This window comes from Ursus arctos, unplaced genomic scaffold, assembly GCF_023065955.2.
Source record: "Ursus arctos isolate Adak ecotype North America unplaced genomic scaffold, UrsArc2.0 scaffold_9, whole genome shotgun sequence".
NCBI lineage: Eukaryota > Metazoa > Chordata > Mammalia > Carnivora > Ursidae > Ursus > Ursus arctos.
The window spans coordinates 58,194,928-58,338,643 of record NW_026623111.1 but is presented as its reverse complement, the minus strand read 5'-3'; the positions used below and the strand labels follow the sequence as shown (position 1 = coordinate 58,338,643).

The 143,716-nt window shown below is 42.2% G+C and overlaps 4 protein-coding genes and 1 non-coding gene across 12 annotated transcripts; all 5 read left to right on the top strand.

The window, feature by feature from the left end:
- Positions 1-3,425: 3,425 nt before the first annotated feature.
- Positions 3,426-10,629, top strand: CXCL9 (C-X-C motif chemokine ligand 9). 3 transcript variants are annotated; one of them, XM_026509940.4, is made up of 4 exons: positions 3,426-3,546; positions 5,549-5,675; positions 7,256-7,340; positions 8,401-10,629. In XM_026509940.4, the coding sequence occupies exons 1-4, from the start codon at positions 3,483-3,485 to the stop codon at positions 8,503-8,505; spliced, it is 381 nt and encodes a 126-aa protein (XP_026365725.2). In that variant the 5' UTR covers positions 3,426-3,482; the 3' UTR covers positions 8,506-10,629. The 3 variants fall into 3 exon arrangements, with proteins under 3 accessions (XP_026365725.2, XP_044244107.2, XP_044244108.2); XM_044388172.3 differs by lacking the exon at positions 3,426-3,546 and adding an exon at positions 4,780-5,361; XM_044388173.3 differs by lacking the exon at positions 3,426-3,546 and adding an exon at positions 4,791-5,289.
- A 13,455-nt stretch (positions 10,630-24,084) lies between these two features.
- SDAD1 (SDA1 domain containing 1) lies at positions 24,085-53,298 on the top strand. Of its 2 annotated transcripts, XM_026509941.4 has the most exons (22): positions 24,085-24,358; positions 26,390-26,494; positions 27,005-27,103; positions 30,250-30,360; positions 32,097-32,168; positions 32,252-32,352; positions 33,798-33,855; positions 34,347-34,421; positions 35,551-35,652; positions 36,210-36,279; positions 36,938-37,041; positions 39,195-39,252; positions 40,322-40,380; positions 40,996-41,072; positions 41,236-41,333; positions 41,438-41,514; positions 42,491-42,617; positions 44,297-44,391; positions 44,519-44,709; positions 44,819-44,903; positions 45,741-45,902; positions 50,087-53,298. In XM_026509941.4, exons 1-22 carry the CDS (start codon positions 24,269-24,271, stop codon positions 50,132-50,134), a joined length of 2,064 nt encoding a protein of 687 aa, XP_026365726.2. In that variant the 5' UTR covers positions 24,085-24,268; the 3' UTR covers positions 50,135-53,298. The 2 variants fall into 2 exon arrangements, with proteins under 2 accessions (XP_026365726.2, XP_057165654.1); XM_057309671.1 differs by lacking the exon at positions 24,085-24,358 and having other exon boundaries at positions 26,405-26,494; positions 26,932-27,103.
- Positions 53,299-64,788: 11,490 nt separating this feature from the next.
- NAAA (N-acylethanolamine acid amidase) lies at positions 64,789-104,175 on the top strand. Of its 5 annotated transcripts, none has more exons than XR_008958405.1 (12): positions 64,790-65,045; positions 65,689-65,853; positions 69,111-69,237; positions 73,068-73,158; positions 76,996-77,072; positions 80,785-80,957; positions 81,106-81,168; positions 81,935-82,001; positions 82,403-82,431; positions 86,015-86,092; positions 99,844-104,063; positions 104,125-104,175. XR_008958405.1 is itself a non-coding variant. In XM_026509943.4 (11 exons), exons 1-10 carry the CDS (start codon positions 64,843-64,845, stop codon positions 86,088-86,090), a joined length of 1,071 nt encoding a protein of 356 aa, XP_026365728.2. In that variant the 5' UTR covers positions 64,789-64,842; the 3' UTR covers positions 86,091-86,092; positions 86,722-87,389. The 5 variants fall into 5 exon arrangements, 3 of the variants coding, with proteins under 3 accessions (XP_026365728.2, XP_044244109.2, XP_057165670.1); XR_008958404.1 differs by having other exon boundaries at positions 99,779-104,063; XM_026509943.4 differs by lacking the exons at positions 99,844-104,063; positions 104,125-104,175 and adding an exon at positions 86,722-87,389 and having other exon boundaries at positions 64,789-65,045.
- On the top strand, positions 99,505-128,217 carry PPEF2 (protein phosphatase with EF-hand domain 2). Its single transcript, XM_057309564.1, is given in 22 exon segments — positions 99,505-99,534; positions 99,844-99,916; positions 104,373-104,500; positions 104,652-104,709; positions 105,568-105,743; positions 107,047-107,116; positions 107,119-107,157; positions 108,120-108,158; positions 109,381-109,555; positions 110,183-110,222; positions 110,305-110,454; positions 114,582-114,639; positions 114,642-114,746; positions 114,749-114,910; positions 114,913-114,959; positions 117,368-117,553; positions 119,097-119,239; positions 121,219-121,292; positions 122,562-122,654; positions 123,622-123,707; positions 124,499-124,586; positions 127,323-128,217. Coding segments are annotated over 22 exon segments (2,274 nt in total). The 3' UTR covers positions 127,577-128,217.
- A 5,703-nt stretch (positions 128,218-133,920) lies between these two features.
- Positions 133,921-134,084, top strand: LOC113263332 (U1 spliceosomal RNA). Its single transcript, XR_003319141.2, has one exon. It is a non-coding gene; the product is annotated as a U1 spliceosomal RNA (small nuclear RNA).
- Positions 134,085-143,716: the final 9,632 nt, after the last annotated feature.

The following is a 143,716-nucleotide window of genomic DNA, read 5'->3' as shown; positions in this document are numbered from 1 at the left end:
CAGAAGTATTTTGAACAGTCATTAAGTAGCAAAGCTGAGACCTAAATGGCCGCCCTATGCATGGCCGCAGTCATTACCAAAATTAAGCATAACTAAGCGAATAAGCTGTATCAAAGGCCACCACAGGTTTTTTTGAAGAGTATTCTGCATCGGTCCAAAAATGTGCACCATGTTACAGAAAATGCTGGTATATGTTCCCGTTATCCTATAGCACCATTTCTCAATGGGGTGGGGAAGGAGATTGCCCTCAAAGGGACAAAAATTTGTCCTTGGGGAGACTAAAAAATCTTAGATAATACACCGATTAGTGGCCCACTGAAGTTTAATCTGACAAATCTTATTTATTAATATTTAATCATTCTCTTTAGGGAGAAATTTAATTTAGATTTAAGTTAATTTAATTTTAATTTAAAGTCAGGAGAGTCAGTACCCCCCCCAAAAAAAAAAAGTTAAAAGATGTTGTCCTGAGCTCAAGTGTCCATCAATTGATGAATAGATAAAGAAAATAAGGTATATGTATACTATGGAATATTATTCGGCCATAAAAAAGAATGAAATCTTGCCATTTGGATCAACATGGATGGAGCTAGAGAATATGATGCTAAGCTAAAAAAGTTAGTCAGAGAAAGATCAATACCATATGATTTCACTCATATGTGGAATTTAAACAACAAAACAAATGAGCAAAGGGAGAAAAAAGAGAGAGAGGCAAACCAAGAAACAGACTCAACTAGAAAGAACAAACTAATGGTTACCAGAGGAATGTGGGTGAGGAATGGGTTGAATAGGTGATGGGGATTAAGGAGGGCACTTATGATGAGCACCAGGTGATGTATGGAATAATTGAATCACTATACTGTACACCAGAAACTAATATCACACTGTATGTTCATTGGAATTTAAATTAAAACTTAAAAAAAAAAAGAAATGTTTCACAGTAATGGAACCTCCAAATTTTAGTGGATCAACCAGAATAAACATCACATTTCCTAACTTCCCATGCAGCTAAGTGTGGCCATGCGAATAAGTTCTGGCCCACAGAAGGTGATGGAAAGTGATGAGTGCAACTTCCAGGAGAGGTCTAAAAATTAGGAACATGCTCTTTTTCTGCCTTCCCGCCATCCTGTTCTTGGAAAGTGGACATGGTGGCAAGACTCCTTCAGCCATGTGCATGGAGACACCAACCTAGAGGTGGCAATAAAGCCAATGATAGAAGGAGATTTCCATGAAGCTGAACCACCGTGTAAGCCCTAGTCCACCTGCCTCTGTCAGGGAGACATACACTTCTGTTTAGTCACTTTTAATTTAGGTCTCCATTACATGTAACAGATCCCTTACTCCTTTTTTGTTTTATTATTGTGGTTAAAAAAAAAAACACTTAACATTAAATTTACCATCTTAACCATTTTGAAGGGTACAGTTCAGTAGTGTTTAGTATATTTACACTATTGTACAACAGATCTCAAGAACTTTTAAATCCTGTAACACTGAAACTCTACACCCACTAAAGATCAATTTCACGTCACTCTTTCCTCCAGCCCTTTGCAACCACCTTCCCACTTTCAGTTTCTAAGATTTGACTTTAGATATTTCATATGAGTATTAGTCCTTTTGTGACTGGCTTATTTCACTTAGCATAATATCCTTAAGTTTCATCCATTCTGTAGCATGTAACAAGATTTCCTTTTTTAAGAGAACATAATCTGGGACACGTGGATGGCTCAATCAGTTAAGCATTTGCCTTCCGTTCAGGTCATGATCTCAGGGTCCTACGATCAAGCCCTGTGTCAGGGTCTCTGCTCAGCAGGGAGTCTGCTTCTCCCTCTCCCTCTGTGTTCATGTTGTCTTTCTCACTATCTCTCACTCTCACTCTCAAATAAATAAATACAATCTTTTAAAAATGTTTAAAAAGAGAGAGAGAACCTCTACTGCATGTATATACTACATTTTATTTATCCATTCAAATGTCAATGGACATTTGGGTTGCTGTGCCTATAAACTATTCTGAATAATGCCAAATGAACATGTGTGCACATGTGAATGTGTGCAAATATCTCTTCAAGATCCTGCTATGGATTCCTTTGGACATATTCCCAGAAGTGCAATTACTAGATCAAATGGTAATTCCGTTTTTAATTTTTTAAGGAACCTCCATATTGTTTTCCGTAATGGCTGCACCATTTTACATTCCCACCAACAGTGTACAAGAGTTCCAACTTCTCTACATCCTTTCCAACACTTGTGGTTTTCTGGGCTTTTTGATAGTGGCATCCTGATGGGTATGAGGTGATATCTGCTGTGGTTTTGATTTGCATTTCCCTGATGATTAGTGATGTTGAGCATCTTTTCATGTGTTTATGGGCCATTTGTAAATTTTGTTTAGAGCAACGTCTCTTCAAGTCTTTGCCCACTTTTTAATCCAGTTATTTGGGATTTTTTGTTGTGTTGTAGAAGTTCCTTATATATTTTGGATTTATTATTAACTCCTTATCAGATAGGCAATTTGAAATTATTTTCTTCCGTTTTGTAAGTTCCTTTTTTACCGTCTATCACTTTCTTTGATGTGTAAAAATTTCTAAGTTTTATGTAGTCTCATTTGTCTTTTTTCAACTGATCCCTATACTAACTAGTCTAACCATGTAAAATAATAAACTGTAGCAGCAGTGATATAAAAAACAAAACGGAAAAAAAAAAACAAAACAAAAAAAAAACAAAACGGGGTTGCCTGGGTGGCTCAGTAAGTTGAGCGTCTGCCTTTGGCTCAGGTCATGATCCTAGCATCCTGGGATCAAGCCCCATGTCGGGCTCCCTGCTCAGTGGGGAGTCTGCTTCTTCCTCTCCTTCTGTCCCCAGTCATGTGCAGATGTGCTCTCACTCTCTCTCTCTCTCTCTCTCGCAAATAAATAAATAAAATATTTTTTTTAAATGAGCTTACAGTAGAAAATGACCTGGTCCCCGAGGAAATTAAGATGTAGATTGTTTAAGACTGTTGGGTAGACGATAGAGAAAAAATGAATGTAGCTATATATTATACAGAAGAATGTTTTGTAAATAGTAAGAAAATTAGAAAAAAATATATTATTTATCTGGACTTCAGTATTTTCCATCCGGAAACAACATCTCCAACCCTTGTTGTATAATATTATGTTCATTATATAACCTATTCTTCACCCAGGTGAGTAGCTGTGAATGTGCTAAAGGCTGCCAATGATACTGGTTTCACATCCTTACTATAAACTACCCATTTATGTGAAATGGAAATAAAACAGGCAGAAATTCCCTTGGATCTGAGAGTAGGGTTTCCCCCAGCACAGTTAAGTTTGTGGTCAGTTTAGCAAAGTCAGCTAAGAACACCAGCCAATCAGAGTTTAGGAGGGAAATGGATTTCCCAAATAAATATTCCCAAGAGCACGTTCTCTAACGAAATTCTCCTGTGTGAAATCCAATATAGGAGTGATTCAGTAGAACTCCATTCTACCACTATGAAGAAAGGTGGTGTTCCTCTTTTGTTGAGTATCATCTTCCTGACTCTGATTGGAGGTGAAGGTAAGGGGTTCTTAGTTATATTAGGTTAGTAAAGTCAGAAATGTGAATTGCTATATAAGTCTCTTGATTTGCCCAATAAAGCTGATTGCATGCAGCAGAAAGTGATGTGAGTCATTCATAAAAGCTTCTCAGTGATGTAGTTCATTTTCCAAAGTTCATATCTAAGACCTGCTAAGTCAAACATAAATCTTCTCAGTCTAGGTATGTGAATTCCTATCATGTAGTAAGAGTTCAATAAATGTTTGTTGAACTGGGTGGTAATGAGATCAAAGAGTTTGTCTCTTATTTTTGTAAACCTGATATTGTTTCTTGATAAGTATGTCTGTGGTTAACCAGTTAAGGGTCCAATTATCAGAGAGGTCCCAAGTCTGTTTACTAACCACCTTTAGGCAAATTAATGAACTTTTCTAGATTTCAGTTTCCTCAGCTATAAAATGGAGACTTTATAGTTATGCTTTTTCCACCAACCACACAATGTGTGACATATAGTAAGCACTGAGTAAACGTGTCAAATGAATTAAAGAATTAAGGAATGAAGATAGTATATTTCAAAGAGTTTTTAAGAGTTTAAAGTACTATCGAAAAGCAAGGCAGTGGGGAGGATGAGGTTGGTGGTTGTAATTGGTTATCATAAGTGGAGCTTTCTGTCCAAACCGATACCAACTCCATTCCACTAAGGCCAGATAACAAATGGCTTTGGGAGTTGCTTAAGAAATTGTGGCCCACATTACATACAAGAATCAGGTATCTGTATGTCTGACCTGTGATAGGCATTTATTAAATATTGTGAAAATCTCCTTTCCTAAGGTTGTAAGATATGGTAGTTAAGAGCAGTGCGTTTATGGGGCGCCTGGGTGGCTCGGTTGTTAAGCGTCTGCCTTCGGCTCAAGGCATGATCCCAGAGTCCTGGGATCGAGCCCTGCATCAGGCTCCTCTGCTGGGAGCCTGCTTCTTCCTCTGCCACTCCCCCTGCCTGTGTTCCCTCTCTCAGTGGCTGTCTCTCTTTCTGTCAAATAAATAAATAAAAATCTTTAAAAAAAAAAAAAAAGAGCAGTGCGTTTGGACTCAAAAAAACCTGAGCTGAAACCCTGCACCTGCCCCCTAAATGCTGAACGACTTTGTTCTTTAAGTTCTTTGAACCTTAGCTTCTTTATCTATAAAGTGGAGATAATACCCCTTTCAGAAGTTTGTGGTAATGATTAACAGTGTAGGTTCACAAATCTCTCAGGAGCTTTTCTGGTGTGATCTAAAACCGGCCCTTTACTCAGACCGTAGGGAGATACCAAAAAAAGAGACAGGCCACTCCAGACTGATTAGTGGCAGTTTTAATAATAGCAAAGGAAACTTACATATGGACTTGTCTTGAGCAGCCGGACAAATGAATCCCCATACCTGCCCTCCGAATCTTAAAAACTTATAAAGAGGCCCTAACTGGGCTTCGTCATGTATTCAGTGTGGGTATTTTCTTTTCTTTTCTTTTCTTTTTAAAGATTTTATTGATTTATTTGACAGAGCGAGACAGCGGGAGAGGGAACACAGCAGGGGGAGTGGGAGAGGGAGAAGCAGGCTTCCCGCTGAGCAAGGAGCCTGATGCGGCTCGATCCCAGGTCTTGGGATCATGACCTGAGCCAAAGGCAGACGCTTAATGACTGAGCCACCCAGGTACCCCCAGTGTGGGTGTTTTCAACATCATGTCACCATCTCAAGGCTATGTCTTTGGAGCAGCCTCTGGGAGCCAGAAAGGCAAGTGGAACCCACATTGTAAGGACAGGGGAGAAGAAGAGAAGTCTTCAGGGGCCCAGGTCCAGCTCACAGGTCAATTGGTGGTAATTTTGTTTTTTTTATCACATTCCCCAACAAATAATCACTCAGTAAATGACAGTAATAATCATGACTAAGTCAAACGTATCACTTTGACGGATCACCTAAATTGAGACGTTGCCTTAAATCAATATTTTTTCTTTTTCTTTCCGTTATTCTCTATCCTTTTTCTTTCCCTTAGGAACCCCAACAATGAGGAATAGACGTTGTTCCTGTATCACCACCAGCCAAAGAACAATCCAGTTGAAGCTCTTAAAGGACCTTAAACAATTTGCCCCAAATTCTTCCTGTGAGAAAATTGAAATCATGTAAGTAAAAATTCATCCAACATATATGTACCATATGGGCAGGAACATTAAACTTAGTGTGAATATTACCCTTATGACCCTTGCCCATATAGACACTTAAAATTCAGATGGTTGCCCCTCCATAAATGTGGTCTACTTTTTTTCTTCTAAACAACAAGGAATTTCTGGTTAACATTAAAACCAAGGATAATATATCACTAAGCATGTAGAAAATATTTAATGCAGATAACTCAAAAGAAGAAAATAAAAATCATTTATACTTCTACCACCAGTGACAAATACGGGTCACCCTTTGGCCTATAGTCTTCCAGATCTCCCTCATTTGCATTTGTGTACATACACAGATACAACATATATACACATATACATACGTAAGGTATATAAACATAAAAATAAAATTTTATGTTACACACTCTTTTATAGTCTACTTTTTCATTACACTGTATCATGAACATTTCCTCATGTCGGTAAATCTTCTGTAATATCATTTTTTCTAACAATGTCATTCCTAATGGCCAAATTATATTCCATCATATGGATGTACCATAATCTATATGAGCGGTGCCTAAATGTAGCTTATTTCCAATTTCTTGCTATTGAAATCAAACTGTTACTATGGCAGTATTGTGTCTTTAGTTCTTTCCTATTAATAATAACTTTCACGGGATGCCATATGGAAGTGTTGAATTACTATATTAGACACCTGAAACTAATATTACACTGTATGTTAACTGGAATTTAAATAAAAACCTAAAAATAACCTTTTTAAAGACTAGAATTGCTAGTTCAATCTTTTGAAACCTAAATTAAGGCTGATCTATAGGATGGCTACTCTTACTCTCAGATTATACAGAAAAATTAAAGAAAAAAATTTTAAATTATTTCTGGACAGTCTCCTATAAATAATTTAAAATAGTCAACCAGTCTGTTGATCATGTCTTAAAATAAATTTTATGTTTTAGGGAATTTCATTAGAAAATTTAGCAAACCTCATGCTGATTTTCATTGTTTTGGGGGAAAAAATAGCTATATTGACAACTTTTCTAATTTGCTTCTTCACTTAAACATAGATGGCTATTTTCACCACAGCAGAACTAATATTATGTTTAATATAAGTTTCTCTCACTGCATGTACCTATCGGATTTTTTATTTTTTTATTATAATAAATATTATTTTAACAATTATTTTTATAATAATAAAAAACATTGGTGACTTAGAAATGTAACAGTCAGGGACTAATTAGATAAAATCTTATGTAGCCTTCCAGTAGACTATTATGTAGCCATTAAACGTGTGTTTTCAAAGAATATTTAATAACATTGGAAATGCGCATGTGATAATGTTTTTTTTAATTTAAATAATTTAGGGTTGTGTGTTCTCCTATAAATTTATCTAAGTCCCCTCACTCACTAAGAAAGCAAAAAAGCAGGAAGGAAGACTGGAAGTCTCAGATGCTTATTGTGATGACATAAATACATTCTAATTGGGGGATTGAATTCTGGGGATAAGATGAGGCATTTAAATTATTGAAAGTAAAAAAACAGGAAACAAAAAAAACTCATTGTTATTTCCTTGGCAGTGCAACAATGAAGAATGGGGATCAAACATGTCTAAACCCAGATTCAGCAGATGTGAAAGAACTGATTAAAGAGTGGGAAAAACAGGTTGGTGACCAGGAGGAACAAAATTTTCTTTCTTTTACAAATTAACTTTCGAAGACAAAGAATATATATAGTTCCTTTAAGGATACTTTTTAAAAATATTATTGTGCTCCTACTTTATTCTCAGAATAATGTCATCACCATGAGGTATAATTGTATTCCTCCATATAGTATCACTTGTCTATATCCCCCACTAGAAGTGTTTTCCATGAGGAGAGGGAGCTTACTTTTCTTATTCAATACAATATTTATGTATCGAATTGAAAGGTAGACACTGAAGATGGAAACATAATAAGCTATAGTCCCTTCCTGTTGTAGTAGATGTGCTAACAATTAATTATAGTACAATGTGAGAAATGTAAAGATATGTACCAAAATCTTGAAGATTATAGAAGGAGTAATCCTTTTCCTTGCCAGAAGGAGGGGCACGGAGAAAGCGTTAAGGAAGTCTTTTCATATGATTAGGGTCTTGAAAGATAAGTAGTTCACCAAGAGAGTAAGGACAGCATGAAAAAGAAGCATAGAGAGCTTGATGTGTTCAGGGAGCCTCAAGTATATGTGGCTGGAATTTGTGTGAAGGGAGCCAAGAGATTGAGGTAGAAAAGTAGACCAGGACAAAGCCACGAGCTTGGCTTCTAGCGTCTGATGGTCTAGTGGTTCTGCCACATACGAGTTGTGCAACTTTGGGCAAACCACCTTCTCCAAGCCTCAATCTCCTCCTCTGTAAAAGTGGATGATAATAATACTAGCCTCAGAAGGTTGTAGTTTGGACAAGCAGAGTTGGAGTAAGGGCAGTAACAAGCCAGGAGAATGGACAAAAGAAGACCAGTTAGAAGGCTATGGCCTCCTCCTCAAAGTCAGTCATGTAGAGAGAATCAAAAGGAGCTCCTTTGAGAGTGAAGCAACTTTAAACCATTTTTGAAGATTTAAAAATAAACACACACACACACACACACACACACACACACACACACACACACAGCCTGGAGAGTCCAGATATAATATAAGGAAGGAAAAATGGTAAGATAAAGAAATATTACTCTTTTTTTCCTTCTCCTCACAGGTCAGCCAAAAGAAAAAGCAAAAGAAAGGGAAAAGAGATCAAAAAAGCAAGAAAGGTTTAAAAGTTAAAAAATCTCAACGTCCTCATCCAAAGAAGACCACATAAGCAACCACTTTACCAATAAGTGTTTTGTGTTAAAAAGGTTCTTTTTAATTATACTGAAATAATTCCAAAAGGGGATGGCATCTTAATACATAAGCTTTTTAACTAGAAAATTTTAATCATTGTTGTGAAATTGTAATTAAAGCTAGAAAGTTGTTTTTAAAATCCAAATATTAGGAATTGTTAAAGCCTATAGTTTGACTCTGTTCTTCCACCTCCAACCAACTGAATTTCATCATGCTTAAGACCACAATCTTAACACCCACATCTGGACAGATGCGCACACAATCACATCCTGTACACAGTCACATCCCACACACAACAGCTGCCTAGAGGAGTAGCCCTGTGCTTCCCAGGCCACAAATTCCAGCCCCCAGAGAATCTTCTGAGGCACATGTCAGCAAGCCCCACCCTGTCTACATGCTAGGAAGCCAAGCAATTTGGAATAGAGCTGGACCTCACCAAGCTGCCATGGCCATCAGCATCTGTATCCGAATCTGCCTATAGGCCTCACAGTGTATCTGAGAGACCCATGCTGGTTGTTTCTGGGGACCACCACTGAAGAACACTAGCACTTGGCTTTCAGAACCTTATATCCAGCGTTTGAGGACATGGGAGTCCATCTTGCCTGCCCAGGCTCACCATTGTATTTCTTATTGTTCACCTTTGCTTCCATAAAGCCTGTTCCTCGCTGTCTCTGTTACACAGGTCATGCGCTCGTTCACCTGGGTCTACTCCTCTTCACTCTTTCCACAGTACTCCACAGGAATGCCTTCTTCTCCCCACTCATTCTTGTTTGACCCAGCCTTTGGCTCAGTTTAATCCGGCCTCTTAAATAAAACCTTCTGGACACTTGGATTATCTTTAAACTCCAGTTTCACTTGTGTTCAGTACCACACAGGTGAACACTTGACTGTTTTCTAATTGTTTTTTACATGTTTATTCTATTTCTCCAACAAGATTGTCAGCTTCTTGAGGGCAGGGGGCCACAGTTTATTTCCCTGAATTTGTCACTGTGCCTAGTAGACTGTGAACTAGGTTTTGAATAATTTCTCAGTTACAGTTTTTACAGGTAGGAGGGCAACCAGACCATCTCCTCAGAACAGGAATTGGCTATATTCGCTACTCCATATTGTCTAACCTCTGGTAACTTCTTTTACTCATTATCTTCAGGCCATTGTCACTACAGGAATAGGGAGTGACGCAACATTCTTGCCTTATGACAGGATGTTAACTTGGCCTCTCCAACAATAGGAAGAAAATGTTTAAAACACCGGATATTCTGAGCTGTTTTCATAAAATAGTACAGGATACCTAGAATCATAGAATCTTACAGTAGGAAGGAGCTTTATTGTCCAACCTTTCCCCACCCAGTACAAAAATTTCTTCAGTACCATTCCTGACAAGCTTCAGTTTTCTATGTCTGACAAGAAAGCCACCAAGTGCCTTTTGAAAACTCATTTTAGGTAAATATAAATTTCATTGTCCGTTTAACCTGTTTCAGAGTTTGTAAAGTATTGTGATTATCAATTACCCCACCAGGTCTCATGAGGAAGGATGGGTATTAAGATACCAAGAGCTGGAGGGAGCAGCAAATCCTGTTAGTGGAAGCATGGCTGGTGCCCAGTTAGCTTCAACAGGGCTTGGAAACCCTCTTGAAGAAGAGGTTCAGTGAATTGTCTAGGAGAGAACATCTTTGGCCAGAATTTAAACTTTACACCTACTTCGCCAGATTTTGTCACTTCTTACACGGCAGGTGATTTTTAGTGCTGCCTAGAGGTGATCCCATCCAAACAGCATCGTATCTAATCGTGAAAATCTTTAGCTCCTTCAACATGTAACCCCTGAAAACTCTAGACATTCCATAGTTTGAGAGTCTGTGACCCAGTTACCATGTGTCTCACAGGTAAAGTGGATAGTGCGTAACAAATAACCAGAGACCACATGTTTTGACTAAGTACCCATGACACATATGACATGACATCATTCATTACTTATATATATATGTATACTCTCTAAGCAATAATTATTAAGTTCAAAGCAGTTTTGGCATATATAATGTGTACTTTCAAGTATTTTCTTTGTTAAATGGCAACAGTATCAATAAATAGACCATTGATCAGAAAACTGATTTTTTTTGTGTCTTGAACATGTGCCTCAACTATTACGTTTAACAGTAATTCTTACGTGTCCTTATTCATTTTCTTCCATGTCAGATAGGGTATAATTGAGACAAAAACATGGAGGCCCTTTAATGAGCTCTTTGGGACAGAAGAAAAACTTCAATTGAAAATATGACAACAACGCCTTACAGCAACATTGACTTTGTAGAGTTATGTAGAATACAATTTATTTCCTAATCCTGAAAGATATTGCTATTCCTATGAGATGTACACCCAGGGAACAAAAGATGCCCTCTTTTCCATATCCTGAAAGTACATGTATTTAAATATCATAAATCCTCAAGTAGTTTTAGTGAAGATCTAAGCATAGGATAAGTTCTTTAAGGGTCCAGGAAACCAAGTCAGAGAGATTGTGCAGTGTAGACTAAGAAGGTTGAGAATGTACAAAGAATATCAGCCTTGTCCACACTTGAGAGACAGCCAGAAAGGTGTGATGTTTGGGCAGGTGGCCACTGCTGACAATGGACATGACTCCCCACAAGGGCCTTAACCTGAGAGATTACAGGATGCTATGGAAAGAACTAAGATTCTGGATTCTGAGATACCTGGGTTAAGATCAGAAGCCCACCACTTATTATCTGTATGACCTTGGTTCAAACATACTGTTCAACTTCCCTGTGTGCCAGCTTCCTCATTCAGGATTGTTGGGAGGAGTGGGCCCAGCATAGGTCTGATGCATACAAAGTACTCAGTGTCAGTCCCAACCTTTCGTGACCACTTGCCTCTGCTGTACCTTCCTTGCAACAGAGGGTTCCGCATCTCACACACAGAGAGACATTCTCAGGTCTGAAATAAATATGTTGGAAAAATGAGGCAAAAAGCTCATGTGACAAGTTCTCTGTATCTACGTTGTTATAGTCCAGACCATTGTCCCTTTCCTAGACTATAAAGCCTCCCATTTTCCTTCCTGTCTCTTTTAATCAACTATTATCTTGCTGCCTTACCATTCTGATGGCCAGAATGATCCTTTCAAAACAAACTCATAGAATACCACCACTTTGCTTAAAATACTACAATTTATAAATCAAACATACCAGGGCCTACAAAGCCCTATATGAGTTTAGGCTCTGCCTGCTTTTCCGACCCTGCTCCCTCCATCCTCCCCTTCACTTCCTGAGCCTCAGCCTCAACTTTCTGCCTCTTAAGCACGCTGAGTTCATTTCCTTCTCATGGCCTTTGCACATGCTGTTCCCTGTTGTGCTAGCTTGTGCTGTTTCAACTTGGATAACCTGGGAACTCTGTTTCCCAGAATCTTCTTCCCCATATGGTTCTAAGTCAGAATTAACCAAAGGGGCACTTATGTGAGATTTGGAAGGTGGAAGTGAGGGAATGGCCATTACTCTTGAGTAGCTCTAATGACAGACACAGTGGTATCCAGGGGATTCCAGCTTGGCCTTGCTCTCCTCTATGTTCACTTCATCTTCGATGACTGCTGGCCTTGTGACTAACAATGATCCCAAACCCTTCACCGGATACTTGGAAGTGCACCCACAGAGGCAGTAGTGACAGAGAAGCAGCAGCTTCCCATAGGCCCCTAGCAGTCCCACTGTGGCACTGGACAGGTTTGGCTTCTTGGATTTTCTTACAAACCAGAGCTTGTGCTTCTGAAGGATTGATCAGTGAGTCTTTCTCTAATTCCCTGAATGTTCTCCCAGACTTTTATTTCCAACAATCCTTAACCTTGTAAGATCTGATTCCTATTGTAAACCCTTTATTCCCGTAATACTCAGATAGCCTCTGCTTCCCTGATACACCTGTGCCTTCTTCTTTGCATGGCTGTTTCTGCCTCATCATTTGAGTTTCAGCTCAAATGTCACTTCCCAGAGTCTCTGTCCCTTCTCAACCTTAATGAAATAGCTATCCCGTCCCCAGACCCTCTCTACTGTAGTGCTTTCCAAAGTCGGGCGTGTGTACCCTCTGGGGTGGATGAAATGAGAATATTCATAATATTTTTTCTAAAAAAAATAAATAAGAAAGAGCTGAAGATTTTCTCTAAATCTGAACCTAGCAGTTGAAACTGGCAGCTTCACGCAACGTATTTGTCAGGTGGTCATGTGTCACGCGGAGAATTCCGGCAAAAAAAGTGAGACATCCACAACTGGAAGGCTTTGACACATGCCCTCACTCAGTCACTCCCAGTGCATTGCAATGATGGATTGCCACTTAGGTGGGCACAGGCTTCTCTAGCTAACTCTGAACTAGAACCAGGATTATGAGGATTGTAAGACAGAGCACTAGTGGAGCCAACCGTCACAAAATGGGCAAGTGGCTTTGAAAGATTCCTACTAAGAAATTCATATGGGAGATAATACTAGAATGCAAACAGAAACGAACAAAAGAATAAAACACACATGCAGAGAATGTCTGTTATAATTTTATCTAGAAAGACACACAATTTTAAAGATCTGGGAACTATAATCTGTTTCATTCTCTTTTATCAAAATCTGCTAAATCAATCAAACTTCATCACAATCTGAAATTATCTTTTAAAAATATTTATGTAGTTTTGCCTCTCCCCCACCCCACCACAAACACTAATTTAAGTATCTTGACTGCAGAAAACTTTGTCCTCTTCACCACTGCATCCACAGTGCCTAGAGCAGTGCCTGGCATTTAGGAAGTACTTAATATGTATTTTTTTAACTTAGATGACATATGCTTCACCCTAAATTTTCTTCCAGGCCTCTTCCAAATCGATCTCAACTAATCTTACCACTCTCATTTAAACTTACCACACTCACTTTTGCCTTCAGCTTTACTGATGCTCTTTTATCCATCTGCTCCCCTCACCCATCACCCCCATCTGACTCCCACCTAATTCATGATTCAAATCTTGCTTTCCCGTCACACCCGGTACTCCATCCCAGAATGCTCCTGGACACACTGAAATCCTCCCACTATGACTACCCTGTCATAAACCTTAACAATAAGAATTGTTCCCTGATTTAAAATTTAAATTATTTTGCTGTACCAGAAAGCTGTTTGTATCTGAACAAAGTTTTTATATTAGAGCAATTGGTAAAGAAATCAGTAAAATATTTAGTCTGTAAACTGTACTTTTGACTTTAAACGTCCGTTATCTCTAGGTCAGTTCATTGGGAAAGCTATTTGAGAGTTCTTTATCCGTCCTGGGAAAACACAAAGTTGCTGTCTTCACAGAAAGGAAGATATAGGGAGCAACTGCATTTACGGATGCTTTCTTTTTTGGCCTGTATAGAGAGAAGATAAAATTAAGTGATAGGGGAAAAAAAGCAACCATCCTTGCTGATAAGGAGTTAGTTAGCTTCTTGGTAGTCACTGGGCCAAGATCACTTGAGACATTTTGATACCAAGTTATTTTAAAGTTCCCAGGAGGATTTTTGACCCTACAGTTTAAGGAAGTAAAAAAATCACAAAAGAGCCATCAAATCTAAGTCTGTGAATAACATTATGAACTGAACCAAATTGATAAAAGATTAGAGGGAAAGATGTCAAATTATCCACAACTATTTGCTTTCTTTAAAACCTTTCTATATGAGGGGTGCTGGGTGGCCCAGTCGGTTAAGTACTGGACTCTTGATTTCAGCTCAGGATCGTGGGATGAAGCCCCGTGTCAGGCTCTGCACTAAGCAGGGAGTCTGCTTCTTTCTCTCTCCCTCCCTCTCTCTCTCTCTCTCCCCCTCTCCCCCTCTCCTGCCCCTCCCCCGCTCATGTTCTCTCTTTCTCTAAAATAAATCTTTTTTAAAAAGCTTGCTATATGAGTAAAAAAATTTCATCCTTCAAATATAGTATCTTATTATACTGTTTCAAGTTGACTGTTTTCATAAAGAATTTGTTCTGCTTTTAAAAAAAGGAGGGGGGAAGAGTTGCTGGTATCCCCATCTGGAGGGAACAAGGCCTTGGCCTCTGCCTTCTGTGCAGAGCACAGGACCAATTAGGCCCAGGCACGTACCACAGCCTTTCTTAACCATCAGACAACCTGAACTTCCTCCAGAAGAAGGAACTGAACACCCAAATCTGTAATAATGAGAGGAGAAATGACAAAATAAGCCATATAACAGGAAAAGAGTTTTGTTACTTAAAAGGGTGATCAATCACTTCTATCGTATTATCACCGGCAGAATTTACCTCAAGGCACATAGGTATCTCTAGTTTGGAGCCTTGGGTTAGGGCCAGACTGGCATAGGAGTTTTATGAATGGAAATTAAAGCCAGCGTGAGCTAAATTTCTCTGAAAAATAAGGGAACAGGAATTATCTTTGGCAGCTGGGGAGGGTGTTGGGGATCATGGAACAACAGAAAGAGAGGCAAGAGAGGGAGATGGGAAGGGGCACAGTAGGCTGGAGTAAAGGTAAAGAAGAGCAGTGGGAAATTTCCCATGGCGGGGTGACCCGCTTTCAAACATTGCTGTGTAACATTCAGTGTTAAATGTGAGCCTTCCCGGGACTCTGGAAATATCGGGAAAGGTTTTGGATTTCTCATTGGTGAATAGAGGCTTACGTCACCCTACTAGGATATTGAAGGTAACTCCAGAAAGCTGGAGCACTGTGGGGCCACTTGAGCTATGTGGCAGCCACGCAGGCGTGCTGCTCGGAGCATGGTGCCACAAAGAGCTCGCTGTCTAGCGGCAAGCAGGCCAGTGTGCCACAGCTTGGCTCACGTCAGGTTTCAGGCCACATTCTTACTGGACAGCTTCCAGGCAATAACTGAATATAGAAAGAATACTAGGGCCTCGCCATGTCTGCCAAGTGCAGGACTCCCCTTCCGGGCAGTCTTTAACTGGGAGCTCCCCACTGGGGCGACTAAGACTTAGTCAGATCTGCCTCACAGTCTGAGGTGGTCTCTGCCCAGTTCTGTTGCCTCCCCTATTTTATTTTTGTGAGGGTTATCTCCCACAAACCTCTGCCACATCCAATTCTGTCTCAGTGCCTGCTTCCCAGAGAACCCAAATGACACAGGTTACATATACTTTTATTCTGATCACTAAGTGTTACCTGCATTATCTTTATTATTCTCTCCTACAGCCCCAAACGCAGACTTTTCACACTGGGAGAAACCTTACAGGTGGAAGTACAATGAAGATTCTGGAAATGAAGATATTACTGGTCTGCCTGCCACACATTGGCCGAGTAGTTTTGACAAGTCTCATGGCCTCTCTGAGTAGCAGTTTACTCATCTGTAAACTAAGCATGAGGGACTGTGATCTCTAAAGTTTCTTGCAAAGCATTCAGTGTTCACTATTCTGCCCAGTACACCATAGTTTTTCCTTAATGGCTACCCGATGGCTTCACCTGGCCACGTTTTACAATGATGTTCCCTGTACTCCTTTAAGTATGCTTTTATTTGAAAATAAACTGCTTAGGGAACTAATCTAGGACTGCCAAAATGTGAGAAGACTACTTCTCTGGTCTTAGGTTATTCTGATAGCAATGAGATGGAAATTAGAAGACTCTGAAAGAATTTCATTATTTCTTTATTTCTTATCAAATACAATGCCAAGTAATGTCCAGGTACTTTACATTGCTCCATTCCTCTGCCTGAAGGTGAGAGTTTCCAATTGTCCGGTTACCTTCTGTGGGTCTCTCGGGTTGGGGGGGGGGGGGAGGGCAGACAACAGAAGGGATGCTATTCCTTTTATAACTGAGAAGAACATTCTCGGGGAGTTATAGATTCGCAACTCCCCCTGGACCATCCCTGGTGTAATCTGAAACCGCCCCCCTTCAGGCAGAGGTCAGGGAGAGACCAAAGAAAGAGGCAGGCCACTCCAGGTCGGTAAGTAGCAGTATTAATAAGCAAAGGGAACTTACACATTAGGCTTGTCTTGGACAGCAGCAAGATGAACGGATCCCGCACCAGCCCACCAAATCCTAAAAGTTTATAAAGAGACCTTAACTGAGTTCAGTCACATTCACTGCGCAGGTGTTCTCAACATCACACCGTTATCTCAAGACTATACACTTGGAACAGCCTCTGGGAGCCAGAAAGGCAAGTGGAACCCACATTCCAGGACAGGAGAGGGGGGCGAGGAGCCTCCGATCTCCCAGGTCCAGCTCACAGGTCCACTGGCAGTCTCATCTTTCAATGACCTTCCTCAATAGGAAAGGAGAAAAGTGTTCTCATCACTTTGCTTTATTTCCTGAAATAAATGAGATCCTTGAGGCTGTGGATCCTCAAGGACATCTCACCACAACCTTCATATCATTTGGGCCACAGAGAGATGTGTTTGTTCCTAATATTTAGAGAAAGAAAAAAAAAAGCAAGGATAATTCATCATCAAAGAAAGAGAATTCATACATATGACATGTTCTCTCCCCTTATTGTAACTGTCTTCTTGAAGTTTATATACCTTGCTAAAACAAAACAAACAAAAAACTAGCCATAGCCTATTGTATTTCTCACGTGATGGAAAAACTATATAGTCATATTAGAACATTTTGGGTCCAAGATGGGAATTTTCCTAATGGGTTCCTCTGACAATGAAAAGCAGGAACACCCAGACTCAACCACATTAATAATCTTTACATTGTCTAAATTAATCCAGCGGTAACAGCAGATCTTACAGAATAAGGCAATGAACTGCACTGGTTTTATCTGGCGCAGGCAAGACAGCTGGCAAAAGGATAAGAGCCAGCTTCTGTTTCTTTACCCTTTATGCGATTAAATGTTGATACAATGTGCAGTGGCTTATCTTCAAAGGAGCTACTTCCCCACTATCACAAAATCACTGAATATCTTTCAAAGCCAACTAAAATGTTATCACCCTTTGAAATTTGAAGTATAAAGATATAGAAATAAAAACCATTAGATGGTTCTTGAGGAACATTTTGACATAAGGACTTGGCTGTGGTTGAACTCGGGATTGAGACGTTTGTCCAAGGGCAGACCCAGCAGTTCTCATTGTCCACAAGGAAGGAAGGATAGATGAAATTCTGGGTAAAACTAACACTAAAGCTGAATAGGAGGGGGGATAAAGAACAATGAAAAATTATATTAACCTTGAGAAGAACTTTGCTGTCGAGTTTGCACATGGTCATTTTGCCAAATGATAGAATTTTCTTGTTTAAACAAAGGCATGAGCTCCCTCCAGTGGCTAATCTAATAGTTTCCAAAAACAAGATATTTTAATTAGAGAAGGACTAACACATGCGTGGCTTTCCTAAACATGATCAATGTTATTGGTTTCTAACAAGAGAGACAATAATTAGAATTCACATGGTAGTCACTTACTGATCTTGAAGTAAATTTTTCCTGTGGTTGTCTAAGATACTTTAAGTTGTAACTTTAGTAAATTAAATCACATAATTGGAGAGGGAGAATAGACAAGAGATTGTGTATTCATTCAACAAATATTAACTGATGACCTACTATGTGCCACGTATTGCTCTAAGTGTGGAGGATTGAACAGTGAACAAAACAAAGTCCTCATTAAATTCATGCTCTAGTGACAGAAAGACAACTAGCAATTAAGCTAGTGAGTACATAGTAGGCCTGAGGCTTACAAGAGCTATGGGCAACAGCAGAACAGGAGAAGGGAGTATGGAGTGGGAGGCAGGATAGGAAATCAGGGAAGGCCTTGCTAACAAGATGTCTCTTAGCAGAGACCTGAGGAAAGTGAGGGAGCAAGACTTGTGGTGCTTATGTCAGAGGAGGCACTTGGGATGAGCTCTGGGTGTTCTATGTAAGTGATGGTTCTATACCTGAAGCCAATTACACTATATGTTACCTAACTAGAGTTTCAATAAAAACTTGAAATCATTTATTAATTAATTAAAGCAAATGTCTTTCTAACTGTGAGAATAAGAAAAAATGTCTTTCTCTAAAAATAAATAAATTTTTTTTAAAGCGGGAGAGTGCACCTGGGTGGCTCAGTCAGTTGAGCATCTGACTTTTGATGTCTTGATTTTCAGCTCAGGTCATGACCTCAGGGTCATTAAGCCCTGCGTTGTGCTCTGTGCTCAGCAGGGAGTCTGCTTGAAATTCTCTCTCCCTCCCTACTGCTGCCCCTCCCCTCACGTTCTCTCTCTTTCTCTCAACAAATCTTTTTTTAGCAAGTATGAAGGCCCTGAGGCTTGACACACTGAAGGCAGGAGGCTATTTTGCCTGGGCCAGAGCAGGCAAAGGGGAGTGTGATGGGAGAGGAGAGAGGAAGCGTGGGGTCAGATTCTGTATGGCCTTCTGTGCCACTGAAGGACTTTGGCTTTAAATCTGAGTGAGAAGAAAAGTTGGGGGAGTAACTTGATCCATTTAAGGGTCCCTCTGACCACCACTATAAGAACACACATAATGGGGGCAAGGGAAGAATCAGAGAGACCAGTTCAAGGCCAGTTACCAAACATGTTTCTGGAAGGAGGGAGAGACCAACTGTATCCAATGCTGCAGATAAGATAAAGGATGAAAACTGACCATTGAATTAGCAACATCGCAGTGGTTGGTGACCTTGATAAAAACAGGTTTAGTGGAATGGTGGAAGCAAAGGACTGGTTGGCAGTTTCTTAAAAAGTTAAATAAAACCTATCATGTGATCCTAGGCATTTATCGAGAGATATGAAAACATATGTCTGCATAAAGACTTGAACACAAATATTGATAGCCAGAATCCAGGAACAATTCAAATAGTCAAGAGGTAAATGGACAAACAAATTACATTATATACATATGATGGAATACTACTCAAGAATAAAAGGAATGAACTATTGATATACATATGCAATGCATCTATGTATGCATTTCAAAATTATTTTGCTAGGGGCACCTGGGTGGCTCAGTCAGTTAAGTGTGAGCCTTTGGCTCAGGTCATGATCCCAGGATCTTGGGATTGAGCTTCATGTCCAGCTCCCAGCTCAGTGGAGAGGTGACTTCTCCCTCTCCCTCTGTCTGCCACTCCCCCTCCTTGTGCTCATTGTCTCTCTCTCAAGTAAATAAATAAAATCAAAAAAAAAGAAGAAGAAGAAGAAGAAGAAGAAGAAGAAGAAGAAAGAAAGAGAAAGAAAGAAAGAAAGAAAGAAAGAAAGAAAGAAAGAAAGAAATCTCTTATTAAAAAAAACTATTGTACTAAATGAAAGAAGTCTGACACAAAAGAATAATGTATGGGGCACCTGGGTGGCTAAGTTGATTAAACATCTGCCTTCAGCTCAGGTCATGATCCCAGAGTCCTGGAATTAAGCCCTGATCCCAGAGTCCTGGGATTGATCCCTGCACTGGGCTTCCTGCTCAGTGGGGGAGTCTGCTTCTCACTTTGCCCCTCTCCCCTGCTCCTGCTCCCTCTTTCTCCCTGTCTCAAATAAATAAATAATATCTTAGAAAAAAAAAGAATAACGTATGATTCCATTTGTATAACATTTGTGCAAATGCAATCTTATCTATGGTGATGGAAAGCAACTGTGTGTTTGGGGATGATGGAGCACAAGGAAACTTTGGGATAATGGATATATTCATTATCTTGATGGTGATAATGGTTTTGTGGGTACATACACATATCAAAACTCATCAGACTGTACACTTTATGGCCAATTTCTTGCACACTGATTACATCTTAATACATCTATAATATAAATACATGATCATAAAAAAAATAAAGGATGGGATTTCCTATGGAAGCAGAGGTGTTGGCCTTAGCTGGGCTCAAAAAATACCACCAGCACATCAAATCCATCATTCCCAGGTATTCTTGTTTCATATAAGGTTAAATAAATAAAGAGAATATATTTAGCATCAATTTAACGGAAAATTTCAGTTGATCATCATATGGATCGCCCGTCTAATCATGAGGTTGGCATGAGAATCGGCTTTGTTCAACATTCTCCTTTTACAAAGAAGGAAATACTCTCTAAGGAATGTCACAATGTTCTCTTACATAGATGATACTAAGAAACTCTTATGGAGGTTACTACCTGTCTCGATCTAGTTATTGTTTCTTTGTCCTCTATGTATCCCTCTGCATATCAAAACTACATGGCTTCCAAGACCTATCTCAAGTCACCCATCTTCATGAAACCTTTCCTTATTCCTCAAAACAAACATAATCTCTCCTTCCTTTATTGAAAGCTTCGCGGTACCCAGCCAAATCACTCCTTTGTAGGACTATCCGTCTCACTAAGTCTGACCAAGGAGATATATGCATTAGTATTACATTGTTTGGAAGTTTTATAAGGCTGATAAGGAGGTGCACCCTTTTGCCCTTCCACACCTTCCTCCTTCCTACTGCTTGTTACAGAGATTTAATGTCTCGAGACCGGTGCTCAAGCTGCTAGCTGGAATATCAAACCCCCCAAAAGGCACCCCAAATAGAGATATAAGAAGAGTGTGCTTCTTATGCAATCAAAATTTAAAATAGCCCCTAGTCTAGGAGCCTTTAATAAAGAGACTTGTACTCCATTTGAATCCAGATGATATGATCCATTCTATAATTATTATAGGGTCTCTTTTGCAAAGAGGGAGATTTTCTGTTCTAGAATAATTCACTTCAGGTTAAAAGTTATTTGGGGATCAGAGAAAGATGGAAAGTTCCTTTGCCAATTCAAGACTAAATATAGAAATGAATATGGCGTTTTCTTGGTGTTGATCTGGCTCATATACATAACACATATGTAGATTATGTTACATGCAATATAGCCATTGTTTAATATTTTAAAAATACATATTCAGTTAGTCACTCTCAGCCTTAGTTTTCTCTTGAGCAGACTTACATGCCCTCCTTAGACGAGCACAGAAAGCCTTTCATCATCAGGATTCCATAATCCCAGCTGACTCATTTTTCTCAACTCCTTCCGTGCTGCACACCCCCTCCTAACATTTAGTCACACCAAACTTCTGCATCCCTTAAACCCACCACACTTTTTCTAGCCCTTGTACTTCTATACGGGCTATTTTCTTTATGTGGAAAGCCTTACTTTCCCTCCTTCAGAAAAATTCCTCTTCTTTCAGGATTTCAATCAACTAGTACCATAACTATGAAGCATTCTGGTTCCTCTAGGCCGGGTTGTCCTTTCCATGGCTTCCACTGCTCTACTGTAAGAACATTTTTATTCATTTTAAAAGTGCTTGTCTATTTGTCTCCCTTTTTAGTCTGTGAGTTCCCTGAGGGCAAATGCCCATGCCTCATTTATTTTTGTATTCCTACCACCTACCCTAGTTCCTGACATACAGATGGCAAATAAAAGTTTATGACATGGCCTGAGTGTTTTATTCACATTATATATATAATAATAATAATAATAATAATAATCAATCAATAATAATAATAATCAATCAATCTTCTATATATATAAAGATTGATTGATTGATAATAATAATCAATCAATAATAATAATAATTGATAATAATAATCAATCAATAATAATATATATATAAAGAAGACTATTATATATATAATCTATATATACAATATATATAGATTATATATATATAATATATATATAATCTATATATAATAAGATTATATATATAATAATATATAATAAGATTATTATATATATAATATATATAAATAATATATATATAAAGAATATATATAAAGAAGATTGATTGATTGATAATAATAATCAATCAATAATAATAATAATCAATCAATCTTATATATTGATAATAATAATCAATAATAATAATAATAATCATATATATATATATATATAAAGAAGATTGATTGATTTGACAGAGAGAGACAGCCAGTAAGAGAGGGAACACAAGCAGGGGGAGTGGGAGAGGAAAAAGCAGGCTCCCAGCAGAGCAGGGAGCCTAATGTCCGGCTAGATCCCAGGACTCTGGGATCACGCCTTGAGCCGAAGGCAGATGCCTAACAACCGAGCCACCCAGGCGCCCCATCATGTTATATTTTTGTGATGAAAGATTCATAGTACATAAGCTTATGATTTTGACAGGAATTCTATTAAATAATTGCAAAATTTTTTTCAACCTATTTTGTTTTGAGGATACTTTTCTCCCTAATACAACCTAATCAAAAACATTTTTTTAAATTTGAATCTATGAATGGGTGGTTGGGTTTTTTTTTTCCTTTTTTAGTTTTTTAAAATTTATTTACTCATGTAAGTAATCTCTACACCCAGCGTGGGCCTTGTGCTCATGACCTTGAGATCAGGAATCACGTGCTCTACAGTCTGAGCCAGCCAGATGCCCCTCTGAATAGGCTTTCAAAAAAAATATTTACTACCTACATTTGCTTCTTATTAACTTCACAAGTACCTGACTCAAGAATAAATAGAATAGCCATTTTCTAAACATAGCTGAAAAATTAGTGATGGTTTGCACAATATTCTTGATTTTGTTTGTGCTCAGGTGTGATTACAGAGTTATCTTGTTTTGGGCTCATTCTAACCAGTTCTGTGATGACCCAGACTGAAATGAAGTTGGTGTTTGTGAAATTGTTATTTATTTATTTATCTATTTATCTATCTAGGTATGTATGTATGTATTTATTTGTTTATTTGTTTGTTTATTTATTTATTTATTTATTTATTTAAGTGATCTCTAGAGCCAACGTGGGGCTTGAATTCACAACCCTGAGATCTAGCCCATTAAGCCAGCCAGGTGCACCTAAAATTGTTTACGTTAAGCAGAATACCACTGACCCTCTATTAATGCCAAACCAGTTACCAGGTGCCAGCTGTGAGGCTCCTTTTTTCTCTCATCTAGTTACAGTCAAAACTGCCTGGACTTAAATCCTCAGCTCCCACACCAGCTATGAATTTGGGCAGTCAATTTGTCTGAGCCTATTTCCTCCTCTGTAAAGTGCAGAAAATTATAATACCTAATTCAAAGGGCTTTTCCGAGGGTTAAATGAATAGTGCAAGTGGAGAACTTGGAACAGTGCCTGGCACAGAGTGAGTGATCACACGTATTTTTGTATTAACAACACCCTAACTCCTCCATTCATTCATTCATCACATTTGTTTTTGCACACTGTGAAACTGTAGAAATGTATTCTCTTCGAATTACCAGCATCTGAATTTAAAACTGTGACTGAAGAGTATTTATAATGTTTATAAAAATGATGGTCCTTTAAATAAAAATTAATTTGCATTTTAGAATCAATCAACATGATTACATTTTATCCAGGCCACACCCTTTTCCCTTGTGTGGGTTACGGTTGAAAACAACCAAAAACAAAACAAAAGCAGTATTTAAAGTTATAGCAAAAGAGTAACACGCACCTCATCGCTTCCCCCCCCTCTAAAATAGGATAGTGCTATCCACTCCCAAAGGAAAAACCTTCTGTCCTTAGGCCGTGGGATTTAAAAAACGATTAATCCTTATCTATCTGTTTCATAGGAGTGTCACAATGACGATATAAACTAATGTGTATGGAGGAAAAAATCAAATCCTCGTGTAAACCACTACCGAGCAGTTCGGCAGTGGGAGTAAATTTGACACTCCGAGGCTCCCGTAGCCTCCCGGGTTTGTGTGTTTTTTTTTTTTCTTCCTTTTTTTTTTTTTTTAAGAACCAAGATGGCGCCGCCTGCCGAGCGTCCCATGTGCTGTTTCCGGTCATTGTCGGAAGCACGATTCCCACACGCAGCCGACACGGTTGGTGATTGCCGGAGGTGTGGGGTTTCTTAAAACTGTTCCCTGCGGAGCCCGTCAGCAGCCAACATGTCTAACAGAAACAATAACAAGCTGCCCAGCAACCTGCCGCAGTTACAGAATCTGATCAAGCGGGATCCGCCAGCCTACATCGAGGAGGTGGGAATGCGGCGTGGCGCCGCTAGAGGCCGGGGCGCGACTGGTTGAGACATAGGCAGGGGGAAGGTGTGGCGTGGACTTGGGATCCTGGTTAGCCTCAGGTTCTTCGGTTAGGGTCAGGGATCCCTCGGGAGGAGAGAAGAGGTTGAGGAAGGGACATGCCCCTGATTTTGTTCCCCACCTCATGGAAATTTGCTGCCCGTTTGGATTTTCTAAACTACTCTGTAGTCCTGCTGCCACGGAAACACCCTTAAAGATTTTTTTTTTTTGGCATTAGGGTTTATCTCCCGACCTCATAGAGGTGGAGAGACAAGTGGTCCGCCCCTCCAACCACCAACTTCCATGCAGATTTTTCAGCCTTTTGCTTTCAGAAACCCCTAAGTTGAATAAGTCGGTAACACTTGATGAGCCTATGTTAGAATGCCTTCCATCGACGTCTGTTTCCGACAGCCGTAAATGGACCTCCAGACATAAAATTCAGAGCTGGCAGTGGGGACAGTTAAGGAGCAGGAAAGGGTACCAATCTGGAGGGATGCCAGTCTCTGGAAGTAGCACGGAGGGACGAAGAGGACACTTCCTGGGTGGAAGAAAACGGGGGCAGCAGTGTGTCAGGAGAGAAAGTTTTCCATAGAGCATCAGAATGGCTAGGGTACTTTTAAAAATATGCCCTGGCCCCTCCCAGGAGTTCTTAATTCCGCTGGCCTGGGGATTAGAGAGAGGGGAATGAAGGATGGCCCGGGTATCCCGGACATTTGTGGTGATTGATGAACATAAGGGGTGTAATAATACTAGTTCTCATCATCTCCAGGCACATGATAATGGTGGTTGGGCCATGGATAGGAGTGGGAAAGAAGTGAGATAAGGATCTTGCCAGGAGCACACGGAGTTCTGGGGCCCTCTCCTCACTCCTGTCATTGGTGGTGTGGAGTCAGGAGAGCAGGGTCTTATCTGAAGCATATAGGGGTTGTAGGTCTTTTTCTTGACTCCTGGTCTTAGAGAAAGCTGGAGGCCTAGGAGTTTTGTTGGGGAAAATCAAGAGTTACGTTTTTTGATCATGCTAGATTTAAGATGTCTATTAGATATCTAAACACAGATGTCAGGCAATTGGAGAGATGAATCTGGAGTGCACTGGGCCAGTTAGGGCTGCTAATACAAAGAAATACTCATTCTCAGGGTGCCTGGGTGGCTCAGTTAAGCAACTGATTCTTGATTTCAGGTCAGGTCATGATGTTAGGGTCCTGGAACGGGCTCCCCTCTTCAGCAGGGAGTCTGCTTGAGGATTCTTGCCCTCTGTCCCTCCCCCCCCCCCACTCATGCCTCTGTCTCTTTCTAAAAATAAATAAATAAATCTTAAAAAAAGAACTACTCATTCTCATAGTGTCTCTCTCATACACTCATGCAATTTAAAGCTGTGTGTGGTCTAGGCCTGGAGAGTAGATATAGGGCATGGAACTGAGGCCTAGTGAGTTCCAACATTAGATTGTTGGGTTGTTGTTAGAATTAAATATAATTAAATGAGATAATGTACATAATGACTGGCATACAGCAAGTGCTGAATAAGTGGAAGCTATTATCGTTATTTCTGTGTGTTGCTTTTGGCGGTGGACACATCCTATCTAGAACTCCAGGATAAAATCTTAATTATTATTTAAAGGAAGTGGGGAATGTTGACTAGAGAGTTTTGTATAGTTACGATTTACTTTACTTTTTCTGACCTATATTTTGTGCTGCTGTGAGTGCTCTATAGACCGAATCTTAGTTTTTGACTCTTGGCTTTGACACTCTGTGCTTTACACCACATCACCTATGTTTCTAATGATAAAGAAAAGGGTCTTTAGATTACCTATGATGTGCTCACATTTTTCAAAACTTATTTTGAAGAATGCGGGTAAGGAAAAGATATTTCTATACACTTTTGGCATGTCTTTTTCTCTACACCACTATCAGAGATGTCTACTAAGTAATTTCTCATTCTTCACTGGGAAAGTCATATGATAGAAGGTGACCAACTTAAATTTTATTTTCCTACAGTTTCTACAGCAGTACAATCACTACAAATCCAATGTGGAGATTTTCAGATTACAACCAAATAAGCCTAGCAAAGAACTGGCAGAGCTGGTGATGTTTATGGCACAGGTAAGATGATTTCTGAGTAAAACAAAGACAAGTTGTTTTATGCCATTTGCAGAATATTTTTCCAGTCATACCCAATCTTATTCCATTCAGGAATGGAAATTTAATTTTTAAAAAACTTTTTTAAGTTTCCCTTTTTGCAAATTTTATTTTCTCCCTAAGCTGAATTAGAAGATTTCACTGGAGCTTTTCGCAGAACCAACCAAAGCAAAACTTTCAGGCTGTTTTTGTTTTGTTTTTTGTTTTTTTTTGTCAAATTCATAAGAGCAGATTCTAATTCATGTCACAAATATTTTACTAAGGTTAGAAGAAATATGAAGGTCAGAAAGGTCAGAAAAAAGAAAGGTCAGGGAAAATGGGAAAAATTAGCATGTAGAATAAAAAGAAATGATTTGAAACCATCTACTTCTGTGAAACAGCCTTTTACTCTCCTTTTGCAGAGCATCATAAATATGTGCATATGAATTATAGGAGAGAAAGAGAAACTTCAGAAGAGCCTTTGCTTTGTTACAGATTGGTCACTGCTATCCAGAACATTTAAGTAATTTTCCTCAAGAGCTGAAAGATCTTCTCTCCTACAATCACACTGTCTTGGACCCAGATCTTCGAATGGTAGGTCCAGTATTTAGATTGATACGTTGTGCTGTGTTTATGTGTGCAAATACTATGTGTTTAAATGAGAACAGCCTCAGCTAAACATCTTCTTAAAATGTAAATCAGAATGTGTCACCTGTTCCTTAAAATCTTTCTGTGGCTTCTCATTTATACTTAGAGTAAAACTCAATTAGAGTAAAGCTCTACTAATGTGGCCTGTAAATCCCTAAATGATCTGCTTCTTGCCAATGTTTTGGGGTTTTTTTGGTTTGGGGTTTTTTTGAAGAGTTTCATGCTCTATCGACTGAGCCAGCCAGGTGCCCCCGCCAGTATTTTTGACCTCCTTTCCTTTTCTGCTACACTTCGCTCTCTCTGATCTCTCTGTTCTTCCAGCATGCTAACCCTGCCAGGATGCTATTTTGAATACATGATTCCTTCTAGTCATTCAAATCTCTTATGCATTAAGAACCCTAGTTATAATTTACAGTTTTTGCAATGCTTTATTTATTCACTTATTTTTAAATCTTAGGAGTTTTAGTAAAATTCAGTGCAAATTGGGCAGTGCCAAACCAGAACTGATTAGAAGCACTCCTATAATGCTTAATTTAATAAACTTATTCATTTACTGGCCAGTTTGAGCATTTAAATATTGTCACTGTAGTGGTTGATACTGGGTCCTGACTGAGATCCCCTTTACCAGCCTTGTGCTCCCATTTCCCCTCACCTGTGGTGAATGTTGGCTGTCACTGCCCCCAGCTATCCTTTCTCCCGTGCCTTATCTCCAGCTAAGTGACAGCCCTAGCACCTGGGAGATTGCCCTCTCAGCCTACAGGTGGTACCTGACTAATCCAGAGGTTCAAAAGCCCAGCCCCTTCCCTCAGGGTGGGTCCCACTTTGTGTTGTAGTTTGTGCTCCAGGGCTTGTGTGTGACGTGAGGAAAGCTAGTCTCCAGCCAAGGACAGAACCTTGCTCAGCTTTTCTTTTGTCTGCCCTGTCCTGCTTCCTTTACTTCTAGAAGGGAGCACACCCTGGACAAATCACTGTAATGAATCGGGCTCTGCTTCTTGAGAACCCAGCCTAAGGCATTTTCAGATTTCGTATGTCTGCTTTTCAGACACCTCTGCAGCAGGTAGAACTGACACAAATATTAATGACCACAAAACATAGTAATATGTCAAAACTTGTTAAATCCTAGGTCTCTAGATTTAAATTTGTTTCTCTTACGTTCTCCCAGGCTTTTTGTCATTCTACTATTTTTATACGTCTTCAGGATTTTATTAATTTGATTAGGCCCAAAAGAAAAAGGATATCATCTCAGACAAGCCAGGGTTTCAAGGTCTGGGTTGTCAACTGAGTGACTTTCCATTGGGATGTGGGACCTGGCAGCATAGCCCAAAAGTCTTCAAACTCAAACTGTTAGTCAAAGGACTTTTACTTATGTCATGAAACTCCGAAGTCCCTATAGGTCATACAGATTGAGATTTTGAGTGTAGAGACTTAGTGTCTTTCCAAGTAATTAGGTTTCCTTTAAGTTCTGTGTGTCTAACAGTACCCAACCAAACCAGTCTGCAGGCATTGTCAAATAAATAAATGTGTGTGTGTTTCTTTATAGTTTTTTATGATGATTAATAGGTTTTTAAAAAATAATTAAGGGAGATTTCCTTTCCTAGGAAACAAAGGATTGAGTCTGTGTAATTAGCATTCCTCTTTAGAGGATTCATTTAAAACCAACTGGTGGGTCCTCTTTTTAATTGGCAATTGTGATAACCACCAGTCCTTAACAACTGGTGGACTTTCTGCCTACTGATTTGTTATTCTTCCAGGACGTTTTGAATCATTCCCAAGTTTTTGTTCACTTTTTCCTACTTACACAGATAGACCAGACTGTGTTTCTTAATGGAAGAAACAAAATACCCATGTATATTAACTTTTACTTAAAAAAATCAGTAAAATGATTTTTTTTATGTTTCTCTGACATTGTAGCCTTTTCCTTTTTTTAAAGATTTATTTATTTGAGAGAGTGCAGAGGGGAGGGACAGAGGGAGAGGGAACGAGAAACTCTAAGCAGACTCCATGCTGAGCGTGGAGGCCAACACAGGGCAATCTCACAACCCTGAGATAACGACCTGACCCAAAACCAAGAGTCAGACGCTTAACCAACAGCATCGCCTAGGCACCCCTATTTATGTCCTTCTTATTCATTTCTTTTTTTAAGCATTATTTATTATTTTTTGTTCAAATTGTTATCACCTAGCCAGTGGGAGCTTCTCAGTCCTTTTGGCAAAGCCACTGATATTTTTGAAAGCATCCTTACGTTCTGGCAGAAATAATTCCAGAACCTTTTTTTCACTGCTTTGCCTGCCCCAAGATTTGGAATCAACTATTCTCCAAGGATTACTTGTTCTGGTAATGGAGAACGGTAGTAGCAGCCAAATCTTGGGCAATAAGGGTAGTCATGAAAGTTGGTGGTAAGCAGGAGTGCTACAAATGCTGTTGGGTGATTCTTGGGTACTAACATACCTCCAAGGAATGCCTTATAAGGTCACAGATTCAGATTGATGATTCCAGTTTATTCTGTTCTTGTTAACCCACCTTTCTTATCTTTTTGCATTCATTGATCACTAGGGGTTTGTCAGATCTTTTTTTTTTTTAAGACTTTATTTATTTATTTGAGACACAGAAAGAGCACAAGCGGGGAAGAGGGTCAGAGGGAGAGGGAGAAGCAGACTCCCGGCTGAGCCAGGGCCCGATGCGGGGCTTGATCCCAGGACCCTGAGATCATGACTAGAGCCAAAGGCAGACACCTAACTGACTGAGCCACCTAGGCGCCCTGAGTTTGTCATATCTTGATACTTACTTGACCTTCCTGTGTAAAGTAGTCCCCCCTCAGTCACTGTGTATCAATTACATTACCCTGTTTTACTTTCTTGATGACACATATCATTGTGTGAGATACACCTGTTTATGTGCTTCCTTGCTCCTCTGTCCCTTCTTCTGCCTCACTCCCAGTGGAACGTCCATGAGGGCAGAGACTGACTGTTGTTCTAATGCCCAGAATAGTGCCTAATTAGGAGAAGATAGCACACTCTTTTGGGATATACATTCTCCCTTTTCTCACCCTAATTTCATCATTACCATATAATATGTTTCTTTTCCTTCCTTAGACATTTTGCAAAGCTTTGATCTTGCTGAGAAATAAGAATCTCATCAATCCATCAAGTTTGCTAGAACTCTTCTTTGAACTTCTGCGTTGCCATGATAAGCTTCTGCGAAAGGTAAAGAGCGAAATTGCTTCTTCCCCCCTTATATTCCATTTTTCCTTGCAGTGACATTAAACTTGTAGATTGAATTCCTTTTTTTTTTTTTTTTTTTTTTTTTTTTTTTAGATTTTATGTATTTATTTGACAGAGAGAGACAGCGAGGGAGGGAACACAAGCAAGGGGAGTGTGAGAGGGAGAAGCAGGGTTCCCGAGGAGCAGGGAGCCTGATGCGGGGCTCGATCCCAAGACCCTGGGATCATGACCTGAGCCGAAGGCAGAGGCTTAACGGCTGAGCCACCCAGGCACCCCTGTAGATTGAATTCTTGATACTTCATGTTATTGGATACAGATAAGGATAATTTTAATAGGAAAAAATCAACGCTTGTGTGCATACAACATGGTGCTAATAGCTAACATTTATTGATTGCTCACTTTTTGCCAGGTACCATTCAGAGCTTCTTATATAGTTATTTGTTTACTCACAAAATGAGATAGGGTTCATTATTACTATTATTTTACAAATGAAAAGGCTGAGACACAGAGAGGTAGAGTAAGATGCCCAGAATCGTGGGGCATGTTAGTGGGAAGGCAGAAATATAAACCCAGGCAGTATGGTTCCAGAACTCATGCCTTTTTCAACTGTACTATACTGACTAGCTGAATCAGAGCATGAACTGGACACCCCTAACTATAACAGCCCCACCCTATCTCCCAAAACACTTTTCGTTATTAATATTTCCCTGTGACTTTGTATTTGCTTGTATAAGTAAGACCAGAGCTGAAGGTTTGTGAAAGAAATTTAAAGAAAAGTTTAAGTTTACGTATATTAATTTGAAAAAATTTTTTTTCCGAGTATTGAGAGACTGCCACTCTTTGATTTTAGCAATTGTACTTTTTGTGTAACTGTGAGATAAAAGTTGTCTATGGGAGGGATTTTGGGCACCAGTGGTATTGGTATACCGGTTAGGGGCTAAGTATGCGTTTAAGGACTAAGTAAATGGAACAACTTTCCTTTTTAAAAATAACTTTATTGTGATATAATTCATATACAATTCATCTATTAAAAGTGTGCAGTTCAGTGGTTTTTAGTATATTTACAGAGTTTGCAACCATCAGTACAATCAATTTTGGAGTATTTTTATCCTCCTCAAAAAGAAACCCCGTTCCCATTAGCATTCACTCCCCATTTCCTCATCTCTCTCATGCCTAAGTAACCACCAATTTACTTTTGGTCTCTCTAGATTTGCCTACGCTGGGTATTTCATATAAATGGAATCATACAACACGTAGTATTTGTGTCTGGCTTCTTTCACTTAGCATAATGCTTTCAGAGTTCAACTATGTTGTCGAATGTATCAGTACTTCATTCCTTTTTGTTGCTAAGTAATATTCAGTCATATGGGGATACCACATTTTGTTGTCTGTTCATCAGTTAATGGACAGTTGGGTTGTTGCCACTTTCTGGCTATTATGGATAATGCTGCTGTGAATATTCGTGTGGAAATATATTCTCATTTTTCTTGGATATATAACTAGAGGTAGAATTGTTGAGTTATATGGTAACTCCTTGTTTAACCTTTTTAGGGCAACTTTCCTTTTGCATTTTAGCTGCTGCTTTTTGTTTTGTTTATGGTGTCTTATTATAGAATGAAAAATAGGTAAAATTAAATTCTCCCATGCATTTTCTCCAAACCCTGAGCAAGGTTAAAAACGTCAGCTAATATGTGTATGTTTTTGTTTCTTTTCCTTAGACTTTATACACACATATTGTCACTGATATCAAGAATATAAATGCAAAACACAAGAACAATAAAGTGAATATAGTAAGTACCCCTTTTTTTTCCATGTTCACAGCATGTGCCAGCAGTGTATTATATTAAATCTTCTTTCTCCTCTTTTTCTTTAGGTGTTGCAGAATTTCATGTACACCATGTTAAGAGACAGCAATGCAACTGCAGCCAAAATATCTTTGGATGTGATGATTGAACTCTATAGAAGAAACATCTGGTAATATATATATATATTTGTCTCTTTAGAAGGAGACTCTCATTCATTTATAATTACTGCAGAGTACATACACAAATATTTTTCTTGATCTTTGTCTCTTTAATATACCTCTGTCATAGATTAAGTTGGAAATAAAAATACAGAGCAATCCAAATAATTAATAACATTGGCTACCATTTCTTGAGCCACCTACACCTCATATTATCTCATTCAACCTTTAGAACAACATAATGCAACTTATCTGGAATGATCCCCATTTTATAGGTAACAAAACTAAAGTTCATAGAGTGTAAGCTTAGTAGCTAGTCGAGGGCAGAACTGAAATTCAGACCCAGATGTCAGACTCTGAAATCTGTGCTCTTTCTGCTCTGCCACTCTGAGAATTTTATCCCATGTATATAAAGTATCACCTTCTGTAAACTTTGGTTTGTTGGTACATTGCTCCCAATTCATGTCTTTTGTTTTTCTTATTCACTATTTTTTTATTATAAAAGTAATATTCATTGCAACAAAAAATTGGGAGAAGCTAAAAAGTTTTTTTAAAAAAATTTTGATAGTTTCACCACCCAGTGATGATCACTGTTAATAGTTTCTATTTTCTCCTGTCATTTCTTTAACATGAATTTTTTAGAAGATTTATTTATTTTAGAGAGACAGAGCATGTGCACACACAAGCGGGGCGGGGGGGGCAGAGGGAGAGGGAGAGAAATCCTCAAGCAGACTCCTCTGAGTGTGGAGCCCCACACGGGGCTAGATCCCAGGACCCTGACATCATGACCTGAGCTGAAATCAGGAGCCCGCCACTTAGCCAACTGAGCCACCCAGACACCCCCTTAAACATGAATTTTTAAATATGGTTGGAATTTTGCCATACTATTAAGTTTTTATTCACTTTTTTTGTTTCTCTTATCTTGAGTACATTCCTGTGTCATTAAAAATTCTTCACAAAAATCCATATTAAATGGCTGTGTAATTTTCTGACATAAGACTGGGCTAAAGTTTAATTAAATGTTCACCTATGGTTGACAGTTTAGCAATCCGTGACTCTGTTTTTGTTTGTTAGGCAACCTATGACTACTTATTTATTTATTGCAACCCACAACTTTTTTTTTTTTTTTTTTTAAGATTTTATTTATTTATTCGACAGAGATAGAGACAGCCAGCGAGAGAGGGAACACAAGCAGGGGGAGTGGGAGAGGAAGAAGCAGGCTCATAGCGGAAGAGCCTGATGTGGGGCTTGATCCCATAACGCCAGGATCACGCCCTGAGCCGAAGGCAGGCGCTTAACCGCTGTGCCACCCAGGCGCCCCTGCAACCCACAACTTTTTAAACTGTGGAGTCTAACATGTCAGAAATATATATTGTTCATTTTGTACCATTGTCAATGCAATGAAATGCAATAGAATGAGAATTTACTTTGAAAACACTCATTTGTCTTACCCCAGGAATGATGCCAAAACTGTCAATGTGATCACAACCGCATGTTTCTCTAAGGTCACCAAGGTGAGTGTCTGTAGGGCTGTGTGAATGCACCGTCCGAGTAGCAAGGAGACGGGTCTGTGAGGAAGAGGTACTGTATGGGCGTGCAGTTCATGTTTAGTAATGCTCTCTTTGTGTTCAGGCTGCTTCCCTGGTTCATCTGTGCTTTAGAGGAGGCATTTAAGAACATGTTTGACTTTGTTAGAAAGGCTACCATGTCACTTTTTGGGGCAGGCGCGGGCATGTAGAAATTCCTGGTCATCTACTTAAAAGATAACTATGTGGAACCTGGCTGTTTTTATCTAAAGATATCTTTTTTAAATTATAAATACTTTTAGGACAAATAGTGTTATAACAACATTATGTTTTAATTGAGAAAAAAGAGCCCAAATCCCATTAGTCTGATTTTGTTCCTTCAGGTCCTAGTTCTGTGCGTGAATAGTATGTAAACGAAAGTATTTATTCTTTGTTGTAAGCTGGGGTGAGTAATTGACTTTGTTCTGATTGGTCTTTAGATATTAGTTGCTGCTTTGACATTTTTCCTTGGCAAAGATGAAGAGGAGAAACAGGACAGCGACTCAGAATCTGAGGTTATACATTTAACCATAGATGCTTCTGAACTTTACAGCAGTCTAGTAGATTTCATTATTGCTCTCAGGACAGATTGTAAAATCCATGACGCTCAAGCTAGAAAAAAGCTTACATGTTACCTTTATCCTTTATTGTGTTCTGCCATGCTGAGATTTTATTCTGTTTAGAATTTGTCACTTACGTTCACTAAGATTGGTTAAAGAACTAATAATAAAAGTGAGATTCATTTAGCCTTGTTCGTAGTTCTAAAGCTATACCTCTACTCATTATATAAACTTAGAATGAAAATTGCTGCCAGTATTTTTTGAGATGATGTCAATATTATAGAGTGTTTAGAGAAGGAGAGAAATAATATTGTGGCATCTTCTAAAAAGGCAAAATGAAGATTTATGATGTCATGAAATTTTCTTTATTAAAAAATATTTTTTAGTAAAATCAAAAACAAATTCTAAGAAAAAGTATCCTTTCTCCTATTAGCATTGTGGTAACAAGAATACGAGAATATATAATAAGCTCTTTTAATTCATTTTGTTATTAGTAATGTGTGAATAACATTATTATAAAAAATTACAATACTGTAGAGAAAAGTTTTCTTGATCCTGTCTTATTTCTACTTCCCTGTTTCATCTTCACAGATAACCATTTCATTTCCCAAGTGTATATATGTGGATGTATATATGTTATGTGTATGTTAGCTCTTTGAAATATATATAATTATTATGTGTATTATTCTGCAACTTGCTTTCTTTGTGTTGTATATATAGATATACCGATTTAGTACATACAGATCTACCTCATTCTTTTAACCTCCACATATTTCATAGTATGTATGTATTATAGCTTAATCATTTTCCTAGTGATAGTGTTTCCAGTTTCTTTTTTCAAATAAAAACAAAGTTGTATTTTATACTTTGATAAAACTTTAAAGCAAAATATAAAAACAAAAATCAGTGCTGCAGTGAAAATCTTTGTACTCGTTTGTACACATGGGCAAATATTTTTATTGAATTTTAAGTCATGCTCATTTTTTATAGCGGTTGCAGAGTATAAATGCAAAGAAGTCTTTGAAAGCCTTACTGTTTGCTTCTATGCAGATTTTCCTTGTTTACAAAGTAGTGTCTTCTTCAGGATGAAGGACCAACAGCAAGAGACCTGCTAGTACAATATGCCACAGGGAAGAAAAGCTCCAAACACAAGAAGAAGTTGGAAAAGGCTATGAAAGTGCTCAAGGTGAGACTTGTACCTGGAAAATGAGGTAGGAATCATTAGACTATAGAATATGGGGTTTTTGGCAAAAGCTTTTTAAGAATTTGGAATAAAGAAATAGCATTTTTGAGAGACTTCGGAATTTATGATGAATTTTTAAGTACTGGTTTTTTTAGATGACGAAATGTTTTCAGCTCTAGCAAAATCTGTGACTTGAATAAATTAATTTGATTAAACTCACTTTTCAATTGTTCTAATCAAGATGGCCTGTATTAGGGTATTTTTGCTAGATTTATCTTCTCAGGAGAGTACACCAATGAAATACATTTTATATTTTGTGATGGTTAATCTGAAAATTCATTAATTTGGCCCTTCTGTGTTTTTTAATGTTTATATTTCTAAATTCTTTTAAGTCTCACAGGTGCTATTTGCTGGAACATTCCCGAGGTTTAATGTAGAAAGACAAAAACCATCTTTAGTTCTAGTTGAAAGAAAGGTTTTTTGAAACAAATTTGTTGTAGGTTCCTCTCCCGCAATAGTGTGGTGTGATGTAAATGTTTTTTCCTCTCGTTTTATTTCAGAAACAAAAAAAGAAGAAAAAACCAGAGGTGTTTAATTTTTCGGCTATTCATTTGATTCATGACCCCCAAGGTATTACAATTATGACTTCCCAAGTTCCTTTTTGGTCTTACCTCTGTGTGTTACCAGGGAATATAAGATCCCTGGCACTTAATAGACAATCAGTAATTGTTGTTACCATTTGGTTGTAGCCTGGGGAATTATGTTTTAAAGTTGTAATTCCCAGTCCACAGCAAAATAAGAAAAATGTGGAAGGAAGAGTTCTTTACTTTATGTCTTTAACAAACAGTTGCAGTAGGACATTGTGCTTGACTAAATGAAGAATTGATAATCTTTTGTCAGTGCAGATTCTGATTTAGTAGGTGTAGGGTGGGGCCTGAGATTCTGTATTTCTAACAAGCTACCGGGTGGACCAGCTGTGGACCACACTCTGGGAAGCAAGGCTCTGAGAACTGTTAAGTGGAGCTCCTATCAGTCAAGATGTTGATGCTAAAAATCTTGGGACTCCTTAAGACTTAACTTTGGGCACCATTGAAGGGCACCGTTCACTGTGTGTGCATCTTTTCACCTTCTGTGATGCTGCTGTTCTGAACCATCCTGGTTCAGCAGAGTGATTTCAGGTACAGCCCTACCACAGTCGCTGATCTAATGGCTGCTCTTTTCTACGCCTGTTAGGTAGTGGTGTGCAGACCATGGACTCAGTGTGCTTCTCTGGTCTTCTCCTTTCCAGATTTTGCAGAAAAACTACTAAAGCAGCTAGAGAGCTCTACGGAGAGATTTGAGGTGAAAATGATGCTCATGAACCTCATCTCCAGACTGGTGGGAATTCACGAGGTTCGAACTACATTATGTTTCTCATCTTGGTGAACGTTAGAAATAGAATTATTCTTGGTAAAAGGGAAGCCACTAAAGTAAAGCAGTGGCTTAATTTTATCCCCCAAAACCATTTAAACCCGTACAGTTTATAGAAGAATAAGATCTTTCGCTCCGAAAATAGCAATTTTTATCACTGTTTTCTTACCAGTAAGTAAGGATGTTAAATTATACATATATTGAGTTTGTGGACAGACTATTTTGTGTTCTGTTTCTCTACTTTGTTTTACGTATATGTTTTTCTGAGCCAACACAACCCATGTGTTTTTATCGACTATTACTACATTTTGCAGTTTGTTTATCCCTTTATGGCTTTCCTGACTTCCAGACCACTCTGGTAGGAGATGGTCAATGTTTGCAAACCTGAATTCTCTGGTCATTTATTTCATGTTGAATTAAACTGTAGGAGCTCCTTGGTGGTACTTCATATACATATATATGTATATCTGTATAGTGCGTACATGTGGAAACGTCACACACACTCATACACTAACTGCCACTTAAGAGTTGCACGCTCTTCCAACGGAGCCAGCCGGGCGCCCCCTTCAAAAAGTTTATTTAAAGAAAAAAAGTAAAACAGGCTTGTTCGCTGAAAATCTAGCAGTGTCAACATATATTCAGTGAAAAGTGAAAGTACATGTGAATGAAAGCACTTGTTCCCTTTTTCTAAGAAAAACTTAACATCTTAATGAATAAAATGCCTTTTCTCCATGGGCTATAGTCCTACAGCAGGATTACGAGGTGAATTTATGTTGTATTTGTGCAGAAATTTCATGTCAGGCCCAAATTTGAGCTTCATAGGAAAGCAGAAATGATGTGTAATTTAAGCATGGTTTGATAGAAATGATACTAGAGTTTCACAACTGAAACTCTTTATACTGAACCTAAATCTTCCTTATTCTGGTTTTGCTTTGTGGCTAAATAGAAAAAATTAATTTATTCTGACATGAAGAACGTTGAGAAAGACCAGTCCATTTCCAAAGTTTCTCTCCTTGTAGTTAAAGATTACAGCTGCTTTGGTGAACATTTTGTAATGTATATTAATGTCAAATCACTATGCTGTACAGCTGAAACTAATATAATATTGTATGTCAGCTACAATTTTAAAAAAAATACAGTTGCCGGGGTGCCTGTGTGGCACAGCGGTTGGGCGTCTGCCTTCGGCTCAGGGCGTGATCCCGGCGTTCCGGGATCGAGCCCCACATCAGGCTCTTCTGCTGTGAGCCTGCTTCTTCCTCTCCCACTCCCCCTGCTTGTGTTCCCTTTCTCGCTGGCTGTCTCTATCTCTGTCGAATAAATAAATAAAATCCTAAAAAAAAAAAAAACAGTTGCTTTGGGGCGCCTGGGTGGTTCAGTTGGTTAAGAGTCTGCCTTCAGCTGAGGTCATGATCCCACGGTCCTGGGATCGAGCCCCACATCGGGCTCCCTGCTTAGCGGGAGCCTGCTTCTCCCTCTCCCTCTGCCTGCTGTTCCCCCTGCTCATACTCTCTCTGTTAAAAACTATAATAAAATCTTAAAAAAAAAATACAGTTGCTTTAATAACTAGACCCTGTCACCTTTATTTAGATAGACTCCAGAATGCTACTGTTTTCTCTCTAAAACATAGAGCTCAGAGTAATATCGAGCTAAATATAGAGCTTCCTCCAGTGATTGGAGTGGTATCCAGTAATAAAATGAGAACTGTGGGGGTTTGGGTGATTAAATTACACAGGTGCTATTCAGGTTTGAGTTACTATTTTACCCCTTGCTTTGGAGCCTTACTATCATCGCTATTCCTTCCTAGCATCCTCTTTATCTTTGAAGTCTTAAAACAGTTAGTTCTGCAGCCACACTGATTTTAAAAGTAGAAGAATGTTACATTTTGGTTGCCTCTTTCCGCCTGGTTTATTCTGCACATACTTCCTTCTTCCTTCACATAATGAGGATGGCAGCAGCATAGGCTCCCTTTCCTTGGGTAATACAGCACATTGAATCTTGAATGTTGTTGAGAAAAAACAAAAGTAAAAAATGATCCCTAGGTAGCCGAGCTTGGTGATAAAATTGCATTGGGAGAAATAAAACTCTCCAGCTTCAGTTTCCTAAATATTACAGTCTGTGCATTCTTCCTTCCACAGCTTTTTCTCTTCAACTTCTATCCCTTTGTGCAGAGGTTTCTGCAGCCCCACCAAAGAGGTAAGCCTCCTACTCGCCATGTTCATTCAGTGACCTTGGGTTAGAGTAACCATCCATGCCTTTTGTTCTGGAGTTATTAAAGGCACCAGTTAGGAGTCAAGTGTGTTCTGTTTCAGAGAAGGGGAGAGAAACCCTTATGTTTTCTTTCTCCCCAGTCTGCCATCCGTTAATTGTTTTGCTTATCAACTTTAAGAAACAGGTATTTTTGGAAGACAAAAGACTGGATTCTCAAAGCAAGGGTTTTTGTGATACTGTAAACAGGTAGAAAGTTCTAAAAAAGAAGTCTGACCTACTGTAACTGTAATAGATATCAGAATTTTATCTTACGGTTGTCATTGCCCTCATGTGTATTCTCAGTTAAAAACGACATAAGGGCGGGAAAGAAGAGATGGTTGCTTTTGCCTTTGAACTTGAACCAAGATAGGAAGGAAGCCAGCATTTGTTGAACATCTTACATGAGTGAAGCTCTGTGCTAAGTGCTTGACATACATCATCTTATCAGATCCTCTTCAGTCCTGCGAGGTGTAGAAATAAAAAGACCAGGGTCACCCAGCAAATAAATGGCAAATTAGGATTCACCTCACTTCTTCCTAATATATGTTGCCCCTTTGGAGGGAGAGCATGTGTATATATTTCTGTTTATAGTTATTCACTTACTTAGTGATTTCTAGGCTGGACACTGAGTTAGACGCTAAGAATTCCACAGAGAACATAAAGAATGTCCTCACCTTCATAGAGCTTACATTCTGGAGGGAGATCCAGAGAGCGTATGTATTCAATGTCCAGATGAAGAGAAGTATTTTGAGGAAAAAGGAAGAATAAAGACAATACAGAGTGCTGGGGTAGGTTCTGGTTTAGCTTGTGTCAGGAAAGACATTTTGAAAAGGCAGCAGTTGAGCAGGGACCTGAGGGAAGGGAGGGAGTGAGCCATGCAGGGATCTGGGGGTTGGGCGTTCAGGTGGAGAAAGCAGTAGCATTGAAGGCGGGAACGTGCTTGCCATGTTTGCTGTAGTCCTGAGAGACAGAGCAGGAAACTGACTGTGATTTTTCTGATCTCTTGCATTTTCAGAAGTAACAAAGATCCTTCTGTTTGCTGCCCAAGCATCTCATCACTTAGTACCCCCAGAGGTGAGAACTCTTAAACCTTACTTCTGTCTGCATAGCAGTGCCACTATTAAGTATATCATGGTAGCATTTCCCACAGGAATGACTGCCCCCTGCCCCCCTTTTCTTCAAAATGAGAAGAGACACTAACTCTTAAGGAGACACAAGTTTAGTCATAGAAACTGGGGGGGTGGGGGGGGGAGGGAATTTAGTATAGAGAAGTAAAGTTCATTTTAGATAAGTTGTTGAGAATTCTGACTTTAATTGCTAAATCTTTTGTCAAAGAAGTTAAGAATATCAGTAAATTAAAAAAAAAAGAATTTTTAAGTAGTGCCTATTTAAAAATAAATAAAATAGAATAAAATAAAATCATTGGATTTTCCTGAGTCAAAGCAATTTTTAAATCCATATTGAAAAATAATATTAAAAGAGAGCAAATTTAATCTAAGGATAGCTTAGAAGACTGAAACCCAAAGTATTTTTATCTGTCTTCCTCAGTCTTGATTTCTTCCAAGTCCCAAACTGAGGATGGAAGACTGTTCTACTCTGAATAGGCTAAGTGTCCCTTCATCCTCACGCGTTTGAGCAGGTAGAGACATTTTATCAGCACTCATCTCTTTTCTTTTATTCCCAATTCAGATCATTCAGTCAGTGCTCATGACTGTGGCCAACAATTTTGTCACCGACAAGAACTCTGGGGAGGTCATGACTGTAGGGTATGTAGAACGTACCTGGAGGCAGTGGATATGTTCTTAATGTTTTTAAGTCTTATAAAGCCCAATTTATATACCTTTTGCTTTAGTCTTTTTAGGAAACCTTTTTAGATTGAACCATCTGGGATTGCCATTTGGGCTTTTTAAATTCATTTTCCTTTTCTAGAATCAATGCTATAAAAGAGATAACAGCTCGATGTCCTCTGGCCATGACTGAAGAACTTCTCCAAGACCTGGCTCAGTATAAAACACACAGAGATAAGAGTAAGATGCAGTGTATTCTCTGCAGATCAAAGAATATCAAATGATTCTGTTTTCTCAACAGACTCTTGGCTCTGGAGTTTCTGATTAAAGGTGTTATTTTGCAGATGTGATGATGTCTGCTAGAACTTTGATTCAGCTCTTCCGAACACTGAATCCTAAGATGCTGCAGAAGAAATTCCGGGTAGGTGACACATGCATATGTTGATCCAAAGGTTACAGTCTCAGAAGGTGAGAACACTTCCCTACAGTATGAGTTTTAGTGTTTGTGAAGCTTCCGCTGTGAGTATTGGCAATTTTATTCTTGGAATACAATTGGCTCGAATACCATTGCCTTACCTATTTTGTAGTTGGCACGTGCTCTTTGATGCTGACGAGTCTTACAGACCTGTCAGGCTGTTTCATCTTGAAAGCTTTTGACATCGTTCACAGATTGGAATTCCAGAGATCATTCAGTCACTGATGCCAGTGTTGAACGGGCTGTTGCCCAGCCAGGTAGCACCTTTTTGGAATTGGGAAGGAAGAGAAATGTGTGTATGTAATAGAGAGAGGTGGTGATCTCAAGACGTGAGAATTGGAGCAGTTGTTCTCTATTGTCAGTTTCCTGGTCCAGATCAGAAGAGAGCAAGAAAATAGTAGGCAGTGTTCTGGCTGAGGGAATTACTTTGACCCAAGGCATAAGTGGACTGTTTTTGTCGTTTGATTTATTCCACTGTTCATGATTCTCCCTTCTACATTCATAATCTTAGAGAAGCCTTTGTTTTCTTTTCTTTCCTTTTTTTTTCTTTGTTTTTTTGAGGCCTGAACTCACAACCCTAAGATCAATAGTGAGCCCAGATCAAGAGTGGGATGCTTAACCGACTGAACTACCCAGATGCCCCAAGACCTCATCCTTTTCATGAATAATGCAGTCTAAGAACCTTACTAAAAACAATGTTGGAGGGTGGGGGACGCGCCCAGGTGGCTCAGTTGGTGAAGCATCAAGCTCTTGATTTTTGCTCAGGTCGTGATCTCAGGGTCATGAGAGTGAGCCCCGTGCGGGGCTTCATGCTCAGCGCGGAGTCTGAGATTCTCTCCCTCTGCCCCTTCCCCCACTTGCACGAGCGCACACGCGCTCTCTCTCTCAAATCTTTAAAACAAAACAATGTTCTTTCCTTTAGGGTAAGCCTACAGAGGCCTCCATAGAAGCAAGAGTGCAAGAATATGGAGAATTAGATGCTAAAGATTACATTCCGGGAGCAGAAGTTCTAGAAGTTGAAAAAGAAGAGGATGCTGAAAACGATGAAGGTTCATTTTCATTTCACCATTATTCAAGATAAAATCACTCCTATATTGTATTGACCTTGAAATCTTTATGCTGATTGAACATTCATTGGATATTTATTGAGCAAGGACTATGTGCCAAGCACTGTTAACAGGCGTTGGGGATCAAAATGGGCATTCTTCCTGCACTTAGGGAACTTGCATTGCAGCGTAGATGTCTTGTCGGGCCCTCAGGGCAGCTGCCCCTCATCGAGAGCGTGCTGGGCACTTGGGAAAGATAATAGTTTTTTGTTGGTTGCCTAGAAAAAAAGACAGGATTAGTCTGAGCAATCTCCAAGATGCTCCTTGTTGAAGAACACTTGTTGAACGTTATTGAAGAATGCTTGAGAAAACTCTATTCTGATTTCCAGGGTTAACCTTTATTACCGTGATTGCTAGAGTCCTATCTCTTCATATTAATTCATTCATTATATCAAAACTTTTTAAAGCATTACCTGTGAGCTAGCCACTGTCAATATAAAGATGAATGGTATGGTTCCTGTCCTCGAAGACCTTTCATAAATAGCTCAGCAATAAAGTGTTACCAGGATTTATGATTGAAATGGGGCCTAAGGGCAGGAGAGAAGTCAGGTGTACCTCAGAGGTTCAAAAAAGGCCTCAAAGAGGGGCGCCTGGGTGTCTTAGTGAGTTAAGCGTCTGACTCTTGGTCTAGGATCGAGCCCTGTGTCAGGCTCCCCAATTAGCGGGGAGTCTCCTTGTCTCCCCCTGCCTCTCCACCTGCTTGAATACTCACATGCTTTCTCTCTCTCTCTTTCTCTCTCTCTCTCAAACAAATAAATCTTAAAAAAAAAAAAAAACAAAAAAAAAACCTCAAAGAGATGCTGACCCATGAGCTGTATCTTGAATAATAAGTGAGGAATGGTAGAATAGTGGAGATTTTCCAGGCAAACTATGAGCAAAGCCCTGCAGGATTTAAGAAACTATTATAATGTAGGGTACAGGGTGGAATATAGCAAGATACCAGACTAGAGATAGAGTTGAGGCCTCAGCAGAACTGGTTGTGTATACGCCATACCAAAAAGCTGAAACACTTTCTTATGGGGAACAACTGAAAAATTGCACATGTCTGTGATTTCGAGAGCCTATTGTGGTGGCTCCATTAAGAACTAATGCCTCTTCACTGAGGTGTCTACAAGGTTCTTTCACATCCAGAATCTTCAACTTAAGTTCTCTGAATGACTGTTTCTAACTAGTTTCTAAAAACATGTATAAATATGCTTAGACACATTGTCAGCCCCTCGCTGTGTGGCTAAGATAATGTCCAGGTGCTGTTTTGATGGACATGGTATGGTGGAAAGAACATGGGCTCTAGATTCAGACATGATTTTTACGATTTCATCATAGGCCACATTTCTTAGCAGTGTGGCTTGGGGTAGGTATCTTAACTTGAAGGGTCTCTTCCTCTTCTGTTGAGTCGTGAAAGTTAAAGAAAGTGATGATAAGGTTTTGGCTCATGGTAGATACATGGTCAGTGCTTATTTCCCATTCTATAAATTAGTTAAATTGATGTGGTTTATTTAACACTAAATATTGGTCAGTAGAGCTCCATTGACTTTTACCTTCTTTTTGCTTGCTTAATTTCAACTTAGCGTGAGTACACAACATAAAGCGGTGATACTACCGGTGTCTTGTTTTTCACACAGATGGGTGGGAAGGTACCAGCCTCAGTGAGGAGGCAGAAGCCGATGGTGAGTGGGTTGATGTGCACCACTCTTCTGATGAAGAACAGCAAGAAATAGTAAGTCCTGAAACTTCCCAGTACAGGTGCATCACTCTGATGTCCATTAAGGCCTCATTCATGCGGGGCCTTGTTGGGGGACAAGAGCTCACTTGAGCTCTTGCAACCTCTCTTGTGTGCTTTCAAGACCAAGAAGCTCAACAGCATGCCCGTGGAGGAGCGGAAAGCCAAAGCCGCAGCCATTAGCACCAGCCGAGTTTTAACCCAGGAAGACTTCCAGAAAATCCGCATGGCCCAAATGAGGAAAGAACTCGACGCTGCCCCGGGGAAAGCCCAAAAGAGGAAATACATTGAAATCGATAGTGATGAGGAGCCCAGGTAAAAACCACACATCCACAGGGCGTCTTCAGTCAGCTCATGTGGTGATGAAAGTATTAGGCAAAGGACCTCCACCCTGCTTTCATATTGTATTTGTTCTTCACCCCAGGGGTGAGTTACTCTCTCTTCGGGACATCGAACGCCTTCATAAGAAGCCAAAGTCTGACAAGGAGACGAGACTGGCAACAGCAATGGTAAGTGAAGCATGTCATTCCCTGGTTCTTCAGACAACAAGCAAATAAGGTGAAAAGTGAAATAAAATGAATAGCCACAGAATGGCAGTATTTTATTTTGATGTTTTAAATAAAGGTACAATTGCCATAGAATAAAGTGCACAGATATTAGGTGTTCTGTTCGATGAGTTTTAGCAACTAGATAGCCATGTAGCCATCATCCGGAACAAGATGTAGAACACAGAAAGGCACTGCACCTGCCTGGTACCCGGGAGGCGCAGTGCGTTTATCCGAGCTGTTAGGGAAGCAGGGGAGCGTTTACAGTCGTTAAAGGAGAGCCTCTGGCGGGGCCGTGTGATTGCGCGTCCCAGCCTTTCCAGCCGCCCACCTTTTCAGCTTTATTTTCTCTACCTTTATTTGTTTTAGGCATCATCCCATACTGGTTTCACATCACCCTGTGCATTCCATTTATACTGAAACCTATTTAGATAAGTTTAAAAATCCATGTTCTTTCTTCTCCACCTTCTCATATTCCATTGTACTTCCTGAAAACGCTCTACCCTTCACCTCCTTTCTCCCAGCATGAATGCCTTCATCCTGCCAAAAAGAGCTCATCGGTCTCCCTTTCTAGGAAGCTCCTCTGATTGGACTGGCTGAATTATACCCTTTTTTCCACTGAGTTTCCCTTGCCCCATTACAGTATATCATGATCATTCTCCCCTAAAGTGAGTTACTTGGGAGCAAGGACTGAATCCCATCCATCTTTTTATGCTTGGCATCCAGTAGAGTGCCTGGCGTAGAGGAGCCACATATGTGGATTAGGTAACTCTTGAAGTGTTTCTGTGTGTGTGCTAATAGGCTGGAAAGACAGACAGAGAAGAATTTGTGAGGAAGAAAACCAAAATGAACCCATTTTCCAGTTCCACAAATAAAGAGAAGAAAAAACAGAAGAACTTTATGATGATGCGATACAGCCATAATGTCCGGTCAAAAAACAAGCGTTCCTTCCGAGAAAAGCAGGTGAGTTCAATGAAGCTTGATTGGTTAGAATACTGTTGTCATTTTAAGACTTCTTTACTCTTGAGACAGTTGTGCCTTTAGGACCTTGTGTTATATGTGTCTTAGGATTAACAGGGAGCGTTATTGGGGAGCATGGAGAGGTGGAAAGTGGTCAGGACATGTAATCCTACACCTGACTTGGTTGAGATTCACCTGTGTGACCAAAGCGGAGTCTGTTTTCTTCCTCTGTAACGAAAGGAGTGTAAGCTACATGGTCTGTAAGGTCATCCCTATGCTAAAATTCTCGACATTACATTTGTGAAATACAATACCATGATCCTTCCTTATGTGTCCTTTTGCAAAGCTTTTATGTTTGTAGGTTTTGGGGATTTCATTTTATCCATTTATAGTCTTAGCTGTTTAGTCCTATGCTGCTCAGTTGGCTTATTTTAGTAATTTATTATAGTAAAACTCATATTTTCATATCTTTCTTTATGGGGAGTATACCAGAGTATTTCTAAAAGTATTCTGAAGGACTGCCAGGAAATAAAGTCAAGAGTAAACCAGTGTTCCTCAATTGCTAGCCAGGGATGAGCCTGCCAGGCTGGAATGTTAATGGCCAGCTTTCCAGGGCAGTGTTCCATCTGTGGGGGCACCAAGGCAGTATTAACTGAAATAAGGTGCAATTTAAAATCTACCTGTGGCGCCTGGGTGGCTCAGTCAGTTAAGTGTCTGCCTTCGGCCCAGGTCATGATCCCGGGGTTCTAGGATCAAGCCCCGTGTCAGGCTCCCTGCTCAGTGGGAGTCTGCTTGTCCCTCTCCCTCTGCTGCTCCCCTTGCTTGTGCACTCTCTCTCTCTGTCAAGTAAATAAATAAAATCTTTAAAAAATAAAAAAATAAAATCTGCCTATCTGCTCATTTCATTTTTCTGGTTCTAAACTATGTCCAATAACATTATGTAAATAATAAAGTGATAGCATTTTGAATAGAGGTTGTTAAAATTGAGGTGAAAAGAAAGGTGCCATTTCGGATTTTAAATATCTGAATTTTGGGGTCCTGGGTGGCTCGGTCAGTTAGGCATCTGACTCTGGATTTCAGCTGAGGTCATAATCTCAAGGTTGTGAGATGAGCTCCATGCGTTCAGGAGGGAGTCTACTTGGGATTCTGTCTCTTCCCTCTGCCTCTTCCTCCTGCTCTCACGCTCTCTCTAAGTAAATAAATCTTAATAAATAAATATCTGAATTTTGCCAATTCAATTTGAATTCATAGTTGAATTGATTCAATCTATTAGCTTCTTCTTCAGCAGACCTTTATAAGATTGCAGGTTGAGGAATAGTAACCACTGAGTTGCACCATGGTTTGTTCCTTCATTATGAAGTTTTTATGACCTTGCTACATTTTGTGACCGAGGGTGTTCCCCCACTGCCTACTTCCTCTGTTGGTTTTAGTGAGATTTTTTTTTGGCATGATTTGGAAACCTTGCTTTGTTCCTGGCCGGCACCTCTTGAGTCATGAGACGAAAGAATTTTTTATTTAAAAGTACGAGTTCATTGGACATAGGCACTTGTTGGTTCAAGAATGTCTTTCCCTTGTTCTCCAGTTTCCTTGCCATTTGGAACCTGAAATTAATCAGAATTTCTGTTTATATATCCTTGACCTGTATTTTCTTCAAGGTCTCTCCATTATAAAACTAGACTCTAGGTTCCTAATTTTCTCTTATTCTCCTCTTCACTCTAGACCAGCACTCCCCATAGAAATTCAATACAAACCACATAAATAATTTTAAAATAAAAAAGGAAAAAGTAAGAGGTGAAATTAATTTTAGTAATATATCTTATTCAACCCAGTATATCTAAAATAGTATCATTTCAATATGTAATCAATATAAAAGTTATTAATGAGATACTGTACCTTCTTGTTTTTGAACTAATTACACCTGTGGCACATCTCAGTTTAGACTAGCCATTTTTTGAATGTCCAAAAGTCACATGTAGCTAGTGGCTACTGGATTGGGCAGGGCAGCTTCAGAGCATCCCCCAAACTGACCTGTGAGCCTAAAATAGAAAAGCCCATTTCAGTCTACCTTTTGTGTGTTTCTTTTGCTACTCACACATTACACTTCACCTCTGACATTTATGGTCACCAAATGTGTGGAGGTGTTGTCCCTACACAAGCAATTTTCTGTAATACTGGCTAGGTGTCCTGCAGTTTAATTCAATTCTGACATTGTTTTCCTGGAGGTAGTGTCAGACCCCACAGGTTAAGTAAGGGCTCAGTCCTATGAGACCCCTCCCCCGAAACACACACACACACTTCAGAAACCAGTCGCAAGCCCAGGTGATAACCTATGTTTCTGACCAGTGACTCTGTCCTTGGGTTTGATTAATTTGCTACAGCTGCTTATGGGACTCAGGGCAACAGTTGCTTAAGTTTACCAGTTTATTAAAGGATGTGATAAAGGATACAGATGAACAGCCAGATGAGAGATACATAGGGCAAGGTCTGGGAGAGTCCTGAATACAGAAGCTTCTGTCCCTGTGGACAGAAGTAGGATAATCACCTTCCTGGTGCGGATGTGTTCGCTAACCTGGAAGCTCTCAGAACCTCACACTAAAGGGATTTTTTGAAGGCTTCATCACATAGGCATGATCAATTATTAATTCCATTTCCAGCCTCTTTCCCCTCTATGGAGAAGTGTGTGTGTTGGGGGTGGAGGGTGCCGAAAATTCCAAGGTCTGTCTTGGACCAGCCACTCTCCAGGAGCCCACGTAGTCGCCTCATTAGTACACAAGATGCTCTTATCACTCAGGAATTCACAAAGGTTTGGGACCCCTGTATTAGGAACAGGGTCAAAGACAAATATTAAAAGGAGTTGCCCTTACCACTTAGGAAATTACCAGTTTTAGGAGCTCTGTGCCAGGAACCAGGGCTAGAGACCAGTATATATTTTCTATTATCTCACACACCCAAAGCACCCTCTGGGAAAGGAGCGTCACATTTCATACCCCTTCTACCCCGCAGTGATATTTGATTGTCCTAAATAAAAGGGTCTTACATGGCTTGAAAGTGTACATGAGGTCTTATTGTACATTTTTAGAGTATACTCATAGAATTAGTAAAAAGGTGGGACGCCTGGGTGGTTCAGTCGGTTAAGCATCTGCCTTCAGCTCAGGTCATGATCCCAGGGTGCTGGGATTGAGCTTGGCATTGGGCTCCCTGCTCCTTGGGGAGCCTGATTCTCCCTCTCCCTCTGCCTGCCATTCCCCCTGCTTGTGCGCACCCTCTCTCTCTCTCTCTCTGTTAAATAAATAAATAATCTTAAAAAAAAAATGTAAAAAGGTGAGACTAGAAAAGGAAGGTAAAGCTTATGGCAGAGAGAGGAGGATCTTGCAGTAAGGCCTTTAGAAAGGAAAAGGAAGAGGAAGGAGAATGTACAGGTTCCTTATGTTCAAATGGTGGCAGTTGAAGGGAGAAGGGAACTGAGATATGTGTGAGAGTAGTGAGTAGTCTGTGCTTTATTGCAAAGTTTAATGAGCAGAATTAAATTTATGTAACCTTGGGTTATAACATCATTATCTAACATATAGTTCTTACGCTGTGCCTTAACTATTCTAGAGCTTTCCATTTTTTAACTAACGTAATCAGTATACAACAATATGAGCAGGTACTGTGATTTTATGTTTTACAGATGAGAAAATAAGACAGAGATGAGTCTAAGAAATAACCTCCTCAGCCATACAAATTAGGTTGAAGTGAACTTGTTAATTTTTCTACCTTAAGTTTCTATGCTTAGCTATTCTGCCTATCTACAAAGACATACCAAGACCCAGATATGAATAAAGGCAAGGAGTCAATAACTTAAAAAATCATAAAATCCAAAAAATTTGAACATTTAGATATAGATTCAGGCAATTCTATCCCCCCAAATTCTTTAACAAAGCAAACAAATAAAAATACGTATCTATATGGTTAAAATTCAAAAGCCAGAGATCTTAAGAAATTTCTAGGAATCAAAGAATGGTGCTTGGGAATTCGTGGAATAGTATCTGTCACACACCTGAGCCACACAGTTGTCTCAGGATGATTTGTTGATTTAGTGATTCCATTCTGGTACACTGCCAGATGACCAAGTTAGCATAACGGGGTACCCGAGAGTTCCCATGTTTAAAGTTTTGTGTTTTTTTTTTTTTTTTTTTACATTCCAGCTGGCACTACGAGATGCACTTTTGAAAAAAAGAAAAAGAATGAAGTAACCTGCAAGCAAATTTTCCATTCCAAGAAGAATGCTAAATTTGAATCATTATTTTGAAAATTAATCAAGAATGTTTGTTTACATTAAAAAGTCCTGAAGCACTGTATTGTGAAAAACACAGTAAACCTGGTAGCAATTTAGTGTTTTGTTTTGGAGATGGGTAATGGTAGGCATGTTTGAAATGTAACCAGTAGTGGTGTGGTAAAATCATTCTTATTGAGCATCCTTGAAAAAGAAAAAAATGTTGGGTGCCTACGAATTGTCACTGTAGATATAAAAGACGAATGGGCCATAACCCCTCACAGAAGGCATTCACAGCCTGTTTGGGAAATAGGAGGGGCCGATGTGTGTCGTAAGTGTATTTATAGTGCAGTGTAAATAGTTCTCTATTAGAGATAGGTCTGTGCTTCTCTGGGGTCATAGAGGCCTCTGCAGGGCATGGGAGTTAAACATTTTCTCTTAAAACAGGACAATGTTACAAGAGTAAGAGATTCTTACTTGTATATAGGCTTAACCTGCTGAAAACAGGTCCCTGCTGTACAGATTTTTCGTAGTCAATTTAGCTCTTTAGTCCATCCAAAAAATGTAAGTATTTTTTCGAATGCCAGGTACAGGCTTTTTGGTTAAGACCTCGCTTTTTAAATTGCCTTAAGTATAAATAGTAATCTTGGAGTGTCTTTAGTTTGTCTTTTGGGCTGCCATCGAGGAAAAAGAAATCAGATTGGTTTCCTCAGCCTGCCTTCATGCCGTAGTATTTTTAGCCCACTGTTTGCTTTGTCTCAATAAAAGGTTCCTAATGTCAGGTAGGTCCTGTTGTGTGTGTTGAGTGCTGTATTGGTCTCCCTTCCCTAGGCATGTCTGAGTAGATTTCAGGGGACACAGAGCCATGGTCAGCGTCTGTTTGCAAGTCATTGCATTTGGAAATAGTTTGGTGCCTTTGCCTCAGATTCCCTAGATCATATTGGGATAGATGAGAAAAGTGTTCTATGATACTTCAGAATAAAAGGCAATTTTCTGCCCACCAGAAATAGAAGCTTCTAAAGCTTCTCTTGTTCACTTTCTGTGTTCACTTCTGGTTTTATTTGAAACTTTGGGACCTTCCGCAAAGATGCCTCAGATTACTGGCTATTACTTGTGAAATCGGAAGTTTAATGATTAAGTTGCACTGGCCTGGTGAGAGGAGTTCTCAGAGTCAACTTCAGCAACTTAACAGGAAGTGTCCGATGCAAATTTGACATTTCAGACCTGAAACTTTTTTTCTCTCTCTCTCTTTTTTTTGTTTGCATTTTTGAACTGGGTGTCTCCTTGAGAGAGGCAAATAAAATTCAAAATGGCATAGCAGCTGGGGTTCACAGCTTTGCTGCATGACTTGTGATGGTACCTGGAAGTGTCATCCATCCTTTCCCTGGACCTTTGTACCCCATTTAGAGGCCAGGGGGCCAAAGTCCATTCTGTGCTCAGACTTCTACTGTGGCTTCACCCTGCCCTTAACTGAGGTTTATATGCAAGATAGAAAAATATCTAGTTTAAAAAGGTGAAAGTCTTAACTCTTATTTCTTAATTGCATAGTATCTTAATTTGACCCGATTCCTTTTATTACTTTATAAATCTTCTCTTGAGAATATGTTCTGTAAACCTGAAGATCAAAGTTTGGATGCTGTCAGCAAAGGCAGAGTGATCTTTTAGGGTCCCTTTTACCTTGAAGACGTCATCAGAGTCTGAGCTTCAACTTTTCAGTCTCTGTTTTTTGTCAGTCCTGAGGATGGATGCATTTCAGGGATGAACTCCCATTTCCAAGCTCATAATATAAATAAAATGATGTATAAATCTAGAATGCTGATACACCATGTATGTGATCTCAGCAAGTTCCACAAAAGGCAGAGTCTGTTCTCTGCTAGATCACTAATGCTCATCGGTGCCCAGGATGTTAGGTGCCTAGCAAGTATTTGAATACGCGATTTATTCCCTGCCAGTTCTCTCTCTCTAAATATAATACCATCTACCTCATTGGTTGTTTTGCAAATTTTGAGACTGTTATAATAAGCACTTACCATGGTATTTGCCACAAGGTAAGCATTCAGTAAATTTCACATCAAAGATTAGTATCTGTTTCTATTTTTTCTATATTTTGTTTAATCTTTGTGAAATGAAACAACAATTAGAGTTGCTACAAATATTTGTTTTGCCCCTCCTCCATTCTGGGGGGAATTAGTTTGAAATATAAAAATGTATATTGAATGCTCAGTGTGTGGGTTGCAAACACAATGTTTGTGTCACATGGAAACCTTCAATCCAACGAAGGAAGTAGGCTTACAAAATGACAGTACAGGGCTGCTATGGAGCTATCAGAAAAGGCACAGCACAGGGCTGAGGGCATCCTAAAAAGAGGGAGGTTCAGCTGGCAGGAGGGTGAAATGGCCATTAGCTAACAAACGGCTGCTTATGATGAACTGGAAGCAGTAGGAACTATTCCTGAGTCATAAAAGTTACGGTTTAAAAGGTGGTATAATTTCTTAAAAGTTATGTATCGATTTTGTTTTCATTACCTTATATTCTATTCTTTGAAAATTTGTAATCTATTTAAATTGTCACATGGCAGCTCAGAATCAGAATGTTTAATTGGAATATTCTGTTCTTTAGATAAACACGTTTTAAAATGTGTTACCAGGAATAATACAGTTCTACCAAATGACATCCTTTCATTGTATAAAAATTAAAACTAAAAATTATTGTTTTTTTAATTGTAGTTTATGAGATTTTAAAAGAGCTTGAAAGTGAATAGAGAAGTAAGGCACTGACATGGAGCTTTTTCTCTTTTATAAGGAAATAAAATTCTCTCCTAGTACAGTCTTTGGTCAGTACTTATTTAAAAATGCAGAAAAAAACAGAGCACAGCTAATTCTGTACTGTTTAAACATCATATGTTTGTATAGGGCACTTCTTAAATGGTAATCTTGTCCTGCAAATTCTGCTTTCATTGTTTTGTCAATCCAGTTTCAGTGTGGAAATGGTTAAGTTACGATTTATCCACATTATGGAATATTTTGAAGCCATAAAAATGTTTACAATAGGAAATGCTTATTATAAATGAAAACAAAATACAAAAGTATTTATAGCATCATCAAACTAGACATGTAAGAAAATGAATAAAGGCCCAAGAGGAAATACTGTGTTGTTTATAAAATGATACTGGTTTTTTTTTTTTTAAGATTATTTATTTATTTGTTTAACAGAGAGAGACAGCCAGCGAGAGAGGGAACACAAGCAGGGGGAGTGGGAGAGGAAGAAGCAGGCTCCCAGCAGAGGAGCCCGATGTGGGACTCGATCCCAGAACGCCGGGATCACGCCCTGAGCCGAAGGCAGACACCTAACGACTACACTACCCAGGCGTCCCTAACTTGGATTTCCATGATTATTAGAGAGATTGATATGGTTTCACATAGATTTTTGTCATTTGGTTCTTTTTTTATAGCTTTTTGGTTTTTTTTTTTTTAATTATTGATTAGTAGGAGATCTTTATATATTCTGGATACCAATTCTTTGTCAGTTACTTATGTGACACATCTCTCCACAGATGGGCATTGCCATCTTTGTGACAAACTAAGTTCCCATATATACCTTGGGTCTGGGAATTTTCCAAACCAGTCCTGGATCCTTTTTTTTTAAAATAGACTTTTTTTTAATTTTTAAGATTCATTTATTTATTTGAGAGAGAGAGAGAGAGCAGGGCTGGGGAGGTGGGCAGAAGGAGAGCAAATCCTGAAGCAGACTCCCCGCTGAGCACAGAGCCCAACGCAGGGTTCGATCCCAGGACCCTGGGATCATGACCTGAGCTGAAACCAAGAGTTGCCGCTCAACCAATTGAGCCACCCAGGTGCCCCTGAACAGACTTTTGTTTTAGAGCAGTTCTAGATTCACAACAAAACTGAGTGCACCAGAGGGATACATTCATTACAGTTAATGAACCTACATCATTATCACAAGTCATAGTTTACATTAGGGTTCACTCTTAGTTTTATATATTCTGTGAGTTTAGACAAATGTATAATGGTATTTATCCACCATTATAGTATCATAAAATGTCGTTTCACTGCCCCTAAAATCCTGTCTGCTCTGCCTATTCATCCCCCTCTTCCCCCAACCCCTGGCAAGCACCGATGTTTTTACTAGAGTTTTGCCTTTTGCAGAATGTCACAGAGTTGGAGTCATGATACTATATACCATTTTCATTCTGGTTTCTTTCATTTAGTAATATGTACTTATGTTAACGCCACGTTTCTTCCTGGTCTGGATAGTTTCTTTTTAGTGCTAAATAACTCCATCCCCTGGCTATAGCATGGTTGGTTATCCGTTCACCTACTCAAGGACATCTTGGTTGCTTCTAGATTTTGGCAATTACGAATAAAGCTGTTATAAACATCCATGTGCAGGTATAGCCATAAGTTTTCACCCCTTTGGATTAATACCAAGGAGAGCAGTTGCTAGATCATATGAAAAGAGTTTGTTCAGTTTTGTAAGAAACTGCCGAACTGTGTTCCAAAGTGGCTGCACCATTTTGCTAGACTTCTTAGCAGTCCTAAGCTATTCTCCTCTCACATTTTACTATAATCAGCAAGAAGGAGGTAGGTGGCAATGTCAACACTTTGACTAGAAATCTAGCTAGGTTATTCGGTTCTTTAGTTACATTTTCTACCTTCCACATTATTGTAGGTGACAGTGTTGTTAAATGTCCTGCCACTAAGTAACAACCACCTTTCTCCAGTGGCCAATAACATGTTCCTCACTTCCCCTGAAGCTACTACTGGCAGTCTCCTTAATGGCCATCAGACCTCTAATAGTCTATTCAAGGAACTTCGGGCTTTCACTACCTTCCAGCTGCCACCTACCACTCAGTTCCAAAGCCATGCCTACAATTTGAGGTGTTACGGTGGTAACATTCACGTCACCTAACTCTTCATTAGTTATCTACTGCTACAGAACAATTGATCAAAATTTAGTGGCTAAAGCAATGAACATTATTCCGTGGTTTCTGTGGATCAGGAATTTGGGGGTGCCTTAGATGGGGCTAGAGGATCCACTTCCAAGGTAGCTCATTCATATAGCTATTAGGAAGAAGACGCCATTCCTCTCTGACTCTTGGTAAAAGGTCTCAGTTCCTCAAGGCAGGAACCTTTTCACAGGGCTTTGTAAGTGTCTGCGGGGCGTGACAGCTGGCGTCCTGCTACGTGAGCAATCCCAGAGGGCAAGGAGGCTGCAACGTGTTTTGTGATCTTGCCTTGCAAGTCAGACACCATCACTAAAGCGGTATTCTATTCATGAGAAGCAACTCATTAAGGATAGCTCACAGTCTCGGAGGGGAAATAGGCTCCACCATTGCACGGGAGGAGTGTTGAGGGATACATGGCAATTTTTTGAAAACTACCACACTGCTTTTAAACTGAACAAAATGAGAGAGGAAAGTCCAAGATGGAGTAGGAAACCTTAGTTTTGTCTGGTCCCAGGAAATCAGCTAGACAGCTATCAAATCATTCTGAGGGGCGCCTGGGTGGCTCAGGGGGTTAAGTGTCTGCCTTCGGCTCAGGTCAGGATCCCAGCGTCCTGGGATCAAGCCCCACGTCAGGCTCCTGGCTCAGCAGGGAGCTTGCTTCTGTCTCTCCCTTTGCCTCTCCCCCTGCTTATGCTCGCTCTCTCTGTATCGCTCCGTCTCAAACGAAAAAATAAAATCTTAAAAAATCATTCCGAACACCTGCAAACTCAACCGGAGATGGAAGAAAAGAATAACTGCAACTCTACGAATAGAGAAGTGACCACTTTCTGCAAGGTAGGAGGTGCGGAGAAGTGAATCCGAGGCGGTATTTGCGAAAAGAGACTGCGGCGGGAGGGAGCCTACCGCGACCAGCTACCAGCAAGCGATAGAGCAGCGGAGCACGAAATCGGAAGTTTAGGAGCCTGCCCTGGTTGAAGGACGTCGCCCAGGTGGCTAACTGGACAGAACCCTACCTGGGACAGTGCGGTCTCGGGAAGACTGGGGTGCCTGAGTGCAGCAGAGCTCCCAGGCATTGGAGCGGGGAAGCTGGCTGCAAAGAGTGAGCCCAGGAGTGGGCTCTCAGCTGGGGGTTGCCATAAACTGTGAACCGGGGCACAGTCAGGCGTGCTCTCTGGGCAAGGGCCCAACCAGCTGCAGAACCGGGGAGACCCCCTTTCCCCCTCCCCCTCCCCTGGGGAGGAGTCAACAGGGATAGAAACACTCAGTCACAGGCTGGGTGAGCACAGAGTGCGGCCAGAAACCAGGGAGACAGGAGTGATTGACTGCTTTTCTCTGAGGGCTCACTGAGGAGTGGGCACTGAACTTTCAGCTCTGTGGCAGGAAACTGGGAGGCCCTCATTTTCATTCTCATCCTCTAAAGCTGCCCAGAAAGCCTCAGGGAACAAAAGCCACAGAGAGCATTCCAGAGCCGCTTACTTGGCCTGGTCCCTTGGCAAGGGCTGTGCAATTCCGCCTGGGACAAAGACAGTTGGAGAATCAACGCAACAGGCCCCTCCCCCAGAAGATCAGCAAGAACATCCGGCCAAGACCAAGTTTACTGATCAGTGAGGACTGCAAAACTCCAGCGCTAGGGGAATACAGCCCAGAGACTTCATGGCTTTTTTCCATGATTCTTTAGTCCTTCAACTTTATTTTATTTTATTATTATTTTTTTTAATTTTTCTTCTTTCCTTGTTCAACCATTTCTTATTTATCAATTCCTTTTTAAATTCTTTTTTAATTTTCATTTTTACAGTTATATTCTATCCCTTCATTGTATTTAATCTTATATTTATGTGTGTGTGTGTGTATATATATATATATACACACACACACACACACATAAATGCAAGTTTTTCTTTTTTTAAAATTTTGGGATGCAATTTCTTCTAACAGACCAAAGTACACCCAAAATCTAGTGTATGGCTCTGTTCTATTCACCTGTCTGATCACATTCTCTCTTTTTTTCTTCTTCCCCCCTTTTTTTTTTTGTTTTGTTAAAGTCTTTTTAAATTTTCATCTTTACAATTACATTCTATCCTTCCAATGAATTTAATTTTATTTTTGTATATGTGAGTTTTTCTTTGTTTACAATTTTGAATTGTAGTTTCTTCTTACAAACTGACCAGACTACACTCAGGAGATAGTTAGCGTATTGCTCTGTTCTGCTCACCTGTCTATTTATATCCCTTCCTTTTTGTTGTTGTTGTTGCTGTTTTCTTTCTCTTTTGTTTTTTCTTGTCTTTTAATTTCCATTTTTACAGCTATATTCTACCCTTTCATTGTATTTAATTTTATTTTTATAAATATATAAATTTTTCTTTCTTTGCAATTTTGGGATCTAGTTTTCTTTAAAACAGACCAAAATACACACAGAACCCAATGTATTGCTCTATTCTGCTCACCCGTCTGATTATATTCTCTCTTTTACCCTCCCCTCCCCCCCCCCCCCCCGGTTTCAAGTCTCTTCTGATTTGATTAGTGTATAGTTCTCTGGGGTCATTGTTGCCATTTTAGTATTTTGTTCTCTCCTTTATCTATACTTCTCTGGACAGAATGACAAGATGGAAAAACTCACCTCAAAAAAGAGAACAAGAGGCAGTACTGACTGCCAGGGACCTAATCAGTATGGACATTAGTAAGATGTAAGAACTAGGGTTCAGAATAACGATTATAAAGATACTAGCTGGGCTTGAAAAAAGCATAGAAGACACTAGAGAATCCCTTTCTGGAGAAACAAAAAAACTAAAATCTAACCAAGTTGAAATCATAAAGGCTGTTAATGAGATGCAATAAAAAATGGGGGCTCTAATTTCTAGGACAAATGAGGCAGAAGAGAAAATTAGTGATACAGAAGACCAAATGATGGAGAATAAAGAAGCTGAGGAAAAGAGAGATAAACACCTACTGGATCACAAGGGGAGAACTTGAGAGATAAGTGATACCATAAAGCAGAACAATATTAGAATAATTGGGATCCCAGAAGAAGAGGAAAGAGAGAGAAGGGCAGAAGGTATATTGGAGCAAATTATAGTGGAGAACTTCCTTAATCTGGGGAAGGAAATAGGCATCAAAATCCTGGAGGCTCAGAGAACCCCCCCTCAAAAATCAATAAAAATAAGTCAACACCCCGACATCTAATCATAAAACTTACAAATCTCAGAGAGAAAGAAAAATCCTGAAAGCAGCTCGGGACAAGAGGTCTCTAACCTACAAGGGTAGAAACATTAGATTGGCAGCAGACCTATCCACAGAGACCTGGCAGGCCAAGAAGGATTGGCATGGTATATTCAGGGTACTAAATCAGAAAAATATGCAGCCAAGAATACTATATCCAGCTAGGTTGTCATTGAAAATAGGAGAGATAAAAAGCTTCCAGGACAAACAAAAATTAAAAGAATTTGCAATCACCAAACCAGCCCTACAAGAAATACTGAAAGGGGTCCTCTAAGCAAAGAGAGAGCCTAAAAGTAACATAGACCAGGAAGGAACAGAGACAATATACAGTAACAGTCACCTTACAGGCAATACAATGGCACTGAATTCATATCTTTCAATAGTTATTCTGAATGTTAATGGGCTAAACCCCAATCAAAAGACACGGGTATTAGATTGGATAAAAAAGCAAGACCCATTGATATGCTGTCTGCAAGAGACTCATTTTGACTCAGACACCTCCAGATTGAAAGTGAGGGTGTAGACACCATTTATTGTGCTAATGGACATCAAAAGAAAGCTATGGTGGCAATCCTTATATCAGACAAATTAAATTTTAAACCAAAGACTGTAATAAGAGATGAGGAAGGACACTATATCATAATTAAAGGGTCTATACAACAAGAAGATCTAACAATTATAAATATTTATGCCCCTAACATGGAAGCAGCCAATTATATAAGCCAATAAATAATAAAAGTAAAGAAACACGTTGATAATAATACAATAATAGTAGGGGACTTTAACCCCTCCCCCACTCCATTTCAATGGACAGATCATCTAAACAGAAGATCAACAAGGAAATAAGGGCTTTAGATGACACACTGGACCAGATAGACTTCACAGATCTATTCAGAACAATCCATTCCAAAACAACAGAATACACATTCTTCTCGAGTGCACATGGAACATTCATCAGAATAGATCACATTCTGGGTCACAAATCAGGTCTCAACTGGTACCAAAAGATTGGGATCATTTCATGCACATTTTCAGACCACAATGCTTTGAAACTGGAACTCAATCACAAGAGGAAAGTTGGAAAGAACTCAAATACATGGAGGCTAAAGAGCATCCTACTAAGGAATGAATGGGTCAAACAGAAAATTAAAGAAGAATAAAAAAAATTCATGGAAACAAATGAAAATACAACTGTTCAAAAACTTGGAATGCAGCAAAGGTGGTCCTAGGAGGGAAGTATATAGCACTACAAGCCTTCTCAAGAAACAAGAAAGGTCTCAAATACACAACCTAACCCTACACCTAAAGGAGCTGGAGAAAGAACAGCAAATAAAGCCTAAACCCAGCAGAAGAAGAGAAATAATAAAGATTAGAGCAGAAATCAGTGAAATAGAAACCCAAAGAACAGTAGAACAGATCAATGAAACTAGGAGCTGGTTCTTTGAAAGAATGAATAAGACTGATAAACCCCTGGCCAGACTTATCAAAAAGAAAAGAGAAAGGACCCAAATAAATAAAATCATGAATGAAAGAGGAGAGATCACAACCAACACTGAAGAAATAGAAACAATTATAAGAACATATTATGAGCAACGATATGCCAACTAATTAGACAATCTGGAAGAAATGGATGCATTCCTAGAGATGTATAAACTACCAAAACTGAACAAGAAAGAAATAGAAAACCTGAACAGACCCATAACCATCAAGGAAACCAAAGTAGTAATAAAAAAGTCTCCCAACAAACAAGAGCCCAGGGCCAGATGGCTTCCCAGGGGAATTCTACCAAACATTTAAAGAAGAATTAATATCTATTCTTCTTCTTTTTTTAAAAGATCTTATTTATTTGTTTTTGCAAGAGAGAGAGGAAGAGCAAGCATGAGTGGTGGGGAGAGGACAGAGGGAGAAGCAGACTCCCCACCAAGCAGGGAGCCTGATGCGGGATTCAATCCCAGGCCCCTGGGATCATGACCTGAGCCAAAGGCAGACGCTTAACCAACTGAACCACCCAAGCACCCAATACCTATTCTTCTGAAGCTGTTTTAAAAAATTGAAATGGAAGGAAAACTTCCAAAGTCTTTCTATGAGGCCAGCATTACCTTGATCCCAAAACCAGACAAAGACCCCACCAAAAAGGAGAATTACAGACCAATATCCCTGATGAACATGGATGCCAAAAATCTCACCAAGCTACTAGCCAATAGGATCCAACAGTATATTAAAAGGATTATTCACCATGACCAAGTGGCATTTATTCCTGGGCTGCAAGGTCAGTTCAACATCTGCAAATCAATCGATGTGACACACTACATAAATAAAAGGACAAGGACCATATGATCCTCTAAATAAATGCAGAAAAAGCATTTGATAAAGCACAGCATCCTTTCTTGATTAAAACTCTTCACAGTGTAGGCAGAGAGGGAACATATCTCAATCTCATAAAAGCCATCTATGAAAAACCCATAGTGAATATCATTCTCAATGGGGAAAAACTGAGAGCTTTTCCCCTAACGTCAGTAATATGGGAGGGATGTCCACCATCACCACTGCTGTTCAGCATAGTACTAGAAGTTCTAGCCTCAGCAATCAGACAACAGAAAGAAATAAAAGGCATCCAAATTGGCAAAGAAGAAGTCAAACCCTCACTCTTCGCAGATGACATTGATACTCTAAGTGGAAAACCCAAGACTCTACCCCAAAATTGCTAGAACTCATACAGGAATTCACAACGTGGCAGGATATAAAATCAATGCACAGAAATCAGTTGCATGTCTATCCACCAACAATGAGACAGAAGAAAGAGAACTTAAGGAGTCAATCCCATTTATAATTGCACCCAAAACCGTAAGATACTTAGGAATAAACCTAACCAAAGAGGCAAAGGATCTCTACTCAGAAAATGACAGAATACTCATGAAAGGAACTGAGGAAGACACAAAGAAATGGAAAAACGTTCTATGCTCATGTATTGGAAGAAAAAATACTGTTAAAATGCATATACTACCTAGAGCAATCTACTCATTCAATGCAATTCCTATTAAAATACCATCAACTTTTTTCACAGAACTGGAACAACTAATCCTAAAATTTGTATGGAACAACTAAAGACACAGAATAGCCAGAGGAATGTTGAAAAAGAAAAACAAAGCTGGTGGCATCACAATCTCAGACTTCAAGCTCTATTACAAAGCTGTAATCAAGACAGCATGGTACTGGCACAAAAACAGACACATAGATCAATGGAACAGAATAGAGAACCCAGAAATGGACCCTCAACTCTATGGCCAACTAATCTTTGACAAAGCAGGAAAGAATATCCAATGGAAAAAAACAGTCTCTTCAATAAATGGTGTTGGGAAAACCGGACAGCCACATGCAGAAGAATGAACCTGGACCATTTCCTCACACCCTACACAAAAACAGACTCAAAATGGATGAAAGACCTCAACGTGAGACAGGAACCCATCAAAATCCTAGAAGGGAACACAGGCAGCAACCTCTTTGATCTCGGCCACAGAAACCTCTTACTAGACACGTCTCCAAAGGCAAGGTAAACAAAGGCAAAAATGAACTAGTGGGACTTCATCAAGATAAAAAGCTTTTGCACAGCAAAGGAAACAGTCGACGACACCAAAAGACAGCCGACAGAATGGGAGAAGATATTTGCAAATGACATATCCGATAAAGGGCTAGTATCCAACATCTATAAAGAACTTAGCAAACTCAACACCCAAAGAACAAATAATCCCATCAAGAAATGGGCAGAAGACATGCAGAGACATTTCTCCGAAGACATCCAAATGGCCAACAGACACATGAAGAAGTACTCAACATCACTAGGCATCAGGGAAATACAAACCAAAACCACAATGAGATACCACCTCACACCAGTCAGAATGGCTAAAATTAACAAGTCAGGAAACGACAGATGTTGGCGAGGATGTGGAGAAAGGGGAACTTTCTTATACTGCTGGTGGGAATGCAAGCTGGTGCAGCCACTCTGGAAAACAGTATGGAGGTTCCTCAAAAAACTGAAAATAGAGCTACTCCATGACCCAGCAATTGCACTACTGGGTATTTACCCCAAAGATACAAATGTAGTGATCCAAAGGGGCACCTGCACCCCAATGTTTATAGCAGCAATGTCCACAGTAGCCAAACTATGGAAAGAGCCCAGATGTCCAATGACAGATGAATGGATAAAGAAGATGTGATAGATACATACCATGGAATATTATACAGCCATCAAAAAATGAAATCTTGCCATTTGCAATGACGTGGATGGAACTAGAGGGTATTACGCTAAGCGAAATAAGCCAATCAGAGAAAGACAATTATCATATGATCTCACTGATATGTGTAATTTAAGAAACAAGGCAGAGGATCATAGGGGAAGAGAGGAAAAAATGAAACAAGACAAAACCAGAGAGGGAGACAAACATAAGAGACTCTTAATCATAGGAAACAAACTGAGGGTTGCTGGAGGGGTGGGGGTGGAGGGATGGGGTAACTGGGTGATGGACATTGGGTTGTAAGGAACACTGGGTATTATATAAGACTGATGAATCACAGACCTGTACCCTTGAAACAAATAATACATTATATGTTAATTTTTTAAAGATGTTATTTATTTATTTGACAGAGTGAGAGAGAGATAGCAGGAGCAGGGGGAGGGGCAGAAGGAGAAGCAGGTTCCCTGCTGAGCAGGAAGCCTGACTGGGGGGAGAGGGGGCCTCAATCCCAGCATCCTGGGATCATGAGCTGAGCTGAAGGCAGATGCTTAACCGACTGAGCCACCCAGGCGGCCCACATTATATGTTAATTAATTGAATTTAAATTACAAAAATTAAAAAAAAATTTTACCTGAACAGGTAAAAAAATGAAAAAATAAACTGAACAAAATGAGATACAAGCTATAAAAACATTACATCCCATGTTTCTGACACAGTCATTTACCTTCATGCATTCTCCGCAGAAGTATCTTTTTTAAACTCTGTGTTCTGATCCACAGATGAACCATGAAATCCGTGTATACCGTCTCTGGAACCTGCACGGCATAGAAGCAGCAGAAAGGAGAGGGTTAGTAGTGTTTGTAATGGCAGATCTCCCTTTTAATCGAACATTTTAAACTGTCCTGTAACATGTATAACCTGTTAATACTAGAGGAATGTAATACAGAAAATTATATGAAGCTCAGCTTAATTGTGAATAACGCCTGTTTAACCACAATGTAGTTTTGTTCATTCAATACATTTTATCATGGCTGTCTTACAGATCTTTTATTTTTTATCTTTTTAATATCATCCTTAAAGTGACAGAAAGTAGTTTTTTTTTTTTTTTTTTTTTTTTTTTAATGCAAGTGCACCTCTCTAAACTCAACTGGTCTCGGTGATTCTCATGATGGACCTGTGGTGTAAGCACACACCTGCTGTTGCAAAGGAGCAAATTAAGACCAGGGTCTTTATTGAGATTTTAAGCCAAGACCAGGAAAAACTGGAAGCAGAGGCTTGAAACTGTAGCCCCGTGACATACAGGCCATAAAAATGGGGGGGGGGGGGGAATCAGAGGTACCAGTGGTGTATTCTATTTGATGGGGAGAGTTAAAAGCAAACTTGGAAAAAATGAACTTTCTAAATTTCCACTACACATTTATTTTACTTACAGAAGTCCCTGCTAACCATAAGAACGTCCCAGCCTCGCTGAGTCCGGTGATTTTCCTAAGAGAAGTTTTCTTCTCCCAGAAAAACGGAGAGAGGAGGTTAATGATCCTGAGGTGGAGTCTGGATTGTGACTACCTGGCCTGGAGGCTAGCACGCAGGCCGGCCAGTGGTGTGACATGCAGCAAATGATTTAACCTCTCCAAGCCTCACACTGCTCATCGGGAAAAGGGGGATGAGTAGGTAGAACCTATGTTCGGCTTGTTTTGATGGTGAAATGAGAGTCAGAAAAAACATTTGGCACATAAATGTTAAATGTTAACTGACTCTTAAGCCTTTTTTATTTTTTTAACTGCAAAGATGTGGGAGTGTTGAACAGAAAATAATTCTCCTTCTCCTTGTAAAACCCAGATACATTTTTGGAAGACTTTAAATACAAGCAAATGAGGCGCAGAGGGAAGGACAGACCCCTTCCCACAACAGTAGGATTTCCCGCTACCTCTTTGCTACTGAAAATCATCTTCTTGAATCCCCTCCAGGCCCCAGTTAAACTCTCTGTCTGGACCCAAGTGGACGGCTGGGGCGGGGAGCGGCGGGAGGCCCGCAGCGTTCAGCGCTCTCGGGACCCGGGCTGCGGCCCCCGCGGGAGGGCTGGGAGCCGGAAGCGCGGTTGCGAAGCGGCACCCGCTGCTCTCCCGCGGTTTGCGGTCGGGAGGGACCGGGCGGGGCCGGCCGCGCAGCGGGCTCCGCCTACAGCGCTCTGGGCACCGCCCCGACTCCTCCTCCGCCCGCCCGGCACCGGGGCCCCAGTCAGCGGCGGTCCTAGTTGCGGCCGCTGGAGCCCGAGCCATGGGGCCCGCGGGGCCGGGAGCGCGCCCGGGGCTGGCGCTGCTGCTACTTCTGGCCGGGGCCGAGGTGTTGGCCGCCGCCTCGCCCCCAGCCCCTCCGCTCTTCAACGTGAGCCTGGACGCGGCGCCCGAGCTGCGCTGGCTGCCCGTGCTGCGGCACTTCGACCTGGACTTCTTGCGCGCCACGATGGCGCACATCCTCGGGTGAGCGCGGCCGCGGGGCCGGAGCCGCGGGGCACCGCCTGCGGCCGTAGTCCGCGTGCCGGAAGGCCAGATGCGTGCGGCCACCTGGGCTGTAAACCGAGCCGCTCTACCCCTCCCCGCCCTCTGCCACCGTCTAGCCCTCCACCCCAGGCTCCTGACCCGCCGCCTCAGCAGTGTGCAGGCTCGGCGGAGACCAGAACTGGCATTCGTGGCCGCCCTGGGAAGTGTGGGGCTTGAGGATGGTCGGAGCGGCTGGTTTGACCTCCAAGTTCGGTGTCACCAGAGGCACGCCCTTCCCCAGACATTCTGGGTCAGGGTGGCGCGCAGGGTGTCACCCGCCGGCTCAACGCAGAGTGGGGAACGCAGCCCACACTCTCGTTGCAGGTCTGGCGAGTCTGCCAGGTCCGCCCCTTTGGGGACCACACTCGCTCGCCCTACCTCCCTTTCCGAGTTTCCTTTTTTCCCTGCGGGATGCTGCGGGTTGGGTGAGGCCGAGCCTGGGCTGTCGGCCCTCTGGGAAAGGGAGGGACCTAGCACCCCTAAGGATAAGAGCTTCAGGAACCACCCCAACACCCATAAACACACAGTCGCACCCCTTCGACCCCTGAGCAGATCGAACACCCTCGTGGTTCTTCGTTTTTAGGAATAAGGTCCCCAAGTGGGTCCACGCGTTGATTGGGAAGGTGGTCGAGCAGCTGGCGCGCTTCCTGCCCCAGCCCTTCACCGACGAGATCCGTGGCATGTGCGAAGTCCTGAACTACAGCCTGGCTGACTGCCTGCTCCTCAACCTGGCTTACGAGTCCACCGCGTGAGTGTTCCACACTAGCGTGGATTAACTGGGATTTACCAGGGACTCCTGCCACACCTGGCTGGGAGGAGACATAGTTCCAGTGTGATAAGAACTGGGTGGTGACTGGGCTGCCCAAAAACCTCCGGTGCTTCCTCTTTGCCTCTCTGGGTAAATCTGAGCAGCAGACCATGAGCTTCCAGAAGGAAAGCTGCTTCTCTGACCTCAACATTGAATGTCTCTACCCGAAGCCCCTCTTTCTCCCTCCACCAATTCAGGTAGTACTCCACTTTCCAAACTCTACTCAACATGTACGTTAACAGGAAGTTTTTAGAACTAACCCCACTCTCAAATGGACCGTCTAGGTAACCCCCTGACCCTGCACCCTTATAGTGCAGGCGGACGTCCCAGCACTCATTTGTCCCCCTGCATTTATCTCTGCATGTTTGTCATGGCTGGAGATCCTGACTTCTCTTTCGGAGTTTGTCTCTGCCAGGGTTGGGGTCACAGGGAACCCTGTTCTGGCTAATAGAGCCAGTATTTGGTAGGCAGAGTGGGCAGGATGAAATAGCACACAAAAGCGAAAGCACTTAAGAGTGTGTAGTTGATCCCAGGCAAAGTGCAAAGGGAGTCGTAAGTCTTATTGGCTCAGTAGTAGGTCCTGGAAGTAAGAGAGGTTTGACCTGGTTTCTGCCTTCAGGACTTACTGTTTTGTCACCAGACCAGCCTTATCTAGTGACATACTTAATAGCTTTTGGCTGCCAACAGATATGGGGGGAAAAAGGGTTCTTAGGATAAGGCAGTTTTACTGCCCCCTGGTATCTTCCCTGAATCCCTGGGCAGGATACGTTAAGAAGCACGGAGTGCCTTCCTCTTTAGGGAAATGTTTAAAGACACATGAGACACGGACTTGTTAAATTAACATGCTTTTCAATTGAACCAAGTTAATTTTGCCATTCTTCATCTCCTACCCCCGTCTTCTTCCCATTCTGACATGTGGCTTTCTCAATTAAAAAAAAAGTTTTACTTCCACTTTTTTTGTTGTTGTTGTTGGAGTCTACTGTATTCACGCAGATTTAAGCAACAGTTCTAATAAAAACATCCTAAGTTTTGGATTTGATGTTAAGGTATATATGGAATTGCCTGACAACAAAAAGCACCATCAGACGCCATTAGAATTAACAAAATGGGGGGGGGGTGGTGCCTGGGTGGCTCAGTTGGTAAAGCAGAGTTAAGCTCCTTCATCTCAGGTCATGATCCTGGGGTCCTGGGATTGAGCCCTGCTCAGCAGGCAGCCTGCTTGTCCCTCTCCTCCCCGGCTTGTGCTCTCTCACTATCTCTGTCACTATCTCTGTCTCTCTCTCTCAAATAAATAAATAAAATCTTAAAAAGAATTAACAAAGGAAATGTTCTGTTCACATTTCTGGTGTGAGGCTTTTTGAATCAGAATAATACTGGCTACCCTTCACTGAGCCTACTGGGTGCCAGGCCCTGGAGATGGTTAGTACCTGTTGTGAGGAAACCAACCTTCGGAAGGGAAAACTTGCTGAAAGTCAGCAGCCTGGTGAGTGCTCAGAGCTGCTGCTGAAAGCTGTGTCTGCAGGGCACTGCAGTCCCTCCCCTAAAGCCCACAGGTCCCCTCCTGGCCCTGTGCTTGTGGGCTACCTCATGCTAAAATATTTGGCTTAAGGGGCGCCTGGGTGGCTCAGTCAGTTGGGTGTCCTACTCTTGATCACAGCTCGGGTCCCAATCTCAGGGGCATGAGTTCAGGCCCCACGTTGTGCTCCATGCTGGGCGTGCAAGCTACTTAAAAAAAAAAACAAAAAAAAACCTACTTGGCTTGACATGGAAATATTATTGTCTTGCCAGTTTTGAAAAGTTGTCTGGGAGAGACCCCATAAACTTCACGTTAGCCACTTCCAGTGTTTGACATCAACTCTTTGAGGACCAGAAAGCTTGGAAAAAATTAAAAACTAACCAAACTTCCTTTTTTAAACAAACAAACAAAAAAAAAGTAAATTTATTTTCTCCTATTATAAAAGTAATATGCAGTCATTATAGAAAATTAGCAAATACAGAAAAATAGAAAAAATTAACCACAATTCTGTTACTTGGAAATGACCAACAGCCCTTCAGGATACTTCCTCTTGGTTTCATTTGTGTGGATGTACATCTCTTTCCCCAGAACTGGGCGTGCTTTATATATTCTCAGAAGAAACACTTAGATGTCTTAACAAACCTCTTCCTCTTTTCCACAAAATACTTCTCTCCAGCTGGGAGTTCTTTAATTTTTTTTTTTTAATTTTTAATCTATTTGAGAGAGAGAGCATGAGCAATGTGGACAGGAGCAGAAAGGACAGGGAGAAGCAGACTCCCTGCTGAACAGGCAGCCCGATGGCCCCAGACAGGCACAACAGACCTGGACAGACCCCGACAGACCCGGGGCTCGATCCCAGGACCCCGAGATCATGACCTGATATGAAGATACACACTTAACCGACTGAGCCACTCAGATGCCCCCGCTGGGAGTTCTTAAAAGATCCTTTTCTCTTATTAGCTCTGTGCAGGGAGCCCTGATGGGGACAGGGAGACTGCCAAGCCCTTAAAGAGTTGACTGTTTTCTGTAAGAGGACAGACTTGAAACATTTGTGAAACAGAATGATTTAGTGCCATTGTACATGCTCTGAGAAATTCATAGAAGAGAAGTGAGTTTGAACTAGCTTTCAATAGTATGTTAAATAGACTGCATACTGCCAAACAGAGGAATAAGCAAAGTTCACAGGTCTAGCTGAGCCAATGGGTCAGTTTCAGATTGATTGATTTAAAGATTTTATTTATTTATTTGAGAGAGAGAGAGAAAGAGCTAGAGAGAACACAAGTGGGGGGAGAGGGGAGAGAAGCAGGCTCCTGGCTGAGCAGGGAGCCCGATGAGATGCGGGGCTTGATCCCAGGACCCTGGGATCACGACCTGAGCCTAAGCAGCACTTAATGAGCTGAGCCACCCAGGCACCCCTCAGCTTTAGATTTAGGATGAAATTCTCTTTCGATATGTTTTCAGTGCCATGTGGGCTGAGGGCAACGGTCTAGAAACACCGAGTGAACACTGGTGAGTTGTGTCCCGTTGTGCATCCATGTGCTTGACAAGGATCACCTATCATATGTATCCATTATAAGGAGAAGCATTGTTTGGCTCTAAGGATTTATTTTTTAAATGAAACCTCATTGCCCTTTATCTTATTTTTCTCATTCATTCATATTGTACTTTTCTGTTTTCTCAGATTCTGCACCAGTATTGTGGCTCAAGACTCCAGAGGCCACATTTACCATGGCCGGAATCTGGATTATCCTTTTGGAAATTTCTTGCGCAAGTTGACCGTGGATGTGCAGTTCTTAAAGAATGGGCAGGTACAGTTTGTACACTATAAGATTCAGAAATCAGAGAGGCTTGCTAACCATAGTTAGCAATCACGAGCATGGCCTGCTGCTTAAGTGTGTTTTCCGCTTAAGGTACAGAAAACATCAAACTGGAAAAACAAAACCACAAGAGAAGTTTGTGTCCTTTATGCTTGTGGAAGGAAGGGTCATTTATTATTATTGAGCATTTACTTAAAGAGGTCAACCGGTTTTCCTTAGGGAAATCTCTACTGGAGTAAGATCAGTGGTCCACCTCAGCTCTTTCTCTGCTGTCCCGTGTTGAGGCTGCTTCTGGAATAGGGAAGGGGCAGCGTGGTGTCATGGCTACTAGAAACAGCCAACTTTGAGGTCCCACAGTCCTGGGTTTGAATTCTGCTTCTGTCACTTCCTTCTTTTGAGAACATGGGAAATTAGACACATTTTGCTGACTCCAGCTCAGAGAGGTTAATTACTTTATGGAGGTAGTACTAAAGGTTGCATGAAGTAATCTATGCAAAGCATGTGATAAATGCTTGGTAAGTAGTGGCCAGATAATAAATGGTCCTTCACTCTATAAGTATGATTGACCCACAGCACTCTCCTAAGTATGATCTTTAAGAAATTATACTTTGATCACTTTATTTTCATCATAAAAATACAACCTAATTTGTACTGTTTTCACATTCCTGGGTAAACATCTGGAGAGAGAGCCTTAGTCAATGTTCATTGAGTACACAAAGCATGGTACTGCCATGTAACAGCATGCCAAAGCCAGATTTTGGCTTTGGGGGACACTGTTTAAGGACAAGGACTATATTTCATATGTTCTTCACGTTTAGGGGTTGAGTCACAAATACTACAAACTCATTTATTAAATGCGTACTTGGTCATCTGCTTTTACAAACACAAACTTTTTCTCATAAAAATTAAAACAATACAGAAATACTTAAAGTGAAAGTTTCTCATTTTTCCATTTCATTCCTTTACTTCGCCGCAGGTAACAATTTGGTTTATAGCTGAAGAATTACTTCAAAAATGGTTTTAAGTGGCAACAACAATGGAATATGCACACATACTAAATTCCCAAAGGAAATCTGCTAAAATGTTAGCAATTATTACTGGATGATGGGACAATAATTACTTTCATTGACTACTTTATGCTTTTCTCCATTATCTACAATAAGCAGAAATTCTTCAAAGTAGACAAAGGAATAAATGCAGTAAAAATGAATTATTTCAACAGTTTTCTCTAGAACTCACCCTTTAAAAAAAAAGATTTTATTTATTTATTAGAGAGAACAAACAGTGGGGAGGGGCAGAGGGCAGAAAAGGAGGCAGACTCCCTGCTGAGCAGGAAGCCCACTGCAGGGCTTGATTCCAGGACCTGGAGATCATGACCAGAGTAGAAGGCAGGTGCTTAACCAACTGAGCCACCCAGGCATCCCTAGACCTCACCCTAACTGTTAATACTTGTTCCTGTGTGTCCTGGAGCGCCCATGAAAAATAGTCTGCTGGTGTGGCTTGACTTCTTAGTGCCTAGGTTATTATTACCAAATCCAACAGTGTACACTTGAGTATCGTCTTTATGCTAAGGGCTCATGGCCAAGAAATTGTTTTGGTAAAATAAGGACAGGTTATCCACAAAATAATTAATCTTTTATTCTTGAATGTTGTTCATAATTTTTAAAGTATTTTCGCATACCATTCTTCCTTAGATCCTCACCACAGCCCCTGAGTGGGCACAGATCAACATTTTCATCCTCATTTTCCCGGGGGAGAGGCAGAGACCCTACATGGAGGACGTGGCCCCAGCCCACGTGGGGGAGATGTGGCAGAGCCAGGACCAAAGCCCCATGGCTTTCTTCCCCCCAAACTCAGGCTTAGACTGTGATTTAGAGTCTCTTGCTGCAGCTAGGGGTCCGTTTATATTAACCGGCTTGGCAGAGACAGTGGAAAGCGTAGACATTTAGAAATAAAGACAGGTTTTCAGAGCCGCAGGATAAAAGGGCTTGCAAATTATACCCCAGAATCATTTATAATTACGTATTATCAAATATCTTGGAAACTACAGTGTGATTTTGATTTTCAAACTTTAATTTGCTCTGCCCTTCAAGAGTGATCCTAATATGAGCATCAGAGTGTGATGTGAATGAAGTGACAGTATAATTACTTTTTTTTTCTTCATGTAATTATATTCCTTAAAGGCTTTAGCAGTGAGGTAGAATTATGCCCATTTTACTGCTGTGAATGGAAGTGGGGAGAATTCACAGAAAGACCTCAATGAGCCAGGAAGAAGTCATTTATAAAACGAAGGCCGGGGGCGCCTGGGTGGCTCAGTCATTAAGCATCTGCCTTCGGCTCAGGGCGTGATCCCGGCGTTCTGGGATCGAGCCCCACATCAGGCTCCTCCGCTATGAGCCTGCTTCTTCCTCTCCCACTACCCCTGCTTGTGTTCCCTCTCTCGCTGGCTGTCTCTATCTCTGTCAAATAAATAAATAAAATCTTAATAAATAAATAAATAAATAAAATGAAGGCCACTGCATTTTTTCTTTGTGATTTAGCCATCTTAAATTATTTTTACAACCAGATGAAGCAGAAATAAATGATTAAAAAGATTGCAGACTTAAGATTCAGCTTTTTTTTTTAAGATTATTTATTTATTTATTGGAGACAGCATGACTGGGGGGGAGGGGCAGAGAGAGAGAGCAGGGTCCCCCCAGAGCAGGGAGCCCAATGTGGGGCTCGATCGCATAACCCTGGGGTCATGACCTGAGCCGAAGACACATGCTTAACCAACTGAGTTACCCAGGCACCCCTAAGATTTGGCTTTCTAAAGAAAAATATTAACCCACACCTAATTATTTCTCAAAATAAAAAATATTGGTTAGCCTTTATTGAACAGGCACATTTTAAGTATCTCTTTAAGAAATGAAATCTGGTATTTGCGGTAACTGCTACAGCGTGATTTTTCTGCTCATAGTCATATAGTGGTAGTGGTATCTTGCAGTCATTGGTGCTTGTTACCTTTCTTGAAGGTGGAAGTCATCCCTATAACTCATGGGATAACCGTGAGGATTACATGTGAGATACCTGTAAAATAGTTTCTTTAATATTTAAAATTTAGATATGATTATGACTGACAAACAGTGTCACTTATTCCTCTTACCTCACAGAGCTTACAAGATGCATGATATTTGTCTCTTACGATCATGTCAACACAAGTTTTTAATCGGAGCCCATTTGGTATTTCTAGGATGGAGTTTCTCAGTCTCTTTGGGGCATGATCCCCTTTGGTGAAGCCTATGACCCCTTCTCAGAATGTCTTATAATGCATAACAGAAAATGCATGGATTACAAAGAAAACCAGTTATGTTGGAATATAGCCATTTCAATATTACACTTTTTCTTAGCACATTAAATAGTAAATTTTAGCCGTGTGCCTAATAACTCCCATGATGATAATTATGAATGGTATCTCAGGATATGTAATGAAACCATGTCAAGGTAGGTATGATAGCGTTACATATATGAAAATATCTGCTGGTGGCAGAGTCGTAGGCACTGCTGTGACTACAGGATTTGTTGCATGTATCCATTACTGAAGGAGTGAAATTTCAGTTAGAAATGAGTGAAAATAAATAAGTACCTTTTTTCCCATCCAAGATCACAGACCCACTGATTTCTATCCATGGAACTCCCAGGTTAGACCTTCCAGAAGGCTATTTAAGAGTTTTTATTATGTTGGAACTTGTAAGAAAAAAATCCATGAGTGGGACAAAACAGACGATTTCATTGTATCTTTGGTGGGAATGGCAAAATGATAACCTATCTCTTGATTTCAGGTTGCCTTCACAGGAACCACGTTTGTTGGCTATGTAGGATTATGGACTGGTCAGAGTCCATACAAGTTTACAGTTTCTGGCGATGAACGAGGTAATCAAAACAACTTCCTGAGCATTTTTAGCCATATTCCTGGTCAGTTCTATCCAGGTACTTCATTTGCTCCCCCAGCTGAACATGTAGACGAATCTGGACTACACTACGTAGCAGGGACTTCCAGCCCAGTCGGGGGAGCTGGGCAGTGTGCATATAAGCCGGGAAGATGATTTCAGGTGGTGATGAGGGCTGCAGAGAACGAAAAACAGGGGGCGCCTGGGTGGTGCAGTCGGTGCAATCAAGCATCTGACTCTTGGTTTCAGTTCAGGTCATGATCTCAGGGAAGTGAGATCAGGTCCCGGAGTCTGCTTCAGATTCTCTCTTCCTCTGCCCCTTCTGCTCGTGCTCTCTCTCTGTCTCTCAAATAAATAAATAAGTCTTTAAAAAAGAGAGAGAAAGCGAAACAGGAAGATGTGATAGAGAACGGTGGAGGGGGTGGGGCAGTTACTACAGGTCATGTGATCCGGAAGCCAGGTCTGTAGAAGCTGGGGGAGTTCTAGAAACACAACGTTCCTGGCAGATTCTAGAAACAAAAAGACGGTAGTGTGCTTATAGCATGGGAGACTGGCATTAGAGGTGGAGAGGAAGGCTGAGGCCGTGGTGAGGGTCATCATGAGGAGTTTGGATTTTAAGTGTAATGGTGCAGTGCAAGCCCTAGGAGGGTTTTAGGCCAGGAAGTGAATCACTTTGGCTGCTACCTAGAAATCAGATCATGTGGGGGTGACATGGAAGCAGAAGACTGTTAGGAAGCTATTGCAGTAATGTAGAGGCTACATGATGACGTCCTACAGGCAACAGCTATAGATAGAGCACTCTACAGCTTACTGGGCACTTTCTGGTCAGTTTTCTCCGTAGACCTTCACGACCGTCCTGTTAGGCAGGGCTGATAGTATCAACCCCGCTCATGATGCGGCGGAGGAAGCTGAGGCTGGGAGGTGAAGTGACCGCTGGCAAGTGGAAAGGTGGTTCTCAAACTGGTCTCCCGAGTCCTGGCCCAATTGCTCTGTTGGTTATACGACCCCGCTGCCATTCCCCAGGTCTCAGGGGACATCAGTGAGTTCCACAGAGCATGGGAAACCCGGAGGTCGGCAAGCACTTGTCTCTGTCCTCAGGAACTTGCAGCTGAGCTAAGAAGAAAGACATCGCGTTTAGTGTTGGTCATTGGATGACCCTGCTTGACTTCACGTTGCTGTTTCCTTGGTTAGGTCTGTTCTTGCCTTTTTACATAAGGCTTTAACAGGAGGCTGCTGGCTGAGCATAGATCAGTGTCCTGTAGTCAGTTCTCTATCCTAATGGGTTTCTTCAGCATCTTCTCAAAAGTCAACTATGAGCGAGACTGATGCTCTCGTTTTTGAAAAGATGTATTTATTTACTTTAGAGAGAGAGAGAGAGAACAGGGGACAGGGGTAGAGGGAGAGAGAGAATCCTCTCGCAGACTCCGTGCTGAGTGAGGAGCTGAACACGGGGCTTGATCCAAGACCCTGAGATCATGAGCTGAGCCAAAATCAAGAGCCGGATGCCTGACTGACTGAGCCTCCCAAGTGCCCCATTGTGAGACTGATTCTCAACAAATGGTACTCAAACCACAGATGACAGTTACCAAGGTTTTACACAGAATGTCTGTAAACAAGTGTGTGTTTAAAGGCTGGGCTTTGTTTCCATCCTTTTGTGACTCAATTGTTTAATAATTGGTTAGTAGAACCACTTAGTAGGTTTGAGCAGTTTAAAAATAACTGAGTTCTTCTGTGAATACTGTCAAACTGCCTTTTTAATGCTTAGTTTATCCTTATTTTAATGAAAACTAGTTCTATTTTAGTCTGCTGAGATTGAGTCAAAATGCCCAAACAATAAGGTACCATGTGCCGGTTAATAGAGATAAGAGATTCAATTAGGTTTCTGGACATTATGGAGAGTGCTAACAGGGCCTCTGAGCACCCCCTCACACCCCCGGGAAAAGGCAGGGATAGGAGGGGGACCAACAAATGGCGTAGAGTTTGGGGAGGCTTCACCAACCACCCAGCAGGTAAGATCTCAGACTCGAGAGCCAGCCTGCCCGGCTTCTGTGTCGGGCTGTCACTTGCTGGCTCGGCGACCGCCACTGCGGGGCTGACCCTGTGCTTCAGTCTCCTCACCTGGAAAGCAAGGGAGGAGGAGGAAATGCTTCATGAATGTGAAGCTGCCAGAGCGGCCGCAGTCGGGACCGTGGAGCACGTGCTGCCATTGTCCCATCTCCGGGCCTGACCTCCCAGCCCCAGAGTAGAGTACCCAGCCACCTTCCCAGCCTCTCCACTTTGATGGCTGCTCGGGGTCTCACCCTGGGCATGCTTACCCAGATCTCTTGCTTTTTTCTTTCCCTCCCCCACCCCTTTTTAACGAAGATTTTATTTATTTATTTGAGAGAGAGAGGGAGCACAAGCGCGGGGAGGGGCAGAGGGAGAGGGAGAAGCCCCATGCGGGGCTTGATCCCAGGACCCTGGGATGATGACCTGAGCCGAAGGCAGATGCTTAACTGACTGAGCCACCCAGGTGCCCCTCTTTTCCCCTCTTCTTGCCCTCACTCTGCCCCTGCCCAAACCTGCTCCTCTCCTGGTTTTCCGTGTCTCAGGGTATGGCACTTCTTTCCACCGCACTGATTATACCAGAATTTTTTGACCTGTCCTTCCCTGGGTCTTAGCTCCACCACCCAAACCAGACTCCCTGCACACCCTGTCCACCTGCACCGCTCGGCTAGCTGCCGTCACACCTGTGCTGCTATAGAGGCTCGCCTGGTCTCTCGGCTTCTCACCCTCCCCTACTTTCTCTTCCCAGCAGCCGGCATGATCAGGTTGGTCCCCTGTTTAAAACCTGCACTGAATTTCCAATTCACTCCTAACAACTCCAGAGTCCTGACTGACCTCAGGACTCTGCATGGCCACCTGCTACACCTCATTTTATGCCTGTCTCCTTCTCCCTCGTTTACTGGCACCAGCATCTTTCTTTTTCTGACATCTACCAAGCTTGTCAAGGCCTTAGGGCCCTGACACCCACACCTTCTGTCTGGAATGTTCTGCCCATCTTCACTCAAATGTCTACAACTCATAGAGGCTACCCTTAACATTCCTCTCAAAAAGAATCCTCCCTCATCACTCACATTATTCTGTCTTATTTTCTTTATTACAGTTACCAAAATCTTGTGTGCTAAATGGTATACTAATTTCTTCTGTTCACTGTTAAATTCCAAGGGTCCGGACCAGATCACCATACAGCACATAGCAGATGCTCAGTGCTTATGTCTTGAATGAAAATATTTCTTTGGAAGTAAATCCCCAACAAAGCTTTTTTTAAAGATGTTAAAAAAATAATTTTGGAGAATGACTGTAAATTTGTATTTTAAAAAAATGTGAGCTCAAATGAAACTTAAAGTTCTGAAAGGTATATTCTCTGTCATCTTCCTAATCCTTATCGAGCCACTTCTGTTGATAGCTACATGGTTCTGCTTTGCCTGCGATGATTAATCGAATTATTCCCTTTCACATATATCATTGCTTCTAGGCACAAAAGATTCTGTATATGTAACATGTGTATACAGAACATTCATGTATATACACACACAGAGAATATTTCCAAATCCCTGGATATTTGTATGTATATGTAAATTACATGTTTCTGTGGGTGCCATGAAATTTAAGCTTTATCTTTGAAAACTAGATGCCAGTAAAATCACTCTTCATCCACCAACTTTTTTCTCCCATCAGCTTGTACTATGGGGAAGAAATAAGATACAAGGAGTTTTAAAATGTGGCACTTGGGTAACAATTCCTATTTATGCTTATTGTCTCTTCCTCAACTCGGCAGATGAAGGCTGGTGGTGGGAGAATGTGATCGCTGCCCTTTTCCAGAGACACTATCCGGTCAGCTGGCTTATCCGCGCTGTGAGTACTTTTACTGTTGAGCCCCCCCACACCCTAACTTCATCTTCTGTGTGTTCGTGTTGTAATGCCCTGTCGTTTAACAATGTTATTTTTCATGTAAGAACTTCCTTAAAAGGATAGCATCTAAGGGTTTGCAAAATGCCTATCAACCTTTGTGGTAATGAGTATGGAAGACAAACAGAGCAGGACACTAGTTAAAATAATAGTTATAAATTTCCAGTTATAAAATAAGTCATGGGCATGCCAGGTACAGCATGGTGATAATAGTTAATAATAACTACATCGCATAATTGGAAGTTGTTAAGAGTAGCTCTTAAAAGTTCTTATACAAGAAAAAAAATTTTTGTAACTATGGATCGGTGACAGATGGTGACTTACTGTGGTGATCATTTTGCAATATATGCAAATATTGAATCATTACATCGTACGCCTGAAACTAATATAATGTTATATGTCAGTCATACCTCAATAAAAAGAAATCAGTGGGAGGGACAGATTTTAATCAGTAGTGTACTGTTGTGGTAGGGAACCGTGTCCAATGTGAACTGAACTCAACTTTGATTTGTACAGAGGTGACCAGGTGTTTTAAAGGGAGAATGAGGGAATAGAGAGGGGTGTCAACAGGGGCTCAGTAGAGTCAGAGAAGTGAAAAATTACAGAAAGTGGAAAAGAGGGATCGTCCATGTCAAACCTATCTGGGATTGCTAACTGGTTCTCATCCAAGTTATCCTCCTACCCTCCTGCAAAGACTGGAAAACAGGAGCCTTATCTTTAAGCATGGGCTGGAACAAAACAGTAAATTCTTTGGGCAGTTTACTTTCTCAGGCAGGCACTAGAAGAGGGGCCAGGGTCACCTTTGGGATGTAGCCTTGAGCTGTTAGAAACTCTGTTTGTTCAAGTCGTTATAGGCCAAGGCTAAGGCTTTGTCAAGGAAAAGGCTCAGAGGAGCCTAGCCAAAGTTTGGTCAACCAGAGACTCTTTGTTACAGGCCACAGTTTTAGCCAATAGCCTTATCTTGATAACTGATGGAGATAAGAGACCACAGGATGCTTTTCTGCAGATAAAAATGTATCCTCCTTTAAGATTCTCCATTGCAAATATCCAAATTAGCAAAACAAAGGCATTAGAGAGTAGTTCTGCACACGGTAGAAAGTTTGCTTTGTATGACCTATTAGACTGCGGAGTTCCAGGCCACGTATAAATTGTGATTTGACCACATTTGGTGCAGAATCTGGCCCTGCCCAGCTTTAGCCTTTTTGGACCTTCTTCGCCTTGCTCTAAATGATCTTCGTCCTTCTGGACTCGGAGTTCTCCTCAGCTTCTTACCTGGGTACTTCCTAAATATGTTGACAAACTGTGTATCCTTCATACCTTTTTAAGATGACCTCTAAAACTTCTCTTTTTTTTTTTTTTTTTAAGATTTTGCTTTTAAGTAATCCCTACCCCAACATGGGGCTCGAACTTACAACCCTGAGATCGAGAGTCCCATGCTCTACCAACTGAGCCAGCCAGGCGCCCCTAAAACTTTTCATCGTAAGATTAAAAAGCGGCAAAAAAATCCAGTGTATTTCAAATGTTGCCATTTAAAAACGAAACTAGAATTAAATCTATCCAGTGGAATCTAAATACCAAAATGATTTTTAAATGTTTTAGATAGAATTTACATACAGTGACGTGCAGGGATCTGTGTCTTGACCATTGTGCACCTATTTATCCTCTCATGTAGGCACCAACAAAACAAGATACAGAACATTTCCAAGTCCCTGGAAATTTCCCTCCTGTTCCCTTCTCGCCAATTCCTCACCTCTGACACCCTCCTCTAATGAAACCACTCTTTGACCTCTGTCACCACAGACAAGTTTGCCTGTTCTAGAATATGTATAAATGAAATCCTAGAGTACGGACTCTCTCTTTCACTCCACCCAGTGCTTTTATAATTCATCCATGTTGTTTGTATCACTCACTCGTTCATTTTTATTACCGAAGAATATTCCGTTGTGTGAATATGCCACAATTTATTCATTTTTCTGTTGATAGACACTGGGTTGTTTCCAGTCTTGGGCCATTATGAATAAGCCTGCTATAGAAACCCTTGTACAAGGCGTTTAGTCAACACGTATGTCCCCTTCAGTTGAGTCAATGCTTAAGAGTGGAATTGCTGGGTCATAAGGTAGGTGTGTATTTAACTGAGGCATGGTGACGTACAATTCACATGCCGTACCATTCATCTATTTAAAGTATACGACTCCCTGGTTTTTAGTATAGTCAGAGAGTTGTGAGCCTTCTCTACAATCAATGTTAGAACATTTGCATTTCCCTAAAAAGAAATCCCAAACCCATGAGCAGTCACCGCCAGTTCCCATCATTTCCTGAGGCAGACAGATAAGGTGCATGACCCACCCTGCCTCTGCCACCTGAATGAAACCAGTCGCCACCGCCTTCCGTATTTCTTACTGATGTTCTTTGGCTCTTTTCTCATAGGATTCTGTTAGAGGCCACAAATTCCTTGGTAGTTCTTGCAGGATGGCGTTGGTGACATGAAACAATGTTCCGTGACTGCTGTTGCCTCCCTTTATAATTTTGCCAAGTTTAGAACAAACCAGTTCAACCCTAAATACCTCACCCTTAACAGCAAGGGTGGCAAGGGTCCACAAAGCCCTGCCTCGGGGTGATGGTTTATGGCGCTGAATGATGGCGCCTTTGCAGACGCTAATATTTTGAATTGTTCTTTTGTTTGACTTTACCCCCACCCCTGACACTGTGCCTCGGCAGTATTCAGGATGGGTGAGCAGAAAACGTACTTGCCAAAAGTGGTGAAGAGTGATTTTGAAGATGCAGGTGGGAAGGGCAGGCCCTTCCGCAGGACGTTCTTGAGCAGATCAGCTGGAGCAAGGAGCACCTGTGGAAGCTGAAGACGTGGAAAGCGATCCCTTAACTGTCCATGCCACAGACCCTGGAAGTCTTCCTGAACCCCGGGGGTATCTGAACACCCTGCTCACTGCGCTGCTGTGGCATGCTGTCTTTCATCTCCAAGCCTTCGCTCAACTATTCCATTGAGCCAGAACTGTCTTCCCCACCCCCACACCCAACCCACAACCACCACTTTCACCAGCCTGACTTCCCTATGTCCCTTTGGCCTCAGCTTGTGCGGTACCTCCCTGGGATGCTCCCTTGATGCCCTGGGCGAGGGTGGGTCCCCTGCTATGGCTTTTATAGCAACTGCTTCTCCCATGGTGACACTCCGTACATTGTGTCACCACTGCCCGTTGACTTGCCTGTCATTCTGGGAAATTTGGAGTGAACAAGGTTAGGTCAGTCATAGTCACTGCTCTGTCCGCACACCAGCACAGTGCCTAGCACATAGTAGGTATTCAGAAGGGAACTGTTGAAAGAACAAATGAATGAGGAAACATGGGAGTCCTTTGTGAAGGTGACCTGCCTAGAAAGCATGTGGCCCGTGGTTGGTGAGGCAGGCCTAGAACTTGTCAACGGTTCTTCCCTTTTGTGAGAAAAGTCCTGCTGCTGTTGGCTCCCCACTGAGATTCCTTCCACCTCGGGAGCCCTGATGACAGGAGGATAAGGTCAGAGCGGTTTAAGATGGTAGCCATGGCTTAACGTATCAGGAGAATGGGCTGCGGCCCATTTGTCCGTCAGTTGGTGTGGGTAACTGCCGTGGGTAATGGTGCTAATGCAGGTGTTTCTTCTTGTTCAGACCCTGAGCGAGTCGGAAAACTTTCAAGCAGCTGTGTATAAACTGGCCAAGACTCCCCTTATCGCTGATGTTTACTATATTGTCGGTGGTACGTCTCCCCGGGAGGGAGTGGTCATCACGAGGAACAGAAATGGCCCAGCAGACATTTGGCCTCTAGATCCTTTAAATGGAGCGTGAGTAGAATTAAGACTCTGGTCATTTTGTATCAATAATGTTTTTCAACTGGTGAAACGAGAGGTATTTTTTTGTTTTTATATATTTTTTTCTTTAGCTATGTGCCGAATGACCTCGGGTAAGACAAGATGATGTGCTCTGTTGTAGGTGGTTCCGGGTTGAGACGAATTACGACCACTGGAAGCCAGTACCTAAGAAGGATGACCGAAGGTAGGCCTCGATACACTTCCTGGCTTACGGTGTTTTCTTGGGGTCAGGAGAATGTGCCCTTCCTATGAGAAGAACTGGAGAGGACTACAGGTACTACCCCTTCCCAGAAAACGTACCTGGGCCTCCCCAGTGTCTTGGCCGGGACGGTGTAGTGTAGTGGGAGTGTGGGGGAGGGCCACTTGGCAGTTGGGTGGGTGTTGGAGGGTAAGGTTGGCCCTGGCCTCAGGCTCAGGTGCCCTATATCCTATACACCGCTAGCTCGGCTAATGACACCCTGGGTGGCTTCTTATGCCTCTGCTTACGCAGCTATAAAAGAAAGTGGTAGGACAAGAATCACGGTTTTCTATGTAAGACTTTTTTGGAAGGAAAACATTTCCCTTAAATAAATAAACAAACCAGTCAGGGCTTTCTTTGGCCCTTCTAATTTTGAACATTTTATAAGTCCGTGCATCCCCAAGCAGCAGGTAGTTAGGTGTTTCCTCCTGGCTTTACTGCCCCACGTGTTTGGTGGCAACTGTGTAATTTCGTCGCAGTACATTTTCTCCTTCCCACCTTCCTGGAGCAGACGGTGCCGGGGGCCTGACTGGTGAATTAATTTTACCAGGGTGGTCTGAGACCGGGCAAGAAGCATGTTCGGGAGCCGGAATCTGCTTTCATGAAAGGGAGACAATTCAGCTGGGCCTTGTACGGAGGCTCCCAGCACGAGAGCTGGTGGCATTCAGGGTTTCCTAAAGTGCCAAGTAACCTCTGACCCTTCTCCTTACAGGACACCTGCCATCAAAGCCCTTAATGCCACGGGCCAGGCAAACCTCAGCCTGGAGACGCTCTTCCAGGTAACTTACCGTGCCGTGATGACCAGCGTTTACCCAGGGTGTTTGCTGTCTTTGTTAATAGTGATTAAAAAGAAGAAAAGAAAAGAATCTTCTCTGAAATCAGGCAAAGGTGGTAGATGAAGTGTTGGAGTCAGTTTCACCTGGTTGAAAACGTTTTTAAAAAGTCCGATGACATTTTGTGAACTCGTTTCAGTATTGTTAAAGTATCCCTCTTCGCCTAGGTTTTTCTGCCTGTTAAAGACACAGCTGTACATATGTTCATTGTTTAAAAGGAGAAAGGATTCAAAAGTCTGTAGCTCTGTCACCCCAAGACACGCTAGAGTGTTAGGTAGTTTTATTCTTCCTATAGATATTTTTCTACCTTTTAATAGTCTTTGTAATATGATCTTTTTCCCATGCAGGTTTTGTCAGTGTTTCCAGTTTATAACAAGTAAGTGACATGTTCAACGCATCTGTTCATACATCACCCAGAATGGGGGACTCACTCCCGTACTCTTTGGCTGAGTAGGGTTCTGGGGGCCTCTATGGGTCAGGCTTTCTAGGTGCTGTCGGTACAGCAGTGAACCAAACCGAGTCCCTGCTCTCATGGGACTAGCATTCTGCTGGCGGGGAGTAGGGAGGAGGCGGGGAGGGGCTCATAAACAAATATATCATAAGTCAGGTGAGAAGTCCATGAAGAAAAACAAAGGTAAGGAGGATAGAGTGATCCAGAAGGAGGAGGGCAGTGATGTGTTCATCGTAAGTCAGTCTGGTACTGGGACTGCCTCCCCCAATTATGAGCACCTTAATTTCACTCTGTTGGAACTAAACTTTAGACACCGTTGGCTTCCCTTTAACTTCCTGAGACGTTCTGTCACCACCATGCTCGGTCTACGGATAATTCAGCATCGAAGCTGTTGTTTCTCTTTTAGCCTGTACCCTTGATAGGAGCATTCTGTGAGCGGTGGCTTCTTGCTCTGTGGCCCAGGGTTTGACCCACATTGTCCCCTGACGTGAACCCCTGGGCCGAAGCTCCTCCTCTCACAGGAAGCTCTTCATTAAACCTGAGAGGCAGCCACGAGACTTGGACAGGAACCTCTGAAGGTCCCCTGTCACCATAAAAGCCAAGCTGCCTAGGCCAACAGCCTGCTCTCCTTGTCTCCTCAAGGTGGTGCTTCTTTGCCTTACCGGCTCCTAGGATTAGCTCCTCAGGGCTGCAGACACCTTCTTTTGCTTGTGAGGTGGGGCTTAATTTAATACAACGACAGAGGAAGCATCTGCGAGTCAAAGCAGCTTTATGTCCTTCTTTTCCTTCAGTACGTTCCCAAACCCAGCATTTCCTACCTTCTCGTTGTATCTGCTTTCTCCAAGGCAAGAATACCAAAGTGGTCCTCTTCAGGAAATAGCCTGACACAGACAAAACCTGTAAAGCGATTTTTAGTTTCAAATACCCAACTGATTTTTTTTTCTTTGAAATGAGCCTGGTTTACACAAACACAACACGGTTTTCCTGATGGCCTCTGGAATAACTTTTGTATACAGGTACTTAAAGACTCCTTAGCTCTTATGACATTTTCAAAACTGGTGGTGGTCTTTTCATTTTGTACCATAAGAGGAATATATCTTCAAATTGTCCCTTTGAAAGTTTTTTTCTGTAAGTAGGGCCTGATAAAAAGATTAGCATGAAAAAATTCATTCTATAGACTATATTCTGACAGCCAATACAGAAAAACAAATTAGTCAGTACTTTGCCCCTCGAACAAATGAGCTTTTGGGTAACAATGCTATGCTACCAGACTGGCTCTTTGGGTGGGGAGTGCAGCGTGGGGCCACCCAAAAATAAATCAAAGACCCCCCCTGAATTGTAGCATTTATTGACTTCCATAGTGTAAATATTCCCACCTGGCCTTTTTCAGGCTTATGATTGATTGACTTCTAAACTTCCTGCGTGGGTAACAATTGGCTCTACCAGCCTGTAGGAGCCGTCTCCACCACACAATTGACTGTATCCTTTCCAGTATGGCACAGTTTTGCCCTTCTAATATTCATTTTAAAAAAAGGGGTGTTCCTTTTTGTATGTTCTTATAGTTTTTATAATAATTATATAAATTATTATATCTTTTAAAAATTAGTATTAGTATTGAAATAAAATATATAAAATATATAAAAATATTTTTTTTAAAGATTTTAGTTATTTATTTGAGAGAGAGAAAGCAGGAGCAGGGGGAGGGGCAGAGAGAGAGGGAGAGGCAGGCTCCCTGCTGCAGGGCTGGAGCCCAGGACCCTGAGATCATGACCTGAGGTGAAGACAGATACTTAACTGACTAAGCCACCCAGGCACCCCAATAGTTGTTATATTTTTTGAAAGCATTGACCATGCTGTCAACAGCTCTTATAATTTTAAATAGGTACACATAGCCAATTGAATATATTGTGTACTTGAGTTAAGCATTCTCCAGTTGTTAGTTTTTCCTCTGTTAAAACTCTTAAACATATTTGTACATGCCCCCCAACCCCCCTGCTTTTGGATTACTTTCCCTGGCTGAATTCCCAGAAGTAGGGTTACTGAGTTAAAGGCTATGAATGTTTAAATGGCATATGAAATGTTTTGTTGAAATAGAATTGTTAGAAATTTTAAGTAGTTAACCAAGTAATATTTTTCTCTGTTGTGTAGTTGAAAACCCAAGAGGAACTGCATTTATTATTTTATTAAGATTTATTTATTTTAGAGAGAGAGGGTGCACAAGTGGTGGGGGGGTTTGAAGAGGGAGAGAGACAGAGGGGAAGCAGACTCCCCGCTGAGCAGGGCTGGATCCCAAGACCCTGGGATCTTGACCTGAACTGAAAGCAAGAATCAACCGACTGAGCCATCTAGGTGCCCCGAGGAACTGCATTTAAAGGATATTTACCACTGAGCCAGAATTAACATAGATCCCTGACTCTCATGCCCTTTCCTTGTAATGATTCCTGGCTAGGAAGGCTGTTCACTGTGCAAAGCGAACAGAAAGAAATTGCAACAGAAACAGTTAGCTCAATGCTGCCCCCTTGTGCTGTTCTACAAACTTACACTCACCTGCCCTAGAACTCCATCCTCTGATGTGGCTGTAAGCAGAGAAACTATTGAAACAGGAGAACAGAATTATGAGCAAAGTAAATAAATAGCTGAAGCCCTTCTTCAGGGAATCCCCACTACCCTTGGACGAGCTCCGCGTGCACTTACGGTGCTGTCTTCAGCCCGGTGCACAGTTTGGGCCACTACATCGTCCTAATCCTGAACAGCCCAGCTCCAGATGCTTTGAGCATGCCTCCCAGCTGGTGTCTGGAACAAGAGGTAGCTGAAGGGAGTGAGGGGAAGCGGTCCTAGTGTGCGTGTGTGCATGCGTGTGCATGCATTCCTGTTGTTCTGGTCTCTTGCTAGGCAGTCTGTTGAATAAATTACATTGTACTTTTCATCCTTAGATCTGGGTGAATGGGCCCCCTGACTTCATCCCTGAGCTTTAGAGGCTGCCCTCTGACCTTCCTCTAACCTTCCCTTGATATAAGGAATCCAGTGGGCCAGGAGCATTTGCCCTGCGTGGTCCACTGTCCTGGGTGGTGTTCTCCTGGTGGGAGTGTGTAGCCGCTGTGGACATCCTGTGCCTGGCGGGTGGCCAAGGGATGGCTTTTCCCTGGAGTGGTGCTTGAAGCCTAGATGCAAAGGCCGAGATGTCCACACACGTGCAGCTTCTGTTGTAGGGCAGAGCCAAGGGCTGAGGCCAGTGGCTGCCTCTCCCTCGTTGCCACAGCGTGAAACTCGGAGGAGTCCGAGAATTTTAAATTTGAACGTGGCCTTCCATAGTGTTGTCAAAATAGAAAGGAAGGACACCGTGTGATCACTTGAATTTTAAATTTTCAACATTCGGACATACGTGGGCTTCTATTTGTATTCTTTTCCTACGTCCCAAGGGTTAGGGAAGGGCTTGGTATTTTTTTTTTTCCTCTTGGAATATTAGAGACAATGATATGCATATAAAAATTCCTCTCATTGCTTTCAGCTACACGGTTTATACTACAGTAATGAGCGCTGCCAACCCGGAGAAGTACACGACTAGGATCAGGAGCCTGGGTTAAAAGTAAGTAAGCACGAGTGGATTCAACCATGCTATGAAAGTTTTGCTCGTTTGTTGTTGTTTGCTCATTTGGGGACATTGGTGGGTGTGCTGGTGTTTCCCACAGAAGATGGTAACATCTTTAACATCTATGCATACAGAATATTCTTCTGACAGACATCTGGCAAACGGTTGTCATTTGTGTCAGGTTAATGTCACTATTCGGTATTTATCTTGAATTTGTTGGCATGAGAGCTAATCTTCTCGTGCCTAATGCCCTTTGTCCCTTACTCAAACCTATTCTCAGGGCAAGGTGTTATCTCTTAGCTGACACAGAGGGGGAAATAATTGGGAAGACTTGCGTGTCCCCAGCATAATAGTGAGGCAGGCCCAGCACCTCGACAACTTGAGAAGACAGATAGTGACGGCAGAGATCAGCTGCAGAACTTATTTCAGGCATCGGTGAGCCCATCGGTGAGGGGAAGGACATGAGGAAAAAGCAGGAGTCCTGAAACCAAACCTAGGCAGTTTTCCCTATTGCCGGGTTCTTCTAGAACTTGTCAACCTGGCCTGACGTTTTGGTCATTTGCTTATCGTGGCAGTGTTAAAAACTGGTGTTTGAATTAAGTACATTTATTTTTCTTCCTTTACAGATGATTTCTTAAAAGTGAAATTCTTGAAGAGCTGTACTTTAAAAAACAAAACCAAGTGAAAGGATTGTATTATTTTAGGAACAATACAGGTCCTTCCTCATTAGGCTTTTCAGTCTTGTCAAGCGGGGGCAGGAGGACCACTTGGCAGCTTGTACTGGTGAAGTGGGTGGTAGGCGCCTTCATTTGCTTCTCTTCATCGCTTGTGACCCTCTGTAAGCTCGGTCTGTGCTGACTGGAGCAGCTCAAGGAAAATTGGTCTCAGAGGTCAAGCCACTTCTCACCACCACATGTAGCAATGTTGTCAGACCTCAGCTTATGAAGAAATGAGCTGGCTAGGCCTCTTTGTTTCTTATGAAGTGCTTCTGGAAGATATGAGAAAAGAAAGGTTCTTCTAAAAGAAATGGAGAACTGTAGTTTGAATAGAGCCTGTTGGAGTGTTTGTTCGTCTGAGCTTTGATCACGTGTTGCCATGGGGTGGGACTCTCACTTTTCATAATGTGTCTAATGTTTCTTTATAAAAACTGATGGGCTTCCTTTTTCTACATAGCTACTTTCTTACTGCTTTTTGAAAGCAATATGAAACCAAATTATTTCTGATTGTCACTTTTCATTAGTTAATAAAATGTTGAAAGAGATGTTGGCAAGGAGAATAAATATTTTTTCCAAGACATTTCATGTTGTGCTCTCCCTCCATTGTTATCCCCGAAGGTGTGTGGTTCTGAGCAGCTGTCCCGAGGAAGCAGCTCTCGTAGATGTTGTTTGAATGTCAGGACTCAAAGGAGGGCGCAGCTGTGTTGTAGAATTTGATTTTTTTTTCACACGTACAAGAAAGAAACTTCCCTGAGGACGCAGCGAGAAAGGTTAGAATGCCCGAGCAGTGAACGGACGTGGTGTTCTTGTTTAGTGTGTCAGCAAGAACGGAGGAAGACGGGTGAGTGGAGGGGAGTGTTAGCCAGGCACCGGTCACCCTGCCTCACTCTACCCCACACCTCACTAGCGGCCCGGAATATTCATGCGGCTTCTTGGACAGCGTTGGATCCACATTGTTAAATTTCCATCATCCAATGTCCTTTTTAAAATCAAACATCAAGGGGCGCCTGGGTGGCTCAGTCGGTGAAGCGTCTGCCTTCAGCTCAGGTCATGATCTTTGGGTCCTAAGACTGAGCCCCTCGTTGGGTTCCCTGCTCAGCAGGGAGCCTGCTTCTCCCTCTGCCTCTGCCTGCCTCTCCTCCTGCTTATTCTCTCTCCTTCTCTCTGACAAATAAATAAATAAAATCTTTAAAATAAAAAAAAAAATAAAATCAAACATCAAGAGTAATTTATTCTTGCCAGACATGTTAAACTATGATGGAGACTAGAAATTTCTACTCATTAGTTACTTCAATGCTTGTTTTCTAGACTACAGACTACGATCTTTGGATGGAAATTTGGGGAATAGCCTAATTTTAACCAGGCAACATGGAGGCATTGAGGACTTTTCAGCAGGAAAGTGATTTAAGTAATTGAAATCTCTGGTTGTTTTTAAGAACTGTGTTCCTTGTGCCGTGTGGTTTCACCACGATGTGTCTAGATGTAGATTTCTTGTCATTTAGCTTCTTGGGATTTGTTATGCTCTCCAAACTTCAAATTTATTTCTTTCATTCAAGCTTGGAAAGTGCTCACTCTTCTGTTGCTGTCCTACATTCTCTTCCGTCTTCTCTCCTGACCTCCCAAGTTTGTGTGTTATCACACCTTCTATCTTCTGTCTCAGCCCTCTGACATTTTGGGGGGGTGGGGGAGAATGCAGGTGTGGATTTCTCTCTCAGTGACATACTCCAGGTAATGTCTTTATTTTTTTCTGTAAAATCAGAAATATTTCTTTAGTGAATTATTGAGTTTTTAATATCAAAGATAATATTTTATTATTTATTTATTTGTTTGTTTATTATTTTTTAAAAGATTTATTTATTTATTTTAGAGAGCATGAGCCAGAGGGGTAGAGAGAGAGAGGGAGAGAGAATCTCAAGCAGACTCCCTGCTGAGCACAGAGCCTGATGTGGGGCCTGAGATCACGACCTGAGCCGAAACCAAGAGTAGGACGTTTAACTGACTAAGCTACCCAGGTGTTCCTCTTTATTTATTTTTTAAAAGATTTTATTTTTAAGTAATCCGTGCACCCAGCATGGGGCTCGAACTTGCAACCCCAGATCAAGAGTTGCATGGTCTGGGGCGCCTGGGTGGCACAGCGGTTAAGCGTCTGCCTTCGGCTCAGGGCGTGATCCCGGCGTTATGGGATCGAGCCCCACATCAGGCTCCTCCGCTATGAGCCTGTTTCTTCCTCTCCCACTCCCCCTGCTTGTGTTCCCTCTCTCACTGGCTGTCTCTCTCTCTGTCAAATAAATAAATAAAATCTTTAAAAAAAAAAAAAAAAAAGAGTTGCATGGTCTACTGACTGAGCCAGCCAGGTGCCCCTCAAGGATAATATTTTTATTTTAGATGGGCTATTTGCTACTTTTTCAAACTGCTGGGATCTCTATGGGCTAGCATCTGTTCCTTGCTTTGGTTTTTTTGTTACACTTCTTAATCCCTACTTATTTTATACTCTACTTCTAAATTCAGTCATCAAGCCTGCCGGTGTCTCACTTGGCTGTTTGTTTTTGTTGAGTCTTCCTCATAGAAGTTTCTCTGGTGTTCCACAGTTTTGGATTGTGTTCCCTTGGAAATCCTGAAGGCCGGGGTTGACGGTACGCCGCCCAGAAAGAATGTGTCTGTTCATTTCTCAGCTGTGGTTTCTTAGAACATTCAGTATGAATTGGAGCCTCGGTTTACATTGTGTGAGGGCAAGCCTGTGGCTTCACCTTCACAGAGCAGAGCCGGCCCCTGCGCAGGCTGATGTCCTCGCTCTATCTTGTGTGCGTCCCAGGCAGGGTCCCTCTATCCCCCACCTGCCAACGCAATTGTCAATGAACCCAAGGGTCTAAGTTCCTGGGACCTGCAAAGATCCTTCAGGCCACCCTGCCTCCCGGGCCTGCTCCCCTCCCAAGCTTCTCTTTGTTCCCCATCCTCCCTATATTCCCTTCGTCCCCCCACCATTACTTGCTAGCTTAGCTAAGTATGCGGCATTTAAGAAAGGTGCTTGTTTATCAGCTTTAGTTTTGTAGTGGGAATGTTTTTTCAGGATATTTCTCCCTCCAGAGTATCCAGAAATCAAAGCGGTGATGAGCGATTTTTTTTAAGTTCATTCAGTGTAATTATGGAGAGTGCACTGATGGGGGCTGGTGATGGAAAAGCAAAAATCAGTTAGCTTGACATTTCAGTAGACCGGCTAAGAAGTTAAGATGGATTGCAAGGTGTGGAGACGGCCTGAATGTTCATGGACAGACGAATGGATAAAAAAGTGTGGTCTGTACAGACGCTGGAGTATTATTCAGCCTTTACAAAGGGGGTGTCCTGCCATAGGTGATAGCATGGATGAGCCTTGAGGACGTGATACAAAGTGAAACAAGCTAGTCACAGAAGGACAACCACACAATCCCACTTGTTTGAGGTTGATGGGGCTCAGGACACGCTACCCCAGAATATGGCACATTGGCGTATTGAATACTTTCAGCCGAAGGAATTTGGGAGAACAGCAGAAGCAGGAAGGCCACTCTGACTTCCTCGCCCAAGCCTTTCTTCCTGGAAACAGGTCCTAGAACCCTCCTGCGGAGGCGTCCTCCCTGCACCCAGAAGAATGGAGCATCCTTGGCTCTGAAGACAGTGGGACCCAAAAGAATCCTTGCCAACAGTCCTCACTGAGTGTCCCCTAGTTTCCTATAATTACCTCATACTCCTTAACCTATCACATGCCTCCATGTCTGCCTCCTCTTCATCCGATGTCCCATAAAGAAGCACAGATCCATCCCTTTGGGTCTTCATTTCCTTATGAAGGCCCCTCATCATGTGAAACTTCCATTGAATAAATTTGTATGTTTTTCTCCTGTCTTTGTCAGTTTAATTCTCAGACCCAGCTAGGGATCCTTAGACAGTAGGAAAAAAACTTTTTCCTCCTCTACAAAATACCTAAAATAGACTCACTGAAGCCAGGGGCTAGGGAGAAGTTCTGCAAGTCAGGCAAGATGAGTAAGTTCTAGATACACGATGTTCAACATTGTACCTATATACCATATTATGGTAAACTTAACAATACTGTATTTTACACCTAAAAATTCGTTAAGAGGGTTGAGCTCATGTTAAGTGTTCTTATCATAATAAAAAAATTTAAAAGCCAAAAATATGTTTAATAAAAAGTATTTTTAGAAAATTAACATGGCTTGGCCTACGGTGGTTGAACAGGTGATGGATAGAGTTGATTTTTAAAGTATTTTATTTGTTTTAAGTATACAAGTAACATATACCTATTATAAAAATAAATCAGGGGTGCCTTGGTGGCTCAGTCGGTCGAGGCTCCCACTCTTGGTTTCAGCTCAGGTCTTGATCTCAGGGGTGGGATCGAACCCTGCCTCCTCGGGCCCCACGCTCAGCAGGGAGTCTCCTTCACCTCGCCCTCTCCCTCTGTCCCTCCCACCCACTTGCACACTCTTTCAAATAAATAAAATATTTAAAAGATAAATAAATAAATCAGGGACATCTGGGTGGTTCAGTCAGTTGTGCGTCCGACTCTTGACTTTGGCTCCGATCATGACGTCAGGGTCATGAGGTTGAGCCTGCATTAGGCTCATGCTCAGCACAGAGTCTGCTTGAGATTCTCTCTCCCTCTGCCCCTCCCTGCACTCGTTCTCTCTCTGCCTCTCTCTAAAAATAAAAATAAGTAAGATCTTTAAATCAATCAGTCAAAGAGTTCATAGTGGTAATCCTTTGCCTGTCTTCCCTACTCATAGACTGCACTCCCCCGAGTAGCATTCCTTAGAGATAACTGCTATCTGTACTCATGAAGAGTTTCTTAATGTGTGTATGTTTTAAAATGTAGATTTTATTCAGGTCTGGTGAGGCTAACAGGTCCGGGGACAACTGCCATGAGATAGTTTGTTACAGTTCCCACGAGGAAGGGGACACAGCCGGTGCCTGCAGGCCACAGGAAGGAATACTGAGATTGGTCACAGGCAGACAGAGTGGGGAACTCGGTGTAAGTCAGAGAGTTTTTGTGGTTTTTGAGGGAAGGGATGTGTGCTGACACGGGGTGAGCAGGCTAGACAGGTCTAGGATTGGCTACTTTGAATAATTTCAACAGCTCCCGGGTATAGGAGCTGCCCTAAGTTGTCTGATAGTGGCCCTGGGTGATTAGGGCAGGGGGAATAGTGGCCCTGAGGGTACAAGCTCTTCAAGGCCATGGTTGGGGCATGTGGACTCTGTATTGGGTGACCTGCATGGGAAAGGCTAGTTCACAGTCCTTTGCCGGGGGAAGGAATCAGCTAACCCTGGGAAGGGCATTGCCTTGCTGGAGGACAGCAAGGCCCCGAGATGTCAAAGCATTAATACAGAAACTAGAAAACATGGTTGATGAAATAGAATTTTTCTTCAAAATGAGGTTAGATTATATATTTCAGCAAGTTGCCTTGTTCACATAACAAATATGAATCATCTTTTCATGACACAGGATATTGATCTATATCTTTTTTAAATGACTAAATAGGACCCTCCTGTATGTACAATAACTTGGTTAACCATTGTGCAATTTATGAATTTTTAAGTTTTTTCCAATTTTTCATGATCATAAACAATATGGTAATGAAAATCCTTACATACTTTTTGGGTGGGTGTATAGTTCTATAACATACTTAAAGGTGAAATTTCTAGATCAAAGGATTTACATATTACAAGTTTGTAATTAAATTGAAAACAGCATTTTTCACAAAACTAGAACAAATACTAAAATTTTTATGGAACCACAGAAGACCCCAAACCGCCAAAGCAATCTTGAGAAAGAAGAACAAAGCTGGAGGTATCACAAATCCAGATTTCAAGATATACTGCAAAGCTGTAGTAATCAAAACAGTATGGAACTGGCACAAAAACAGACACCTGGATCAATGGAACAGAATAGAGAACCCAAAAATAAATCCACACTTATTTGGTCAATTAATCTATGACAATGGAAAGAATATGCAATGGGGAAAAGACATTCTCTTCAATAAATGAGACTGGAAAAACTGGACAGCTGCATGCAAAAGAATAAACCTGGCCCACTTACTTACACCATACACAAAAATAAATTAAAAATAGGTTAAAGACCTAAATGTGAGACCTGAAACCATAAAGATCCAATAAGAGATCATAGGCAGTAACTTCTCTGACATCGGCCATAGCAACTTTTTTCTAGATCTGTCTCTTGAAGCAAGGGAAACAAGAGCAAAATTAAACTATTGGGACTTCATCAAACTAAAAACCTGTGCCGCAAAGGAAACTATCAACAAAACAAAAAACCACTGAATGGGAGATATTTACACGTGATATATCCGGTAAGGGATTCATACCCAAAATATATAAAGAACTTATACAACTCAACACCAAAAATACAATCCAATTAAAAAATGGGCAGAAGATCCGAATAGACATTTTTCCAAAAAAGACATAGAGATGGGCAATAGACACACAAAAAGATGCTAAATATCACTAATCATCAGGGAAATACAAGTCAAAACCACAGGGAGATATCACCTCACATCTATCAGAATGTCTAAAATCAAAAAGACAAGAAATAGTGTTGGCGAGAATGTGGAGGACAAAGGAACTCTTGTGCCCTCTTGCTGGGAATGTAAATTGGTGCAGCCACCATGGAAAGTGGTATGGAGGTTCCTCAAAAGGTTAAAAATAGAAATACCATATGATCCAATAATTCCACTATTGGGTATCTACCCAAAGGAAAATGAAAATGCTAATTGGAAAAGATCTATTCACCCCTGTATTTATTGCAGCATTATTAACAATAGTCAAGATATGGGAGGGGGCAACCTAAGTGTCTACGGACAGATGAATGGGTAAGGAAGAAAAGGTATAGATATTTGATGGAATATTACACAGCCATAAAAAAGGATGAGATTGTGCCATTTGAGATAACATAGATGGACCTAGAGGGTGTTATACTAAGTGAAATAAATCATATTGAGAAAAACAAATACCGTATGATTTCACTCATATAAAAAACAAACAGCAGAATCAGACCTGTAAATATAGAGAACAAACTATTGGTTGCCAGAGAGGAAGGGGGTGGGAGGATGGACAAAACAGGTAAAGGGGAGCAGGAGATACAAGTTTCCAATTACAGAATGAATAAATCACGAGGGAAAAAAGGCACAATATAGGGAATGCAGTCAATGATACTGTAACAGTGTTGCATGGTAACAGATGGCAGCTACGCTTGTGAGCACAGCATAACATACAGAATTGTGGAATCACCATGTTGTACGCCTGAAACTAATGCAACATTGTGTATCAACTATATTCACATAAAAATATTTTAAAAAGAATGTAAATGTTATTCAGCTAAAAAATATGTAATTTAATCACAATTAAAATGTAATCTAGTTTAATTCCAACAAAGTGAAACAATTTACATTCCCATCAGTAGGCTCTCCCACGGAGAGGCTCCTTTTCTCATACTCTCAATAATAAAGGATTTTATCAGTCTTTTAACTTTTAGTGAACTTGGGGAAAAGTGTTAGCACTCAACCACTAACGAAAGTGAGTCAATGTGAAAATACCAATATCAGACAAAAGAGATTTCAAGCCAAAATGGATTCTGGCAGAGTGATATTTTATTTTGATAAATCACCCTCTACCAAGAAACGCATCCATAAGCCTTCATTTATTACAAATATATAATGGCAATTTTATATGATTCAGTATATATTTAAACAGAGCTACAAAACACAATGCGAAGATTCAGAAACCCAAGGATAAATGGCTCACTCTGTTATTTGTCATAGAAATCTTCAAAACGTTTTTTTCCAAGATGAACAGATAGGGAAGAATACATAAAGATAAAGATGATTCGAATAACAATAAGCCTGACCTACTAAATAGATGCAAATAAAGTATAAATTTCTTTGCAGATTCCCATGGCACATTTAGTACCTACCAGCATACACATGAGAATCTTAGATTAATTGAGAAAGTAAGTTGTCTGGGAATAGTGATTGATATTTTAATATATTAATAGTTTATGTTATGTCCTAAGAAAAGTAAAAGAAGAACATAGGAGAAATAAACAAGAAAAGGCAAGATATTTCCATCATGTTTTGCGAACAGAGAAAAGCCAGGAAAGAGTGCCTGGTGTCCTGGGGGCCTGCAGGGAGGACCCCAGGGCCAGACGGCTCTGAGCCTCACGCCCTGTGTGGTCAGCACTCTTCTATTTCTGGGTTAAGGAGCTCAGGCTGCGCAGACGTGTCTGTGGAAACACGGCCTCCTAATCTGGAAGAGTAAGAAGGCTTAGACCCCAGGCTAGGGCGGGAGAGAGCCGGGGAGAAACTGTCTTCAGGAGTGGGCCTAGGTGTCAGGGAGACCTCCCCTTTCAAATCCTCCTCGCAGGCCTGATCTGATCGAGGTTAAGAGGTGCCTACGGCCGTGAGGCAGGGAGCCCTGAACGCTTGGCTGCGGCTGTGGACATCCTCACTGCCTTTCTGGGAGAAGGTATGCCAGCCTGGGCCTGGGCCTTCTTTACCAGACTTGTAGGTCTGGAAGAAACTGCATCAGCCAGGGATCCCTCAGCCAACTCGGAAGACAGGATGGAAGTGACACCTGTGTGTTAAAGAGGCTTCCCCTTCCTTGTGTGTCATAGTAAAGAACACCAAAGACGGTAAGAGCTTTCTTTCTAGCCTAAAGTACAGAAACGAGGCCAACAGACATATATGCTTACACAGGAAATAAATACAGGTTTGGTTTGAGGACAGAGGTCAGAGAAAAGTCCCTGTTACCGACTCACCCAGGGAGGGTCTTTGCTGTGCGTGTTTTGAGGTTCAGAAGATAAACAATTACCAACATTTTGTTTTTTAAGATTTTATTTATTTTGGAGAGAGAGCATGCGGGCAGGTGAGCAAGCATGGGGGTGGGGCTGGGGGTGGGGGGGAGAGAATCCAAAGCCGACTCAGTGCCCAGTGCAGAGCCAATGAGGTGCTCCATCCCGGGACCAGGAGATCATAACTGGAACTGGAACCAAGAGTCTGGTGCTCAACCGTTTGAGCCACCCAGGTGCCCTCCAGCATTTTTTAAAAAAATGATAATGTCAGGTATGGATGATGCTAAGTCAAATCCTAGAAGGACAGGGTCTCAATTAGGTGGCCTCAATTACCTGAGAAGATGGCTCAGCTGGGGAATCACTAACTGGAAACCAGTTAGTCATTACTGAAAGGTGTTGATTCAACACTCTGAGACTACATCGGCTCATTTTCCATGTTTTTTGTTTTATGAAAGTTTTATGAAACTTTCACTTTTTCCCTTGAGAATTATTTTAGTTCTCCTTTCCATTCAATATTCTTAGTGACTTCTAGAATGTTCTTTGCAGATCTGTGGATGATACCACTTTCTTCTATTAAGGCAGCCATATGTGATACCTATTTAGTCAGAGCCACTTTCTAATTTCTTTCTTATATGGAAAAATTCTTAGAAAATATGGTTTATTGATTTTTAATTATCAAAGTTATAATAAAACTATATAAGTTAAAAATAAAAGTTTGTCACATAAGCGCATTCCCCAGAGATAATCACTATGAACAGTTTGGTGTATGCTATTTGATTTTACACTTACTGATATATTTTTATATAGATGAGATCATGGTAAGCACACTGCTCTGCAATTTACTTTTCTTCATGTAATGATATATCTTGGGGATATTTTCATACCATTACATATAGATTTTGCCTTGTTCTTTGTCATGGCTGAATACTGTTCCATTCCACTTCTAATGTACCATGATGTATTTTCTTAATTCTGTACTGATAAAATATTTAAGGTGGTTATTATTTTGGAGAGAGAGAAAGCACAGTAGGAGGTGGGGGAGGAGCAGAGGGAGAGAGAGAATCCTGAGCAGACTCCCTGCTGGGCACGGAGCCCCACTCAGGGCTTACATGGGGCTCGATCTCACCACCCTGAGATCATGACCTGAGCGGAAAACAAGAGTGGGCCGCTTAACCGACTGAGCCACCCAGATGCCCGCAGGAGAGAGATATTTTAAGAGATTTCTGAGGGCGTCATTTAAAAAGTTTTCTCATCTATGATTTTCATGACAGTGACAAACATTTGCAAAGTTCTCTTCATATAAAACCTCAGTTCACCCCTGTCACAACCCTGGAATGGAGCTGCCACCACCCATGCAGCATCCCGGTGTCTGGGTGCACCCTGCGCCCTTCCACAATGTATGAAGGCACATCCTTTTTGCCTTGATGACCAGGGTTAATTACTGCTGCCTGCAGAGAGCCTTCATTTCTTTCATCCCCACAGGTTGTTTCCAATAGTTTATTGCCCCATGGTAGTTGCTCCCTTCTCCCTCTGTGGCAGTGTCATATTTCTATCTCAGCATCTTTTTTATAGAATAGGTGACAGACAAATTTCCCTTATTTTGCCACCATTTTTGGATTTATAAACTCATAAGAAACAAGATGCCTAAAAGGCAAAAGAGAACTTATTTAATAATAACAATCTTAAACCCAGAAGTAATCACTTTATGCTTGTCTTGGTCAGCTAGGGCAGCCATGACAAAATACCACAGGTGGGTGGTTCAACCAACATGTATTCATTTCTCACAGTTCTGGAGGCTGAGCAGTCCAGGATCAAGACGCCAGCAGATCTGATTTGTTTTGAGTGCCCTCTTCTTGGCTTGCAGGTGGCCACCTCCTTGCTCACATGGCAGAGAATGAGAGAGAGAGAGAGAGATCTAGTCTCTCTTCCTCTTCTTATAAGGACCCTTATCCCATCATGTGGTCACCACCCTCATGTCCTCACCTAAACCTAATGACCTCCCCAAAGCCCCACCTCCAAATACCATCACACTGGGAGTTGGAACTTCAATTTGGGAATTTGTGGGGCACACATTCAGTTCACAACAATGCTGTATTGAGATAGTATGTCTTTTACTGTCTCCTAAATTTGAGCCAGAGACATGTTTTTGGTTACTGATATTTTAAAATAAATATATCAGATCCAATCTAGCAACATATATTGAGATTCTACCATATACCAAGAACACTTTAAATACATTACTTATTATTCTCAAGCATATATATAGAGAGATGAGAAAACTGAGTTTATGGGAGGTTAAGCGACCCAGGTCTAGTGAAAAGCTGAGCTGAAATTCTCCCCTGCATCTGGGCACTCCCCAAACCCAAACACTTTATCACACAACGGGTCTCCTTAGGCAGGTTACCGATTACCAGAACAAGTTGTGAATTGGAGGACTCAGTCATTGCTGATGACCTCTTTCAGCTCTAAGACTGTTCAGGTATCTAGGAAAGTTGGGTTGATTTGGTCGTGATGGATACTCATTTTGACCCATTACTCAGATTCTGGTTTCATGATATCTCTTACCTCTGGGAATCATTTTGCACACACATACAAAAGAGATCATAGTCTTTTTTTCTTTGATTATTTAGTCAAAATAAGCTAACCAACATAAGCAAGGTGAGACTTCTCTTTGATTTGCAAGGGAAAAGATAATAACTGTTTGACAGTCCCCAATAAAATAACCTTTAAAAATAAAGGAAGTAGAGTGGGGTAGATGTGAGGGAGGGGGGAAGATATGGACGTACAATCCACTCTCAACATTAACTCAGCACATCTCATGTTGCTTCCTGAAAAGAAGCTAGAAAAGGATTGGTGTCTGTTGTATAAATATAAACGTGGCAATAAATTAATTAATTAATTAATTAAAAATAAAAAGTTTATTCAATTAATATTTATTGAATCCCTGCCACACGTCAGATCCATGCCAATTTCTAGAGCTATAATGATGAATTTGCTCCCACACAGTCTTTGCTCTCAAGGAACTGGTAGACAGAAAATAGGAAACTACATTATTGCAGTCATGGACATGTGAATAAGATATTCAGGAGCTCACAGGTGGGGCCTGTCAAATTGGCTTCCCTAAGGTGATGCCCAAAGTGAGCCTTAAGGAATGAGTAAAGTTAGCCAAGTTAGGCAAGAGGGGTGGGATAGGAAGAATATTCCAGGTCAGAACAAAAACGCATAGGTCATGGTAGTCAAAGAGCAGAGTTTGAAGAAAGCAGGGAAGAGAGATGAGGCTGGAAGAGTTAGCTTTTAAGGAGATGAGTTCTGTTTGTGGTACATGGAGTCTGAGGCACCCCAATGAAAGTTTAGCAGGAAGCTGGGTATATGGGGCTGACGTATATGGATAATCTGGAATGGAGATACAGATTTGAGAGGTGGGAAGTGATAGTTGAATATGTGATATTGATTTAGTCATCCAGGGACCATGTTCATAGTGAGGAGACCTGACATTTGAGACTAGAGGACAAATAAAAATGGGCATTTAAAGGATAGAGAAAAGTGAGCTCAAAAAGGAAAGATAGTCAGAGAGGTAGAGCAAATGCAAGGGAGTCCACCATCATGGAAACCCAAGGAGTAGAATTTTGATCAAGGTGGGGCTTATGGTGACAGATGGTTTTGCTGTATGGGCAAGGTAAAGATTGAAAAGGCATTGGAGACAATCAGCATGAAAGCTTTTGATCAATAGGTAAGATGAAAAAGTGGTTTTAAGAGGAATTAAGGAAAAAATATGTAGTCTACTCGAGAGAAGTCTGAATGAGAAGAAAAGGGGGACTGGCTGGTAGCTAGAGGGATATAGTAGTCAAAGGATGATGATGGTGGTGAATAGCTTTGAGATTGTAAGAGAAGAGACTTCAGAATGTTTCTAGACTGAAAAGAAAAAGCTAGTAGAAAGGATGGAAACATAGGAGAGAGGTGAGGTGACAAATGGAATTTTCAGGGGAGGAACACCTCATGCACAGACACTGCAGAGGTGGGGAAGGTGCTCTCATAGGATAGTCTCACATTTTTATGATGTGGGAGACAAGGTCCATAGATAACTTGGTCTACCTGAACTAATACTCTGCCTGAATTCCCTTTCAGATTGACTCTTCCTTCTGTCAGGAAACAACTTGCTCTTCCTCTGACCTGCTATCTGTGTCCTACAGAAACCTTGTACCTACACTGTGGGAAGCGGTACCTCAACCCAACATCACTTTGCTTTCCAGAATGCGGAGAAAGGTATGTGTTTCCCAACTCCCAAACTAGCTGTAGGTACCCCAACACCTACATTGCATAGAAAGGGGCTTCTCAGAACAGAAGAAGGAAATCATTATATTTCTTCTCAAGCAACTCTTGAAAATCAGCTTCTCATCCTTATGACGAGACCGCCAGAATGTCAGCTGAATATCTCAGGAGGTGGTGAACTATATTTGACCTAGTTAAGTGTGCTGAGGAGTCAGTGTTGCCCACTAGGACTTATCCCAAATTATACATGCACAAGTGAATGAAATAAAATTGGGCAACAAGCAGATGAAAGAGCATTTCGGGTACAAGGGTCATGAGGTAGAAAGGAGCGAGTCATATTCGAGGAACTGAATGGTCTGACGTGAACGAGAGGGAAGATGGTGTGACATGAGGCTGCCAAGGTTGGCAGAGCCCAGATCACTCGGGAGCTATTGGATTTTAAACATTATCCTAAAGGCATAAAGAACCATTGAAGAATTCAATATAGGGAGTTTATAGTGAGATATACACATTTAAAAGACCTCCAGCTTCCACGAAGAAGGGATTGGAGGGAGTAAGGGTAGAAGAAGGAACAGTCCAGAAGCTACTAGTCATTTAAGCAAGAAATGATGATACCTTGGTCCAGGGTTGTTGGCAGCAGAGACGGAAGGAAGAGGATGAAATCCAACAATATTCAGGAGGTCGAATTGACAGGATCCAACTGAGTAGATGTACGGGGTGAGGGAGAAGGATAGATCAAGAATGACTTCCAGTTTTCTGGCTATAAGACTGGGCAGGAATTAATGCCAGTTACTGCCATAAACATAGTGGAGGAGAACCAACTCGGACTAGAGGGCAGATGATGAGTTCATACATGCTGGGGTTGAGGCGTCCGTGAGATATGCAGGTGGAAGTACTGAGAAGGTGGGTGCATATTCACATCTGCATTTTGGGGGCGAGATTGGGCTGGAGAGATATGCATTGGAAGGCATCAGAATGTTATGTGGTGGTTGAGGCCATGGGGTCCCTGAAGTACCCTAGGGGGAGAGTAAAGATAGATCAGAGACCAGGGCCTATGACAGAGCCATGAAGGACTCCCGGGCTTAAGCACCAGGTAGAAGATAAGTCAGGAAAGGAGGCTGAGGAGAGGCTGCCAAAGGTCTGGAGGACGAAAGCAGGGGGCATAGTGATTACACCTTGTTTATATGGTGCACCTCTGTAAGCTCATGGCTTCCTTGCTGTCTAGCTTGACAATATGTCTCAGGGTCATCGTGCACCTTTCTGGCCCCAGAGTAGCTACTTCTTTAGGGTATGGGGTGTTAGTTGCTTCCTGGTTGGCCTACACCTTTCTATACCTTTTCAGTGAACAAATCCAGAAAATATGTATTATTTAGAGAAAAAAACCCACCATGACCAATTTTATTTAGGAACACAATATTTTTACTTAACAGCCTTGATATTATATCTATTTCCTTAGGAAAATCTTTTTCTCTAATGACATTAAAATACTACTATTTACTCTATCCTACCGTATATAAATAATAGTTTCAGAATAGTAACAATACAATTATAAACAATGTGATTACTGAAAATGCTTTAAGATTTCTTTGTAGTTCTTTTTGTCCTTTCGATATAACCACTGTGGATGTACAAATTACTGAATTCTCAAGTCATTTGAAATAACTCCCTTCTGTGTTTCTAACTTACGTAAGGTTAGATTTACTTGTTTAACTTTTGCTCTTTTTTTTAAGAGAGAGAGCGAGAGCATGTGTGTGAGTTGTGGGGGAGGGGAAAAGGCAGAGGGAGAGAGAATCTTAAGCAGGCTCAATGCTCAGCATGGAGACGGACATCGGCTCAATCTCACCACTCTGAGATTATTACCTGAGCCAAAATCAAGAGTTGGACACTTAACTGACTGAGCCACCCAGGTGCCCCTAAATTTTGCTTTTAATCTTTGGGGATGGATTTATTTTTCATTTTGCTTTAAATTTGTTTTATAACTTTGTAAAGCATTTATATAATTCCTGTTCCAATTATCTATTGCTGCATAACAAACTACCCCAGAACTTAGTGGCTTAAGACAACAATTTTATCTGCTCGTGATTTTGTGGGTCTGGAATTTGCAAAGGGCCCAGCTGGGTGGTTTGGCCATGATTCTCTGGGTAGTTGGGGCTTGAGGCTCTTGTTCTTTCTTTCTTTCTTTTTTTTTTTTTTTAAGATTTTATTTATTTATTAGAGAGAGAGAGAGAGCACATGAGCGGGGGGAGGGGCAGAGGGAGAGCGAGAAGCAGACTCTTGCTGAGCAGGGAGCCTGACATGGGACTTGATCCCAGGACCCTGAGATCATGACCTGAGCCAAAGGCAGACGCTTAACCAACTGAGCCACCCAGGAACCCCTAAAGATTTTATTTTTAAAGTAATCTCAACAGCCAGTGTGGAGCTCAAAGTCACACCCCTGAGATCAAGAGTTGCGTGCTCTAGGGACGCCTGGCTGGCTCAGTTGGTGGAGCACGTGACTTTTGATCTCAGGGTTGTGAGTTCAAGCCCCACATTGCGCATGGAGCCTACTTAAAAAAAAGAAAAAAAGAAAGAAAAGAAAAGGAAAAAAAGAGTCGCATGCTCTACCGACTAAGCCAGCCAGGCACCCCTGGAGGCTGTATTCTAAGACAGCTCTTTATTTGCTATCTGGTGCCTTGGTGCCCCTTCACCTTTCTTTCTCCATGTAGTTGCCTTGTTCTTAATATGGAGTTTGAACAGCCAGGCACATTTGTAACTTGTACCCTGGGATCTAGTCCACACAAAGCTGGAGCAAGAGGAGCCCAAGCGTGCTGGATTGTGCTGTTGGGAAGGAGGGGGCAGAGGGCCTTAGACTCTCCTGCACCTCCCAGCCCCTATCTCAGTTAAAGGTAACCCAGACCCCTGACAGGACGGGGCAGGAGAAAAAGCTAAGAAAGAGGCATTGCCTGCTCTCTCGGCCCTAAGTAGTCAAGCAAGACTGAGAACAGAAATATGTCTAGTTGGCAGCATCGCCCTCAAATGGTGAAGCAAGGTGCTAGCAAACACCATTTTCACAGAACCTTGGTGGTCCCGATACTCCTCAATATTGCTTACACCTCACGGGACATAAGAATCATGTGTGGAGCTTGAGAACCTGAAGGTCCCTGGGTTCCCTGTAGAGAGTCTAATGCTGTAGTTCTAGGGTGAGGTCCGGGTATCTGTGCTTCCCATCAGTTTCTAGAAGGTCTGTAGCACTTGGGACATTGCATTCAGCGTTCTGAACACGGACTTACAGACCTTAATCCGTGGAGCTTCAGCCTCGCCACTGAGTGTTTGGTAAGGGCTTCTGAGAAATAGCTACAGTTTGACATTTTTGGTCACAGGAAATCACATTCAGCTTTGCTTAAGCTCCTCCCCGGTTCTCTTTTCCCACTCTACCAGTGACTTTCCTCTTAGGGAAATCAGCCAGAATTCTATTAGCTCTCTAACGCAAGCTAAATGGATTAAATCAATCTGTCTACTGTTCACGAGGTTGACCTGAACTAACCTGCAGGGTTTCCTTTTAATCCCGCTTTATCCACAAATACTCCATTCATCACCAGTGGCACATTCAGGCCCAGGAGCTTAGGAAGAACCTAGTTATTTCTGTGAACAGCTGCTCTCTTCTCTGGCAGCAGTCCCTGACCACGGGTCCTAAGGCTCATAGGAAGAAGTAAACCTCCTCACGCCACCCTGCGGACGCGGTCACCCAGCACAGGGCCTGGCAGAAGGAGGAGCCCAAAGGCTGCCTGCAGATCTGATGGTCAGTGCGGTCACCCAAGTCCGTGATGGGGCCACTGACACCCGCAGGGCTATCGCAAGTCTGGGGGTAGCAAATGCAGGCCCAGCAAGCACTTACTGCCGCCTGACATTCTAAGCAGTCGTCTGTGTGTTTGTCTGTGGTGTTTTCCTCAGTCCTCTAGTCCATCCCCCTTTCCAGATGGGGACATTGAGGCCCAGGAAGGTAAAATTCCTGGGAAGCCACATAGCTGATGAGGGCATTTCCAGGCCTAGAACCCAGGATGGCTGATATCCGGCCTGTTGTTATAATGTCACAATGTCCCCTCCACCTTCCAGCCCTGCATTATCTCACTCTTCAAGGTTGCATTTCTTGAAACCTCTCCAGGTTGCATTTCTTGAGAACCCCGGCAATCCAGCCTTTCCACCTCTACACATAGCGTTTTCAGCAAAAAGTAGGAATTCCAGTAAACCTCCAGTGATAGTAGTATAACCACGAGGTAAGGATGAAGGGGGGCGGGGGGTGGGAGTAGGGAAAGGAGCACCCCAGATGGTGGTAAGGCACATCCTTCCTACTGGCAGCAATGGGTGGCGCTTTCCCCACCATCTTGCCCCCACAGTAGGAGAGGTGCCCTTCGCCTCCCCCCTGGCCCGGGGAGTCCCGGCTCACAGGCTCGCTTCTCCATCCCCACCGCAGCCTTCAGGGCAGCATCCCTCATCCAGAGATGGTACCGGCGCTACGTGGCATGCTTGGAGATGAGGCGGCATCGCACCTGGCGCCTCTTCCAGTCGATCGAGTATGCGGGTCAGCAAGACCAGGTCAAGGTGCGGCGGGATGGGGGGCGGGGTCACCTGGGGCTATGCCTTCCAGCCCAGGGGCAGCACGGCCCAGGAGCCCCGAGGGTGCGGCTGATCGGGACCCCTCCTGGTTCTCTTTGCACTCGTCTCTAAAGCCGAGTCCTCGGTTCTCCTGCAGCTCCATGACTTCTTCAGCTACCTGGTGGGGCGCTTTACGCCCAGCAGCAACCATGAGCGTGAGTACGAGCTGCCCTGCAGCACATCGTCCTGTCTCAGGCTCGTAGATAGCAGACCGAGCGGGGAGCCAGAGGAAGCCTAGATCCGGTGACAGCCGGGGACGAGCAAGGAGGCTGACGAATCAATGGCAGCTTCTAGGTTTTCCCAAGAGCACGCCTGGAGACAAGAATCTGGGTGCAAGGAGTTTATTTGTTAAATGCAGGAAACAGTGGGGGTGGGGAGGGAGTGGGGAAGGAATTCAGGGAAGGGAAGACCCCCAGTAAAGGGGGGGTGCTACTAAGCCAGCAACTCAGTGTGCCCGGGAAATAGTGCCAAACCCATGCCTTGGAATGATCCCACTGAGGGCAGAGAACGCCAGTCTTCATATATCGGCTCCTGAGGCTCACTGGGTGAAGGCTCCTGGGCGGGGTGGATCAGAAAGTTGTTAATTCCACAGCATTCTGGCCTGCTGAGCTCCCGGGCCAGAGATGCAGAGGCTCTCGGTGGACCCTTGCCTGAAGGGCCCTGGGAGCTCTGATGGCTTCTGCCATGCTCACCCAGTGCACCAGAAGTGCCTGTGAGCTCTTTGTTTCCACCAAGGCTTTTCCCTTTCCTCCTGCTTACGAGCCTCAGCTCCTAAATTTCTGTTCTAAGTCTGATAAAGCACAATCTTTTAAAATAAAAGTTAAGTGGAATTGACATAAAAGCATCACCTCTCCCTCCTGCCCACCGTAATCGGTGGTCACTTTCCCTTTCCTTTCTCCTCTTGGTGTTGGAGCCGATGCCAGACTGGCCTGCTTGGTCCAGGCAAAGACTTTGGGTTGCCCATGGACTGCCCATCTGATCACAGGCTGGCCTACCCTCTCTGTCCTGACCAGGAGACTTCCTGAACCACATGTTCACTGAGGAGAGATTCCCCCAGGACGCCGAGATGGAGAAATTCAGTGACTACGGATCTATAGAGGTCCCAGACAATTACACAGGGCCACGCCTCTCCTTCCTGCTCCTTCTGGACCACGCGGCTGCCCTGGTGGAAGCTTTCAGACGGAAACAAGTAAGCTCACTCGGGGCACCTGCGTCTCCACCAGCTCCACGTAGGATGTAGAGGGAGACAGAGCCCAACGCAAAAGAAGGAGCCGTGGATTTATGGTGTTAGTGTCATGGAGCCATTGGAGAGATTCCATGCCCCCTTTGCTGAGCCAGAAGCCAGTTTTTATGCATTGAAAACCTCTCCTCCTAATCACGTAGTCTTTCTTTGTTCATACATCCCACAGGTAACTCCTGAGCACTGCTGTGTGTGGGCACTGCTCTGGGCAGGGGGGCTATAGCATGAGCGAGACAGACACGAATTCCTGCCCTCACAGGGCTCACATTCTGTGAGATAGATAGTTACATAACAACAAATAAGTAGATTCTGTAGTGTATTAGAAGGCGATTAGAGCTATATAAAAGAATAAACTTAATTCTAGGTAGGAGAGATGGCAATTTATAGAGTAGTCTTGGAAGGCACCACGGAAACGGTAATTTCTGAGCAAAGGTCAAAGGTGGTAAGGAAATGCACCCTGTGGATGCCTCTGGAAAACTGTTCCAGGCAGAGGGAACAAATGGAAAGGCCGCAAGGCAGGACTTTGCCTGGATGGCTTGGGGACCTCAGGAAGGCCACTGTGGCTGGTGAGGAGGGGGTCGGGGAAGAGTGTTAGGGGATGGAGGCAGAGAGGAGGGTGGGTGGGCTTTTATTCTTCTTTTGGGGAGACAGTGAGCATAGGAGTGATATAATCTGGCTTGCTTTTCAAAATAATCATTCTGTTTTCTGAAGAGAAGGTAGGGAGCAAGGGCTGAAGCAAGGAGACTAGTCAAGGTCCTGCCACAGTCCAGGAAAAGGTGACAGTGGCTTGAAACCCTGGTGGTAGAGGCAGAGGTGGTGAGAAGTGGTCAGATTCTGGTGCTATGCCAAATTCCAGCCCTTGCTTTCTTCCATATGAAGAGAACTCATCGCAGGAGGAGCTGGGATGGTTTTCCCCATCATGTCAGGATCACTCAGTACCATCAACATGCATGTGCTTACTCATACCTCGCTGACGCAAGCACGCACCTCCCCCAGGCGGAAGGCAAGGAAGGCTTTCATCGAGTTGATAGGAAAGGGAAAATTAGCTCAATATTTGGAGATAATGAAAAGCAGAAACAAGAGCAGAAGGTGGGTGAAAACGGATCCGTGCATTGGGCCCCAGGGGCAGTTTACTAGGGTCACTCTTGGGGTCTCGGGTGATTGGGGTCGGTCGTTAACAGTAAAGGCGAGGCCCGTTCTGCTGCAGGAATATCAGCGTTGTTTGTTCCCTCCCTCCTCTTCCTCCTAGTAGCAGCTCCATGCTCGCTATGTCTTGAATCTTCTGCACGAAACCAGGAAGCACCTGGAGCAGCTGCCAAACATCACCGGGTGCCCACGTGTTACAGCGAGGTCACCGTGTGCGGTAAGAGCCGGTCAGAGCTGGCTCCGTGCTGGCCGCAAACGAGAGCTCCCGGGAGGGGAGAGGAGAGGCGGGCTGGCGGGAGGTGGGATGCCCGCTGACGGCCCTGGTGGATTCGCTCCACCTCACGGAAGGAAGTAGGGCAGGGCCGCGAAGGGCTCTCGGGCAAGAGCCCCGGGCCGCTGCTGTTTTCCCAGGCAGTTCTGATCTGCCCCCTCACTCACCCTCTCCATTCAGAGCAAGATCCCTGCAAGTACCAGATCCCCCCTTGTCAGAAGACAGTTTATTGCCTGTTACTTGAGCGGGCCCTACTGGCCTAGCAAATGATTCCTTCCACCCACAGCTGGTCTTCTGCCAGAGAAATCCTCAGTCATGATTCTTTCCACATCCTGATGTTTTCCGTGATGTTGACACATCTGGTACGGACTGATGTCCCACATCGTAGGGGATGCAGACTGTAACTCGCCAGGGATCCGAAACTGGCACCTCGAGGGCCACACGCAACCTGCAGAGGGGTCTTGCTTGCCCTGGAATGTTCTTAAAATTTTTAAATTAATTTCCAACGTTTGAAAATTGGAGGATTTCATATTAAAATCCAGATTTCAACATCTCTTGAAAAATCTCCTAACACGGGCCCGTAAGTGGACAGAAGCTTCCTTCTCTGGGTGGGGCAGAATCTCTCCAGTTCTCATTGGAGTTGGCAACCCTGTACCATTGTGTCTTATCTTTGCTTTTTTTTTTAATTATTTATGATAATCATGTAGAAAACAAATATTGTGTTTTCTGTTTTCAGTATTAACTATCCCTGCAGCAAGGGAAATTAATATTTATCCCTATCTTACATATAGAAAAATGAGTTACCATCACTTTGTCAGATTTTTCTGGGTATTTCCCTTTTTATAGTAAAAATGAGACACAGTGATAAGGACCAATAGAAACTGATATCCTTTTTCTATCTTTATTAGGAGACTTACATGGCCAGCTGGATGACTTACTATTTATATAAGGTATGAATGTATAAGATCCTGTCTTGCTCTGAGGCTTATTCTAGAAGTTCAAATACAGTATCTATTAAACAAATGCTTAACTATTGCTTGGATTTTTAAAATATTATTTTAAATTATTAAAAATACATAGCAAATACATAATATAAAAGATAGCACTGTATTATATTTTAGTATATTTTTGTAAACTGTTTAAAATATTTGAGGTTAATAAAGAGAAGGAATCATTATTTAGTGATTGATTTCCTTTTTTCCAAATAAAGAAAATTTTGGGGGGCACGTGGGTGGCTCAGTCAGTTAAGCATCTGCCTTCGGCTCAGGTCATGATCCCAGGGTCCTGGGGTCAAGCCTTGAGTTGGGCTCCCTGCTCAGTGGGGAGTCTGCTTCTTCCTCTGCCTCTCCCCCCCCCAGCTTGTGCTCTCTCTCTCTCTCTCTCTCGATCACTGTCTCTCAAATAAATAAATAAAATCTTTAAAAAAAAGTAAATTGTTGATTATCAAATCACCTGAAAGCTATTTTCCTATCCATTTTTAGTTATAAAATGTAGAACATGTAACAACATATATGAATGTCCTGTTAATGTAATGTTACTTTATATATGCTGTGCTTCCCAAAGCATTTTCCCACTCACTGTCTTGTTTAATCCTGAGGAATCTGACAGCTATTGTTGTCATTACTAAAGGTATTGTGGCCAGGGGCGCCTGGGTGGCTCAGTAGGTTGAGCGTCTGACTCCTGATTTTGGCTCAGGTCATGATCTCTAGATCGTGGGATCAAGCCCCAAGTTGGGCTCTGCACTCAGTGGGAAGTCTGCTTGAGATTCTCTCTCTCCCTCTCCTTTTGCCCCTCCCCCTGCTCACTCTTGTGTGCTTTCTCTCTCTCTCAAATAAATGAATAAATCTTGAAAAAAAAAAGATATTGTGGCCAGAATTTAACACTGGCCTTTGGATCACAAGTCAGGCGTCCTTTACACATACCACACGGCAAGACTCTGGCTTTGTTTAAAGCACTTATTTTGATGAGTATGTCATAACCTCAGCCTGGCTTGAAAGGAGATATAAGACCAATAAAAAAATACTTCCATCTTTTGTTGACAACTCATGTTTGGAGGAGAGGCCGAAAGTACAGAATTGGTGTTGGATCTGACATTAACTGTCAAATACACACTGGCTCCACCTGATCTCCCATTCCCTTCCTTTGTCGCCGCTTCTCGGACTTGTCTTGTTGGGAAGAATGGCCTCCCGTCCCCAGAGAGGGCCTGCGTCTTCAATGGTGACTTCGTGGATTGAGGCAAGGATTCAGTAGAGATCCTGATGGTTCTTTTCGCCTTCATGCTGGTTTACCCAAAAGAGTTCCATCTTAACCGAGGAAACCATGAGGACCATATGGTGAACTTACGGTAACAAACTAAACACGCTTGAGTATTTGATGTTTACTTGTGATTGTAAAAAGTTATTTTGTCAGAGCTTCTGATTTGTTAGGTGCCTTTTAAAAGTAGTTTTCTGGGATGCCTGGGTGGCTCCGTCGGTTAAGTGGCTGCCTTCAGTTCAGGTCATGATTGAGTCCCGCATTGGGCTCCTTGCTCAGCGGGGAGCCTGCTTCTCCCTCTGCCTGCTGCTCCCCCCACTTGCGCTCTCTCTCTCCATCAAATAAATAAATAAAATCTTTAAAAAAATAAAAGTGGTTTTCCAATTTTATAAAGGAATACACAATATCTGACATTTAAAATATTTCTTTAAAACTTAACACATTATCCTACTCCTAATAAAACCGTTAAATTTTTTTCACTTACTATACTCTTTAGAAAAGGTAAGAAATACAGATAAGCAAAAGGAAGAAAATCAAAATATCCCATAATTTCTTGAACTGAGATAATGCTGTAATTGTAAACATTTTGGCAATTATTCTTCAGTCTCTTTTCTATATATTTAAGTATATGTATATAGAACATGAATTTTTATAAAAATTCAATTATATCATAACTGTTGTCACTAAATTTAATATCTATTTTTGCTTCTAAATCTAGATATGGCTTTACCAAGGAGGTGATGCATAAATATAGGTATGTTACCTTTAAAAGCAAATGTTCTCTTAGTTCAGATGAGTGTATCATTTGAAACTTTATATCTTCTTAATATCATTTTCCAGACACATGGCAAGAAAATACTAAAAACACTGCAAGATGTTTTCTGTTGGCTTCCCCTGGCCACTCTGGTTGATGAGAAAGTCCTGATTCTTCACGGTGGAGTGTCAGACATGACCGACCTGGAGCTTTTGGCTAAACTAGACAGGCACAAGGTACCGACTAAGGCAATCGTGCATATTTCACCATCATTTAACCCAGTTAATAATAACAACCCCGTTGATAATAATTTAACCCAGTTTCACTGGCAGCATAAAATCAACGTCATCTTACATGCTGACTCCAGGTGACTAATAAGGGCTGTTAAGAGAAGCCATTAAACTATTAAAAGGAGGAAGATTAAGAATCCACGTCTGGGTGCAAGGAGCAATGTGATCCATCAGTGATGTATAGACATGACGCTATAGACATGATAGTGGGGAGTGGCCACGAGAGCATCTATTCGCCATCCCCGATCTAGACAATTCTAATAAATACCCCTCAAGCACTGTACCTGAGGAGACTTTATTTCTCAATAACTCAATTAAACTCAACAAATGTGTATTGAGTGGCTACTTCATGCAGGGAGGATGCTATTGGCAGATAGAAAGATGAAGACCAATTTCGAATTAAACTCAACGACTGTGTTTAAAGTGCTTAGTATGTGCAGGGAAAGTGGCAGGGGAGACGCAGAGGTAACCAGAGATGGTGCCCCCCTAAGGGGATTTACAAGAACCGGCAGGAGGAGGGAGTGAGAGGCAGAATGCATTAAACTCCAATATCCACACGTCTCTCTTTTCTTTTGCACTTTGGAAGTAAACATTTAGAAAACAAAGATTCTATTCTCTTTTAGTCACAGACTCTTATACTTGAACGGTGTCTTCTGGCTTCTGTACTCCAGCTGCACCCTCTGAAATACAGGAGACCTACTGCAACATCCTTGACAACATAAGTCTGAGCAGGTCCAAAGACAGAGAACTCATTACTGCACAAGCCAGTGTGCTTCAGGCAACTCTAATTAGTCTAAGTCTGTGTTATATGAGACATAAATGAAAGAGCCAGGCTTCGAATCAGGCAGACCTGGGTTTGAACCTTGGAACCTGCAGTTCTTTGCTGGTACGGCAGCCTCGTTTTACTAGGTTATCCAAGAACCAACCCTTCTTTTGTCTTGTTACTCTGCTGTCCTTAGGGTGTTTTTCCCATGCCCGCATCTGTAGAGGCCAAGATGGCTGTGTTCCAAGCAATAGGATAGAGGAAGGAAGGGGGGGAAGAACATTCCTGCCCTTTAAAGACACAGGGAGAAGTTGTCCACATCTCTTCTGCTCTCATCCCATTGTTGAGAAAATAGTTCTGTGACCTCACCTTGCTGGAAGGAGGCTGGAAATGCAGTCTTCCTTCTGGTTGGCCACATGCCTAGCACAAAAGTTGGGGTTTCCATTCCTATGACAAAGAAGGGGGAAATAGATTTTGGGCACTGGTAGTCTGCCACGCAGACACTGAAATAGGGAAACATGTTCTTTTTTCCTTGAGTAGGCGTGGTGAGTGGTTACGCCATGGCCCATAGGTTGGAGAGAAATGGATAAAATTCTGTTTCTGCCACCTATAGAATATTACCTTGAAAAAGTTATTTATTATAACTTCGGTTTCTGAATCTATACAAGAGGAATATGAATGCCTATATCCTAGCTGTTGTGAGGATTAAATGAAAATGTGTGTGCACATGCTTACTAAATTTTTACTCAACAAGTGGAAATGGTATTAACTACATTTGGCTGAAGTGACAGAAAACTTCAAATGACAATGGCTTAATGATTATCTCTTCCTTCTGTAAATGAACACTGGAAGCAAGCAGTCCAGGGCTGGTAGAGTTAACACCCCAAAGTCACCAGGGACCCAGTTTCCTGCTCTCTTGTTGCTCCCCTATGCTGCATGGCTACCTGAGCTCCAGCCATCATGACCATGTTCCAGCAGCATAAATTAGAGAGTAGAAGAAAGGCAGGCTTCTTCCCTTTAAGGACATTCAGGTGTACACAAAATTTTTGTTAATATTTCTGTTCAGAATTTTGTCATATGTTAGCATTTAGCTGAAAGGCAGATTGGAAAGTGTATTCTTCAATCCAGGTAGTATCTGTAAGAATCTGGGTTTCTGTTTCTAAGGAAGAAGAGTAGACAGGTGTTGGGTAGCCACACTCTGCCTTGGTCTGTCCCTGTTGCTCCCCAGATTTCCATGCACACCCTGCTTCCCACACACAGCCGTGCTCATCCCCTCCCCAGGGATTCCACACTCAGGTCTCATCCAGTAATTGCATCCAGTCCAAGGTTTCTGGATTCAAGTCCTATCTATCAAGGTCTGGCTATGGCCCCTTTGTGGTCTGGTGACTGAAAGACCAGATACGTTTCCCTGCCCCCGCAAACTCAGTGTTGGGAGGGGAAAAGGATAACTCCTTAGCAGAGGAAGAGGGGGTGCCTGCAACATTTTCAACAGCTTCCTCCAAAAATCCTCACTAGAAATCTCCTCTCTGCTTCTCCATTATCTCAACCCTTTCATATTCTTAATGGAGGAGGAGCGGCCCAAGGGACCTAAAACTAGCTCTTAGTATTTCTTTTGTCAATTCTGCATGATGTCTGGCACCTCGTTTTTTTTTAATTCAAATATTCTGTTCTACTGTGTCTATGACTGGAGGTAGAGACAGCAAGTCGCGATAAAGCAGATGATCTCATGGGAAGAATCACATTTAATGGATATAGGAGAAGTAGGGACTTTGGGAAAGAATGCTAAAGAACAGTTTATTTTCTGTAGCTTAGCAAAAAGCTAACTTCCCAATAGTTGGTTTGCCAGGCTCTGGGGAGGGGTGATGTAGCTGTTTGTACCGAGTCCAGGGATCCCTTGGGAGGGAAACACAAAAGTAGGAGCCCCAGAGTCAGAGATCTGGATTCAGTCCTGGTAACGTTCTAGTAACTGCGCCTCACGTTCCTCACCTGTGCTATAAATGAGGATGCTATCTCACAGGGGTGCGAGGGCTAATCAATGAGGTCATGTTAAGTGCCCAGCATAGCACCTATTTGAAAGCGTTCAATACATATTAATGCTGTTATTCTCCTTAAAAATCAGTTAGGGATGCCTCTTGAGAGCAGATAATAACATCCTTAAAATAAAGTTACCCGAGGATGGAAAAGTTACCAGTTGTTCTGGTCCGGCCCTCACTCTGAGTGGCAACAAGGAGAGAAGGAGGGGGTTACGACTCCATTCGCGTTTGGTGGCCTTTCACTCTCTATGCCCAGAGCTAAGCTGCCTAGGAAGTCATCAGTGCTTGTCCAAAGTTAGAGAACACCTCTGTTCTGTTCTATTCAATCTGGAGTCCTCCTGAAACATCATCCAAGTTCTGCTGACCCTCTGAGTGTCCTGTGTCCTTGTCCTAAGCCAGTCCGTACCAGGACATGGCTTCCGTGGATCACAGTCCTTCCATCGATTTGCAGAAACCGATTCTTCTCATTCTTTGATTATGCGCTTGCAGAGAGTTCCCGTTGTGAGCCAGACCTCTGTCCTTGATATCCTTACAGTGTTGTGTCCCTCATTGTGTCCTCAGCTCATGTGACCATGCCAGGAATGGTTGCTGGAGCCACAGCTCTGCTCTGTGGCCTGACCCCTCTCTTTCCCATGATCAGAATCCCAGCTTGCGGCTCCCTCGTCAGCCTAGTCCCAGTACCATGATGCCTGTGAGTCAGGGACCATACTCGGTGTCTTTGGCAAAAAGAGTTTCTTTCCAGTTAGGTCCAGGCTGAAAAGAGGTGCCCCCTCCCTTCCTCAACAGGTAAGATAGCACTTCCTGGAAGATGCCATGAAGTGCTGACTCTCCCTCAGCAAAGTACCAAGTGGTTCCTAACCCAACATTTTTCAGCCGAAAGCTGCATTTCTTCTACTTTGTTTTAGCACCTTCCTGAGACGTGCCCTTTCCCATCCTTGTCTAAAATTCACTAGGTTCCTAGAGAAAACAGTGGCCTCACTTAGTATTTCTCGAATTACCTGTGGCGGAAGACCAGGTTTTATAAATTTCCAGTTTGTCACAGATCAAAACTTTTGTAAAATTCAGTACATATGAAGTACTAGAAAAATGCAATACAAACAAAAAAATTAAGTCCAGGGATCACGCGCTTGAATATCACTGCAGTACGCACCTGCCCTGGGCCAGGACGAGCGCGTGTCTGCGGCCCCCGCGCGCGAGGGGGGCTCACCTGGAGGGGCTACTCAGGAAACCGCCTCCGGTTTCATCGCAGCATCTGTATCTTCTCTGGACGTTTTTAGATCGTTTCCACCCTGAGGCGCAAAACGAGAAAGGAGAACGGGAAACAGGCGATGAAGAAGGCCACCGGCCGAGCGGCGCAGGGCGACCCACGCCCTGGTTTCTGCCCCAGAGCCGCTCTCTCCCCGCTTCCCCCCTCCGCCTGGGCGCCTCCGGGGCGCCCCGGGCCGGCGCTCCTCCAGCATCCCCTGCAGCGGCCCGGCCGACGCCAAGGAGCCGGCCCGGCGGGCGCGGCGCTCCGTGGACCTGGAGCTGGACAGGTGCCGGCGGCAGGCAGGCCTCCCCGTGAGCCCGGCGCAGGGGGAGCCCCTGCTCGGCACGCCAGAAGCCGACTCGAAGCCGAGGAGCCGCCCGAGCCCACTCAGGAGGAGTGGGAGCAGGTGGGTGGCGGCCGGGGGCGGCTCCCTGGAGTGCGGCTGTCTTCGGGAGGGGCTTTTAAAAAACGGAACGGATCTCTTCCCTCCCTGTAAATTCAGGGTATTTTTTCCCACCTCCCTGTCCCTCTCCGCCTGGGGTTAGAACATCCCAGAAGGATATTAGTATTTGCCTAATAACTCACATATTTTAGAGTGCCGTAGAAGACGGGAGGCTGTGGCAGGTGGGCCCTATTGCCTGAGTAAACGTGACTTAGTGCCCTAGCCTCATTGGGGTAGGAAGGTGAGCCAGGACTTACTAGATGCTATTCCGTGATGTTTTGTTTTTACTGTGTCAGAAGGACGGCTACTGTAGGTCAGTGGCTTCCGTGGACCTCTGTTATCAGGCTACTGAAGGCTTTTCCAGAATCTCTGAAGTGTGCCATAGAGCCGCCCCTCACTGCAAGGGGACTGGGAAAGCAAGCGTTCAGCGAGGCCCATTGCCACCCCAAACACCTCACCAGAGTTCTGTTAGCGGGAAGGAAGAAGGAGAATGAACACAGAGTAGGCACTCGCAGTGTTCCCTACGTAGGACTCTGGCAGCCGCAGGGAGGGCCCATTTCATGGGGGCAAGGCTGTGGCAGGGGGACTTGTAGTCCGTGTGGGGCGTCCACGTCGTGAGCTGGTGCCCCCCCCCCCCCCCCCCCCCCCCCCCCCGTTAGTAGCACTGTGGGAACTTGCTGGTGTTCAACCACTTCTGACCTATAACCCTGGCCGTTTTTTATGGTTCATCCAATAAAGAAAAGGAGAGAATTCAGAATTAGGTAAGAGCTCAAATTAGCAGACTTGGCGGATGGATTGGATGGACGGTGGTGAGAAAAAGGAGTGGCGCTGACTCCGAGGCTGGAAGCCTCAGAGCGAGAGATGGTGAGTTTACGTTATACTCCCTGAGCTATCGATCCTGGGCTTCAGCATCAATGTAGAATGGAAATTTTAAAATCAAGTCTCTCCTTTCGCAGAAACGTGACTCAATAATAATGTTCCAATATTTACAAATGCATTTTTCCCCTCAAAAGTACATTTAGAAAGTATTGGGTGTCAACAACCAAAATACGCCCCATTATTTCATGTAAGTTACAGATGATTGGTCCTCAGTGTTTTCCTGAGTAGTAACAAAAGGGTAGAACCTGAATTGCTGAAAAAGTTGCTCAGCTCTTCTGCAAATTCTTTTAAAAAGGCTGAAATTGGGGCGCCTGGGTGGCACAGCGGTTAGGTGTCTGCCTTCGGCTCAGGGCGTGATCCCGGCGTTATGGGATCGAACCCCACATCAGGCTCCTCTGCTATGAGCCTGCTTCTTCCTCTCCCACTCCCCCTGCTTGTGTTCCCTCTCTCGCTGGCTGTCTCTATCTCTGTCAAATAAATAAATAAAATCTTAAAAAAAAAAAAGAAGGCTGAAATTACTTGAAGAACTGAAACATCTGGTTGTACTTTCCCAGGACCACAGCTGGGGCCTTGTGAATGCTGCAGGAGAGGTCATGTTGCCAGTCCCACGACTTCTGCCTTCTCTTTGCAGCAAATGTCCAGGAGCCCAGAGCACTGGGGCTAACAGAAGACTTCTCCCAGAGCAGCTCCCTTTTTATCTGGTTTACATGTTGGGCTTTCATATAAGATTTTTTTATTATTATTATGTTCAGTTAGCCAACATACAGTACATCATTAGTTTCTGATGTAGTGTTCAGCGATTCATTAATTGCGTATAACACCCAGTGCTCATCACCACACGTGCCCACCTCAATACCCATCACCGGGTTACCCCGTCCCACCCGCCCCCTCTGTAACCCTCAGTTTGTTTCCTGGAGTCCAGGGTCTCTCATGGTTTGTATCCCTGTCCGATTTCTTCCCATTCAGTTTTCCCTCCCTTTCCCTGTGGTCACAGAAGATTTATTTCCAAGAAAGTGGGTACACACTTGTCAAATAATATACGCATACATCCGCTCCTTCTGTGAGAAATAAAAAATTCTGGAACCTCAAGGGTTCAAAATAAAAGCATAGGTTGGGGCGCCTGGGTGGCTCAGTTGGTCAAGCGTCTGCCTTCGGCTCAGGTCATGATCCCGGGGTCCTGGGATCGAGTCCCAAGTCGGGCTCCCTGCTCAGCAGGGAAGCCTGCTTCTCCCTCTACCTCTGCTGCTCCCCCTGCTTGTTCTCTCTCTCTCTCTGACAAATAAATAAATAAAATCTTTAAAAATATATATGAGCGTATGTCAAATATCGATCCTGTGGAAAATTATTCACTTATTTTTATCCAATATTTGTATCGCCTTCTTCCTCTCCTCCTCCGCCTTTTTACTCCTCCTCCTTCTCTTCCTCTGTTCATAGGAATGACTCTGAATCTCTGCCTAGAGTCTAGGAACGAAACCATCTCTTGGTCTCTGCAGGTGGTCGATATCCTGTGGAGTGATCCCATGGCCCAGGAGGGCTGCAAGGCCAACACCGTTCGAGCAGGAGGCTGTTACTTTGGACCTAATGTGACAGAACAGTTGCTACAGAAATACAACCTGCAGTTCCTGATCCGCTCCCACGAGTGCAAACCTGAGGGCTACGAGTTCTGCCACAGCCGCAAGGTGGGTGCCCGGTCCACGGTGGCGCGGGAGTGGTCCGCACCGCCCCCCCCAGCATGGGCGAGCTCGGGGGCTCAGCTGCTCCCCATCAGCCACGCCTCGAGTTTGTTCTCCACTCGCTCAAGGCAACTAGGTCCTTTACAGTCACTGATCCTTGCCTTTTGCAGCCTCTTGATTGATTGATTGATGTATTTTAATGGCTAATGCTTTCAAAGTATGTTATTTTATTTTTAAAGATTTTGTTCTTATTTATTTGAGAGAGAGAGAGCACACGAGCAGGGGGAGCAGCAGAGGGAGAAGCAGGTTCCCCCTGAGCAGGGAGCCTGATGTGGGGCTTGATCCCCGGACTCTGGGAATCACGACCTGAGCCGAAGGCAGATGCTTAACTGACTGAGCCACTCAGGCGTCCCTCACAGCCTTTTAAATCTCAAAATTTGATTGCTGCCACCACTCAGCGGTCCCCTGAGAGGAGAAAGGAGGGGCAGATATTGTCCCATCTCATGGACGGAAATATGGCCTGGTGTCTTCACAGCCACATCTCCGTTCCTGAAGTCACATGGCTCGCTGACCGGTACTTCAGATAACACGACGGGGTGACGGGATTTCTGCATCGCGCCCCAGCAGAGATTCAGGATTGTCTGTCTTCTCAGGAGTGTATTTAATGTCGTGACTCATCTTTGCACATCTTAATCCTACCATGCTTGCCTAGCCCAGGGCCACTAGGACGAGAGTATTGCCAGGACACCTAACTCTGCAGGAGAATAACAGGTTTCCATGTGGGGGAAAAAAGCGAGATCAACTCATCTAAGAAATGTTTGGTTAATACAAGTTTGTCTACTGCAGGACTTCTGAGAACATTTGGTTTCCTATATTCCTTGTAAATCTCCAAGAAGAGATGCAGTGTCTACCATTCCCCAATGCACCAACATCGAAACTTCTCTCACAGGGCATCTTAGGAGACACAGTACTCTGTGGGAAACTCTGTGGTGAGGCCTCCCTCCAGCTTTCATCCCGGGGGTGTGCCGATCGTAATGGCTTCCCAATTTATCACATCCAGCTTCCCTCTAAGTTAAACCAAATGAAGTGTTTTGTCTGACTCCTGCTGTTGTACTTGAGGTAAAAAGGTGAAGAAATCATGTTGTGGGGCACCAGGGTGGCTCAGTCGGTTGAGCGTCTGCCTTCGGCTCAGGTCATGATCCTGGAGTCCCAGGATCGAGCCCCATGTCGGACTCCCCACTCAGTGGGGAGTCTGCTTCTCCCTCTGCCCCTCCCCGCTTGTGTTCTCTCTTGTGTGCTCGCTCTCTCTTTCTCTCAAATAAATAAATAGAATCTTGGAAAAAAGATATCATGTTATGGATGTCCTATCAGAATTCAAATTGTTATTACTCGAATCACAACTCCTGCCTTACTAGCATTGATGACTTTAAAAATGTAAAAAGATCCATGGTTGAGGTCAAGGAGGGGGAGTTGGCTTGGGCCCTATCAGACTGAGGGTGAAGCGTTCTTCAGTGAACCTGAATGCCTTTCTCACTCTGTTTTGATCTAGGTGTTAACCATCTTTTCTGCCTCCAGTCACTGTGAAGTTGGCAGTAGCAGAGGGGCCTCCGTCAAGCCGGGGCCGGCCCTGACCCCATACATCGTGCAGTATCAAGCTGACAAGGCGACCCACATGCTGACTATGAGGCTAAGGCAAGACTTTGTAATGACTGTTTTTCAGAAACACAGAATTATGGTGTTTGTAGAAACTCTGAAATGTCAAGCGTCATTACATTTATCCCAATTCTAAGTGAGAATTCAAAATGTATAGGGTACCTGGGTGGCTCAGTCAGTTAAGCGTCTGATTCTTTTTTTTTTTTTTTTAAGATTTTATTTATTTATTTGACAGAGATAGAGACAGCCAGCGAGAGAGGGAACACAAGCAGGGGGAGTGGGAGAGGAAGAAGCAGGCTCATAGCGGAGGAGCCTGATGTGGGGCTCGATCCCATAACTGCCGGGATCACGCCCTGAGCCGAAGGCAGACACTTAACGACTGCGTCACCCAGGCGCCCCAAGCGTCTGATTCTTGATCTCAGCTTAGGTCTTGCTGTCAGAGTTGTGAGTTCAAGCCCCACACTGGGCTCCACGCTGGGTGGGAACCTACTTAAGACAACAATGACGACAACAACATTTAGCTATGTCAGCAATAGCAGGGGCCTCTTCCTTCTCCTCCATACACTTTGCGATCTGTACCACCCATCATCAACGGAAGCAACGAATCTGCTTCCTGCGGAAGTTATTCTCCGTGGGTGCATAGTGGGTAAAGTCCGTATACCAGGCTGCTGAGTCTTTCAGGGTCACTCCTGTCTTCTCTCATCCTTAAAGGGTCTGTGTTACCCCATAAGCCACAGCCAAAGGTTCTTTGTTTTCTAGGGTTTTGACAGATGGGTTTCAGTCTGCATATTTGTTGACAGTGCCTTTTTCTTCCTGGGAAGGAAGCTATAATATTACCTACATGGCTTCTGTTGAGATGATTCTGAGTTCTAACCTTAGCTGAGAGCTTACCACCCACCAAGGGCTATTATAAAGAATTTACATGTATTGTCACACAATGAACCTATGAAATACATACGAAGTTCAGTTTTATAGAGGAGATCATTAAGGAACACAGGCTAAGTCAGCTGGCCCGTGGTCCCACAGCTAATACACGGTGAAGGCAAGCCGTGTCCCAGGCAGTCTTATTTCAGAAATCACACACTTAACCGGCACGTGCTACTGCCTCCCACCAAGAAGATGGTCCCAGAGGACATCAGCTGCTCGCAGATGCGGCTTCAGTGCTGCTGAACAAGCGTCTTTAATTATCAGATGAACTAATTAGAAATCAAAACAAAGTTAACATAAACCCAGTGGAAAGAGAACAAATTAATATCTAGCCTCTGCCTTGTGTGAGTGCTATAAAAGTGCCTTATTTTAAATCACTCTTGAGTTATTAAATATCGAGAGTTCTTAAACACTCAAGTTATTTAAAAATCAAGGCCAGCATCACTCAAGAAGTTTTATGTGAGAATTTAAACTCATTAAGTGATAGTCAGACCTACCATGCAGAGGCATCAACCAGGGGAGCTTTACCAAAACTCAGCCACCCTGGCCTCACCGCAGCCCCACCACAGCAGGATCTCCGGGGCTGGGCCCCAGGCAGCTGGAACGCCCGATTCCATAGGATTTAGGTGTTGTCACTACAAAAGAAGTTACTGTAGGGAATCCTATAGGGAATATGTTTTAATAACGTAATTACAGAGCTCTTTGCAAGTAAACATCACCTAATTTACCCAGAAATCACTTGCCCAACGACTTCAACTCCCTGGAGCAGAAGTAAGGGGGAAAGGTCTCTGACCATCCATAATTGATGGCCTAGTGTCCATAAAGTCAAGATCATATGTTTTTCTTAGAAGAGGCCTCATTCAGCACCCATTTACTTTTGGTTCATATCCACACCTCACAATAATAGTTTAGCCTGCCTAGAGTTGCCCTGTCAAGCTTGATTGCTGGTCCTACCCCGTACTAGCTATGTGACCTTGGATTACTTTGTAATGGGCATAATAATCGGACCTACCTCAGTGGGTGTTGGAAGACTGAGATAATCCCCGCAGAGCTGCGTTTAGTTAGTGTTCACTATTTGCTGCTTGATGTAGAAAGAGAGCCTTGTATAGACAGCTCCTGAGAGCATCACCGTACTATCCCTGCATGATAATGGTGGATGACGACAGTATAACAGAAGATAGTTTAAATGCTTTGCCAAACCAACGGTTTGTAAACTTTTGCGGGGGGAGAGGGAGTCCCATACTTCTTTTTTTTAAGATTTCTTTTTTTATTTGAGAGAGAACGTGCGCAAGCAGGGGCGGGGCAGAAGGAGAGGAAGAGAATCTCCAGCAGACTCCCCGTTGAGTGCAGATCCTGATGTGGGACTTGATCCCACAACCCTGAGATCATGACCTGAGCCAAAACCAAGGGTCAGACACTTAACCGACTGAGCCACCCAGGTGCCCCAGGGAGTCCCATACTTCTTTTAAACTTTGATGAAACAATGAACTCCCTCCAGAAAAAGCAAATACATTCATATACCCATAAAATTAGGGATGAGGTTTAGGTCTACGGAGCCCACTTAAGGACTATTATGCCACCTTAAACTAAAGGAAGGTTTTCATCAAACATGACTGAAACTCTGTGTGTGTGTGTGTGTGTGTGTGTGTGCGCGCGCGCGCATGCACGTGTGTAACTCTTAGCGCTTGAAAAGATAGGTTATCTGGTCATGATTTATAGAATGGCTGGTTCCTCAATGAGGCAGGACGAAGTATGTATTTACCTTTATCTCTTTTTATCTTTTATTCATTCAACTACACATATTTGAACACTTACTTTGGGCCTAGTGCTGTGCCCAGCATTACACTTTTAATCCAGTAAGAATGAGAAAACTAAATTAGTCTTATTTTGTTATTCACAAATCTTGTCTTGTGCCTATTTAACATAATAATAAATTATTAGGAAAGCATATGAGTATGATGACAGATATCATTTACTAAGTGCTTTGAATGTGCTGGGCTTTCTTCTAAGTACTTTATATGAGTTTACTTTTTTAATCTTCACAATAATCCTATAAGGTAAATACCATTTTTCTTTTTTCTTTCTTTTTTTTTTTTTTTTGTAGGTACCATTTTTATCCCTCTTTTGCAGATGGGAAAATTGAGGTGCAGTACAGTAGGATAACTTTACCATAAAAGTGGCCTTTTCCCAGAACTTCTCTGTAACCACTGTCCTGCACTTGGAAGGAGAGTGGCAGGGCCTGTTTGTGCCCAGCAGGGAGAAGTGGGGGAAATAAGAGATGGAGCTCTTCCTTCAAAAACTGAGCTCTTCTCCCCCAAACTGAGCTCTAGGGACGTTGAGATGTTAAGAAAGAGAAGTGTGGAAAGAAAAACAAACCCATGACTATTTCCTCTATGTTAATTTTTTTAATGTTTGTTTTCATCTCCTGTCCCAGGATTAGCAGATCTGAGATCTCTGCGGGAAAAGTTATTTGCTCATTCCTTCGATCTTCTTGGTGAATTTAAGAAGCACGATGCAGATAAAACTGGTGAGACCAAGCAAGTAAAATATTCCTACAAGGAAGCTGGCCAACAAAACAAAACACTGTGTGGCAGAAGTTGTCACATCAACATTTGTTGAACTCATGATCCAAGGACATCTTTGACTACTTTCTTCATTTTATTCAACTTAATTTTCCAGTTATCTTTTCTAAACCTTGAAATTCCAAGCTTTTAACTGTGAATTTAGCTAAATATAGATGGAGATGGTAAAAAGAAATGGAGTCTGACAAGGCCAGAACTAAGCAAAAAGCATCAGGTGGGGAGGTTACAAGAATATACCCAAAATTAGCAACAGATCAAGGATTTGGCTTCTTGTTCTTGCTTAGTGTGTACATATCTATTGTGTTCTGTAATCAAAGCTAGAAAGTTTGTCTTTGCTCAACTCAATAGAATGTCTAATAGACATTGACTCCCTCTATCTCTCTCCATATATATATATATATATATATTCTATTAGAAAATAGCAGTAACAATCATAAATTCACAGCAATATCTGTTCATATATGTATCAACAACTAATGCTATATATATATATATAGAGAGAGAGAGAGAGAGAGATGTATCTAGTTATATAGTTTTAGGATATTATTTACAGGAGTATTGTATGACTTTTCAATAGTGTTGCCAGACTTATCAAATAAAAGCAGGATGCCTAATTAAATTTGAATTATACACAGACAACAAATAATTTTAAAATATAATTATGTCCCATGCAATATTTGGGCCATATATTTTGTGGTCTTTCTGAAATTATATTTAATTGGGCATTCTGTATTTTATCTTGCAACCCTAGTTTCCAGCAAACTCTACCTTGACCCACAAAAACAGTGACAGTGCCCATTATTTCTGTTGCCTACAGACAGCAAGAAGTATGTCAAGATAAAAAGGTCTGCACTGCGGGGCAGGACACTAGACTTATAAGTGAGAAGTCAACAAAGCGTGTCTTTGCTGTAGGTTTCATCACCCTTAGTGACTGGGCAGAAGCCGTGGAGTCCGTGCTGCGTCTAGGACTGCCATGGCGGATGCTGAGGCCACAGCAGGTGAGCAGCTCCACAGATAACACATTGGAGTACAGGTGCTGGCTGGAGGACTGGGCCAAAGAACAACTGAGCCATGAGGTAATGGTGGGAAGATGCTGGATGAAGCCATATTGTGGACCATGAAGCTCCCTGTGGAGAACTTTGACTCAGAAACAGATACTGAGAACCCAAAAAAGAAGATGGATGAGAAAGGGACCTACTTGTTGAGTTTCTATATGTCATGTTTTGTGTTAAGTGACTTACATATGTTGCCTTAATTTATCCTCAAAACACCTACCCCCATGAGTATGGTATTATCAGCACCATTATACCTACGAGGACACTGCTCACCGATCTTCTAAATTATAGAACTGGGACTCAAACCCAGATCTGTCTGGCTCCCCTGGCACCATCCTGCTTCCCTCACTTAAAAAAAAAAAAAAAGGATTTTTTTCAATAAATACTTATTGAATGTAAAATGTATGTGAGGCCTTGCACTAGGTACTTTTTTTAACGCCTTTATGTCAGTATAATTCACCAACCATCCAATTCATCCATTCAGACTTTACAATTCAGCAGTTTTTCATATATTCACACATATGTGCTACCATTACCAGGATCAGTTTTAGAACACTTTCATCATGGGCTCTAAGTACTTCTTAAACCCTTAGATAATTCGGTAGGCTGAAGGGGCTGGGGATAAAATCTCTTCGGGCTGTTTCGACCGTATCTTATTGTTGATTGTGTGTTAATCATATAGTAGGACAAGCCTAAACATAAGATATAGTAAGAACATGCCTTTTCTTTCGCAGAACATACAGTCAAGTTTGCTGGAAACACTGTACCGGAACCGATCCAACCTGGAGACCATTTTTAGGATCATAGACAGTGATCATTCAGGTAAAGACACGCGCTAGCCTGTCACTTCTGACGCACAGCACGTACCCGCCTTTCTGTCTCCTTCCTGGTCATTGAGCTCTCTGCTGGAGCACTTCGGGAGCAAAGTAAAGAATGGTTCTGCTTATAAATAAATGGCAGAAAGAGAAAAGTATTTGGGCACTACGAGCAATCCATATAGAAGAGGGGTAGGGCAGAGAAGAATGGAGACAAACTGGATGAGAACTTCTCATAGGAAAAACCATGATTAGAAGATGTGCCGTCTCTTGTAGTTGTGTCAGGGATAGCCGTAAAGTAATGAGGAGTGCCTACAGCAGAAAGGCTTTTACAGTCTCACTCCCGAAGTATTCTTTTTAAACTTCTTATTTTGGAATAATTACAGATTCACAGGCTATTACCAAAAAATGTACAGGGAGGTCTTGTATCCCCCCACCCTGTTCCCCCACTGGTCCAAAAACCTTTTTCAATGTTACTGCTCTCTCCCCACCTATGTTAGGTATAGTTCACATACCGTATAATTAACCCACTTAAAATGTTCTGTTCACTGGTTCTTAGTATATTCACCAGGTTGTGTAAGCATCACCACCATCTAATTATATAACATTTCATCACCCTAAAAAGAAACCCAGACACAAGTCACTCTCCATCCCTGTCCCTTCTCCATCAGCCCCTGGCAACAATTAATCTGCTTTCTGTCTCTAAGGATTTGCCTAGTCTGGACATTTCGTATAAATGGAATCCTACAACATTATGGCCTTTGGTGTCTGGCTTCTTTTACCTTGCATAAGGTTTTCACAGTTCATCTATGTTGTAGCATATATTAGTTCTTTATTCCTCTTTAGAGCTGGCTAATATTCCATTGTATGGAGATATATATATATATATATATATATATATATATATATATATATATTCCTCTTTAGAGCTGGCTAATATTCCATTGTATGGAGATATATATATATATATATATATATTCCTCTTTAGAGCTGGCTAATATTCCATTGTATGGAGATATATATATATATATATATATATATATATATATATATATATATATTCCTCTTTAGAGCTGGCTAATATTCCATTGTATGGAGATATATATATATATATATATATATATATATATATATATATTCCTCTTTAGAGCTGGCTAATATTCCATTGTATGGAGATATATATATATATATATATATATTCCTCTTTAGAGCTGGCTAATATTCCATTGTATGGAGATATATATATATATATATATATATTCCTCTTTAGAGCTGGCTAATATTCCATTGTATGGAGATATATATATATATTCCTCTTTAGAGCTGGCTAATATTCCATTGTATGGAGATATATATATATATATATATATGTCACATTTTGTTTATCCATTCATCAGCTAATAGACATTTAGATCGTTTCCACTTTTTGGCTCTTATGCATGATGATGCTGTGAACATTTGTGTACAACTTTTTATGTGAACATATTTTTTTTATTCTCTTGGATATATTCCTAGGAGTGCAATTGCTGAATCATATGATGAAACTACGCTTTACTTTTTGAGGAACTGCCAAACTGTTTTCTATAGTGGCTATACCATTTTACAATCCTATTAACAAGGTTTGGGGGCTCCAGTTTCTCCTTATCCTCCTATCCTCCCCAACACTTGCTTTTATAGCCGTCCTGCTGGGTGTGCAGTATCGCACGGTTTTGATTCGTGTTTCCTTAATAACCAATGATATTGAGCATCTTTTCATGCGCTTATCGGAAATTTTTGTATATTCTCTGGAGACATGTCAGTTCAAATCCTTTGCCCATCTTTTAATTGAGTTATTCATCTTTTTGTTGTTGAGTTATGAGAGTTCTTTATAGATTCTGGATATTATGCCATGATCAGATATATGATTTGCAAATATTTTCTCCAACTTTATAGATTGTCTTTTCATTTTCTTCGTAGTTTCCTTTGATGCACAAAATTTTTTGATTTAAAAAAAGTCCAATTTATCTTTTTTTTGTTGTTTGTGCTTTTGGTGTCATATCTAAGAAACTTTGACATAATCCAAGGTCACAGAGATTTACGTCTATGTTTTTTTCTAAGAGTTTTATACTTTCAGCTCGCCCAACTAGGCCTTTGATTCATTTTGAGTCAATTTTTGTTGGTAATGCAAGGTGGGGGTTTAGCTGCATTCTTTTACATGAGGATATCCAGTTGTCCACTACCAGCTGCTGAAAGAACAATTCTTTCCCCATCGAATGGTCTTGGAACCCTTGTAAAAAACACAATTGACCTTAGATGTATGGGTCCAAAGTCTTTTTGTAAGCAAAATAAACGATATGTTTGGGATGACTTAATGCACGGTTTCTCAGCGGAGGCACTATTGGCATGTTGGCCTGAATAAGTCTTTGTTTTGGGCTTCATCCTGTGTGTCACAGGATATTCAGCAGCATCCCTGGCGTTTACCTGCCACATACCCGTAACACTCACCCCCACCCCGGTCGTGACCATCAAAAACACCTCCAGACCTTGGCAAATGTCCCCAGAGGAAGGGAAGCAAAATTGCTCCAAGTTGAGAACCATGTGTGATCCATTGGTTTTGTGCCACCCCCTTGGTAAACTAGATACAAGGCCTTGGGTGTCTCTCTCTGTTCAACAGTAAGGAACAGGTGTCCTAGCAAGAGTGTCAGAGGAAATGAACATTGAAAACTAGACCGACTCACTGACGTGAATTCCTCTCTCTGGTAAGGGTTCATCTCACTGGACGAGTTCAGACAGACTTGGAAGCTGTTCAGCTCTCATATGAACGTTGACATCACAGATGACTGCATCTATGACCTTGCCCGGAGCATCGACTTCAACAAGGATGGCCACATCGACATCAATGAGTTCCTGGAGGCCTTCCGCCTTGTGGAGCAATCCTGCCCAGAGGGCGATGCCTCAGACTGCCGCCAAGCCACAAGCACTACTGACAGTGGCTGCAGCAAGCCAGACACACACTAAGAGCAGCCTGGTGTCCGTCTCCCATGGTGCCTCATAACCAAGACTGAGCTTGTCCCTGGAAGAGCTCCCTATTCGCCATAGATTTGTGGAATTTCATGCTGAGAAATTGCCTACCAGTGTGCACCAGAATCAGCTGTGTGTGTGTGTGTGTGTGTGTGTATTTAAATATATAGGTACTCCATCCCCATCTCAGAAGTTTCACAGGGTGAGACCCAGGTATAAACATTTAAATTCTCAAGTCCACCCCAGTTAAGAACCACTGATAATTCAACCCCCTCATTGTTTTCATTTTATACCTTTTAATTATTGTTTTTAAAATGTCTTATTGATAAAGGAAAGTTATGAAAAATCGTTTGTGCAATCCTATGACCCAAACATGGGTTCTTTTCATTATTTACTTTTTCTTGTTAAAAAATAGTTTTTATGGGGCGCCTGGGTGGCGCAGTCGTTAAGCGTCTGCCTTCGGCTCAGGGCGTGATCCCGGCATTATGGGATCGAGCCCCACATCAGGCTTCTCCACTAGGAGCCTGCTTCTTCCTCTCCCACTCCCCCTGCTTGTGTTCCCTCTCTCACTGGCTGTCTCTCTCTGTCAAATAAATAAATAAAATCTTTTAAAAAAATAGTTTTTATATAATTTAATGTTCTGCTTTTTTAAAAAAATAAATTCACATCTACTTGTCAATACTTTCCTGTGTTGCTACATAGTCCTCATGATTATTCGTTTAATGGCTGCATCATTTTCTTTCAAATGGACGCACTGTAACTTATTCAGCCATTCTCCAGTGGTGAAACATGTACATTTGTAGTTTTTCATTATTATCAATAACACTATGGTTAATAACTTTGTGCATATGGCTCGTTTTACAAAAGTCTTTGGAATTATACATTTTCTTCAGATGAAATCCCAGGAATGGATTACTTTGTCAGAGAATCATATCAGTCTCTAAGAAGATTTCCTATAAGGAATTGGCTCACATGATTATGGAGGCTGAGAAATTCCAGGACATGCAGTCTGCAAGCTGGAGACCCAGGAGAGCTGATGGTAGTGTGGTCCCAGTCCAAGTCTGCAGGCCTAAGCACCAGGAGGGCCGATGGTATAAGTACTAGTCTGAGCCTAAATCCAAAGGCAGGAGAAGACAGACGTCTCAGATCAAAGAAAGTCAAGCAGAGAGAGAATCCTTTTACTCAGCCTTCTATTCTATCCAGGCCTACAGTGAATAGGGTGAGGCCCACCCACATTAGGGAGGGCAATTTGCTTTACTCAGTCTACCAGTTCAACTGTTAACCTCATGGGGTATACTCAGAAATAACATTTCACCAAAAATCTGGGCGTCCCGTGGTCAAGCTGACACAGGCGTGAGCATTTCAGTGGCAGTTTGCTTTCTAGGGCTGAGCACACCCACGAACTCCCAAGCTCTGAGTGCGATCATTTGTGATTTTTGCTGAAGGCCAACGATGGTATTTCCATGCTATTTTAATCTACATTTCTGACTTAGTGTCTCTCCACATCATTTTATTTTTTAAGTAAAGAAGTTGAGGTCCAGAAAACTAGCTGGTAAAGATCTAGTTCATGACACAGCCAGGACCAGAACCCGGGAGCCCTGCCCCATCAATGTTCTTTCCAGTTTTGCCAGAACCAGATCATCTGTTTGGTTTGACATCAAGCGACCCCTTTTTCTTATGCGGCAAACAGTCTCTAAAATGCTCCCTGCCCTCGGTGATTTCCTGCCTGTGGGTGTTCATGCCTTTGTGTGACGCGCCCCGTGAATGTGGGCAGGACCCGTGACTTGCTTCTAACTGACAGAATATGGCAAACGTGGTGGGTGTTAATCCCGTGATTACATTACACCATATAAAAATTTTTGTTAGTAGATTGGAGCAAAAGAAGCTCCTAGCTGGCTTGATGAAGCAACAGGCGATGTGGAAGGAACCCACGTGGCAAGGAACTATGGGTAGCTTGTAGGATCTACGGATGGCTTCCAACGGGGGCTACACAAAGCTGGGGTCTTCAGTGGTACAGCTGTAAGGAAACACACTTCGCAAACAACCTGATTTAGCTTGGAAGCAGACTCGTCCAGATGTAATTGAGCCTCCAGATGGAAATGCAGCCTGGCCAACACCTTGACCGCAGGCATGTGAGACCTCGAACTGAGGATGCAGTAAAGCCATGCCCAGACTCCTGGCCCATAAAAGCTATTATATAATAAATGTGTGTTGTTCTAAGCCACTAAGTTTGTGGTCATTTGCTCCACAGTATAGAAAACAAACACAACTTGCTTCTTGGAAAATGTTTTATTTTCTTATTCTACTACTCTAGAAAAGTCTTGATTTCCATCAGTGAGTACAATCCAGAGAAGAATTAAGATATTGTAGTGAATACATATGACCCATGTGTTTATCTTGCCTGAATTAGTAACTAAGAGGTCAAGTATACTAGTGAATTCATGGGGTTTTTAAAAAGATTTTATTTATTGATTAGAGAGATCACGCACCAGCAGGGCATAGGGGCAGAGAGAGAGGGAGAGAAGCAGACTCCCTGTGGAGCAGGGAACCCTACTCAACTTGGAGCTCAATCCCAGGACCCTGAGATCATGACCTGAGCCGAAGGCAGACGCTTAACCCCCTGAGCCACCCAGGCACCCCTGAATTCATGTTTATATCTGTCTGACGCATCTTGTGCAAACAGCTCAAATTCAACAAATAAAGTGCTTGTTATTTTCATGTCATTTCATGACATCCTCCACTTCATCATGATTAAAGGTAAACAAATATTCTGAGGCTTCAAAGGAATAACTCATAAGACAAACAAAAGAATAACTCAGCATCAATGAGATAGAGCTTTGCGGCAAGGCCCATGAAGACCATCTCTCTCCGAACAAAGGCAAGGGTGGGGCTTATAAAGGCAAAAGCCACAAAGTTTCACAAGTGATGGGTCAGTTTAAACAAGTCCTTGGCTTGTCAATCCAGAACTGGTTGGAGCTTGCTGGGCTGATTGCTAAACCCGGAGGTCCTTTCTTGAGTGTAGATAGCACAATCACAGATTCATATCTGGCTGTTCTGTTCATTCTAACCAGTTTTCTGGGAAGCGGTTGCTCTGGTTTCTTCTTCAGGGGCGCTCGCTGTTTGCTGTCTTACACCCTTCCGGCTCAGTGTCCCGCACTGGGCAAGTCCTATGTGCACACTCAAGGCTCAGAAAAGATTTCCTTTCTCGATTAGTATAGTGAATTAATAGGGAGTTGTTTCAAGGGAGTTTTAATTTAAGCAGAATTTTTAAATTGTGCAAGGAAGAAATAGCAAAATCATGCCTCTAATCCAGTGATGTGGCCTTAAACTGCTAATTAACATCACCTGGGGAGCTTTTAAAACATAGGCTGCCTGTGGCCGCACTCCAGCCAGATTGAATCAGAACCTCTGGGTAAGAGGCCATGCTATCGGTATGTTTTTAAATGCTCGCCAGGTGATTCGAACGTGCTTGAGTCCCGCTGAGCTAATTGGTTTACCCTGCAATAGTGAAGGGTGATTATTTGGTAAGACTTTAAGCGCTGTTTGCACTGGTTTAACTCTAAGTAGGACAGGCCAATTCGGAAACCTAACGATTTAGATTTAAGATGAGGAAACTGCCAAATACCCCCAAGTAGTATTAACAGACTGATGGAGAGAGAGGAAACGTACATACTTCACTTGGAGCCTTAATGGACACTTGAAACTTAACATTTACAAAATAAGCTTCTATGTGCCCCCCAAAATCATGATCTTTGTGATCTGATTACATGTCAATTTCATCCTACCAGTTTCCTTATGCAAAACAAACCAAAAAACACACAAAACCCAAAAAACTTCTCTTTTTCTGATTTCCCATATCCAATGCATCTGCAAATCTTGTTGACTCTGCCTTCAAAACACATCCAGAATGAACCTCTTCTTACTCCTCCGTTGCTACCTCCGTAGTCTAAGCCATATTATTCCTCACTCTCCCCACTTCCTCCATTACCTACATTGCAGCGATTCTCAAAGTTTTTGATCACAGGATCCTTTTACACTGTTAAAAATTATTGAAGATCCCAAAGAGCTTTTCCTTATATGGGTTCTATCTGTTGATGTTTACTGTATTAGAAATTGAAACCGAGAAATAGTTCAGATACTTATTAATTGTTTAAAAAGAACAATATATCTATTAAATGTTAACATAAGCAACATATTTTTAAACGTTTTATTTTGAAATAATTATAGACTAAAAGAAGTTAAGTAATGCAGAGAGAGCCCATGTTCCCATCACCCTCCTCCATCTTCACTAGAGTGAGTTATCAAAATCAAGAAATTGATAATAAATAACATATTTTAAAGAAGATTAACTATATATCACAAACCAAAAAAATTAGTGAGAAGAGTGGCGTTGTTTTACCTATATGAAAATCTCTTCAATGTCTGGCTTATTAGAAGACAGCTGGGGTATGGTATCTGTGTCTGCAGGCAATCTGCTGTGATATGTTTTGTTGGCTGAAGTATATGAAAAAAATCCAGCCTCGTATAGATATGGAACTGAAAGAGAATGGAGCATTTTAATAACCTTTCCAGGTAATTGTGTATAATCAAACAATCTTCTTCGATAGTACATGAAAATTTGACAAATGGTAGTTCTTAAACGTTAGAAGAAATGAGTAATTTAAACCATAAATGTTTCATGCATTCAACACCAGACAGCCAAAGACCACCAGGAACATACCTATAACTGAAGAAAGTTAGGTTTGCTGGATGTTCCAACCCAGCCAATAGCAGCCCCAGCTGCTAACGCATGGAGCGGAAGAATCACCCAGCTGAGCCCCGTTAACCCACACAATCATGAAATATAATAAATGGTTATTGTTGTCTTCAGCCACTAACTTTTGGGATAATTGCATAAAGAACCCAAAACATTGACAATCCAAGGAATTAAAGTTTAGCCATGTGAATCAAAATGGAAGCATAATTTTAAGAAGTGCTCATACGTCCCCAAAACATTGTTTTCTAAGAATATACCAATAGTCATGAAAATTTCTTTCTGTTTTGAGATTTTTGACATGTCTTCAATTTGTAAGTATTTTGGGGCTTTGTTGCTGTTTATTAAACAATTACTCTTGCCCGTGGACATAGAATACACATGCAGGTATAATTAATGTTCCATAAATCTTTAACAACCATTGCTTAAATGTGAGCATTTATTTCTGTAGAACTCAAACCTTCTATCCGTATTTTAATATTAAAACAAAGGGCTTAAGTTCTCAATCTCCAGGTTATTGCTTTGAAATATTTCCCAGTTATAGACTCAGAGAGTCTTGTGAATTACAAGGGATTTTAGATACTAAGTACAATCTCAAAACCACTTCCTAGCAGGTGTCTGCTGGAACACTCCAGGGGGGCAGTCACTGCTCTTAGAGGCTGCCTAGTTTCATTTTGGGAGAGATGTATGTGTTACAAGATCTCTCTGGTGTCAAACATCAGCCTAGTATGATGATCTGGAGTCAGATTTGGACTTCGGTTCTTGGCTATGGGATCTGGGAGGTCATCTGTCTGACTCCCCAAGATCCAGCTCTTTAGGAGACAGGGAGTAGCCCTGAATACCTACACAGGTGTGTTGAAATTCTGGAGGCAAATTAACACAAAAACGGAAGCAGAATTATCTTGACATAACCCTCACCTTAGTTTTAAACTAACTGATAAAGAGCTGAAACTCTTTATTACTGACTGCTTATAAACCATTTTATTTTTCCCCCAAAAGAAGATAATTTTAGGCATGCATTTCTTTTTGCAAACAGATTAGATTCATTAATATATTCCATCTTAATTTTGAACAATTCAAATGTACTCCCTTGCTTTTTTTTTTTCTTTTTCACTCAATTTTTCTGGTATATTTATGGTAAATAATATTGGTTTTTCAATTACAGTATTGAGGTAATGTTTACTTTTAAAATAAAAGTGTTCATACTGGGACACTTGGGTGGCTCAGTTGCTTAAGCATCTGCCTTTGGCTCAGATCATGATCCCAGGGTCCTGGGATCAAGTCCCATGTCAGGCTCCTTGCTCAGCGGGGAGCCTGCTTCTCCCTCTGCCTGCCGCTCCCCCACTTGTGTGCAATCCCTCTCTCTTTCTCTGACAAATAAATAAAATCTGGGGTGAAAATGCGGTGCCTCAGTCCATTGAGCACCTGCTTTTGGCTGGGGTCATGACCCCAGGGTCCTGGGATCGAGCCCCACATTGGGCTCCCTGCTCAGCAGGGAGTCTGCTTCTGCCTCTCCCTCTGCCTCTCCTCCTTGCTCATGCTCTCTTTCTCTCAAATAAATTAATTAAATTAAATTTAAAATGTGTTCATACTTACCTGGCAGGGGAGATTCCATAATCATGAAGGTGGTTTTCCCAGGGCGAGGCTCATCCATTGCACTCTGGATGTACTCACCCCTGCAATTTCCCCAAATGTGGGAAACTCGACTGCGTAATTTGTGGTAGTGGGGGACTGCATTCGCACTCTCCCTTAACAAAATAAGTAAAATAAAAGTGTCCACAGAGTTTGAGAAACACTGGCCTTGCAGATGAAGTCTAAACTCTATGATCTGGCCTGTATCTACCTCTGCAGTCTCAAATCAGAGCTGCTTCCCAAACCCTTTCCAGCCACCTGGACCTCCCGATGGTCCCGCAATTATACTCTACCTTTCACAAAGTGTTTCCTGGACCCTAAGTGGCCCTGCCGCCATTGGCCTAGCCTCATTCTTCAAGACCCCACTCAAATGCCTTCTCCTCTACAAAGCCTCCCAGTGACCCATCCCCTCCTCAATCCCATCTCTGGGCCACAAGCTTGCCTTGGGTTCCTTCCAGCAGAGTCTGAATCACACAGTCGCGGTAGTCACTGGCTTACACGCCAGCCTCCACTGGCTCCTTAAGAACACAGGGCAGGTCGCACGTCCTGCTCTCCATGGTGTCTCCGGCAGCTGTCCAGGCACACACGAGGCACTCCACAAATATCATTTGAATTAGCGAATATTAATAAAGGCCAAAAATATCCTTGTTCCTGAATTGGAATCCACCACCAGCTTACAGATTCAGCGTGAACTATCTCTGGAACATGAATGGTCGGGAAAACAAAGTGGATCACACTGAACTCAACCTAGTCGTGGCAACAAAAATTCCTTTAAAAAAAAACACAGAAAGATTAAAAAACAACTACACAGATTTTTACATAAGTAATAATACGGTGGTGTCGTGAGCACGTGGGGAAACAGGTCCCCTCAGACATTGTTGGTAAAGGTGTACATTGGTGAAAAGATGCTCATTCTCTTTGAACTAATAATTCCACTTCTAGATGACTGTCTTCAAACACTCTTCAGAGTATAAAAATCACATGCGCAGAGATGTTCATGGCAACATTGTAATAGAAAAAACACGCTTAAATCTACCCCAAAGTCTACTAATGCGGAATGGGGTAAATAAACCAGCACTCCCGCCTCCTCCTAGGAAATACCACGCAGCCACGGAAGAGAATACTCTCCCGTTACCATTAGCTGTGGTTACTCCTGGGGTGTGGGTTCACCTGGGACTTTATTCATATTGCGCCCCAGGAAAGCTGTGAGTGAAATCTTGGAAACAAATCTTATCACCAAGGCTATTATTACTCAGTATCCTTTGAGGTTTTCTAATGCTCATGGGATAGTTTTGCAATTGAAAAAATACATATCGAAAAACTAAAAAAGGGCCTCTACGCCTCAATAAATTATGCTTTTAAAGCCACTAGGTGTCACTCTGAGCATATGCTCGGAGTCTCAGCGGTCGCTGCCAGAAAATGTTGATCCCTCGTCAATCAGGGGAAATAGCGCCGCAATCTGGTCTCAGGGAGAAGCTGACTTCCGGGAAGCGAACCCATAGAACTCCGGGCGCCGAGGGGTTGACTCAGGGAAGGAGAGGCAGGAACGCAGACAGGTGCAGCGGGGACATCCGGGGAGGCAGGGCTCAACCCGCAGCCGGAGTTAGGAAAGGGATCTTCCCACACACGGCCAGAGTCACGCAGCTCCCCCTTAATTCCTGGCCATGAATTTATGTGTGTCGGCTGCTTAGCCTTGACAATTGTGGTTTTGGGGTTTTTTTCTTCCAAAATGGCTACCTTCAGGCAAAACCCTACCAGCACCTAGGAAGGAGTTTTGAAAAAAACAAAAAAATCCAAGCAGAATCTGATCAAACTTCTGGTACCTACTAAATTGCAGGAGCTACAAGGCCCAGAGGAGTGTGCTAAACGACAGCAGGAGTTTGTAGTCAAGCAAAATCCAGGATAGGGACCATACAGGACAGAGGACCTGGTTTCTTCAAAAATAAATTTCAGGGAGACAAAACAAAAGGGATGAAAGGGAAGTCCTCAGATTAAAAGAGGATTAAGATCCATATCAAGCAATTGCAATGTATAGAATTTACTTGGATCCCTGATCAAAGAAACTGTGGGGAAAAAAAAGGCAATCAGAGATGTGTGAATACTGACCAGGTATGTGATGATATTAAGGGATTATTATTCATTTTTTAGGTATGATAACAATTTTGAGATTGTTTTGCTTTCAAGTCCTTAAAGAAACATACTGAAACATTTATTGGGATTTGTTTCAAAATAGGAAGCAGTGGATGAGAATATAGATGAAATCACACTGGCCCTGAGTTGATCAGTATTGAGGCTGATTGATGATTACATGAAAGTTAATTATACTATTTTTTTACGTTCTTTGTTTGCATTTTTCTGTAATAAGCATTGTGTAAAATTAGACATCAGTGTGCAGGTAGAAGGAGCAGATTCCGTACTTGCCAAAGCAAACAGCCAAACGAGCTTTCTAGGGCACAGCTGGAGCTAGAGGAGAACCGTCACAGTCATCAGCCCTCTGAGTGGACAAGAGTTAAATGAACACAGTTTATTCATTTTGTGGGAGTGGGGGGAGGGGAATCGCCTCATCTCATTCAGCCTCGGTTTCCTCATCTGTAAGATGGGCATCGTACAACAGTATCTTCCAGGGGAGTAATGAGAGAAGCATATGAAAGAGTATTCTGGAACCCATAAAGTACTACCCAAGTACTAATAGTCGTTTATGTGATATCACTAGTTCATTTATTCACACATGTGTTCCATAAACATTTACGGGATGCCAGATGCTGTGTTAGGCACCACCAATACCAAGATGATAGGACGTTAGCTCTGCTTTGTCTAATTCAGTGTTTCTCAACCCTAGATACACATTAAAGATCTCAATGCCTGGGCATCATCCCAGACCCGCTGAATCAGAATCTCTAGGTATGGGTCCTGGCATAGGGATTTTTAAATTTTTTAATCTTCACAAGTGATTGATTCTACTATGCATACAGGGTTGAGAACCCTTTGTCCATTTGATCTTGGATCAATGAATAGTGCTGAGCGATCATTACGAAGATTGGGTCTTGGTTTATGTGGTTCTCAAACCACTTTTAATGACCAGAGGCATCCTCCAGGTGTCCACTTCCTGGAAGGACAGGCTTTGTCCAGCCGTACAGCCATGCTGTCCTCTGGCCACATCTGACCTCCTTGTTGCTGATACAAGAAATGCTTTTGGGTTTTGTAAACTTCCCAGTTTCAGGTATGAGCAAGGGAGGCCAGTCAGACTTCTTGAGTCACATGCCAGGTCAGACCTTCCAGAGTTTGCACCCCTGAGTCATGCTGAGCCCTGAAACCACGGGGCTTGAGGTAGGAGCAGTGAGCCTGGCCGCACCATTCTACCCAGCACAGAATTCCCCAGCAGCAACTTCCTGTTCCATCTTCCTGTTTGTTCCAGAAAGTTCTGAAAAGAGAGAAATAGGATCAGCGGAAATGCCTAAGAAAGGAAAGAAGATCTTGGTTAAGAAAGTAAAATTTCTGGAGAGGCAAGATAAAATAATGCTGTGAGAGCGAGTCCGAGATTCTCCAGGTCTCTGTAGTAGAGGTAGGAGTTGTATAAAACCATGGAAATAAAGATTTACTTGCAGTGGCATGTGACTTTACGTCGTCTCTCTACATACCCAGGCACCTTTCTCCCTCAACACGCAGGCTCAAACGCAAGCACCTAGATGGGGTCTTTCTGGGCACAGAGGAAGCCGACAGGGAAAAAAAGCATACAGTCTGGAATCACAGATGCTAAGTGAAATCCCAGCTCCAACCCTTACCTGCTGTGCAATCTTGAGTAAAATGCTTAAATGTTTTCCTACCTGTAAAGTAGGGGTCATGACGGTACCTACTTCATAAGGTTGCTGGAGGACTAAAGGAGATAAAACTTAAATGAGATGAAATGAGAGAAAGAATGCTTAGCACAGTGTCCACTGAATAAGAAACTGTAATTAAGTTCATCAGGGGGTCTACAGTCAGAAGTCCCCTGGACCAATGGTCTTACACTTCTCTGTGCATATGAGTCACCTGAAGACTTGTTTGAAAGCATATTCAGGGTGCCGAGCTCTAGTTTGGGAAGACAACAATGTGAATGTACTTCACGCCAGTAAACTGAACATTCGAAAATGGGTAAGATGGCAACTGTTGTTATGTACATTTACAATGTATTAAAAACTTAAACAAACAAACCACACATTCACTAGCATTTCTAGCAAGCTCCAGGCTGATGAGCTGGCTTGAAGACTACACTTATGCAGCAAGGTCCTCTAAGGAATGAACTACTACCCTCCAATTCACACTGCACTTTACAGTTTCCCTGAGGCGTTTCTCTATCCCTTGTCTCTGTGGCCCCACAGCAAGGGCACAAGCTGCCGTAGCTAGAGCACGCGCAGCCCTTCCTCCCCGCAGACAATGCCTCCATCTTGGTAGTGGTGCTTTGTGTCAAACCAGGCCTGTCTCTTTATGGGCAGATGGGACCTTACTGGAGGGACTCTTCACTTTTTGCCGTTTTGCTGCCTTTTTTAGTCCAAGTCCCAAGCAAATGCTTCCTGCATCAATTTAGACCGTGGCTTCCCCATTTATGTTTGTGCTTCAGACTACGGATGGGCCCTGTGGCCCAAATAGGGAACATTTGGGGCGCCTGGGTGGCTCAGTCAGTTAAACATCTGCCTTGGGCTCTGGCCATGATGCCAAGGTGATGGGATTGAGCCCTGCCTCCTGCTCCCTGCTCAGTGGGGAGCCTGTTTCTCTCTCTGCCTGCTGTTCCCTCTCCTTCTGCTCTCTCTCTCTCTAATAAATAAATAAATAAAATCTTAAAAATAAATAAATAAATAAATAAGGAACATTGGTTTCACCCATTGGGTGCTGGCCTTCTTCCCAGTCTGGTAAGAAGCATTTCAAACGTTTTCTCTATATTTACCATTTTACTGATAGGACACATGGAAAAGTGCTGTGTCATATCTCTTGAGCGTGGGACATGACAGCATTTGCTGAAATTCTTGTCTCTGTTTTGTTGTCACTGCTACCGATCTGCAAGTGAAAACAGAGCTGGGATCTCCCGACTATCCTGTGCTAGTCACACAATCAATGTCACCCCCAAAACATCAGTTCTCCAAGCGTGTCCTACTTAAGCTAGCTGGAGATTCTTCTTCTCGGGAGAGCTACAAATAGGGCCCTAATTAGTGCATTAGCTAACAGCTGCTTCCTGTACCAGACGTTCGAGCAAATTTAGACTTGGGGCTGTCATTTTTGTACCTCTTTCCTTGGAGTAACTTGCAGTAATGTACCATTTCCCGAGCCCCTGGGGACAAGTGCGTGATTACTGGGCAATTCTTAACTCCACTCAAACCAAGAAGTTGTCCTGTCTGCTCGCCCAATCCTAGAAGGAACATGTCGTGGAGGCCGAGTGACTGCTGCTGGCCCCCCACCAATGGTAGGTTTCCTGGCAACCACCAGCTGCAGGAGTTCTCAGGGGGTTCAAATCTTAAGGAAAGGAGGCAGGATAGGCACCCCAGGATTCAAGTCCCTTAGAACAGAGGCTCTTCACATTAAAATCATCTGGGAAGACAAGGGTTTTAAAAAAATATTGATGCCTGGGCCCCATCCCAGATCAATTGAACCAGAATGTCTGGAAACTGGGCATCAACAATTATTTTTAGAAGTCAGTTTAATGTGTGGCCATGTCAAAAGCCTCTACCTAAGAGGATTTCTGTTTTGTCTTATTATTGCCATAATCAGAGCAAAAATCATAGTTGAAGACGAAGAGGCTAGAGCTATGATCATCAAAACATGAGACTCCAAGGGTTTTTAATGACAAAGCATGAGCACTTGTGTCTGAGCTAAGCAGCAGTTTTAACCACGGCAGTGACGTCGTAAGTGTGTTTACCCTCCGTAGTGAGGACGGTTTGCTCGGAGGCAACAGCACAAAATCAAGGGCCAACTGCCACCTGGTGAACCCCTGGATTGCTGAGCTGTCCCTGAGGGGAAGGACCTGAAGGACAGGAGGGCTTTGTGGGCCTCACTCACAGGAAATACTTATTTTTTTTTAAAGATTTTATTTATTTATTTATTTATTTATTTATTTATTTATTTGACAGAGAGAGACAGCCAGCGAGAGAGGGAACACAGCAGGGGGAGTGGGAGAGGAAGAAGCAGGCTCCCAGAGGAGGAGCCTGATGCGGGGCTCGATCCCAAAACCCTGGGATCACGCCCTGAGCCGAAGGCAGATGCTTAACGACTGAGCCACCCAGGTGCCCCAACACAGGAAATACTTAACCAAACACTGGCTGGACACATTGAATTTTGAAATAAAAAGAGTTTTAACTATAAAGAGATTTCAAAACTTAATCTCTTTCCCTGAGAGATCAGTTTGGAATTAACTGTACCATGAAGTAGTTGGCAAACGTAACAGAACTCCGTGAAGCAATAATGCATTTACCAAGGGGGCGCCTGGGTGACGCAGCCGTCAAGCGTCTGCCTTTGGCTCAGGGCGTGATCCTGGCGTTCCGGGATTGAGCCCCACATCAGGCTCCTCCGCTATGAGCCTGCTTCTTCCTCTCCCACTCCCCCTGCTTGTGTTCCCTCTCTCGCTGGCTGTCTCTCTCTGTCAAATGAATAAATAAATCTTAAAAAAAAAATAATGCGTTTACCAAGTTCTCTTAAAATGAATATACGTAAGACCTGATTTCTGGATTTTCTGGACCGTTTGCCATGCTCACACTCTCCTCCATCAGGAAGACTGTTTGGACATGCTTTAGAAAAATGAGATCCCCAAAGACAAGAGATAAAACCACAGTTTACATTCCCTAAATCCATTCTCCTAAATTGATTTGAAACCATATTTACAGCTTAGAAGCAGGATTCTCCAAACCTGGACAAATATCAGCTTTGTAAAAAATGCTGAATCAGAATCACCAAGGATGGGGCCTCGGAACTTGTAGACGGCGTGCTCACTTCCTATTACAGCTGCAACAAATTACCACACTCAGTGACTTACAACATAAATTTATTATCCTCCAGTTCCGTAGGCCAGAAACCCCACCTGAGTATTGCTGAGCAAAAGTCAAAGTCTTGGCTGGGCTGCCTTCCTTTCTGGAGGCGCTGGGGGAGAATTCGTTTCCCTGCCTTGCCCAGTTCTAGAGGCCACCCACATTCCTTGGCTCGTGGCCCCTTCCTCTTCTGCAGAGCCAGCAATGGCAGATTGAGCTCTCCTGATACCGCTTTCACCCTGATCCCTCATGCCTCCCTCCTCCACTCCTCCACTTTTAAGGGCCTTTGTGGTTACACTGAGCCCATCCGGATAATGCAGGAGAAGCTCAACATCTCAAGACCCTTAACTTAATCACACCTGCAAACTCCGTTTTGCGGCATAAGGTAACATGCACAGGTTCAAGGGATTCGTGTCTGGACATCTTTGGGGAGAGCCATAATTCTGCCCCCCACTCCCACCGGTGGCTAAAGCTCCCCAGATTGATCTGAGGCAGGCTGTCCATGGACTGTCACTTGGGAACCACTGCTGGATGTCAAAGACTCTCTCTATCCCACATCTCTCAGTCCCAGCCTCGATTTCCTTTTACTGAAATTCTCATGGTTCTGGCCCCATATGCATTGTCATTCCTGCCTCCACCCTCCATCTCAGTGGAGAGCAAGACCTCCAGGTAATTTTAATTTATTCTCTCACAAATATGTTTTGTCTCTATGGCTCGCTTTCCCCCATTTTACTTGGAGAACAATTTAGTTCTGAGCCCTTACTAATCAATAAATGTCTCTTTAGATAGAATTCAGTTGGGGTTTAGTTAATATAATAGAATATTCCCTATAGTGTCTGTCAGAAAACATATCAGTAGTCCATATGTTTAAGAACTTAAGTTGATTATCAAATTTTAAAAATATCCTTTTTGCCTGGGGTCTTTTGCTTGAAAAGAACTAACTCTTGTTAACTCAAGTAAGCTGGTGAGGGGAGAAATTTCTTATAAAGTACAGATAAAGCAATAAGAGAGCTGGAATCAAACAGCAAAAAATGTAGGAGTTTGGCATCATTCACCTTGGAACTGGAGAGAAAAGAGATATTTCATGATCCAATGTCATCCTTGAAATATCATCATCAGAATGACCTCTACCCGAAAGTGGTCCCCTGAATATTACTCAGCAAACTCTTCTTACTTTGGGATAAATGTTTCTTGTAAAGGTGGTTTAGTGGCAATGAACTCCTTTAGCTTTTGCTTGTCTGGAAACCTCTTGACCTCTCCTTCAATTCTGAACTTTGCTGGGTAGAGTATTCTTGGTTGGAACTTTTTTTCTTTCAGCCCTTTGAGTATATTGTGCCATTCCTTTTTATTGCCAAATAATATTCCGTTTTGTGGCTATACTACAAATTATTTACCTATTCATCAGTCGATGGGCATTTCGTTGTTTCCACTTTTTGGTTATCATGAATAATGTGCGGTGAACATTCGTTTACTGGTTTTTATGTAGATACATAATTTTTAATTCTCTCAAATATATGTAGGAGTGAAATTGCTGAAGTGGAGTTCTTTTCTATATAGTCCAAATTTTCTGCGATAAAATAAATTTTATTCAAAAATTAAGTGCAGGGGCGCCTGGGTGGCACAGCAGTTAAGCGTCTGCCTTCGGCTCAGGGCGTGATCCCGGCGTTATGGGATCGAGCCCCACATCAGGCTCCTCCGCTGGGAGCCTGCTTCTTCCTCTCCCACTCCCCCTGCTTGTGTTTCCTCTCTAGCTGCTGTCTCTCTGTCAAATAAATAAATAAAATCTTTAAAAAAAAATTAAGTGCACCCTTATCTTTTTATTTTGAAAAATACAGATTAGCAATGCAAAACAGCTTCCCCTCCTCCTCCTCCAACTCCTCTTCCTTCCCTTTCTTCTTCTATTAAGTTTTTTATGGAACGGTTTTCTGATTAGTCGTATCTACTTAGCTCAGGAGAACCTACCTTTGTGCCAGCCTTGGCAAGTAAGCATCCAGTAGTTTATAATACCAGTCTAAACCCACTCAGAAAACACATCAATGACCCAAGTGTTCTGTGTCTCTCAATGGATTTTCCAAGTGTTGGCAGAACAAAACTTCAAACATCCAAGATCTAAGTTATACTGATTAGATCATGCCTGCCTTTCTGAGGGGATAGAAAGTCTTCTCATGATTGAGTTGTCCCAGAAAAGTAGTCAGAACCCCCCATTCCCAGCCCCTGTTTTAGTCTGTTTGCGTACTGCTAAGGGCTGGCACCAGACATTTTCTCTTGTGCTCAAACTTGTCTTCCCACTTAACTACTTAAGTCTTGGTGTCCTCTAATAGGCTAACAGACACTGTTTTCTCAAATGCCCCCTTACTATACGGTGTCCCACTGAAACATGCTTCTTGGCACACTGGCTTAGAAGCAACAAGGGTCCATAAAGAAAGTCAAAAGACAGATGCAAAGATCACTGCAACATATGACAGATAAAATCCTCCATAAATGGATAAGGAAAAGATACGTTACTCAGTTTTTTAAATGAGCCTCGAATGCATTGCCAGAGATGTAGATTGACATATAGATATGTGATAAAACAAATAAAGTTCATCATTAATAATAGAAACCAGTGGGTTTATATGCAGATATTCATGATATTTTTTTCCAACTTGACTCAGCGTTTCAAATTTTCCATAATAAAATATTGGGAGGTGGAGAAATTGGGTGAAGGTGGTCAAAAGGTACAAACTTCCAGTTATAAGATAAATTAGTACTGGGGTGTAATGC

Coding starts and splice junctions, on each gene's coding strand:
- CXCL9 (XM_044388172.3), top strand. CDS start 5,238: ATGTCACCATCTCAAGGCTATGTCTTTGGAGCAGCCTCTGGGAGCCAG. Junction 5,676..7,255: donor TGTGAGAAAATTGAAATCAT/GTAAGTAAAAAT, acceptor TTTCCTTGGCAG/TGCAACAATGAAGAATGGGG. Junction 7,341..8,400: donor TTAAAGAGTGGGAAAAACAG/GTTGGTGACCAG, acceptor TTCTCCTCACAG/GTCAGCCAAAAGAAAAAGCA.
- SDAD1 (XM_026509941.4), top strand. CDS start 24,269: ATGTCTAACAGAAACAATAACAAGCTGCCCAGCAACCTGCCGCAGTTA. Junction 26,495..27,004: donor TGGTGATGTTTATGGCACAG/GTAAGATGATTT, acceptor GCTTTGTTACAG/ATTGGTCACTGCTATCCAGA. Junction 41,073..41,235: donor GGGGAGGTCATGACTGTAGG/GTATGTAGAACG, acceptor TTCCTTTTCTAG/AATCAATGCTATAAAAGAGA.
- NAAA (XM_044388174.3), top strand. CDS start 64,843: ATGGGGCCCGCGGGGCCGGGAGCGCGCCCGGGGCTGGCGCTGCTGCTA. Junction 65,046..65,688: donor ACGATGGCGCACATCCTCGG/GTGAGCGCGGCC, acceptor CTTCGTTTTTAG/GAATAAGGTCCCCAAGTGGG. Junction 65,854..69,110: donor CTGGCTTACGAGTCCACCGC/GTGAGTGTTCCA, acceptor CTGTTTTCTCAG/ATTCTGCACCAGTATTGTGG.